This window comes from Ambystoma mexicanum, chromosome 14 (assembly GCF_040938575.1).
Source record: "Ambystoma mexicanum isolate Mex_15411 chromosome 14, UKY_AmexF1_1, whole genome shotgun sequence".
Lineage (NCBI taxonomy): Eukaryota > Metazoa > Chordata > Amphibia > Caudata > Ambystomatidae > Ambystoma > Ambystoma mexicanum.
In genome coordinates, this window is record NC_090940.1 from 67,159,091 (window position 1) to 67,303,269 (window position 144,179).

At 46.6% G+C, this 144,179-nt stretch overlaps 1 protein-coding gene across 1 annotated transcript; it reads right to left on the minus strand.

Annotated features, from left to right (window-relative positions):
- Positions 1-13,837: 13,837 nt before the first annotated feature.
- ZNF770 (zinc finger protein 770) lies at positions 13,838-100,048 on the minus strand. Its single transcript, XM_069638527.1, has 2 exons — positions 99,913-100,048; positions 13,838-17,544 (listed from the first exon to the last, which is right to left on the minus strand). The coding sequence occupies exon 2, from the start codon at positions 17,388-17,390 to the stop codon at positions 15,306-15,308; it is 2,085 nt and encodes a 694-aa protein (XP_069494628.1). The 5' UTR covers positions 17,391-17,544; positions 99,913-100,048; the 3' UTR covers positions 13,838-15,305.
- Between the last annotated feature and the right edge of the window lie 44,131 nt (positions 100,049-144,179).

Below are 144,179 nucleotides of genomic sequence, written 5' to 3' on the forward strand. Positions count from 1 at the left end.
CCACGTGATCCCCACGTGTAGTTGGACCGTTATATATACACACACACACATATACATATATATATATATATATATATATATATATATATATATATATATACACACATACACACACTAGTGTACAGGCCTGTTTACATGAGCCAAAGTGCAGGTTTTCGTTTACACAGTAGGACCACTATCCATCCTAACTCTACAACTCCCTCTAGCAGTGACAACAGGCGAAGCAATGCAAATTGGCATCGTCTTTGTGAATCCTACGGCAACAGCTCCCTCTAGCGATGACAACAGGTGAAGCTACGGCATTGGTCAAACATACAGGGACACACATACATCTGGGCTTTTATTATGTTAGATTGTTTTCTGTTTGTGTTGTTGTTTCCCTGGTAGGTGTCAGACATTTTTACACCCTCATATGCTGGCTCACCACTTGTCATCTTTGTGCTTTTGTACAGGCACCCTTCATGTGAATGCCTCCACATCTGTAAATGTGTGATTGTAAGTTATTTCTGATCAAGACGAACATCATTGTTCTTCAAATAAATACAAAAACGAGAGTGTATGAATTCTACCCAACCCAGAGTGGAATGGAAAACAGATTGACTATTGTACTGTGTAGTCAAATCCCTCATGTTTTTTGTATCTTGGCGCAAATATGATACCTTTAGAATAAAAGAAACATTTATTTTGACTGTTCATGTGAGATAATTGCAGTAGCAAAATATTCAGTAAAGGTTTTCTACTTTATAGCGAGAAAGCGTCTGGTGGCAGCTCATCGTAGTGCATTACCGAGGAGAGAGAAATATAATCACAGTTAGAGGACTCAATCACCGGGGCAATTTTTGAAGGGAGTTAATGTTGACAATTTAGCAAAGCAGCCGTCAAAGCAGCTTTTTTGTGGGCACACTTGACGGAAAAAGGATAGTCTAAAATTGACAAATGGAATCAGTGCTGTGGCTCAGACAATATTTCTAAATTGAAAAAAACAGGTGTCTGAGAAAACCATGAAGAAACTGTTGTTGAACGTGCATGAATAGTAGGGCCATTTGCCGTTAGAAAGGGAATATTGATGGAGCGGTGGTGAGGGCAGAATACTAACTTATTAACAACACGGGTGACAACACAGTAGGAGGTCATCCCACCGGGATATTCGGATGAGGTGGTAAGGGACCTTCATAAAATGACAAGGCTATAGTGGATTAGATTTATCAACCTACGTATTCCCTCCCTGTTCAGAATCAATTGGGGAGGTTTTTAAGTCCCGTTTATAAAGTATTATATATTTATTCAAGATATTTGAGAAACGACTTTGTGTCCCAAAAGTAAACATTATTTGCAGCCAGCAATGACAACAACCACACAATCTGATCTCAAAGTCTTTGTACACCTTGCTCCACAGAGTCAAAAGAACCAGGCAGCATGCTATGCTCTCCAAGGCTTGAACAGGCGCCAACAAGATGCAAGTAGGTTCTTTGTGCTTAAGGAAGACTTAATCAAATGGTCGAATGAATAGGGCTGCAATCAGACGCAACTCATAGTGACCCACAGTATTTGTAGCCACACCGTGAGCATGGATAACAATCCCTAACCAACAGCAGACAATAACACTAAGGTAAGTAAAAGAAACAGGAGACAAATTGTAGCAGCAGGAATAAAATAGCCCAAACAGCTCATACATAAAAACATGAGACAGAAAAAAACAGCAATGCCACTAAATTATTGACTGCACAACATCAAACCAACATTGCCTGTAGTGACAATGGCCCTTGATAAGTATAAGGTCTTAAACACTGTCGAGTACCATTTCATTTGTGATGCCCTGTAACGTATGCATTTCCTTGAAACAGTTCAACTTCAATACACACACTGCAAACCAGTATGTACAAAAACATAATTAGCACCCTGGAGGGGGTAGTCAGCCAAGCAGATGGCTAGGAATGCAGGCATGAACCTCCACTGCAAGCCCGCGTTCCATGCCACCCGAGGGGTCGGCTCCCCTCGCTGCCATCTTCCCCCCAACATCTGTCCCCTTATTTTATTTCTCACCCTCACACCCCTCCCCTTCTTACCTTATTTTGGCAGTGGTGGGTACCGCTGCATCCGCTCCTTCCCCTTGCCATCCGCAGGCTGCCATGGAAAGGGGCGAGGGGCTTTGTATGGGCTTCAATAGCACCCATCTTTGTAAAGAATGCTCCTTCATACAACAGGATGCTTTTTAGCACCCTGTATTACCACTTTGGTTGCCTGGGGTGCTAATAGCCTTAAGCCCTGTTCCAAGTGCTTGAACGGGGTAACGGCCCAGAGCCCTCGTTAATGGTCCTTGCTTCGCTCAGGCCGTTAACTTGGGCTGCAGGCCGTTTCCCCTGTTCCAGCCCTTGGAACGGGGGGGGGTTAACCTCCACAATCTCTCTGACTTGACACTTTTAGTTCTTCTAAAGATACTCAGCAAGGAAGCCATTGCTCCTAATTATTTGGGCTTGCTATTGAACTTGTGGCATGCATACACCATGAACGTCATCGGGAGAAAGGGTTTCAAATGTACTCCTACAAAATAAAGTATATGTGATGCTGCTATATGTCCGACACCTGCTGATGGATACAATTAGTAGGTTTGGGGAGTATGCTGGTCTCAGAGTCTCTACAACAAGTCTGAGCTGCTAACCTCCAACGTGGTTCCAGATATAGGCCCAGTCCTACACGGCTTCACAGAGTAAGAATACAAAATCGACCGGGTATGTTGGCATTGAAATTTTACTAAAGCATTTAGGGAGACAAATATGCCAGAACGCACTCTGGATAAGCTTAAATCAAAGGAAGTCGGATAGATTGCATTACCTCTGCCAAATTGCATGAGGTTTGCTCCTTTAAATAGTAGTCAACTCCCCGGGTTTTTATATAGATCTCAAATCTCCCCAGCAACTTTTACCCCAACCTACAGGCAAGTCTGGGCAGGAAAACAGCAATGGGTAGCGTTGTTCACTCTTACTGCTCCCTAAAGGAAAGGAGGTCTTGTGATCCTGGACCTAAAACTATTTTCTAGTATTGTTGTCCACTGGTGTTCAAAATCACAGGAATACCCCATGTTTTCACTAAGAGGGTTATGGATTATCCTGGTCTTTGCAGAACTCTAATTACAGGGTCACACTTGATGTGCAGAAATGGAGCACAACCCCTTCAAAACGCCTTTAAAGCTATCCATGAGCTAATAAATGTCACAACGAGGACTCTCCCATATTGTCCTCAGCTCCTGTTATAATCCACTGTTGGGAAGTGATGCTTGAAGATGACTTTCAGAGAGTATTCACTGCCTTTGGCTTCAACCATGTAGATGACACATTCTGAGGTTGGCAACTTCATAACAACTGAAAATCCTGGTAGCTAAGAGGAGGTAGAAGCTCTGACAATATTGATGTACTACCTATTTTTGGAACACACTTGCAACATGAATCCCTGGATTCACTCTGGAGCCCCAAATCTCTAATTTAGTACACCACCTGTGTACGCCTAGCAATAAGCCTCATCGCATGTCTACCCAATACAACCTTAAATAAGACAATGGTCCAGTCACCTACAACAATGGTTGTGCCAGATAGGAGACATGTGTGCATGAAGCATCTGATGAGTTGCAGCTACTGCCTGTAGGCAACAAAGGAACTTTCCATGAACTAAAAGCATAGCTTTTGAGATTTCAGAAAAGCGGATTAAATCAGATTCCTGCCCAGCAGAAAGAATGTTCCCTTTTAAGGGTTTATCTAAAGATGTCTGAAAATGTAAACTAGATGACAGCGCTGAACTTGCGATACATGGAATCCTGTACTGGACTGAAAATTAAAAGCAAGGTCAGCGCTGCCACCTACCAGACATTTTCAGACATGCTTGTAACTGAAGATGAAGCAAACTGAAATATATACAATGCCCCTCCCCCCTAATAACAACTGTATTCTATCGACCATGTATTTTTTTCAAAACTTGGATTTAATACTGGACTCCCAAATCTACAGGGGTGAAACACATCTGTTAAGTCTCCTGTCAGAGAAGATCCGAATGGACTACTTGGCCTAATGGAGCCTTGTATTCCAAAGATCCTTCATCAAACAGTACTCTGTTCAAGTTCTATTGGGGAAACTAACCAATGAAAGATCACTTCTAATCCCATAATGCAGAGATTTCCTCAAAATGTGATTGTACAGTTTGGTTTAAGATAGTAGAGTTGTGTCTATGATTAGGAAGCAATAATTCCCACTAAAATCCAGCTCTGTATATGGGTCCAGAATCTATTTAAACGTCCACTTAGTAAATATTGAAAAAGGTTGCTCAGTTCTTTCTCCTGCATGCAGCTTTGAAAATGAATATACAGATAAACCTGCCTCTGTCCCCGATGTGCCACCCCCTTTCCCTCCTGTACACCAGGATTTATTTTAACTTTGGGTATTGCATGTGTTAGCGTTCATTGTCAAATTGATTTGAGCTCCTATCTTGCCCTATGACAGGCAACTTGAGTGCATCAAGTCCATATTTTGATTCTTTGAACTTAAGTCTGTGTAGGGCTTCATTTGCATAATACATGTTTTAATTTGCTTCAAAAGAATTATGCATAATGTAAATGAAGCAATACAAAATACATTTTGGTCTGCACTGGAAAAACAAAGTTGTCTGGTTTTTTTGAGGGAAACAACGGGCAAACACAAACACAGATTTTTTAAACATTTTGAAAACCCTGGAAAATGCCAGAGAAATGGAAAAAGAAACACTGAAAACAATACAAATAAGATGCTACATTTCAGACATCTCCATCAAGTGTATTAGTCCCCATAAAGGTCATGTCATATCCCCAGTCGTCCCAGAATTAACAGTGATAGAGCACAATTTCTACATCTGGCCTGGCTCAGACCACCTGATGCATCCTTTTGAAAGCAGATAAAAGTCTCCAACAGAGACCATGGCCAGCAATATTCCCCAGTCTTTTATGGGAAGACTTCTGGGATTAAGGTGGTGCCTAAGAGTGTCAGCAAGTTTTATGTAGCAGCGATAGGATTGAAACACAGAATTACTGTCCTGACTTAAATGACCCCTCCAACACATGAAAAATGTGGTAAGTAACCTTTTTTAACAATGTTGAATATACTGTTGCGGGATACTCCATGTACACGGGCCTTAGGCTATTTGAAAAAGGCACTGCAAAATCTAATTCAACACCCCACACATTGAACGTTGAATACTCCAAATGATGTAATACTTGCCATTGTGCACTTGGAAAACATGGATGCACTTGCTTACTGAGCGCATTGGATGCTACATTAATTTAGCATGGCGGCTGTACTGTCTGGATGAATATCATGTTTTCTTTCTAATGTATAGTTATGGATGAACATTTTCTTAAGCTTGTAATAAAACTGTACTGGCCCACTACCCCCAATGAAGCTTAAATATTCCACTGTGCACTGTCGGCACAATCGCCAAATTGCAATGGCTCATAAGGCAATCCATGAAGCACGCCCTGGAACTTGTAAGAGTGCACGATTCATTATTGTAGGACCAGGAGAGGTCTGGCAAGTGCAGAGGAGGTGGGTTTCTTGGAAAGTACTTCTGGGGTAGAGTTTTGATCAGTTGGTGTGCCGTTTAGTGATTGAGGAAGGTATATAATTAAAGTAAACCTTTGAACAAGCCCGATGTCCTTGTATTTGCTTTTCCATGCTACCGTCCCAATCTGTATTATAACGCTCCTTTGTGGCACTTCTTTTTTTTTAGAAAAGCCTGCAGTACAGGATGCACCAAGGCATCTTCACGACACAACAGAGATGTAATTGACACTGCAGGAGAGCAAGTCAAATTCATGGGGAGACCATAGGCCTAATTGGATCGATGAAAAAAATAAAATCAGACCGATTGGTGTATATCCCTCTTAACTGGCAATTATATTTCAGGAAATAATCAAACAACACAACAGACTGCTGGAATTGTGGTTGCCACATACACAAAAATGGACAACTGCAAAAGAACCTTCAAATTTCTGGCCTCACTTGCTACACTGCCTCCCATTTAGCTAATCATAAACGCTATAAAGTGGAGCCGCCATCAATGTCAAGTAAGTAAGATGCATTATTGAACAGGTTCTATCCCCCACATCTCTCTACATCTGCTCCCCTTAGACCACACTCACCTCCTGCATCATGTTCAGTTGTTCTTAACCTTGGGCTGGGGAATGCCCAACCACTGCAACAAAGCCGGTTTCCTCACTGACTTCTATGAGACTCATACTAGCACCCCTCTCTGTCACAGGGATCACAGAGACCCTCACGACACCTGCTCATCTACTGATCATGGCAAAGACTTTGAAGCTTTTGTACAATCTCAATTGACAAAGGCTGAGGTGATCTGCTTCATTATCAAAAGGGCCTGCACATCTGCCCTCTCAGAGTTCCTCCCCTTATTGTTCAAGTGCTACCACCCTCACAACATCCATCGGCCCTGGGTCTGCGAAAATGTCTTTTCTTGACCTCATCCTCAACTCCCTCCCTAGAGAAACCCCCAGTGTCTTTATACTAGCTAACCTAGTTATCTATGCTCACAACCCCACCAACTCTTCTCCCGTGTGCAGGTCACGCTTGCCTCTTACCTTTTCTTAAAGACCTCTAAGACCAGAGACACTCAAATCACTCCCCATTCTTCCTTCTCCATTTTCTCACATCCTCCCCCTCACAAAGCCTGCACCAATCCTTAGAAAAGCCAGTTGTGATGAATCCAATGGTACTATCACTCCTTTCCCAGCGGTAACCTCCTCCCATGTGGCCAGGGGATGGTAGCCGCTATCTGATCCTGACCCTGGTGGCGGTTATATGAGGATCACATGGGGGAAGACAACCTCTGGGAGAGGATGGTGGTATCATTGTGTGAGACATGGTATCCCCCCTTTCCTTCCTGAAGATACATCACCCTCTCTCCATGACCTTATGGCCTATAGTAATACCTACCCTCTTCCATCCATGGAGATTAGAAAGAATCTGTTGTTACAGTCCAAAGGCCAACTCTCAGAATCTAACTGGCCTTGTAAAATGGTGAAAGGCAATTTCCTAATCCCACATACTCTTCTTCCAAACCTAGTTTGCCTTTAAAAACCCATTGCAAACATGCATACACTGTTTCCAGGAAGGGACTACTATTCCCACAATCCCCATAACAAAAGGACGCAGAAGAGGAGTGAAGTAATGCAGAGCATGGGAATCCACGAGCACATGCAGTGCTCTGGTGGCAGCGAGCGCACACCTGTGCCCGGGACCTTTAAATCAGTAAAGCAAGAAAAAAAAGAAAGGCTGCTGGCAGGAGCGGGTTACTCCTCTCAGTGCAAAAGGAAGTCTGTGGAGCCAACCGGCTGAGGATCCTGAAGTTTAAAGGCTGCTGAAAGCAGGTGACATGTGGCGAGAACGCCAGAAGCTTGTGGAGGGCTCCTGGGAATTATCCGACGTTGGAGAACAGCACTTTGCTCACTGGAATTCCAGGCAAAGCAGACAAGCACAGCGGAAGCCTCAGGAAGCAGGAAACCGGTGGAGAATCCATCACGAAGCAGAAAGCAGCAGGAAATCATCACCGGCAGACCACGGAAGAAGGAACCAACGCCATCAAGAATCAGTGAGTTCACAAAGGGACAGGGAGAACACCAGAGTATCAGAGACTAAGCCACACTGAAATAATTGCAAATAGTGAAACCAAGAGAGAAAAGTAACGGTTTATGAAACTGGAGAGAGACAGACTGAAAGAGAAGTTTTCTTAGGGGAGAGACTTTCAAGTGTGTCAATGTGTGTTGCAAGTATATGAAAGAGACACTAAAGAACCCCTATATAAGAAACCAAGTATGTTAGCCAAGAAGGTTAAGAGGCAGACCCATTAAATGTGGGAGAGTTAGCAGGAGCTCACACATGAAAATCCCTGACAGGAGAGTATACCAGGCAGTTCCAAGTACAAGATTACAGAAACCCCTGGCAGGAGAGTACACTAGGCAATTACAAGTGTGTGCTTTCAAAGAGCCCTGGCAAGAGAGTTTTACAGGCAATTGTAAAGGTGTGAATCCAGAAAGCCGGGAAGGAGAATACACCAGTCAATTACAAGTGTGTGTTTTCAAGAAGCTCTGGTAGAGAGTACACCAGGCAAATACAAGTGTCTTTTTTCAAGAAGCCCTAGCAGGAGAGTATACCAGGCAATTGTAAAGGTGTGAATATAGAAAGCCTGGCAGTAGAGTATACCTGACAGTTGCAAATGTGTAAAGGAAGTCCCGGTAGGGAAATACACTTGGCAAATTGAAAGTGAATGAGATACAAGAAATAGCCTGCAGGCTGTGTTGGTTGAGGAGATTTGGAAACCAAAAATCCTGGCAGGAGAGTACACCAGGTATTCCCACCACACATGAAAGAAAGGCAATCAGTTCAGAAGATACCTTTTGTTGTTGACCCAAGCGATGGTCAATAACTGTTATAACTGTCAATAACCAACCCACTAACAATGCCACTCCTCTGCATGCATCTCTCAAACTCTCAAAAAAAACACAACCACAAACCTATAGCAGAACCCTATAGCACAACAAACCACACAAACTTCACTACACCCCAACAACAAAACAAACCACACAGACTCGCACAACAGCACACAACGGATACCGAACGGAAAACACCCCAAGCCCAGCAAACATTGTTAACCCGGTTGAGGCTGCCAACAGCACATCACTGCTCTCTTGCACTTTTCCCGCTCGTTCCCACTAACTGACCTCCTGTTCCCTTTTCAGATCTGCCAGAGCGCCATGGGACCACTCCAGTGGTGATAGTGCGCGGTACAAATATCCTTTAACATTAACATTTACTTATTTATTTATCTTTTATTTCTTACAGTTATCTTATGTACTGCACTGTCCCCTCCCCTTTCCCCCCGCACTTCTCCCCTTCCCCTGCAATTGCACAATCTCAATGTCACTTGTCCTAGTAAGATCGCTGTCTCCGTCTTCCCTCTGTTCACCCTCACTTGCCTCATTGCGCCTTGAAACACTGTATAGGCATGTTCTAAATGCCATATCATATCATATACATTTCCTTTCTTTTCAACGTTTACAAAAAACTCACGGCCAAAGACATTATCCTTTGTTTAGAATGTGAGGGTCATAATAGTATTTTGGACACAGGAGAGATTCGTTTTGGACATTCGGACATCAACAGATCCTTAGTTTTGAGTTTAAGTAAGGAAGCTCTGCTAGTGCATCGATAGCGAGCCCTTTTCCCAACCCCTGTTAAGTTCTAATAAAAGTCTTAAGCCAGTTTGTGTCCAAGTATCATTCCTGACTCCTCACACCCTACACCATCAGATCTCAAGGACCCCTTTGCCACACAGACTATGAAGGAACTAGCAAACTAGACCTGCACCTACCTCTCCTCTCTGGCATCTGAATCTTCCCTGCCAGCATATGCATTTGTATTAATTGATAAAGCGCTCACGCCTAAGCGCTGAACAGAAAAGGCACAAAAACGGTACAATTTTAGCTGTAAATACGAAACTCCAATAATAAACAAATAGAATTAAGGAGAGGACAAAACAAAGGTTTCAAGTTGGTAGCGGAAGACAGGCAAAGTGGAAGAAGAGCAAATGAAAAGAGGAAGACCGACGAGAATAGCTAACTCCAACTGCCTTCAAGTTCCACGATTTAGACTATCCACTATTGGGGGACATAGCTTCCCAGTTAGCCGCGCAACTATGGAACTCCCTACCTCCAGGTATTAGAGCTTCCCAGCCTTATGCCAAATGCAGACAGATTTTGACCAACTGGCTAAAAGAAAATGACAAATAAACTCAGACTAACACCCTCTCGACGCTCTGCTTCCTATCCTCTGCCTATGGAGTCACCTACTTTGCACCAAGTCCACCTGGACAACTCTCCTAATGTACTGCGTCCACCTTACTCTACGCCACCTAACCATGCAACCTACATTGTATATATTGATATGCCACTGTCTATTTTGTCCTGTATTTCCTGTACCCATGTAATCTCAGTGCATTCTCTTGCGATTATGTAATTTACTATGTATATACTGATGTGTTATTATATATGTCGGCCTGTTGGCCATGTAACTAAGTTTAACATATCCTTACTGCTGCGCCCTGTTGCTCCTGGGTCTGGTGTGCATTATAAATAATAAACTAAACTACCTTGAGGCAAGAAGAACAAAGAAACAGACTCCAGAAGAGGCATTAGGAGGCTTGGCACAGCAAGAAGGAACAGACACTTAGAACTGAGAGCTGAGGAAAAGGAGGAGAAAATAAGAGGACAGATAAGGTGGAGCAAGTCCATGGAGAGATGTAAATAGATAAAATGTTAAAGAGAAGGTGAGATTCAAAAGACAGCTAAGACAGTGAAAGAAGGGCCCAGGAGATAGACTACGTGGAGGAAGAGAAAGCAGAGTACGAACTGAGAGATGGTAGACAGCACAGAGTGGGGCGAGCTAATAGGCAGGAAGACCAAACAGAATAGAAGAACAATAAAAAAGGAGAGAGAAAATGAAGGCAGAGAAGAGTTTTAGAAGCAAAGATAAAAGAGAGCGAATTGTAAGGATTAGAGAGGTGAAACCGACAGCTGCCCTCAGTAGAGTTAATGTGGTGGGAGAAGGAGAGAGAGGAATCAAAAATTACACCTAGATTGCGAGCGAGATTTAAAAAAGCAATAAAGCATGTGGGAATGAGAGAGCAGAGACAGGAGGAGAGAGAGAGAGAGCAGAGGAAAATGGAAAGAAAATAACCTCTGTCTTGGAGGGGTTCAGATGAAGAAGAGAGTTCAGATGAAGGAAGCAAGAGTTCAGATGAAGGAAGCAAGAGTTCATCCCAGCTGAAGACCATGCAGTAGTGGTGGGTGCCATGACTAGCCCCCACCTGGACTACTGCAATAGTCTGTTGGCAGGAGTTCCAGACAAGCAGCTAGCCAGACTACAGAGAGCCCAAAACGCAGCAGTTAGGTTAGTCGGACAGCTGAATAGAAGGGATCATGTATCTGCTTTCCGGAGATCCCTACACTGGCTTAAGGTAGAGGACAGAATCAAATTTAAAATGGCATTCCTTGTATATAAATGTTTGAATGGACTTGCCCCGGGATACCTTGCCGATAAGATCATTTGCTACTGTCCCATTAGAGATCTCCGGTCTAGAGATCAGCTCTTGATGTCGGTGCCAAACTCCAACCTGATCTCTGGGGGAGACAGAAGATTCAGTGTGTTTGGTCCGAAATTGTGGAACCAACTCCCATTAGAGATTAGATCCTCTGAATCTTTAATACGTTTTACGAAGAGCCTGAAAACCTTTCTTTTCAGATAGGCTGCTTTCATTATACAAAGTGCATATTGAACTGATACTCTGAAAGTCCACCCATTACTTTACATCAGCGCCCGTATATAGTTCATTCTGTTTGGTGCGCATTAGAAATTCTCAAATCAAATCAAAAAATCCATTGCTGCACAGTGATCAGACATGAGGAAAGTATGGGGTGTGTTCGAGAAAGAAAGGAAGGAAAAGCTGCATGTCGTCTGCATAGAAATTAAGAGAAGCCAAATTTAGAGATGTCAGACAGGGAGAATATACAGAGAAAAGGAGGGGGCCGGGAACCAGTAAGTTTGCTACCATACTACCCATCTCTAAAAGCCCTCTGCAGACCTAGACCCGTCTCGCTCTCATCTACAACTACTCCAAATTCCTCAGGTACATTCTGTTCAAAAGCATCACCTCCAATATGGAGAGCAACCACCCCCAAGTCCCATTTTAATCGTGTTTTCACAGCAAGCCCATGAAAATAGCATGTTTCATGCTTCCTTACCTATTCCCCACACTAAACTCCAGTTGTTCCTCATTCTCCTGGACCTCTCGGCTGCTTTATTCACCATCGACCAGCCCTCTTCCCTTTAACTTCTCAAGATAGAATGTGGACTGGGTGGTGTATCTATCGAAACAGTCTTTTTCCACCTCTTGCAATACTACCATCTACACTCCCGCTTCATTGCCTGTAGGTGTTCTTCAAGGTTCCGTTTCCGCTCAACTCTTCAAGCCTGAAGTCATTACGTTCCCACTTCCAACATTCCACAGTTCCTCCTTCCCACCTCATTTACTCAACCCTGTTCCAAAAGCTTGTAACCTTAGTGGCTTCTTTGATAGAAACCTAAAATAAAAGCAATTACTGACATTTCTGTGCTTATCATAATAATGTACAAAACTGTGCCCCTCAAATGTCTTTTGCCTACATTTTTTTATTGTTCAATCTATTGTCTTGTTGCCCTCTTTATCGCACTTACGACTTACCAGCCCTCAGCCCTAGGCAATTAACCGATCTGAATGTTCCTATTCTCACATTTTATGGCAAAGATTAATATAGAATATAATTTGCCTAACCCTTCAACCGGCAATTGTGGCCTCGGCCAGGTCCCCTGCTAATTTGCCCCAGAAATGTGTTCCATTGCTTTCAGAAGAGAGGATTCCCTTTAAGGAGGCTGTTAGATGGGTCTTGGAATTATACTTCAATGTGATATATTGCTCTAGACAATCCTGCCAAGCTAAACCGTTTACAATCGATATGCATCCTCACCTCACCCTCCATGGTGGTCATCAGCCCTGCAACTACTGTTCTAGCCTCCTCCTTTCTACTCCCCCCCCCCCTCAATACAAATCTAAATTTCTCGACTTGCACCGTCTACCGCCTCCCATGCTCCTCTGCGCTGTCCAGTCATTTGGTCGACAGACAATTGGTTGACAGACAAATGGTCGACGCAATTTGGTCGATTTTTTTTTTAATTTTTATATATATTTTTCAGGTTTTCGTTTAGGAAAAAAAATTTGCAAAAAAAGGGGGTTGGGGGGGACCCCCGTGAAAAGAATTAAAAAAAAAATTCGACCATTTGTCTTTCCACCAAATTGCGTCGACCATTTGTCCTGTCGACCTTTTTTTTGACCAAATGACCTGTAACCCTCCTCTGTTTCATCTGCCCACCAACTCCACTTAGGCTTTCTGTCCACTCAACACAGCTCACACTTCCAATAATTCCTTCTCCTGGTTTTCAAGCCCATCCAGAGACTGCATCCACATCCCTAACCTGGCACGCGCATCTCGCTCTACTTCTCTAATCCTGTGAACTCAAGCCCAACATAATCTAACTGTTCCTCACCCTCCATGCACTGCCACGCAATCCTTCGCCCTCCTTATGCCCCACTAGTGGAACTTCCTCCCGAAACAGACAAAAAAGCACAATTTATCTCCCTGTGTTCAAAACTGCCCTCAAAACACTGTCCTGCTTAACCACCCCTTCTGAAGTGTACGCATGTGCTAAATGCTAAGATACCCAACTGTAGCCTGTGCATATTATCTGTGCCTTTACTGAATGTACATAGTTGACGTTGCCTTGTGATGTCCCCTTTTAAGGTTTGCAAATGTGTCTCTCCTTCCATCTAAGGACATTCAACCCTTCCAGCTCCCACTTCACCCTTTGTAAAGCGCACAACACGGGATTGCTCTGATCAAAGGCCAGGGGAGAGCTCTGGTCTTTTTGTACAACGTTCCTGGTAAATCACCCTCTTGTTCAAATAAATACAAACCTGTAAGGGAGCAACTGCATCTGTCAAAACGTATAGGAAGACAACATTTGTTTTGGGTAACGTTATTGAGGTCTTTGCTTATTTCCCCATTAATTCAGCGTCCTCTGAACTGAATGGTCATTTTGTCATCATTTCAGTTAGACTGGATCTCAATTCATGAATTCTAGACCAAACCATACACATCTAAATGGTAAATAAACAGGTCTAGGCTTACAAAAGAAATAGTTTGGATTCTGATAGAAACGGACCAAATGAATATATATATTAATTAGGTTAGTTTGCAGATCAACAACCAACCCAGGTTCATTTGAAAGCAGCAAGCCTGGTTACAACACATTCTGGACAGTTTTTGCAGTCACAACCCCCACACATATGCAGGTTTCCTTTCCAACTAAAAGGGGGGGGAGGAGGTCAATTACGTCTTGCCCTTTTCTGTTGTACAATCGCCTCTGTTAAGGGGCACAATTGAGAAAAATGTATCAAAAAATATATATTCCAGAATTGCTCTTCCAAAGTTTGCTGACATTGGCAAGTGGGTGAAGAAGTGTGCCCTGCCAATTCCATACATCCATTATCGCTGGTTTGTGCAGCACGATCACTTTCCTATGTGTCCAGTAAGGTGTTCTTCACATGATGGAATGGAAAACCGTGACTTGCGGACTTAAGTGCAGATCAGCAAAATGAACACAACATGGTTTAGCTGTATTCCTTGTAGCAGACCCGGGCATTTAAAACATCTGCTATTGATAAGACCCATTTGCACATGCATACAGGTAGTCAGACATGGATTTACTGAATTTCCCTTTGGCAACCGCTGTATTCCATAACATGTTTGTCAGACATCTGTTAAAAGCAGATCCATCTCTCAGGTCCTTCAATCGTGAACATCAGCATGGATGAAGAGGGACTTAAACATGCATATGTAAATGTAAGCAGGATATTGTGTCTTTTGTTGGGTCTTCGAGTCATTCCATTTACCTTTGAGGCACCGTGTCACCAGGAGATTGCCATCGACACCTCGGTGCCAAATGAAACAGCTCGAGACACAACCATCAAGAGGCGGACAACGCAAGTCAAATCTAACCCTAATAATAGTGCTAAAAAGTTAAAACAGTGGCCTTCAAAAGAAATGGGCCAGTAGTTGCCGCAAGCATCCAATACATTAGAAAAATAAATCTGAGGGAAAGTCATACAACCCTTTTCATAATAAAACTGCATATTACACCACGACAGCTACAACAACCGCTAACACAAAAGGGTATCAACTGCTGGTGTCGCTTGAAGCTAAAGTGCTTGTTTATCGTACTCGGAGTTGCGCTACGAAAAATGACCGATTGAGTGCAGGAAAAAAAGTGCCGGTCCAAGACTTTGGGATCACATTGTAGTACAATGTGCGGAGGGGTATGATGGCAGTATTAACATTAGCCACTAGGACTGATACATGGCGCCACGGCAGTGGGAAAGCACTCAAACTACCTTGGCTCTTCAGAGAAGACGTTGATGGGCTAGTAGACGGGGTCAGGCTTTTATGGCACGAGCGATGCTTGCCTTTACACCAGTCATACAAATCAGATCCTCCTGCAGCTAGGCACACTAAAAAACCATCAGGAATAGAAACAAACCCCAATATGTATTGCATTCACTCTCATTTTGCTGCAATCCACTCAGTCTTGGCATTCCCAGATTTCATTAGTTGGCTATTCAAGAAATTAGAGTTGCACCTTTGAATGGGTGACTAGGTGTCTTTTAAGGTGAGGCAACTGGCTGAAAGTCTTGTCACATGTGGAACATTGAAAAGGCTTCTGGCCAGCATGCACCAGCTGGTGGCGCTGTAGTTTGGACGGAGTCTCAAACACCTTAAAGCAAACGCCGCACTGGTGGCTCCTCTTTGTTGCAGGCTTCCTCTCTGGGCTCTCAAGGGGGTCATACCAAGGGCTATCGGCTTGGCCCTCCACCTTTGCAAAGAAGCTGCCGTTCTGCTGAAAAGCCTGAACACCATTGGCATTTACGTCCAGAGTGGATTCTGGTTCTGCGTCCACCTTGATTTCGGCAATCTGTTCAGTGGTCAGGTCGTACTCATCAAAGTCTGGACAAGGCCTTGCAGAAGACACATCAACACAAGTAGATCTGACCTCTACTGGATCTGCCCGTTCTCTTTGAGCACGGGCTTTTCGACGAGGCCCTTTTCGCCTGTGAGTCACCTGATGCCTTTTGAGGTGAGCAGACTGGCGAAAGGTCTTCTCGCACATGGTACATTCAAAGGGCCTCTGCCCTGTGTGAGTAAGGTAATGTCTTCGAAGTTTGGATAAAGACGGGAAAATCTTTTCACACAGGTCACACTTACTCAGGACTTTTTGCAGACTCCGTCTATGCCGAAGAGGAACATGGACGCCCTTTTCCGGTATCTCAGACCCATCACATTCCTCACCTGAAGAGACATAAATGGCTTCACCTCCTGTGGCAGAAATGTGTTCGTCTGATAAGGTTGCAATGGGCAACCCACTGCTAATTTCAGGTGAAACTTTGTGGTTGTGCACCCGTTTCGACAGACCAAATGGCTTTGGCCACTGTCTTTGCCCCATCTCGCGCTTGAATATTTTCCTTTTCATGCCCATCACCTTGCGGGCTACCAGCTTGCTGGCACTAGTCGGCCTTCTGGTCACTGGGCCATGATCTATCCCACTTCGCTCATCCAGCTGCCCCAGAAAAGGAGAGTGTCGCTTTTTTCTGGTAATCAGCGGCCTGTCCCCAACTGGTCTAAGTTGCATGGACAGCATCCCCCTTGTGCTTCTCGACCTGCGGGTCAGCTTCATTTTACCAGGGTTTAGTACCTTCCCATCTTCTGCGATGAAGCAGGTGTGGCTCTTCAGGATATGCTCAGTTTCGAAGCTCTGCTCACACAGCGGACACTGAAACGGAATCACATAGACAGAGGAGACCTCTGCAACATCCTGGTTGCGAGGCTTCCAACTGTCCGTCTCCTTGAAGGCATCATCATCTTCATCATCAACAATAATGTGAACAGATGGTGCTGTAGCCCTGCCAACCCACCCTCTGCCAGCCAGCTTTGGTAACAGCGCCTTCCGCACATGGACCTGTCTATGTTTAAACAGTTTGCTCTGGACCTTGAACCTCTTGTGGCAGAATCCACACTCAAAAGGCTTGTCCTCCATGTGAGTGATCTGGTGAATCTTCAAGTGAGTTTTCTGACGGAAGGTCTTACCGCACAGATGGCAGGCAAAAGGTCTCTGACCCGTGTGAATGAGTATGTGACGCTCGAGCTTGGAGCGGGACGGGAACGGTTTGAGGCAAAAGTCGCATGTTAGAGACCGTGATGTCCTACCCTGGCTTGGAGGGGGACCCGAGGAAGGGGTGCAATGGTGCAGCACCCATCGTTCCTCTGTCGAGAAGGACTTTTCACAGACTGGGCAGTGAACTGGCCCATTGGCCGGTCTCACCGGATGGGATAACAAAGATGGATTTGTTGTGGTGGCCTGAAAGCCTTCACTGTGGAGTTGCTGGTGTTTCAGAAATGTCACAAAACTCTTGAAGCTTCGGTGACAAGTTCCACACTGAAATGGCATTGAGTGGGTCTGCTGGTGTCTCTCCAAGTGCACAAGCTGTCTAAATGTTTTGGGACATGTGTGGCACTGGTACGGCTTCTGGCCCGTGTGGATGAGATAATGTCTTGATAATTTTGAAGGGGTTTCAAACTGTTTGAAGCAAGCATTGCAGATGTAAGGTCTGTTCCTGGGAACCTTTTGAGCAGTGAGATATTGTTGACTTTTTAACATTTTTTAACCAAATGCCTGGTTCTGCCAGTAGCAACTAATGAATTCCTTTGTTTAGACTAGTTTCCCCACGAGTCGGAATCATCTTGTAGACACCCGATCTTCAACACAACATGGATTGTTCTTTACTGAGAACATTCTTCATGGGAACAAGGTCCTGCAAAGAAAGGAAAAGACGTTCAGATGTTGCAACATGGTAAAACAGCCTTGCCAACCTTAAACAGATGCACTTTGTGGTCTTGTAGAAACTGTGTTGGGAGAGACAACCACAGAAACGTCAATGATTGTACGAAATGTGTGGAGTAAGAGCATTTCTACAGGTTCTTCCAAAGAATTGGAACAATCTTCCCATGGAGGGAAATGTCTGACCACTGCATGTCTAAATCACGCAAGAGATATTCTGCATTGCTGAGTTGCAAACATGTAGAAAGCTTTCTATCTGGGAATGATATTTTACAGAACTACCAGAAAGGCTGTTACTGTTAGATAACCATTTTGAACATAACCCAATAACCAATGATATTCATTAGATCACATTGTACCAACTCACAAAACGGATACAAGACCTTGGCGTTGAATTGAGATCGCTCATATGGGCACCGGACAGTGACATTTCATTTCTCCAGTCCAACCATCTACACTGACTCATTCCAAAACCACACAATCCCCTCAGATTGTACAATTGAGAAGGACATTGTTTTTCTGGTACAATGTATTTTACATTCTAGAACAGGTGTTGTACCATTCATTACCTCTACCCACAAACAGAAGTACATGAACAAAATCAGTTTACAACAGGTATCTATATAGTAAAGTTCACATACACCTGGAACTTTTAAGCAGAGTGAAGCCTGCTTATGCAACCCTTTTCCCAACCATCTCTTACCTTCACTATATAAAATCATATACTATTGCTTTGAAAATTTCAGGCAGACACGCTTGAAAATGTTCACTGGAAGACAAAAGCAGGTACCTCACCAAACTGCAAGGCACCCACATGTCTGCAAGACATACTGGTACTGTACTGGCAAGAACAAAACTACCAAAAAAACTGAACCCACATAATCTCCTGCACGGTTAGACCGCGCAAGACCACTGCGGTGGTGATGGGCGCAGTGTAACTACGGAATAACGTCAACTAGTACAGGCACTAAACAAAGCAGCACGTTAATAGAACTCTGCAGGGACGCTACAGAACCCTGCTGCAATCGGTCATTTGTAACATGGCATCTCTCGTGTTTAACAGTGCAAACCTATAATGCAGCGCGAAGCCAGAGCCAGCTTCAGTGTCGCAGGCCGAGTGTCAAGACAGCGTCAGTCAAAAAAGCTTTCCAGACAACAAGCGAACCGCTTCCATTGGCACCTCGCGGTGAGCGATACTGTGTGTGCTTACTCGTTCTACGCCTACATAGAGCAGAGGTCAAAAGCTGCTTCTACAGAAAGGAACGGCTTTACGCTGCACAGGAATGAAAGTTATCTTTGTGTGCACGTCCTTTTCTTTTCTAAGTTTAACTGGCCCGATTTTTATATAGATAATGGAATATTGATCCAATGGGTACATTTTCAATTCAGGATACTTAAAATGTTTTCTTTGTTTCCAAGTATGGGAGTATTACATAAAAAGAAAAACTTTGACAAAAAACAAAGATAATTAAACTTTAGATATGCGAGGAAGGGGTGTAACATGGTGCTGACAAATGTTAATATAAACAGGGGTCATAGTCAGTGTTCTGGACAAATCAGGCGCAGTCCCGGACCTAACCCACTTTACTGCCATTATTTTAAATAGAAATGTATGTCTTGCTGCAAACGTCCACACGCTTTCGATGTACACAAGCTATTGCCCTATAAATGGGCACTCACACGTGGCACCACGTGCAGCACATCTTGCAGCAATCCCTGAACATTACACGAGTTAGGGGAGATGTACATGGTTCCAGGCAGCCTGCAACCTACCGCTGCCCAAAGACCTACAGCGGGAGCAGCTCAGTAGCAGGTACAGTCTTTGCTCGCCTCAAGGGTTCCCTGGTAGCACCCACAGTCCCGTCTCCCTCGTCTGTTGCTAAGCCTCCCCACACCGTTCCCTGCCAAAGTCCTCTGGTATGTTAAATTAATCTCCTTCTGCAACCCCACTTACAAGCAGAAATGGCCTGAAGAAGAGGGGAGCCGGGGAGGAGAGAGGTGCACTGCCAACTGAGACCCGAGTGCAAGTGAGGGTGCGCACAGAGCCCGGTAGATGGTGCCCAGTGCCTGGGCCAGGTAACCAGACGAGAAGAGAGCGGCCAAGGATGTTCAAAGCACGGCTGGAGGTATGTTAGAATACTTGGGAAGTAAGCACCAGCAGCCAGTAAATGAGGTTTCCTTTAAGGTGTGGCTATTGGAGAGGGCAAGTATTTTGAGATGGGATAGATTTGTGACTCATATAATGTGGGGATCTGAGTTTTGGTTATAGTGGAGTTTGTTTTGAGGTGAAAATCATGCAGCTAGTGAGAATTCTTGAGGGATATTGTTGTGACAAATGCAAATAAAGTGGTTTATTTTCCATGCAAATCGAGGTTGGATTTCTAGTCCCCTGCGGATGATCATACAGTGCGCATCAGTGAATTTGAGAACCCAGCTCATCTAAAGCGTGGTATTGATTGTTCTAGGCCTTTCCTGCCTCCTCTCCTCTGTGCATTAGGTCCTATCACATAGATTGAACATAGATGCATCCGTACGTACATTGCAGGGTTGGGTTGTTGGTAGTAAATGCTATATGCTATGCCAAAGAGAAAGACGCTGGTGCTCATTCATTTGAATATGTAGTGATCCTAGCCCCACGGGATAGCAGGTAATATCTATAGGTATCGGCTCCCTTGGACGGCAGGATGCTGCACCTGTTTTAGGAAGTTTTAGAGACGCAACACTCCACAAACTCTTGCATGGAGCATGTGGGTGGCTTTGTTAAATCAGAACCCTAGTGTCTTCCTGGCCTGTGGCAGAACTGGGGGTACTCCTCCGAGGATAACAATGTACATGTGTGCCACGGCAGGATGTAGATCTAGCCTCTTACCGGCCATCCCCTCTGTCCTTACTTGGGCATCTCTCAAGCCCTCCAGGACCTGCCTCCGCCGTCGCCTGCCCTAGTCTATACTGCCTCCCTGGCTGCATCTTTCCTCTCCTGCTGACTTTTCCCAGCAGGGAAAATACTTAGATGGCGTTGAATTAATGGCACCAAAGGAGCTAAAAGATTAGGGGGTTATACCCTTCCTGCGTGTTAGATCTTCCATTGGGGGAGTCATGATTGCCAAGGGTCGCCCTGTCCCTCTGCTCTCCCAGGGCCACCAACGCGTTCACTCTCGTTTGCAGCACCGAAACCCTGGCCCAAGCTGTATCCAGTGTCCTACTACAGGTTGATTACTGTTCTCATAAGAGGTAAATCAAGCGTTTCGAGCTAGAAAAGACCTCTTTTTTAGGGGGCTGTGTGGCTGAGGACAAAATGCAAACGTGTATAAACAGGAATGCCACTAAATACAGCTACCCGCCTACACACATGCTAGGTGTGACTAGTTGCACCAAGTGTTAACAAATCATGTTGGTCTATAGATCCAAACAGGAAAAAGGATAGAGATAAACATATTTTAATGAGTACATAAGAAAACTCGACATGTTAAAAAACAACAATGCATTTCGTTTACACAAAACATAGAAACATATTTTGAGAATCAGCGTTTTTCCTACCCGGGAAGACAACAACTGCAAACATCATTTTTAAACAGTGTTGTGGTGTTAGTACAAGTGTGATATTGACAATTCATATATCCTCAATTGTTGTTATTATTTGTCCTTGACTCTGTCGACACAGAGAAATGTGTTTCTGGGTACCAGCGGATGTTATTGGAAAGAAACACTCTAGCTGACGTTAGATTGTTATGAGACGTGTGCTGAACCCGTCTTCAGGACAATACAGTGTGAGGCCACAGGATAAGTCTCAGGGGCACAGTGATTATGCTAAAAACCAAAACACAAAAAAGCGTGTTAATGGCACCTTAAAAGCTGGGTGAAAATCTCTATAGGTGTGCATGTGCAACTATTAGCACTAACCTTGCAATTGCTTTGTAGCTGTGTGTGGCATCGGATTTGGTGACCATGTAGACCGAATTCGATAGTAGTAACTGAGAACTCACAGTTAGGATGACTAAAATGAAGAAATAGATTTTAGCTGTTACTTGAACATTTTATATATTTTATTTATTGAATTATGTGCGAAAAACTGCAAAATCCCTAAGTGAGCAGTTTAGGGCATTGAGTTTTGATTCTTCGAAGGCTATCCGTTTATTTTGGTGATAGTCCTACGGTTAGGGAATTAAAAGGGCCTACACATTGACGTGCAGAGTTTTACAAACGTGCTGGTAACGATTATTACCTTCATGCCCAGGCGGGAGTGTGCCTGATCGTTGGTGTCAATCGACACGATGTTAGCCGGAATGGTGCAGCTAATACGGAGTACGCCGTGTGGCTGTTTCTTTAAAGAGAAGTAGAAAAAGCCGGTAAATGACTTGAAGCGCTGTTTGAGGCCTGGTGAAAGCGCAAATATTCTGTCCTCTTACCTATTAGGAAACCGGAATTCAATGCCGGAGGATTGCAGACCGTCACAGTGCCGAGCGCTGAATGAAACACTGGGAGATGCGGGTCGGGTAAGGCCATGTTTGAATGCTTGAAACCTAGACCGTAAGTGTGCTACCAGAATGGATCGCGTTAGACGCCATCTTGGATGGAAAAATGGCCGTTAACAATACTACGAGGTGTAGTAGATTTCGGTGAAAGATACATTATATTGTTTATCACAATGTTGCTGACAACCACAGATGGATTTCTGTGGGTGAAGAGAAATCGTTGTGATTCTTGATAGTAGCCGCGGCGCAAGGAACTGAAGTAGTTCCAATACAATTGGAATTAATTGTCATGCACGTGAAACCCTCTGCGGGAGTGGACTGCATAATTTATTTTTAGCGAACTGGACAATGTAGTGAATGTTGAAATTGTCACGCTGCCACAAAATAATTGATCACATGTGTGGTTAAGGGCAACTAGTGTGGGTGGCACCTGTAACCAGACAAAAGAGATGGATCATTTGTGAAGAAACAGACTCCATTCTATCCCGATGTTTAAGCCAGCTTGGACTGTGTTCAATTTGTAAATCAATTTTTGCTCAAGCTGTCTCAATTTTTGGTCTCCATCTCCCCCGCGGGGGTGTGGTGGTACTGTTTGAAGTATGACCCACTGGATGTCTTTGACAGTATGTTTGGCTTTGACAAAATGAGCCACTAATGGTTTTTCAGGCACTGCGTTTTTTACACATGAACGATGTTCGCAGATCCTTTGTTTTATAGGTCTCTTTGTTTTACCAATGTATATAAGCCCACAGGGGCACGTGATGGCATAAATGGCCCACGGTGTGTTGCAATTCGTGAACTTCTTGAGATACCAGGTTAAATCATTTAGATTGACAGATTTTAGGTTGTCAGTTAATTCACATACCGAGCAGTTGCCACATTTAAAATGCCCAGTTACTGGTGGTAAATGCCATAATGTTGTTTGAGATGGAATCAGAGGTGTCTTTGGAACCTTGTATGTGTGTACTAGTTTGTCACGTAAATTGGGCATACGTTTGAAGGCAAAACGTGGTTTCTGTACAAAGAAATCCTCCGTTTGTATTAGAGACCAATTTTTCAGGATGCAACGGCGCAAATCGTTGCTAATTGGCGAAAAAGTGGACACGCAAGTGATCTTGTCCTCTTTTGCCCTATCTTGTTTTTCTAAACAACGAGATCTATCGGTGTTCCGTGCCCTTTTCATAGATTGTCTAATGATGTGTGGAGGGTATCCTCATTCTTTTAGTCTAAGAGACAGATTTTGACTGTGGCTGTCAAAGTCTTCTTTAGTCGAGCAGTTGCGCCTAATTCATAGGAATTGGCCAAAAGGGACATTTTCCCGCAATGATTGCGGGTGGAAACTACAGCAAAGTGTTTTTATCTGTAGGCTTCTTGTATAAAGTGGTGTTCAAGGTACCCAAGGTTGTTTTATAGATTTCTAGATCTAAGAACGCCATTTTCTGATGATTGTGATTCATGGTGAAATTTATACATGGATCTTGTTGGTTTAACCATTCTAGAAAGTTAGTCAGAGATGTTGCATCCCCGTGCCAAAGTAGAAACACATCTATATAGCGATGCCACGTGATTATTTCTGTTTTAAAGGGGTTGTTGGCATGATAGACTGATTTTTGTTCTAAATTATCCATGAATAGGTTGGCCAGATCGCGTGGCCCCCATACTTGTTCCATGTAGCTGTTGGAAAAATGTATTGTCTACCATGAAAAAGTTGTTAAACAAAGCTATCTTTATGCATTCACATATAAAGTCAGATGGAACTGACAAATCCGCTCTTTTTTCAAGATGTGTGTATGATCTTGATGCATTCTAACTGGGGGATGCTGGTATATAGCGATTCTACATCCAGGGTGACCAAGATGTCGTTGGGGGAGGTCACAAGGTTGTTGACAATTTTTATCGTATGATTGATGTCTTGAACATATGACTTCAAAATCCATAAAAACGCCCTTGATCCACCAAGTCGCCCCATCGTGGCTGCCATTGATTCCTTGTTAGAACCATTGTCCATTTACACAGATTCTTTCCTTAAACCCTTTGTGCTCAAAATGAAGTCATATGTTCAAGACACCAATCATATGATAAAAATTGTCAACAACCTTGTGACCTCCCCCAACAACATCTTGGTCACCCTGGATGTAGAATCGCTATATACCAGCATCCCCCAGTTAGAATGCATCAAGATCATACACACAAATCTTGAAAAGAGCGGATTTGTCAGTTTCGCACATAATTCAATAAATAAAATATAAAAAATGTTGTTCAACTAACAGCTAAAATCTATTTCTTCATTTTAGTCATCCTAACTGTGAGTTCTCAGTTACCACTATCGAATTCGGTCTACATGGTCACCAAATCCGATGCCACACACAGCTACAAAGCAATTGCAAGGTTAGTGCTAATAGTTGCACATGCACACCTATAGAGATTTTCACCCAGCTTTTAAGGTGCCATTAACACGCTTTTTTGTGTTTTGGTTTTTAGCATAATCACTGTGCCCCTGAGACTTATCCTGTGGCCTCACACTGTATTGTCCTGAAGACGGGTTCAGCACACGTCTCATAACAATCTAACGTCAGCTAGAGTGTTTCTTTCCAATAACATCCGCTGGTACCCAGAAACACATTTCTCTGTGTCGACAGAGTCAAGGACAAATAATAACAACAATTGAGGATATATTAATTGTCAATATCACACTTGTACTAACCCCACAACACTGTTTAAAAATGATGTTTGCAGTTGTTGTCTTCCCGGTTAAGAAAAACGCTGATTCTCAAAATATGTTTTTATGTTTTGTGTAAACGAAATGCATTGTTGTTTAACATGTCGAGTTTTCTTATGTACTAATTAAAATATGTTTATCTCTATCCTTTTTCCTGTTTGGATCTATAGACCAACATGATTTGTTAACACTTGGTGCAACTAGTCACAACTAGCATGTGTGTAGGCGGGTAGCTGTATTTAGTGGCATTCCTGTTTATACATGTTCTCATAAGAGTCAATTGTTACAGACACGATTCCCAGCTCTGTCTGCGTAGGGTGGATTCATATTCCTGGACTGTGATTACTGCAACCCCCGAAAATGCAGACTTTATTTTGATTTCGACCCCCATTTCACCCCATATATATGCGGGGTGAGACCCCCCCCACAACCCTTCCTTCATCCATTATATACTGCACCCATCTTCCCTAATTTTATATATATATATATATATAGTGAAAAGGGGGGTCGAAATAAAAAAGAAATTCAGCATTTTGGGGAATAGCAGTAAACAGGGTGCAGTAATTGTATAATCCCTTTTGCTCCACCTTATCTCATTTGGCAAACATGAACTCCCTTCCACTAACCCCTCCCCAACACAGCAGATGAGCACATACTGTAGTATGATGGCTACAGGTACCTCCATGCTTTTACATATTATACATAGCTGCAGGCACTGACATGCCCCCCCGCACTCCCACCGCCTCCATCCCCTGCTCTGCACAATTCCCTCTAGCCAGGGAGTTCTTCAGTAAGACCGGCCTCATAAGGATTGGGGGCACACATACCAAACCTAGTACTAAACCAGCTGGGGTACTAATACCTGAAGCACCTTTGAGCAAAATCTTGGTTTGGTCCTAGCTAATCCCAGGGTCCAGTCTGCTTCCTTCTGGGGTGGTGTCTTACTGTGTTTTCCTCGGAAATAACCCTTCACCCCATGTTGGTCTTCCTTTTGCCTAATATACTAAAGAATCCCACCCCTTTAATTAATAGCCCTCTCTTCCAGAGCCTGGGGAGGATAGGGAAGATTTAGGGGGGGTCAGGTGGGAGGGGTAGGTGGAAGATGAAGCAGGAGATTGAAATAGTAAATCAGAACGGAGATTTGCGCAGGACCGATCCAGCCCCACCAGAGCTGGGTGCACTTATGCACAAATACAAAGGCTGCAGGCAACCAGTTGGCCCGAGGACAAAACCGCAAGCAGGAGCCAGCCCCACGCGGGGCCGAGTGCAACCTAACACATCCTTGTGACCTATCACTGAGCAGGTAATACACAATGGCAACGATAGCAAGGGGAGAAATGGAGTCTCCAGCTCTGCCCACCACCCTGCAGGCCGAACCATCACTCATTGCCTTCCGCAAGGCTATGAAAATCACTGTTCGCTTGATCAACTCTATTAGCTGATGCAACTACTCCCTCCCCTCACCCCCCAGGGATACTGCGAATCCTCCACCACCGCAAATGGTCTACTGTACTTTGACTCTCAATGCATATTATGTATATCTATACTGTCAAATGCTGGAACTCTGACCCCACTGTAAAAAAGCTTCCTACAAGTAACGGCGCCACAATGCCCCCGGGCCGCATCTCAGACTGCAGTTGCAAAGGAGAATCAGGAAGCAGCTGAAAGTGAGCAGATTGAACAGAAAGGAGGGCATAGAGGCTTAGATGCAGAGTATGAAAACTTGATGGAGGGTGTGAGTGAATTGTGTGCAGAAACGGAGGCAGACCATTGGCTCACAATTCAGGACCATAATATTGAGGGATCACTGGGGGTGCAAGCCATAAAAATGCAATTGCAAAAAGCTCTCAACGAGCAATTCTGATACCTGTGTTGTGAAAGACGCATTGTAGCACTACGCAGAGTTTGTAGAACATGTTTTAAGAGTACAGCTCTAATTAACAATGATACATGGACATGTTACATTTATATAAGGGTTGCTAGAAAGTAAAAGCAGAGCTGAAAATTGTTACTGGTCACTAGCAATTGGCTCTTGGCAAGTAAGAAATGGTGTGGTTCGACAGGGCAAGTTTCCTGGCGAGTAGCTAATGTTCACCCTGGTAAAATGATACCTATATTAGTGTACTGCATTTAAAGTAGTAGCCCTCTGTCTTAACTAACGATCAAGGATGATTGCCAAAAGCATTCAGTCTAGCTCGCAATGCCTCAACTGGCTTACACATTTAGGAGACTGGCCATTTGAGGACCTGTGAGCAGGCCATTCCTACCCAACGTTCTTCCTATTCAGAGGGAATATGGGTTGGGCAGGGGAGTGAAACATGTGCCGGGAACCCCTTCAAGTTGCTCGAATGTCTTGGGAGTGTTCCATGTTTTTCAGCCAGTAAGATATCGGGTTGGTGGAACAGGAGAAGAGGATGCCCAAACAAAGGCCAGGAAAGCAGAGGTAGGGTTTATGCTCTGGACATATACTTTGCCAAACAGCTTCAAGGTCAGGCTACATTTGTGCTCATTAGGGAATATTCTTGAAATAATGTAAATGAGCTTTGCCCCTACACATTTACTGTAGGCTACAAAAGGGCAGGGATGAATGCAAGTGGGACTACATCAAAACTGTTGGGCGGTTGTGGTTGTATTTTGGCTGTCGTGATGTCATCGGTTTTATGCCACACTGTGCTGCATGGTCTCTTGGTGCTCTGTCAGATCTGAAAGAGAGGAAGAATGCATTTGGAAAGACGGAGAATGCACGTTAGCTTTACTGTTGTGTGGATGCGTGCATTTTGTAAGTGCCTGGATACTGTGTGTGGGTCTGTTTCTGGGAGGTTTCTGTCAAAAGAGTGTTCAGAAGGGAGCTTCCAGTGCCCATAGTGCAAGGAGGCATTAATCAAGATGGTGATATAAACGTAGGTTGAAGGGATATCCAATTGCAATGTCTGGGCGGGCTAATTTGCTATGCATAATGTGTATGGGGAGCATAGCATTTGAGCGGGTTAGTGCAGGGAGCAGTCAGTGGGGACTTCAAAGGGCACCTGGGGCATGCATACAGTGCAGCTGGGCCAATGTCCTGGTAGTGCTGCTCCTCCCCCTTCCTCCACTGCCTCTCCCTATTTCTCTCTCCTGTGTGTGTGTGTCTCTCTCTCGATCCCTCTCCTCCGTCCCTGTGTCTCCCTTTCTTTCTCACACTCATATGCCTTTTATTCCCCAGTCTCCCTCCCCCTTCGGTCGTGTCTTTCTCTCCCCCAGCACTTTGTGTATCTATACCTCTCCCGAGTCCTTTTCTTTCCCCCCTCTCAAACTCCCCCTTTCCGTCTCTTGCTCTCCCCTTCCAGTGCATCTCCATCTTGTTAAGGAGAATTCTCCAGAATCGCTAATTTCCCTTACCTACTGAGTCCCTCAGCAGCTTTGTTGGATTTCTAGGATTTATTTTTTTCACCTGGTAAGAGTGTGAACCTTTTTTCCCCACTCAGACTATTCATAGACTGTGGAGCTTCACCTACTCCATAAGCATTATCTTTTTACTGTGTGTTACACATACACAGCACGTTTAGTGCAGTGACACAGGGTTGTCATTTTCAGACTTCCCGCTTTAAACTCCATATTCTGGGACTGACTACTGTCTCTCAGAACATGTAAAGTTGCCATTGACTTTATTAATCTTTTTTAATTTACAGCCCCAGTACAACCTATCTTACAGAGTACTGGAAAGGGTTAATAGTTATCCCTTTTTGTCTGTCTCTCATGGAACATTATTTAATTCCCCTTTCTTTAAGATGTGGCTGGTGGCAGTGGTATCTACCACATTTTTCCTACTGCAGTCTATTTAAATAGCCTTGGTACTGTTTTAGGCTATCTTGGTAGCCTCGAACTTAAATCCGCTGGACCCCATTTACTTTTATTTGGTTCCGGCTGGGTTAATTCGCCATTTCTTTTAGTAAAGGTCTTTCTTGTGTTTTACTCTGCGCGCCAACCCAGGTTTGGTTCCTTTGTTCGCCGTCCTCAGGCGGGCTTCTGCACAGAAGCCTTCCTTAGGCGCCTGAGAGTCTGGGGGACAGGATGTGAGGGAGGGGTTTTAGGCCACCTGCACAGGGTTCCCTTGGAAACCCAAGTCACACTCTGGTTTGATTGGCTAGGTGGCTGTCCTGCCAGGACAGCCACCCTGCTGTGTGATTGACAGCCAGGCTGTGTGAATGGGGGGGGAAACTGCATAAAAAGCAGGTCTCAGGGAGTAGGAAGGGAGAGTTGCCACTGAATCGAGAGAACTGAAGAGAAGCTGAAAGAAGAGGACCACTACCATGACTGAACCTCCCGGTGAAGCCCTGCTGTGGGTCCGAATCTCCAAACTTCGACGACAGAGAAGATCTACAAGGAATCTTCTTCCCTTGAGCTGGTGGGACCAACCAGTTTTCCAAACACCAAGCAAGGCCTCCCTCCCCTGGTCGAATTTGCTGTGCACAGCTGCAGTGAACCGGATAGCCAGGAGGACCGGACCCTGTTTGGGTTTTAAGGAGCGCACCTTTTATTCGTTGCTTTGCTCTGCTGCTGGTTTCTTCCCTGGGCACTGCAGGACCCTCCAGTCTTCCTACTTCGTGTCAGTTCGACAATCACTTCAGGAACCGTGAGCCTGCCAGGAACCTCTGCCTCAGCTACAGCCTTCTTCTTCATTTAAGGTACTGTTCTAACCGGTTGTTTGTTCCGTCGACCGCGGTGAAAGTGTTTGAAATCTTTCACCAATTCGAGGGCTTGTCCTTCTCTACTCTTTTAAATAACTTTTCTTCTGAAGAACTTCGTTTCGAACTCTTGGCAAAGACTTAACCGCAACCTACTCTGAACTGTGTGATCCTCTGCAAAGACTCTGAACCACTAACATTGGCCTAGGCCTCTTGATTTGAATCCTCATTGTAGCAAGCCTTTTCTAGATTGCCCTGCCTACTTACTTGTTGGTGCTGCTTAATTTTGTATAACCTTGTCTTTCCTTCCCTTTTAAATTGCTGGAGTCCCATTTTGCGCTCACTTCATTTTGAGCCTAACTTGTCCAGAATTCATTGGGTGTTGTGTAGTATATTAAGAGTGTGATTTTTCTGCTGGTTTACTTAGTGAACTGTTTTAAAACTGATGTGTAAATAAATGTATATTCTTTTACTCAGAAACCTTGAGTCAGTGTTTGTTTAAACCATAGTGATTTGCTATCCTTTGTGTAACTGATGATACTGCTCACTTTACTCTTGAGATAGGTCTGGCTGCTCAGCCATCGCTACCACTTTACTGTGTAGTACAGGCTTGTACCAAAAGTGAATTGTACTTGTAGTCTTAATTGTGTGTGGTTTTCCCAAAGGGTACTGCATATGATTCTGCCTAACACTCGTGTACAGTGGTGAATAGAGTGCTGCTATTACCTTGGATCAACTAACCACAAGGCTAAACATCACTAAAAAGCTAATTTTAATCATGTCCGATATGGAAAGCTACAGTCAGGACACATCCTTAGTTACACTGTGGATTATCTGAAAAATCTGTGTAGAGAAAGGAATCTTAAAGGCAAAACGTCCGAATTAATTGAAAGGTTGTTAGAGAAACAAAGTCTGGGGAGTGGACCTGACATACCTGCCCCTTCAGCAAATGTGGAAAATGATGAGGTTGATAATGTGTCTGTTATTATGGATGAGTTAGATGAGGCAGATGTGTCCCACAATGTAGGCCTTACTGCTCCTCTACCTGCTCAGCAACCTCATCCATTGTCCACTGGGACCCCATCAGGTCCTACACTTAGTCCTGAATTCATTGCTCTAGAAAAAAGGAGGCTTGAATTGGAATTTAAACATATTAATGCTCAAACTGAACAAAAGCATCAAGAACTGAAACTCCGAGAAATGGAGATGAACCATGCCTTGAAAATGAAAAAGTTGTCTATTGAAAATGCTTCTCTCCCAGAGTCTTATAGGTCTTCCAGTCCTAAGAGAACCTGTATGCCTAAAGAAATTGTTAGTATGTATGAGGCCAAGCTTGATATTTTGGATTGTTGGCAATGTTTGAATATAACCATGGGATTCAAGACATTATAGGGAATCAGTTGCTTCCTTGGCTCTTCTCTAGGCTACCCACTGTTGCATCTGATGTTGTGTTGGAGTTGGGGGAGGTGGATAGGATGGATTATGAGTGTGTGAAGCTAGCTTTAATTGCTAGATTTGGGAAGACCTCTTCCCAGTACCTTAAGAGGTTTAGGACCCTCAAAAAGCATGATGGTACCCCTTGGGATACCTGGGTATGTGAATGTTTGAAAAACTTAGATGGTTGGGTTAAGGGTTACAGAGTAAACACTTATGAAGGTATGAAAAATCTTATGTTGGAGTCAATTTATGATGCCTGCTCTCCCGAGCCCAGACAGCACTTGGCTGATTCCAAGGAGATAGATCCAAAGAAATTAACTAAGGCTGCTGACTTGTGGGTTGCCAACAGGGCTACTCACAAGTATTCTGGGGCAACTCAGAAGAAGGATGAGGGAAAGCAGCCAAAGAAAGATAACAAGGAGAATTCTAATACCTCCAATCCAAAAGAGGGCCCCAAACAGAAACATAAGGGTAAACCACAAGGGAAACCAAATCAGGCTAGTGTACCATCTGGACCCAAACCAGCATCACAGGGTCCACACTGTCTCCTTAGCCTTCTCCCCAGAGGAAGAAGTACCTATGGCAAGGGGAAACTTTCACTTACTGGCTGATGAACCCATCAGAGTCTCAGCTAGTGTTTCTTTAGTGTCCCTGGGTTTGTGGGAACAACAGAATTTAGATGTCTATAATTCCATCCCAGATAATACTAAAGAGTATTATAAAGATAGTGTTCTTGTGGTTTATAGTGATTATTTAAAAAAAACGTTTTGAAAAATTTAGAAAAAGTTTCGGAAAAAAAAGCTGTGACAAGCTATATTTTATATGTAAAGTGCATTTCTTTCGAAACCAATCCGTGAACAATAGTCATGGACTGGTTTCAATTGAAATGCTCTTTCACATGTTAAAAGTAGCATTTCAATGCTTTTTTTTGTAACTTTGAAACGTTATATGGAGCTGTCCAGTGCTGTAATTTCAGCACTGGACAGCTTCATGTAACATTTCAAAGTTTTTGTGTACATTGGTGGGGGGTTCCCCCCCCAGATACCCAACCCCACGCCACCCTCCCACCCCAACCCTAACCCACGCCCTAACCCGAACGCTAATATAACCCTTAAACTAACCCTAACCCTAGCCCCAACCCTAATTTAACCCCTAAACTAACCCAAACCCCAACCAAAACCCTAACCCTGGTCCCAGCCCTGCACTAATACTTACTATCACATTTCGATGGCACCTTTCAATTTTTTTCGACGAAATTGTCATTCAAAGGAATGGCATTTCGACCAAAAAAAAAATGTAAAAAAAAAACAAAATCGAAAGTTTGCAATTCAAAACTTTTACATTTGTTAGAATGACCGGATACCGTTCTTGTGAATGGCCAGGAGACCCCTGCCATCAGAGACACTGGAGCAAGCATAACTGTGGTTGATGAATCATTTTTCCAGGTAGAGGATGCTGCTGAGGCACCCAAATGCCTAACCAAGTTGTCTGGAGGCCCCGTGCAAATGCTTCCCCAGTTACCAGCTCTCATCCAGTGTAACGATAGGACTGTCAAAATACCTGTTAGTGTGCAGAGTGAAGTGCCTGGGAGAGTCCTGTTGGGCAATGACCTGAAAACACTTGGAGTTGTGTCTAGTACAGCGAGGCCTCCCAGTAAAAGGAAACAGGAGCTCACTAGGCCTGCAAGGGAGAGGACCTTGAGAGGCTCTCCAGAGGATTTGATAGAGGAAACTATTACTCCCACTCCACAGGAGTTGCTCACTGCTATTTCAGGAAAGAAAGAGGCAAAGGGGAATCTCAAGACCTCCAAGAAGAAAGTAGATTGCACCCCTGTGCTACCAACAAGGACATCCCAAGATTGTCCAAAGTCACACCAGTGGCCCCTCCACCTGCTGAGGCCGAGTGTGTGGTACAACCCTGTGTGGTTGAGCCAGCTTCTGAAGAGTCAGATCTGGAAGAAGACATAACTTTAGTTGGAGATCTGGACCCCGTTGACCATCCTGAGCTGCAGTCTTTACTGGCAGAAGGTGGAACAGGGTAGGCTTCAGCAGAGGACAAAGAGAGTGTCCTACTCTTGAAGGTCTTCACCTACAGGCAGCTTCTCAGCTAGGTGGGCAAGAGCCTGGGAAGCATAGGTTGCACTGGGAAGATGGCCTCCTCTACAGTGAACCGACTGAGTCTATCCCTGGGGAATGCAAAAGAATTGTAGTGCCCCAAGAAAACAGACTCCAGTTCCTACAGTTGGCCCATGAGATACCTTTGGCTGGCCATTTGAGTTTCAAAAAGACCAAGGAAAGGCTCTCCTTATACTTCTACTGGCCTAACATGGGTTCAGAAGTTGACAAATTCTGTAGGAGCTGTCACACTTGCCAAACCTCTGGCAAGAGTGGAGCCAAGAATGTGGCACCCTTGGCGCCTCTCCCAGTGGTGGGAGTTCATTTTGAGAGGGTAGGCATCGACATTGTCGGTCACCTTGAACCTCAGACATCTTCAGGAAACAGGGTTATCCTGGTTGTAGTAGACCATGCTACTAGGTATCCTGAAGCAATACCTAGGAGGAATGTTACGGCTCAGGCTGTGGCTAAGGCTCTACTTGGTATTTTTACCATGGTAGGGTTTCCTAAGGAAGTGATATCCGACAGGGGATCCAATTTTATGTCTCACTACATGCAAGCCGTGTGGAAAAACTGTGGTGTCACTTACACATTTTCTACAGCCCACCATCCACAGACAAATGGACTGGTAGAGAGGTTTAAACGTACTATGAAGAACATGATAGGTGTTTAGGGGTGCAGAGGGCCTTGCAGGACAAATGGATAAGACCCTTCAAGGTTGCGGGCAAACTTGGAGAGGTGAACTATCTGGTGGATTTAGGCAGACCTAAGGAGGCTCCAAGAGTCTTTCACACCAACCGTTTGAAGGCCTATGTCTTGAGACCAGAAGTGGGAGCTTTGCTTCTAGCTTCAGCTCAAGAGGAGGAGAGTGAACCTCTACCTGACCTACTCAGAGGCCAACCTTTAGATGAAAAGATAGGAGTTGATCTCTCTTCTAATCTGACACCTGAACAGCAGGATGAGTGCAAGTTTCTGTTGAATCAGTTTGCCTCCCTGTTTTCACTTTCACCAGGCTTGACCCCTTGGGACCAGCATGATATTCTCACTGATGACTGTCTACCTGTGAAAAGCAGAGGTTACAGAATGTCAGAAAATGTGAGATCCCACATCAAAGGAGAGGTCAACAAGATGCTTGATCCCGGGGTTATAGAGCCCTCTACAAGTCCATGGTCTAGTCCAGTTCTAGTACCAAAGGCAGGATCCAAGGAGTTGATATTCTGTGAGGACTATAGAACTCTAAATGCAGTCACTAAGACTGATGCCCATCCTTTACCAAGGACAGATGAACTGGTGGATAAACTTGGTGCAGCCAAGTACCTCAGTACATTTGATCTGATGTGAGGCTATTGGAAAATAGCCCTGACAGACCATGCCAAGGAGAAAACGGCATTTTCAACCCCAGCAGGCCTCTACCAGTTTAAGGTTATGCCTTTTGGATTAAAGAATGCACCTGCTACATTCCAAAGCATGGTCTAGCAAGTTCTGAATGGGATGGTGGACTTCTGAATGGCATACTTGGATGACATTGTAGTGTTCAGCCCTACTTGGAAAGAACATGTTGATCACTTAGGATATGTTTTGCAGGCTCTTGAGCAGGCCCATCTGACCATAAAGGCAAGCAAATGTCATATTGGTCAGAGCAAAGTGGTCTGTCTACCTTGGTCATGAGGTAGGAGAAGGTGAAATAAGGCCATTGCCTAGCAAAGTACAAGCTGTGCAAAACTGGGCCACCCCTACTACTCAAACTCAAGTGAGAGACTTCCTAGGTCTCACTGGGTACTACAGGAATTTCATTGAGGACTATGGGTCCATAGCTTCTCCTTTGAATGTAGTCTCCTCTCCAAAATTCCCTAAAAAGTTTAGATGGAATGAGGAGCGCACTCAAGCCTTTGAAAACCTGAAGAAAGCCCTTTGTCAAGCTCCAGTCCTAAGAGCTCCTGATTATCAGCAACCCTTCACTGTGCAGACAGATGCATCCAATATAGGTATAGGTGCAGTCCTTAGTCAACTGGATGAGAAAGGTAGGGAACACCCCATTTGCTTCATCAGCAGGAAACTGAAAGAACCTGAAACAAGATAGGCAACCATAGAGTGTGAGTGTTTTGCCATTGTGTGGTCTCTGAAGATGTTTAGACCATACTTGTATGGATCTACTTTTGTTATTCTGACAGACCACCAACCCTTGAGATAGTCAATGCAAATGAAAGGGGAGAACCCAAAACTACAAAGATGGTCAATCTGCCTGCAAGGGTTTGATTTCACCATTGAGCATAGGTCAGGATGTCACCACCAAAATGCTGATGTCTCTCTAGGATGTTTATAACCGACTAGAGTGAAGAGATTCATCCAGGAGTGGACTCCATAGGCATCATCCTTTTACTGTGTGCAACACAGCACCTTTAGTGCAGTGACACAGGTTTGCCTTTTTCTGACTTCCCACTTTAAACTCCATATTCTGGGACTGACTACTGTCTCTCAGAACATGTAAAGTTGCCATTGACTTTATTAATCTTTTTAAATTTACAGCCCCAGTACAACCTATCTTACATAGAGTAATATAAAGGGTTAATAGTTATCCCTTTTGTCTGTCTCTCATGGAACATTATTTTGTTCCCCTTTCTTTAAGATTTGGCTGGTGGCAGTGGTATCTACCATATTTTTCCTACTGTAGTCTATTTAAATAGCCTTGGTACTGTTTTAGGCTATCTTGGTAGCCGCAAACTTAAATCCGCTGGACCCCATTTACTTTTATTTGGATCTGGCTGGGTTTATTCGCCATTTCTTTTTGTAAAGGTCTTTCTCGCTTTTTACTCTGCGCGCCAAACCAGGTTTGGTTCCTTTTTCGCCGTCCTTTGGCAGGCTTCTGCACAGAAGCCCTCCTTAGGCGCCTGAGAGTCTGGGGGACAGGATGTGAGGGAGGGGTTTTAGGCCACCTGCACAGGGTTCCCTTGGAAACCCAAGTCACACTCTGGTTTGATTGGCTAGGTGGCTGTCCTGCCAGGACAGCCACCCTGCTGTGTGATTGACAGCCAGGCTGTGTGAATTGGGGGAAAACTGCATAAAAAGCAGGTCTCTGTGTATCTATACCTCTCCCAGAGTCCTTTTCTCTCCCCCCTCCAATTGCCTTTCCCTCTCAGACTCTTCCCTTTCTGTCTCTTGCTCTCCCCTTCCACTGTGTCTCCCTCTCTATCCTCTCTGAGCGTCTCCGTCACACACCTCTCTGCGCGTCTCCATCTCAGACTCTGTGTGTGTCTTCTTCCCTCTGGGTGTCCCCATGTTTCCCCCTCTCCCTGTGTCTCCACGTGTAGGATTCTACCCCCTCTTTCTATCCCTCCCACGTTTATCCCTCCCCTCCCTCTGTGTGTCACACCCCTATATACACCCATGTTTACTGCCCCCCCATCTGTCTAGCACTCCACCTGGGTCTCCCTCTCTCCACTTGAGTCTCCCACTGCCCCCCTGTGTGTCTCCCACTGCCCCCCTGTGTGTCTCCCACTGCCCCCCTGTGTGTCTCCCACTGCCCCCCTGTGTGTCTCCCACTGCCCCCCCTGCGTGTGTCCCTCTGCCCCCCTGTGCGTCTCCCTCTGCCCCCCTGCGTGTGTCCCTCTGCCCCCCTGCGTCTCCCTCTGCCCCCCTGCGTCTCCCTCTGCGTCTCCCTCTGCCCCCCTGCGTCTCCCTCTGCCCCCCTGCGTCTCCCTCTGCCCCCCTGTGTCTCCCTCTGCCCCCCTGTGTCTCCCTCTGCCCCCCTGTGTCTCTCTTTGCTGGCTCTCTCCTCTCCGTCTCACTTCCCCCTCACACACTCTTCCCTCATACCCTTCCCTCTCGCACCCTCCCACTCACTCTGCCCCCACACAATGTATATTGTGTGAAACAAGGATCAGGGCATTGGCAAATAAGTGGGTGGGGGGAAACTCGGGATTTCACTAACTGCCCTGAAAGTGTTGAGAAACATTATGCTGGAAACGCTATTATCAAGGGCACAAAGTGAAATAGAAAACCGGACAATCCAGCCCCACCCTGCACTCCAGGGGCGAAACATTTCATGGATTCTGAAACCTGCACAAGGATGTGTCTGAAGAGCATTAAAACCACACAAAAAATCCTTGGAGGAGATCAATGATTTAGTCATTTTAGGGGAATCATAGGGTGAAAGGCAGGTTCACAATGGGGAAAAGATAAGTGCGCCCATGCAGGTTATCTGGACAAGGTTTCCCTAAGCACAGCGGTCCCAAAGACATGTCACCTAAGGAACGATTGTCTACTGCAGGAGACCAACACAACATGTGACACAGAAGTACAAACTTTTAACAACCTTTTTGTCAGGATGACTAAAGGGATCAAAACCGGTTTAGCTCTACACTGAAATTGATGTTTCTTTCTCAGAACTAGCTAAGCAAAAAGTTGTAGGGATGGGCTAAACTAAAGTACAATATGGATCTCCTATCTAACAGGGATACTGGTCTCCCTACTTTAATGCCGCATTGTGGAAATAGCACCAAGCACACCCTGTGGCAAAATCTGAGGGATATACTGCCCAACACCCTTCTCCACACCATAAGTCTCAGGGATCTGGCACCCAACACGCTTCTCCACACCACAAGTCTCAGGGATCTAGCACCCAACACGCTTCTCCACACCACAACAGTCTCAGGGATCTAGCACCCAACACACTTGTCCACACCACAACAGTTTCAGGGATCTGGCGCTCAATTGATTTCTTTACATCAAACAGTCTCGGAGATGTAGTGCCCAGCTCGCTATTTGTAATCCAAGAATCTCAGGGACATTGTGTCCAGCTCAGATCAATACATTGACTAGCTCCCTTTTCTCCTCTCCCAGGTATATAGTGTCAAGTGCACTTAAAAGGATATAGCACCCAGCATGCCCCAACACCGTTCCCAGAGAATTTCAGCCTCTGGTTGGATTGCCTCTTGGTCAGGGCTCAGGTTTACAGGTTGGAGTGCTCGCAATGCTCTTAGCACTCTTGAGGTTTCTTCGATTTCTCAAGCCTCTGAGGTTTCCTTAGCTCGTTCAGGCTTCCTAACCCAGTTAGGTCTCTCAACTCCTGCAGGCATGCCAGACAACATAGCCTGCTGGATGCGGTGGTCTGTGCCTTGTTCTCTCTATCCCCAACTCTTGATACACTTCAGATAACTGGTTGAGTCTTGTCTATGGTTACCACACATTGGAGTTTTCTCTTCTTGCCTAGTTTAAGAATTCATGGCATCAACAGTAAGACCGACACAAGTGACCTCTGTTCAAGGATTTTTATTGAACTTCAAAAAAGGTCTGATAAACGCCTATGTAAACCTAAATCTACAGACGGGAGAAAGCTACGACCATCAAATAATAATAATGCAATCCTAGTGGTGTTGTGTCAAAATAAAAGGGTTGATACTAAAAAACCTATTGCAAATCCTTACCTCTAAATACTAACATTGTGGGAAATAATGTTATGAAAAAGAAAGTAGTGTTTAAAATGATATGCCAGGTTTTCAGGCCGTTGGCCTCCCTTCCCAACATTTTTAGCACAGGATAAGGTGGTTCACTCAAGCATAGCAGTTTCTGGCTCCTTTAGCACAAGGTTACAGTTCACTCATCAGCATCAGGGCCTCCGGAGCGTACGTCTCCTTACTTCTCAAAAGTCTCTTCTCTCAAAAGGGCCTGATGCAACCAAATAGACAGGTTATTTTTCCTTCTGGTTTTTCACAAGTATTCACATTGGGTGATACACTATCCACCCCGGATTGCCCTCAACCGGGCTCAGATCCTTTCAGCATAAAGTTGTGCACAGGCATCCCTCTGCCGGGCTCGAGCATATTTTTCACCTTTCACTTTATCGCACAATGTTTGTAGGTTCTTCCTTTTCGGGTGACTCGCAGTTCCCCCCGCATCTCCCTCTGCCGGGCTCAGATCCTTTTTACACAATTAGACTCCCTCAGCCGGGCTAGGACCAATGTCAATTTTACATCAAGTATCGAATACTTTCGAATGTGCACAGGGTTTGGGTTGACCCGTTGCAGGACCAATTCGATTTCACAATTTCTCTTTCTTTTGACGTTCGCACCCTTTCAGTTGGACACCTAACAAAGACTTTCGAATGAGCACCCACGTGATGCAGGACCACACTCTGTGTACGGTATCATATTTTATCTTCAAAGTTCATTCACTCATCTGCTGTCTTAATAATCTTCTTCATACAATGTTGCCGCTTGCAACCTTGGTTTCCACACAGACCGGTCTTATATGACTCTCCCAAACGCACCGGCTGTGCTGACTTTGCTGGTGCTGCTTTGTTTCAAAAAAGGTAGCAGGCGCTCCTCCCCAGAAAGAACATGGCATGATAACCTGTTCTGAACATGGCATGATAACCTGTCCTGAGATGAGAGTTTGCAGCACAAGCTTTTTGCTCACTCACTGGGGGGCGTGGCCAACTGCCATGTGAGTAAGCCGCACTTCGTTGCAGCTCCGCCGATGCGCCCATCATATTGCCTACAATCTGCATCCTAACTGAAGCTAACCATAACTGCAACCCAGGGATCGCCTCAGTATCGTCTGCTGACCCTCCGACGGTAGTCTGAGACCTGTGCGTGCCCCCAACGAGGAGAAACGCCATGGAGAAGGTGGAAAGTGCGCGCCCAAAAATGGTGGCTGCCTGTGACGGCAAGGGAGACGAGCGCCGCGGTGCAGAGCGCGAGAGGAGGCTAGCCCCCAGCTGCGGCTGACTGAGGAAAGGAAAGCGGACAGCTGCCCCTGCCGTCTGGCGGGCACGCAGCGCTGCGACCGGCGGCTGAATACCGTGTCCGCCTCAGAGTGCCTCCCCGGCGCGGGTTCCGCAGCACTGACGGCGGAGGCACACATCTAAAGGCCTGGACCCAAAGATCGAGTGCGCCTGAGAGCGGCACCACACAGAGGTACGGAGTGGAAGAGGGGCAGGGGGGACATAATCAACTCGCTTGGCCCCGCAATCAGCCCAACTGAGGGAGCCCACAACCCCCCCGCTAAGCGGACCGGAATAGGCCCACAACATTACCCCGGGGAGGGACCGTACCCCGCCGCCGGCTGAGCTTGAGGCCGCGGTGCTGGCCGAGAGGGCATGATTTGAGCTCCGGACATCAGAGGCCCGCCTAGACCGCAACCCCCCCCCCCCCCCGGCACTCCAGGATTACCACTCACGGGTGCCCTCACAAAGACCACTGCAATATGCCTGTTGTGCACAACGCGCCACGTCGCACACACAAGTACTGAACTGCATGGCCACGTGCAACGGGGCAACGTGAAGGGCTGTGACCCATATATTGCTCTCCACCACACAACATAACAAAACAGCCACGCGAGCCACGCCTCGGCGCACACTCCCGACCCAAACTCCAGAACCACTGGCAACCATCGCAAGCTCGCCAGCACATAGAGATGTCCATAAAAGGCGCCAGAAACGAGCATAGGCAGACAACAATGGAGGCCTTTGCAGCCACAGGTGTCACCAAGCCAGACACTGCAACCACAACCTCGGCTGCTGCAGAAGAGGGGCCCCCTGAACCCGCAAACTAGCAACTACTGGAAGCCATCTTGGCGCTCCAAAAAACCATGGAGGGCAAAATAGATGCCGTGGCTATTGACTTGAATCTGCTAAAACAAGACGTGCGCTCCATCGCAGGCAGAACAGAAGCATTAGAGTCTCAAGTAAAGGAAAACACTGAAGCCAAAACCCACCTCTTGAGAGAGGTAGACGCCCTAGCCCAAAAAGTAAAGAACCTCGAAGACAGGGCGGACGAGGCGGAAGGGCGGGCGCGCCGCAACAACAACAGGATCATTGGACTGCCGGAGGGAACAGAAGGAAATGACCCCACGAACTTCGTTGAGAACCTGCTGCTGCAGGGGGTCGGAGCCGGGAAATTATCACAGGGGTTCACCATCGAAAGGGCGCATCGATCTCTCACTAAACGCCCACCACCTGGGAATCCGCCAAGGCCGATAATTGCCAAAGTCCTCAATTATAAAGATAGAGAGACGATCCTAGCCCACTCACGGACCGGTGGCCGCATAGAATTCGACTCCGCCAAAATTGCAATCTACCCAGACTATACTCTCCAGGTTCAGAGGAGTAGAGCTCAATACGCCCACATAAAGGCTAGATTGAAAGATGCGGGCTTGCGATACATGCTATTGTACCCGGCCAGACTAAAAGTCATCCGAAACAAAAGAACGCACCTCTTTGAATCACCGGCAGAAATAAACGAATGGATGGATAGGTAGCAGATTCCTGACATAGATGGAAGGCAACGCAAAACACGAGAAAATGACACCCCCAGGGAAGCCAACTGAAACCACCTTCTTAGAAAGCACATGAAGTAATATCAGTTCGCAGATTGTGGCACCATTGAGTGTCTTGGAGCTGGCCGAATGGCACCGCTTGGTATCAGACACTACCAAGGGGATTGTCCCGCACCCTCGAATCTCTTTGGGTGATTAACCCGCCCGTAGGGCACCAAGAGACCGTAGGTCTAATGGAGCGGAAATGGGGATGTCCAAACGGTGGGAACCCCGCTAGACTAGTTTTGTTAGCGGTTAACGCCAAGTTTATAGTTCAAAGGGATGGGAACCCGTTTGTTGAAATCCCGATTCAGTTAGTTAAAGGGGAAGTCCAGGACCAGCTTGATCACCACACACCACCAATCCGATCTAGAGTCATTAAGGGCTCCTGCCAGAACAGGCCACCGAACCGCATATGGATAGGCCAGAGGGCGACGCTACTACACAGCCCACCCATATACCCACACACACGCCACATTCATGAATAACGTAGTCAAAGTCATGTCCTGGAACGTCAGGGGCCTGAACAGCTACATTAAACAGCACAGAGTTCACACCTTCCTTAAGCGCCACAAGATAGGAATTGCCTTATTACAGGAGACTCACCTGAATGCACAAAAGCTAGCAGCATTAGCTAAGAGTTGGAGAGGAACCCTGATAGGCACCACGTATTCCAACTACGCATGTGGAGTACTGATATGGATCGCCCCCTCCATTCCCATCAACCTAACATACACTAACATCGATAACGAAGGTAGAATGGCCTTGTTAAAAGGCACCATTGAAGGCAGAGAACTCTGCCTGGTGAACACATATGCCCCCAATCACGATGCGACGGTCTTCTTCCGTTCGTTAGATACCCGGCTCAGTCCAAACAGAGAGGGCATGCTAATATGGGGTGGGGACCACAACTGCACCCTAGATCCACGCATGGACAGATCGGATAGTAAACACACCCCTCCCGCTAAAATATTAAAAGCCCTCTTACAACAATACACCCTACAAGACCTTTGGAGGGCACAGCACCCAGAGGGCAGAGTCTACTCCTTTTACTCACATCCACAAGCAGTACACACTAGAATCGACAGCTTATTGGTGAGCGAGGAACACTTAGACATTTTCGAGGACACACAATATCTGGCCAGAGTGCTATCGGATCATTCCCCCATCGTCACCTCTTGGACAATAATGGCACCCCGACCCCCCCCATACCCACATGGAGACTCAGAAGCGAAGCACTGTTAGATAAGGCATTCCAAGAACAGATTAGACAATGCACGGCGAACTACTGGCAGACAAACATGAATAGTGTTCCGCACATCAGCACGGCATGGGAAGCATACAAAGTAGTGATCAGAGGGGAAATGATAGCCACCACAGGGGGAGCTCAAAAATCCATCACAGCGAAATTAGCAAGCGCCGAAGAAGAGCTGAAGCAATTAGAATCCATAGCCTCCTCAGACGCAGCCCACGTATGCAAAATAATCAAATTAAAGAAGGCCTGCCTACAACACTGGGAGGCACTCGGAAAACTCAGCTACGCCAAATACACCGAGAGAAACCACGCCCTCGGTAATAAAACGGGTAAGCTACTAGCGTGGATTTACAAGCGACAAGCCCACAGAACACCCATCTGCCGTATACGTGATGCCAACGGCATAGACACGCACTCACAAGCTGCCATAAACCACGCATTCGCTGGGTATTACCAGGCCCTCCACACTGACACCCCGCCGCCTACAGACACAGAAATAGAGGACGTACTGGACATCATTAGACTACCACACCTTGAGGAACACGTTGCGGAATCCCTGGAAGGGCCAGTAATCCCCGAGGAGGTTGCAGTTGTTATTAGAACACTTCCCTCTGGGAAGGCGCCGGGACCGGATGGACTCCCAGGCGAGTTCTACAAGGCCTACGAGGACGAACTAGCCCCATTACTCTCTCAAGTGTTCAACGAGGCATACGAAACAGGCCAACTACCTGGTACCATGAGGGAGCCGGTCATCATACCACTCTTAAAACCTGACAAAGACAGCGCCGAGTGCGGCTCATATAGACCCTTGTCCCTACTAAACACAGACAGTAAGGTACTAACGGCAATACTGGCTATGAGGTTGCGTAAAGTCATCCCGACCCTGATCCATCATGACCAAACGGCATATGTGCCCGGCAGAACCATCCCCGAAAACCTACGTAGACTGCACCATGTCATTTACAGTACCGAAGGTAGACAAACGCAATGCGCAGTGGCGTCCTTGGACGCCTCCAAAGCGTTCGACTCGGTACGCTGGAAATGGCTCCTGGCTACCATGTCCAAGATGGGTATAGGGCCTAGCTACATTAAGTGGGTCACACTCATCTACACCAACCCCGAGGCCAGAGTACGCACCAACAACACTTTCTCAGACAAACGGAGGCTATCCCGGGGAACTAGGCAAGGATGCCCCCCATCACCCATGCTGTACATTATGGCTATAGAGCCGGTGGCAGCATACCTTAGACAAGAATATGGAGATGGGGGCATAGTGGTAGACGGGGAGAACCACAGGATTTCTATGTACGCTGATGACATGCTCCTCTATCTACCAAACCCTGCACACATATTGCCCTACATACTAGAAACTTTAGACAGATTCCACAGATATACGGGGATCCAGATTAACCAGAACAAATCCTGTCTGTTCCCCCTAGCCGCCCTGAGCGGAGAAGAGGCCGGAGCGCTCCCCAAGCTAGCCCTGAAATGGGAACCCTCCTCCTTTAAGTACCTGGGCATTAGGGTACACAGAGACCCCAAGACAGAGCACGCTCTGAACACAGTTAGGGCAAAGGAAGGACTGGCAAAATCAATGGAGTTCTGGAGCAGGCTGCCGCTATCGGTGGCGGGCAGAGTGGGATTACTGAAAATGGTGGCGTTACCCAGACTTCTTTACTTCTTCACTAACGTACCATATAACGTACCACAACGATTCTTCAATGAATTACACAAACTGTGCAGGACATTTCTGTGGCAAGATGGAAGGCGCAGAGTCGCCCTGGAAACAATGCAGAGACCATATGACAAAGGGGGCCTCAAGGTTCCTAATTTCGAACTGTATTACCTAGCTGGACAGTTGAAGCACGTGATACAATGGATGGTCGATGAGGCCTCAACAGACACTCGCCTGCTGCAGCCAGGAGTCACCCAATTGCTACTCGGGGACCTGCTATGGATTGAACCTGGAACTAAACACCCACACTCGTACTTGATCCTCTTAGGTATCCAGATATGGAAAAGAGCCTGCAAGGCCGCAAAGCTGCCGGACCCCTACTCCCCACAGATCCCGATAGCTGCCATTATGAATAACAGGCCGGGAAGTCAAAGGATAATAAGAGACACTTGGGAACGTAGCGGCATCGCCACCCTGGGCGACCTGGTGGACGACCAGGGAATCTTAAATTTTACTGAGCTACATGAAGCCTCTGGGATCCACACGGGACAGTTCTTACTGCACAACGCAGTGGTGAAGAGACTAGCAGCCCGCTGGCCCACAATGGAGAACTTGGTTACCGGACACAAAAGCATTGAGGGCCTGCTTGGGGCAGCAGAGGGTGGCCACGAGGCCTCCAGAATATATGAAACACTGCTTGACAGCACCACCCAACAAAGCCTTAAGTGTAAGGAAAAAAGTGGGAACAGGAATTTGGCTCGCAGTTCGAAGACAAAGAGTAGGAGGTCATAATGGTATACCACAAGAAGGTATCCAGGAACTCCAGGTTCCAACTTATTCAATTCTACATCATGAACAGGGCGTACCTCACACCAGACATAATTTCCAGATTTAGCGGAGCTGAGAATACGGGATGCCCCAAATGCAACAAACCCCTAGCAGGGATGACACATGTTTTGGGGATACCCCACCATACAGTCCTTCTGGGCACAGGTCAAAGACAAGGCGGCCGAGGCGAACGTCACCCTGGAGGTACATACGCCAAAAGCATGTATCCTCGGCAGATATCCCAGAAGCAAGAAGAACAGACCACTTAATAGACTAAAAGACCTAATGTATATACTCGCAAAGAGGCATATTGCCATGAACTGGAAGCGCCCTCAGGCCCCGTGCTTGTCAACTTGGTGGGAAGACCTCCGCAAATGGACGAATGCCGAAACAGCTGCTTGGGAGATGGCCCAGAGCCAACAAAGACAGGACACCTCTGACGACCTACTACAATGGGTGGCACTAATTGTTACATTGTTCAACCCCAATGCAGAAGGCTCCTCTGGTGACGACAAAAATGACTCACATTAATCACAGAAATGTAACGTGTGGTGTATAACGTTATGGTCCGGACAGCTGGGAAAGGGGGTGGGCGGAGAGGGAGTTATTGCACTATTGTTTTGTTGAATAACCACGTTACTGGAACACTGTAAACAATAAAAACAGATTTAAAAAAAAGCTTTTTGCTCACTGTACCCTTCACAGATGGGAAATATCCATTTGCATATCAGTCTTTGTCCTGCCCACATGGGCAGTCCAGCACCGAAATGCTATGGCAATTCCTCTCTGAACAAGAGTACCAACAGCAACCCCATACACGTGTTTCATCCTTGTTGGGCCTCATCAGTGAGCTGAAGCTGTGCCTCTCTGAGCACAGTGAGCAGGGAGTCCACGTCTGGTTGCCCCCAGGTAACTCAGGGTGACCAACCCCAAGTTCCTTGCGAATATTTCAAAAAAGGTAGCAGGCGCTCCTCTCCAGACAAAGACTGATATGCAAATGGATATTTCCCATCTGTGAAAGGTACAGTGAGCAAAAAAAGCATGTGCTGCAAACTTTCATATCAGAACTAGTTATCATGCCATGTTCTTTCTGGAGAGGAGCGCCTGCTACCTTTTTTGAAATAGGTGCTGCTTTGTTGGAGGAGCCAAAGACAGTACCACAGCGGCAAAAGCTTCTCCCCACGTTGACTATCGACGTGGCAGGTTCCGGGTACCTACCACACAGAATGCAGGATTATTTAGCTTTTATTCCAGGTGTTACGTTTACTACTTTTGAAGGCTCTTGAAAGATGCGGTGTGTCGGTGAAAAGGTCAAAGTTATTTCTCTCCTTGCAATCCTCTTCGGTCTTGCCGTCTTCCGCCTTATATTAAACTGCCATCTTGGAACTGCTACTTCCTTGTATGCTTTGCCTTGCTCAGAGTGTACTTTCGGGCTCCGCCTTTTACCCGTGTGGGGAAGTGTGATCGAAGTCAGGTGTGTGTAATGATCAGTAATTGCCTGACCCTGCCAGACCACTGTAGTTATATGGTTCGGGTGTTAGTCTGTTTTCTTTCAGACCGAGTCGTCCGCGAGAAAGTATTTGTGTCGAAGAAGGGGCACGGGGTGGGGGGGGGGTTTGAGACCTTACGTATCCTACAGGGTAGGATGGGTTAAAAGTGTTACAGGGAAGGGGATACTGCATCTCGCCGTCCAGTGTCCCACTTCCACTCCCTGAAGACCCCCCATCCAGGTGATCCTCCCGCAATGGTCCACCCCAGGAACTGGATCTAAAAGCGATGTGTGGGTCCTGGCCACCTGGACGGTAACTAGTGGGTGAGAAACCCTCAGGTTTCCCACACTAGAACCAGCAAACTTTTCTTGTTTCTATTTCTGTCAGCCACTTCCAGGTAGTATGCAAGCTTCACGAGGCGATAGGAGTCACCTGTGGGCTTTGTGTTTTCCTCCGAGGCTTTGAAAAGCTTGGTGGCCATCTTTGAATGAAGCTGCAGTCCTCTCTGCTTGCCACGTCAGCTCCTCAAGAATTCTCTACATCTCCAGCAGTCCCACAGGCACCAGCACCTCAGACTCCTTCTCAGCATGGTATTCCTCTTCGTGGACCTAAGCAAGTAAGCGGAATCCGTCTGACAGCTTTGTTCTCCTCTTCCAGAGCAATGTAGCCCCAGCATGTCGATATTGGGCCGAGTGGACGCATGGCAATGTCTCTGCATATTGAGAATCTGACAAAAGTGGTCTGCATTGGTCTGACTTTATCTTGTGTTTGCTATTTGCACTTGGAAGGCTTACTTGCCCGTTTGGAGTCATTTTCAAAAACGGAGCGAAAATGTAGCTGCATATTTAATTTCTGGGCTAGCAGCATGACAATACAGGAAGAGGGCTAACCTTGAAATACACAGTCCGGAGCACGCACGCAAGTGGGCGAGAAAGTGGTCTGTGGGTGAGTCCGTGAGGAAGCCAAAGGAAGCATCCACTGCTCAGCTGTCTTCACTGTTGGCAAAAAGTAAGCGTGTGCACATTTATCCGAATTATCGCCCTTGTTACTTCCACACATACATATTCAATCGTTTACCACTTAAGGGAAAGACTTTATTTACAATAGCAACTTTAACATTTACATATAATTTGCAGATTGGAATTACTCTACACCAGACCACTGTTCAGCCATTTGATAACGTACCACACATTTTATGCTCCCCTCTCAACCACTCTCACTGTGCACGAGACACGGCAGGGTCTTCTTTTCGTTTCGACTCCCATGTCTTGCAAGACCAAGGCCAAATGCAACCTTCTTCGCTTCACCAAACAACTCCTGAGTGCCCTGAGGTACTGTCAGTTAGGCTGCTTTCAATTCTAATTATGAGTAATTCTGCCCCGACACAGGAGGAGGGCCAACTGGCCTTGAGGCTACTCCTTTGTTGCCAGTTAGAGAGTTGATGCAAGAGGATCCTGAACACTTATCGTGAACGCTACTTTTCTACAACTTTACAGTGATTTGGTGGAAGCCCCCAAGACTGTAGATGCTCCAATTTCCACATTGCGGGTTTGTGAGCAATCAACCAATTTGAGTCACTCTCCTGATCTCTTTGACCCAACTATTTCTCTACTCTCACCAATTAACTCCAAAACACTATCTCCTTCAAATCACAACAATCAATCCATGGCTATATTGGATACAGACCCCATCAATGTGGATTTGTCAATTACTAATGCGCAACCAGTGTGAGAACTAGAAGGAGGTTTCCCTACAAGTCAGGCTAGAAGGAAGACGACACAAAATGCACAAGCAATGAAAACAGTAGAAGAATCAGCAATGCACTCGTTCCAACAAGAACAAGTCTTCTAGAAGTTCCCAAGGTCCCTTACGCAAGCAAGTAGACAAAATTGTTGATTTAAATGAGGCTGTGGATGCACGGGGTCCGAAAGTGTTCGATCACTAGCAGGAGAGAAAACAAACTACTGCTAAAAGAGGGCTCGAAGTAAAACAAAAGAAAATTACCCAATTTCTTATTCCACAAGAACCTGCTAACGTTGAAAATGATCTTCCTGTCAAGGATGAAGAGGTGGAAGAGGCTAGCTTACACTCTTCATTAGCGATGTCTCATAATTCTTCCCCTGCAAACCAGTGTATTACTGAGGGAAGTTTTTTGTCCCTGGAACTAAACAACAAATCCCTGCCTCAGAGTTCATCTGAATTAAAGGGACAGGGGAGAAAAATCTTGCCCAGAACGGCACTGCCTTATCTAGTGCTCACAGAAACTTTGATCATTCTCTTTTAACTAATAGCGGGTTGCATGAAGACTTATTAGTTACCCTCAATGTTTTAGTCTTGGCTAGTAGCACATTTAAATGCTATCGCTATGCCGATAGGTTCATCCTCTAATCTTTGATGTAGATGAGCTCAACTTTTTGTCCTGGAATTCTTGTGGTCTAATGAATATCCTAAAAATCACTGCATTACAAACTGTTTCTCCAAGGATTAATGTCCTTAACCCCTCTCTATTTAGAAGGCTTTGTAACTTATTCTAAAGCCGCTCTGCGTGGCGCAGTGGGTCGGCCCAGAGGGGGTCTAGCTGTGGCCAAAGACTTATCTCTAAAAGTGAAGCATTGTGATGTTACTACAAATAATGAAGGGTTACAGGCGGTAGGTATTGATCTGGGAGGGTCTAGCTTCCAGTTATTACTTATTAATTTGTATTGGAATCCAGGTGCCCAGTCTAGTGCCATTATTCAATTGCCATTGGATATTTTAATTAGCAATTGACTGGGGAAGGGTTATTCCAATAATAATGATATTGGTGGAGACTTTTGTAGAGGAGGTCCCAAATATAGCCTGCACGCCAGTCGCCCATTTTAAAGTACCAGGAACATTCACACCGAAATATGTGACGTATGATAAGCAAATAAACCAGCAGAGAGCCGCAGTAGGGCTCTGCCCAGTATCTATAAGAAGAACAATACCTATTGAAGTGCCAATAACCAGACAACCATGGGCATTAAGGTACCCATTAAGAACACCTTACATGCCAATAAAACGAAATGAAGATTGCTTAAGCACTGTACAGGAAGAAACCAGAAAATCCTTAATGGAGGGCGAATGGTGACGTCACAAGGGCCCGGACTAACATACAGATAGAAGATATGATGACCCAAGGATGACACAAAGAGACGAAACGCCAGGAATAAAGATATCGTGAAACTAAAAGAAGAGAACATTGTTAAAATACAAGAGAGCTTAAGCTGAAAGCATGATGAAGATATTCAACCAGCTAACGCCTGTACATATGCTTGGAACCACAAGAAGCTAAAGAAAACAGTGCGGCTTGCTACGCTAAGTAGAATAATAGAGCGGCAAGCGCCATTGTACATAATCTACCTCAAAACAAAGCACAATATTGTAAGTGCGGGTCCACTTTGTACAAACAGCAGAACCAACCAGGTTATTCCAGGCCAAACGCAAGATGTTTCATATTGAAGCATCAAGAGGAAAAGGGCTGAATCGAAACTCGGCAGAGGCAGCTCGTGCCAGGGAAGCCGAGTTCACATAGATAGAAGCTGCTGTAGACAGTAGCTACATTTAATTAAAGCGAAGAACAGAATATCCTGCCTCTGAAGAATCGAGATACGAAAGCGAATGCAGGTGGCATTGTGAAACGAAAATCAAATGCATAAATGGAGAGAAACGAGGCAAATTCATGGTGTACTAGCACGTGACCAGCTGAGCGAAAGGAGGCACGGTTTCACACCTACGATAGATGCCCACCTGACGGCATTTACCCAATCCCCTCACTCCGTTACCATATACAGATATAGCACCTATATTAAAGTTACCTTTTCCCAACCAATAGAATTGCATGTTAACTTTGAGTGTTACACGTCAGATTATGACGCATTCTGAGTATAAAAGTTATGTTTTGTATGAAGTTTGACGGAGTTGAAGCGAGACGGGCTGTCACACTGCTGTCGATTTCCATGTTTCCCCATTTTTTGTACTCGTCATTAAACGGACTCCCCTTTGCCAAACCATTGAGTTGTCCTTATTGAATGGTGTTGGAGTAAGAGACCCTGCACCCCCATCCATCTCGATGTGCAGCTATCTCGTCTTAAAGTACGGCAGAGCAAACCCTGACTCTATGGGCCAGCCGGGGGTCTCTTGGTACACTTGGTAGCAGAGGATAGTTTATCGACTATCGATTATTGATTGAAGTAAGACACCTATTAACCGTTGACATAAAGTAACTCTAGGTCTTCAGCAATATCACGAGTCCTTTGCCATTCGGCTGAGTAGACCGTAAAGCTCCCCCTAGACAATGGTAGTGTAAGCAAGAAAACTGCAGTAAGGGCATGAAGGGACCCGTTTTCCCACATATCCCTTCCCATTCCTATGAGCAGCTGATTGGGCGTAGAGCTGAAGAAGGCGGTGATCCCAAGGGTCCAGAGACGAACAACGCGAACGGTGAGTGAAACAAAAATGTAGTGCTTTGGCAAACACTGCATGACTTAGAACAAGTAAAGGGAAAAGGTAACGGAGGGAGGAGGGAAAAACAAAATATAGTTAGAAGTAGAGAAGATATATATATATATATATATATATAAGGTTACTGGGGTGGACACCTGAGAAGAGAGAGGATTTGCCTTATTCCTGCACTTTAAATATAGCAGCCAGAAGAAATGTGTACCCAGAGTCCCACATAATGGGGAACAAATAGACTACCACAACGTTTAAAGACGTCGTGAAAGGGGTTTGTTTACACTCCATGAAGGGGTAATGATTAGAGGCAGAGATATTTGTGTCTAGCTGGTGTCTGTCTAGTCTGTTAAACATCTGTCGTACATGTTTTCTGCTGTGACGTCATAAGTGAAATTTTTTAAGAGAACGGATTCAAAAATGTTTACGCAATCCAATAGCTGAGATGGAATCGCACACGACTTGATGTTTTAGAATAAATTGGAATATGTTACATTTTTGTTTAAAATTTGGATTGGAGCTTGCAGTGTTTGGTGCTCGCTCATAATGTCACAAGTTGTTTAAGCCACACGAAAGCATTGGCAATTGGTATATAAGAGGAAAGGGAACAGATTTAAACATGGAAGACATAACTCCATTAGCACACTTATGCAAGCAATTGCCAAAACACGCAACCAAGCTAAAGAAGTATAGCACAGAGTTAGTTAAAGGTACTGCCCACAAGATGTTTATGCTGTGGCCACAAAATGGGTCTTTATCTAAAACTGTCTTACAACATATGACTACATACTTGCATGACACTTATGCAGGCAAGAAGTTAGAAAAACGCCTTGCTATTCTTCAATTGTGGAAAAAGTACGAACAGACAAAAGAGGAAGAGCCGCCAACAGATTGAACACTCAATGTATGCACTGAGGGGGGTGAGACGCCTACCACGCCACCTGCCCCACCTGAAACGAAAGATGAAGGAAGTAAGGTCGAGGGATTATACCCGTTGAGGGAACTGGTTCGCCCAAAAAATGTTATTGCAAAAATAGATGGGCAATAATAAAAAAAAAAAGTGCCAATCGATTTTTTTTAAGTCCCTACGTAAAATTTTAAGAAAATGAAGCTCAAAAGGGAAGCACATGGGGGCATCCATTTTGTGAAATGGGTGCCCGCCGCTGTGCTTGCTTTGGCTTTTGCGGCACTAATGAAGGAAAAGCCAGCCAGCTGTAGTAAACAAAAGCTACCACTGGGTGGCTTTTCTTTCATTGGTGCCGGGACGCAGACCGGAGACTACAGGCAGAAAAGCTGCAGCTGCATCTCGGTAAGTGCTATTTTTTAAAATAAAAATAAACACTAGTTGCGTTTTTTTTTTTTCTAAGTTTTCCGGGCTGGAGGAGCCTGGAAAACTTAGAAATAAAACCGCAGCTTTAAAAATGTATTTATGTTTGCGGTAGCTTTTGAAGCTACCGCAAACATAAATACAAAGTTATTGTGTTTGAAAACGCTGCGGTTTTTCTTTCCAAGTTTCTCAGGCTACTCCGGATGGAGGAGCCTGAGAAACTTGGAAAGAAAAACTGCAGCGTTTTTGAAACACAACCGCGTTGTGTTTCTACTGCCGTGGCTATCACTTTGGGTCTCCGGTGCTCCCCCCCAGGGGAGCACCGGAGACCCAAAGTGAAAGCCAAGGCAGCAGAAACACAACGCGGTTGTGTTTCAATGCCGCAGTGTTTCTGCCTAAAGCTGCTTTCCAATTTGGGGCTTTCGGGCTCCACGGGAGCCCGAAAGCCCAAAGCAGCTTTAGGCCGTGGAGCCCAAAAGCCCCAAATTGGAAAGCAGCTTTAGGCAGAAACACTGCGGCATGGAAACACAACCGCGTTGTGTTTCTGCTGCCTTGGCTTTCACTTTGGGTCTCCGGTGCTCCCCTGGGGGAGCACCGGAGACCCAAAGTGATAGCCACGGCAGCAGGAACACAACGCAGTTGTGTTTCAAAAACGCTGCAGTTTTTCTTTCCAAGTTTCTCAGGCTCCTCCGAGCCGGAGGAGCCTGAGAAACTTGGAAAGAAAAACCGCAGCGGTTTCAAACACAATAACGTTGTATTTATGTTTGCGGTAGCTTCAAAAGATTTTTTTTATTATTGCCCATTTTTTTTTTGCAATAAACATTTTTGGGAGAACCTTTCCTTTAAAGCAGCCAAGTGGTACAGCAACCCCGGATATGAGTCACTTACACATAGTAGTGATGAAAATCAAGGGACAGATAAGGACAAGAATATTACCTCCACAGTCCCAAGGGACAAGGGGAGGCGCGATGATGAAAGAAAGGATCAGGCACAGCCAAGTGCATCTCTCGTCAAAGAGAGAGAAGGGAAGAGATGGAAAGGGAGCGGAGACAGAACTGATGAGATAGCATTTGCAGAAGATGAATGGATGGGAGGACAAATTTATTGAAATTCTATGATAAAAGGCATTGATGACGCAAGGCAAAAAGAGAGGTTAGATAAGACACAGAGAAATGGGAAAGAAAAGGAATTAAGAGACGAAAGAATAAGGAGGAAAGACAGACAAAGGCGAGAACAGCTATATCGCGAGGAGCAAGAAAAACAGCTCGATCGCAACCCAAGAGCAGCCGATGACCAAGACAGACAGAAACAGTAAAGGTTAGAAGAAGAGCAAAGGATACGTGAGAAAAGAATAAGGAGACGAAGAGATGAGCAAATACGAAGGGCAGATGAACGTAGAAATGAAAAGAGAAAGGAAGAAGACAGGGTCAGAGAAGAGGCGAGAAAGCGCAAAGAATTTGATGATGATATAGAACGTAAGTGAAGACAGAGCACGCGATCTTGAATATCTGGAGAGAGAGGTTAAAAAACCCGATCCAGTTGTATACTAGGAAGACATTGAAGAATTCTTTCCTGCGTACGATTCAGTACCAGGTACATGTAGGGCGAATATTGATGATGACTTCGACACCAGAAGCATCAGAGAAACGATCGATAAATATATGATGAAATGGGGCTAGAACAAATACCCCAAGAAGAAAAGTAAAACGAGTGCTTGGAAAGCACTCAACTGTATGACACTCAGGATATCACCCGAAGTAGTGGGAATCAGACCTTTCCCTGGATAGACTAGAAATAGGTAGGAATAAAGGGGATACAAGAAGTTGCATAAATTGGGAACACACAATGCCCGACTCCGAAGGAGAGGAGCGCAAGGAAAGAGGAGGAGGGAGGCAGAGTGAAGGACGACTCCCAAAAGAAAAAGGGACACGATGGTCAGATGCTAGCAAGTCTGCTCTGAGAGCATCAGTCAGCCACGCAGTCTGGCCGACATGAAGAAGTGTCTCACGGTCAGAGGGGGGTGTCTTCACTGCCCTATGTGGACAGGCTGAGGACATTGCCAGGTAGATGGCGATGCGGGAATGTTACCCCTGCTATAGACCGGAAAACAATGAGAGAAGAAAAGGAGGGCTACACATTCCAATTTCCGCTACTAGAGAAGGGGGGAGTCAGGCCACAATATATTCCATGGCCACACATGGATCAGGAAAACTTGAAAAACAAGCTTCCAATGCTGACATCGGGACACGTAAAATGGATACATGAGTTAGAAAAAATGACGGGGAAACACGTTAGCCATTAAGGGTCTCCTAATCGCCATACTTGGTGAGAGAGCAGACGATGTGTGGGCATGAGCACGGGTTCCCTGGTGTAACCACGAGCAATACCGCACATGATAGAACGCCATTTAACAATTGCAGAGCAGCAGTATGGAAAGTGCTACGAGTGCTTTACCCAGATACTTCCGATATGGAAGCCATAATGACTCGAAATATGAAGGATTCTGAAGATCCGTTAATTTATATACAGAATTTCCAAGACGCATGGGTGCTCGAAACAAATGAATCTTGGACAAAATCCATACCTGTGTTTTACCATATATTGTGCTAAGGTTTGCCAGAACTAGTGCAGAAACAACTCAAGAAATTGTTAGGAGTTGAGGCTATACCTTGGGCTGAAATACAGTTCACTATCGCACATTATTGTAGACTATTACAAGGAAAGAATCAAAAGAAGGAAGCAACTCGAAAGGGTGAGGAAGCGAGACTCATGCAGAAGAAACTAGCTAAGTTTGCTCTTGAAGGAGCCACGCTAACTAATGCAGCTGAACAAAGCATGCAGCAGGTGGCCAGTCCACAACAGATTAATCAGGTTAACATAGGATTTTACCCACGGGGGAGAGGATTTAGGGGAAGAGGATGGCAGAGCAGCCAGGGAGGCTTTCAAAACGTGCAAAATGGAAACCCGGATATGTCAAATGGGTAAATAATCCGACCACCGCCAGTATGTTGGCTGTGTGGAATGACAGGTCATTTGGTGCGCACATGCAGAAATCAAGGCATGGTGCAGAACGGCCAAGGGATGGGAGCAGGCATGGCGAATCCACCTGCAGTTGTACAACAGGGCGTTGCACAGAATCACAAGGTGCAACAACAAGTGCCAGGAGCGCAACAAGGAATACAACCCCAGAGCATGGTCAATTTTCCACAGGGAAAAGTCCAACAGGCACCATTGCAAGTGTCACAAACGACGAGCACAGGGCAGACCCAAAACACAGGAAGGGGAAGCAACAATGGGGATGGGGAAAATCCACAAGTGCGCAGTGGACCAAATTTGTATATGAACTAGGACAGATCACCGAGAACCCTGATGTGCTCTATCCTATCAGTGACACCAGACCCTCACAGGGAACCTAGGGTGGATGTTGTTATAGGGGGCAGAGATTATTCTTTCCTAGTAGACACAGGTGCAACACGCTCGTGCATACGTGAAGGCAACTTTTCCTTGTCCGGCGAGGCCATAGATACAGTTTCACAGGAGCTCAAAGTCGAGTTCCCTTTACAAACGCACTCGCAGTCTCGATAGGAGAGTGCAAAATGAATGTACCCTTATTATACTCACGCCAGACCCCAGTAAAGATTTTGGGTCGAGACCTAATGACAAAGTTGAACATGACAATTTCGTTCACAGAGGAGGGCATAACATGCTCTAGGAATGCACTACTCTAATGTATGTGAAATGATTAAAGCATGCTCAGTGTAACGCTCATCTGACTCCCACAGAGGCGCTGGCCTGGTTCGCGCTGCTGTGACCTCTTCTAAGGTGATGCGCAGGGTTCGGAAGACGGACTGGACCGGGCCCCCAAATGTGGCTTGTCTGGTTTGCAGAAGTATCCTTCTGTAGGCGAAAATAGGGGATTATCTGTCTGCAGGGTAATGCAATCAGCCTCCCACTTTCCCCTCTCACCCTCCTCGAAACCCTTCTGCGATTCCTCGTAGCGTCTCACCTTAGGGTCTGGAAGGACGAGCTCTCCATCCTGCTTCTGATGCAGGGGCGCGTTGGTATCCAGTTACTTCACTGGATTTTCAGATTGGTGAGAAGCAAACTTGCTTGGCTTCCAGGTAAGTTTTTTTGATAAGAGGTTCCCCTTGTGTCCATGCATTAATGTACTAATGCTAGTGTCTTTTTCCCCATAGGGGCCGGGGTACGGAATGCCGGGGAACAGGCACCGATCCGAGCCGAGAGGTGAAATCCTTGTAGAAATCAGGTAAGTCTTTAATGAGCGTTTTTTGGTAATGTCTTTTCATTCGCTCATTAACGCTGATGTCTTTTTTTCCCCTTAGGGACCGGGGTCCGGAAATGCCAAGGTGCGGCGCGGACCCGAAATGAAGAGGGAATGAATCAACAGGTAAGTCTTAACATGGAGATTTAGCTTTCCTTGTTCCCTTCTCTCTCTCACCTTTTGTTCTGGTCTTTTTCTCCCTAGGCGCTGGGGCGTGACTGCGAATCCGGATGATCGCTGCTGAACATGGAGGTGCCCTGTAAAGGTGAGTGGAATGCGGCGCTGCAGCGATCGACGCGATGAGCTTTTAAATAAAAGTCTTCCTTTTCAGGATTGTCGGCGAGATGTCTCCGGGATGCGGATTTAGCAGGTAAGGACTTTTCCTGCTTCTGTTCTCTTCCTTTGCAGGTGATCCAGGATGCTGGCAGGCGTGGCAGAAGTCAGGATGCAGGAGCAGACACGGTGAGCGTCCAGCTGCTACATGCAGAACAACGCGAAGCACGTGTGGCTGTTCGGGTGAGGTTTAAATAGCCTTGGAAGAAGTTCCAGGTATGTATCCTTCCTCCAATCAGGTATGTATCCTTCCCCGACCACACCCGGATGGTAAATTAGTCCCACACGTAAAGTAGTTCCTTTCAGGCCTCAAGGAGGACGGGATCCTGCAGCATGGTCTGCATCAGGTAAGTGCACCCAAGCACTTCCATAATGAGCCTGGCGCCTATGCCGCCAGGACTGATGTCTTATGAGCCTGGTGCCATAGGCGCCAGGACACTGTCCAAAGGGCCACTATATGGGGTTGCTGGGTCCTTGCTTGGGGACTGGATGTCGGCTTACGGGGACACAGGGCTTGACCCGGCTCCCCGAGAGCGGGCATCATGACAGCACCCCCCCCCCCCAAGGTTGTTCCCTCCGGGGGTTTTGGTTTGTCTGAGAAGTGTCGGTGGAATTTCCTGACTAATCGAGGTGCATGCACATGGTCGCTGGGTTCCCACGACCTCTCCTGAGGTCCGTACCCCTTCCAATCAATTAGGTAGAACAGTTTTGACCTAAACATTTTTGAGTCTAAAATGTTCTTCACTTCGAATTCGGGCTCCCCATCTATTAGAATAGGTTCTGGAGGTTTGAGTAGTCGGGTTCCGGGTACCACTGGTTTCAGAAGTGACACATGAAAAACAGGGTGAATTCGCATACTAGCTGGTAAATCAAGTTTAACAGCCACTGGGTTAATTAATGCCGTAATAGAATAAGGTCCCAGATATTTTGGGTTAAAAGTTCGAGGCCCTTTGAGTGGTAAATGTCTGGTAGCTAACCACACTTGATCCCCAATCTGATACGGAGGTGCTTCACTCCGATGTAGATCAGCATTCTCCTTGTATTTTCTCTTGGCTTGTTGTAAATGCGTAGTTGCCTCTTTGAAGGCTTGGGTAATTGTAGAATGCAGATGTTCTACTGCAGGCATTCCGAGGTGAGTCAAGGTTTGAGGTTCGAGGGTGATGCCCAAACAAAGTATAAAAAAGACTGTGGCCAGTTCCAGAGTGTACCGAATTATTATATGCGTATTCGGCTATCCAAAGAATGTCTTTCCAGTTGCTTTCAGATTGCTGTAACATACACCGTAAGTATTGCTCAAGGGTCTGATTTGTCCTCTCGGTCTGACCATCGGTCTGAGGGTGGTGACTGGTCGATAATCTTACGTCGATCTGCGCCATTTGACAACATTTGTGCCAGAAGTGGGAAATGAATTGGCTTCCCCGGTCAGAGATTAGTATAGATGGGAATCCCTGTAGCCAAACAATATTTTCGAGGAATTCTTTGGCTAGGACAGAAGCTGAAGGTAAACCTTTCAAAGGAATAAAGTGGGCCATTTTGGAAAACAAATCCACAATTACCAGAATAGTATTGTACCCCGAACAAGGAGGCAGGTCCGTAATAAAATCCATTGATAGGGTGTGCCAGGGTGCTGGCGGTATGTCTAGAGGTTGAAGGAGACCGGCTGGTCTTTTCTTTTGACTTTTAGTTTGGGCGCAAACACCACAGGACATCACAAAAGATTTAACATCTTTTCGCCAAGAGGGCCACCAAAATTGTCGTTTCACCTTTTCCTCTGTCTTGGCAATACCGGGGTGTCCCTCTATTAATGCATCATGATAACCGGAAATACCTAGTTCGTGTAATTCCTTATGTGGCAGGAATAAGCGTCCTTGGAAATAAGGTAAACCATTATCTATGGTAAAGTCTGATCCCTTTTGTATCCAATCCTGTAAGGTTGTAGGGTCCAGGAGTTGTTTCACTCTGGCTTGAATGTCTTCAAGCGTCTGTAACAAAGTCATGCCTAGAATCCTCTGTTCGGGAATTATTGGTACTGGTTCTGAGTTTGTATCAGATTCTCCCATTCCAATTCGGGATAAGGCGTCTGCTTTGCCATTCTTGCAGCCAGGTCGATAGGTAATCACAAAATCAAATTCAGTGAAAAACAAAGCCCATCAGAGCTGCCGTGATGACTGAGCCTTGGCGGTTTTCAAATACTGTAAATTCCGGTGATCAGTGATCACTGTGATGGTATGTCGAGCGCCAAGCAGATAATGCCACCAGGCTTTAAAAGCGTACTTAATGGCTAACAGTTCTTTGTCCGTGATTGCATAATTAACCTCGGGTGGCGAGAATTTTCTGGACCAAAATGCTACGGGATGCAGTTGGTTGGTTTCGGGATCTCTTTGGGACAGGACAGCTCCCATGGCTAGGCTGGATGCGTCAGTCTCGACGACATAAGGGAGATCTGGACGCGGGTGTTTCAATATAGGTGCAGAGGTAAACTTAGCTTTTAACTCCTGAAAGGCCTGCTCGGCTTCTTCAGACCATTCAAAATGTTTATTTTTCCTCAAGAGTGCAGTAATGGGTTGTACCACGCGTGAAGATTCCGGGATAAACCTGCGATAGAAATTGGCAAAGCCGAGCATGCTTTGAACCCCTTTTACAGAGCTAGGTGATGGCCATTTGAGGATGGCATCCACCTTTCTTGAGTCCATTCGGACTCCTTTGGGTGTCAGGATGAAACCTAGAAACTCGACTTCTGTGGTATGGAAAACACATTTCTCCAATTTAGCAAATAGTTTGTGTTGGTGCAGTTTTTCAAGTACTGCCCTGACGTGTTTTCTGTGATCAGATTCCGAAGAGGAGTACACCAGAATGTCGTCGATATATACGACAACACAAACATCGATGAGTTCCCGAAGGACATCATTCATGAAGTATTGGAAGGCAGCCGGCGCGTTACACAATCCGAAAGGCATCACCTGGTACTCGAATAATCCGTATTTAGTACGGAAGGCAGTTTTCCATTCGTCGCCTTCTTTAACTCGTACCAGATGATAAGCCCCCCGGAGATCTAACTTGGTGTATATGCAAGCATCCTTCACCTGGTCAAGGAGTTCAGGGATCAGAGGCAGAGGATAACGGTTTTTAACCGTTATCTGGTTCAATGCGCGATAATCGATACAAGGTCTAAGGTCGCCTTCTTTTTTGGGCACGAAGAACAAAGCCGAGGATGCCGGGGACTTTGACGGACGAGTAAAACCATTAGCTAGGTATTGAGCCAAATATTGTCTCAAATGCAGATTCTCAGGTTCGGTAAGGGCATAAATCCTGCTACAAGGGGGTTGTGCACCGGGCACCAGATCGATTTGGCAATCGTACGATCTGTGAGGAGGTAACGTGTTGGCCTGTTCCTTTTGGAAGACGTCCTGAAAGTCTTGGTATTCCGGAGGTAGTTGCATGGAGGCAGAGGTTACAGATGCTAGATTAATCTTCAGGTTTTCTGGGTAGCAGGTTTGTGTACAATCCGGGAAGGTTATTCTCTTAGCTCGCCAATCACATCGAGGATTATGTGTCTCTAACCAAGGGATTCCAAGAATAACCTGAAACTGTGGAGCCTTGATTACATCAAACACAACACCCTCCCAATGGCCGTCGGGACCAATAAGAGTCACCTCAGTAGTGGAATGTGTTACCGGCCCCAAGGCAATTTCAGTTCCATCGACTGTGGTGATGACATCTTTGCTGGTTTTAGGACGGAGAGGGAGGTTAATCCTAGAGACCAATTCACGATCCACATAGTTTCCAATAGCCCCACTATCGATGTATGCCTTTATTGCATGCAACCGCTTAGGCTGTTCTGGATCTACGAGAACCATTGGCACAATGAAATGCAAGGTCTGAGAGTTAGTTTTCAAGCTCGGCAAGCGGACCCCTACACTTGTCGGGCGTAGTCGTTTCCCGAAACAGAGTCTTCATGGTTTTTATCAGCGGCTCCTACCGCCTTTCGGGGCGGTTTTGCCAGGCAATCTCGTAGAAAGTGTCCAGAATTCCCACAATAAAGACATAATTTTAACTGCCGCCTCCTTTCACGTTCCTTTTGAGTTAAGGATCCTTTAACCCCTCCAATTTGCATAGGCTCAGAGACATCAACTCCCTTGGGATTAGCATGGGTCTTGACCAACACCCGGGTCTCAAACCTGGACCGATCTGCTTTTCTGTTTTGAAGCCTGTGATCCAATTGGACCACTAAGTCTATATACTCTTTGCATTCTTGGGGCGGATTTACAACTTGGGCCAAGACATCTTTAAGTTCTCCGCATAGGCCTCGATAAAACAACGTGACTCTTATCCTCTGGCCATCCCGTTTCCACAATTAGTCTATTAAAGGTTGCAATATAGTATAGGAGGTCCTGATTGCCCTGTCGCAGGGATAGAAGTTTGTCATCCAGAGCCTGCCCCTGAGAGTGTCGAGCAAATAACCTTTCCATGCTTGCTTGAAACCTTTGAAAATCACGGAGAATCGGGTTATCTTGAGTAACCAGTGGAACTGACCAATCGGCAGCGCAGCCGCTGAGATATGACAATACAAAGGCTACCTTGGTCTGATCATTATGGAAGGCCCCAGGTTTGCATAGGAAGTGCAAATGACACTGATTCATGAATTCGGCGAATCGTTTGGGGTCCCCAGCAAAGCGTTCGGGTGGGGCCAGCGGCATGTTTCCAGGTAGATTAATCTGCACAGGGTTACTGGAAACCACAGGAGCGGGGTTCCCTTTGGAACCGGGTAGAGGAGTTTGCCCAGCTTGACCTTGCAAAAGCTGTCTGGCCAGGTCATCAGTTCTTTCCTTTGATATTATTAATTCCCTCCTGAGGGCATTAGTCTCTTGACGAGCGGCATGTACTTCGGCCCGTAATTCCCCCAGTAATTGGGCCAACTGATCAGTCTCAGAACTTTCCATAGCGCCTGGGTGGGAATTTGTAGGAAGGCTTTGTGTTCTGTAACGCTCACCTGACTCCCACGGAGGCGCTGGCCTGGTTCGCGCTGCTGTGACCTCTTCTAAGGTGATGTGCAGGGTTCGGAAGACGGACTGGACCGGGCCCCCAAATCTGGCTTGTCTGGCTCGCAGAAGTATCCTTCTGTATGAGAAAATAGGGGATTAACTGTCTGCGGGGTAATGCAATCAGCCTCCCACTTTCCCCTCTCACCCTCCTCGAAACCCTTCTGTGATTCCTCATAGCGTCTCACCTTAGGGTCTGGAAGGACGAGCTCTCCATCCTGCTTCTGATGCAGGGGCGCGTTGGTATCCAGTTACTTCACTGGATTTTCGGATTGGCGAGAACCAAACTTGCTTGGCTTCCAGGTACGTTTTTTTGATAAGAGGTACCCCTTGTGTCCATGCATTAATGTACTAATGCTAGAGTCTTTTTCCCCATAGGGGCCGGGGTACGGAATGCCGGGGAACAGGCACCGACCCGAGATGAGAGGTGAAATCCTTGTAGAAATCAGGTAAGTCTTTAATGAGCGTTTTTTGGTAATGTCTTTTCATTCGCTCATTAACGCTGATGTCTTTTTTTCCCCTTAGGGACCTGGGTCCGGAAATGCCAGGATGCGGCGCGGACCCGAAATGAAGAGGGAATGAATCAACAGGTAAGTCTTAACATGGAGATTTAGCTTTCCTTGTTCCCTTCTCTCTCTCTCACCTTTTGTTCTGGTCTTTTTCTCCCTAGGCGCTGGGGCGTGACTGCGAATCCGGATGATCGCTGCTGAACATGGAGGTGCCCTGTAAAGGTGAGTGGAATGCGGCGCTGCAGCGATCGACGCAATGAGCTTTTAAATAAAAGTCTTCCTTTTCAGGATTGTCGGCGAGATGTCTCCGGGATGCGGATTTAGCAGGTAAGGACTTTTCCTTCTTCTGTTCTCTTCTTCTCTTCCTTTGCAGGTGATCCAGGATGCTGGCAGGCGTGGCAGAAGTCAGGATGCAGGAGCAGACACGGTGAGCGTCCAGCTGCTAGATGCAGAACAACGCAAAGCACGTGTGGCTGTTCGGGTGGAGTTTAAATAGCCTTGGAAGAAGTTCCAGGTATGTATCCCTCCGCCAATCAGGTATGTATCCTTCCCCGACCACACCCGGATGGTAAATTAGTCCCACAGGTAAAGTAGTTCCTTTCAGGCCTCAAGGAGGCCGGGATCCTGCAGCATGGTCTGCATCAGGTAAGTGCACCCAAGCACTTCCATAATGAGCCTGGCGCCTATGGTGCCAGGACACTGTCCAAAGGGCCCCTATATGGGGTTGCTGGGTCCTTCCTTGGGGACTGGATGTTCGCTTTCGGGGACGCAGGGCTTGAACCGGCTCCCCGGGAGCGGGCATCATGACACTCAGGACACAGCCATGAGGGCCATACCATTAAAGCCAGACATTTTCGCATATGGCATGCGTGTGCTTATGGCGGGATTGCCAGGCCTTGCAGATAAAGTAATGAGAGCCCCTGATGAGTTCTTATTCAGACCTAGAATACCAATGCGCGAGGAGGAGGGCCAAGTATTTCCCTTGATAATACACGCAGCTGCAGTGCGAGGGAAAGTGGTGCTAGTTGACGGTTACGATGATCAGGGCAGACAATGGTGCGCGATTATCGCCATCGAAGAAGGATATCGAGTGACTGACGTCACCAATGACGATCTACTCGAAGAACAGACAATGGTAGAAGTGTCACCTTTCTGGTAAAAATGATCAAAAGAGAGGTACCTCAGAGAATGACGTTAGCACTGAAACGTCCCGAATATTTTGATGGCGACATAGCTAAAGTGCCTGTTTCAGTGTGGACTACTGGACCCTATGACGTAGGCCTCTTGAAGGGGGTGGGAGAAGTGAAAATTAAACTAAAACCAGGAGCATTTCACACAAAAATAGCAGCGTCATGACGGCAGTACTCACTCAAAAAACCTCCTTGGGGTACAAACCCCTAGCATACTATAGTGGGAATCTGGACCCAGTAATGAGAGGCCACTTCCCATGCAAACAAAAGTTTCGCTGCCGCAGCGTTCGCCATAGAGGAGGCTACAGCCAATGTAATGGGATGCTACATGGCGTTGTACGTCGAGCACTCACTATTTGCCATTCTAGAGAAACCATAGGGAACATTGACATCTCAGAGAGCTTCGGTTTATGAAGTGATCATATCAAACACATTGATTAAAATAATCTGATGTAAGATAGTAAACCCAGCCATTTTCATTGCAGATCCAATCACTGAGGGAGAGCCGATACATGACTGCGCAAACTATGAAGAATTCTATGATGAAATTCCCAGGGTGAAAGAAAATGCCTTGGCAGGAGGAGAGATCGTCTTTATTGACGGTCATCGAGAATCGAACAAAATGATGGGCAAAGATACACAAACGTTGCTGTGATGAAGCACACAGCAAATGGAGTTTCAAGTACTTCCTAGTGCACAAATACCATCTCATTATTCAGCACAGGATGCAGAACTATTGGCGTTGATACTCGCCATTGAGAATCATGCAGACCAGGAAGTAACGGTGTACAGTAACTCTGCCTCTGTGACGTCAACAGTGCACGCAGACTTAGCACGCTGGAAAAGGAGGGGCTACCTCCGACCGCGCGGCACGCCAGTGCAGCACGCCGCCTTATTGGACATGCTGATTAAGGCACTACAGCTCCCAGTGGGCATAGCAGTCGTGAAATGCGCCGCCCACACAAGGAGACAGATTTTCTCTCACGCGGGAACCAAGCTGCAGACATAGAAGCCAAGTGTACGGCATCCAAAAGTGAGATGATTATGGAAGTGGATGTGGCGTGCACCAATGAAAGGATGATGGTTGCTCGAGCAACTTCTGAAGCCTATAACGATCTAGGGCAAACCCAATTAATGGAGCTCCATGGGGAGGCACCGCAGGAAGAGAAAAACCTGTGGAAACGTCGAGGGTGTTCTTTAAATCCCTCTGACAGCTTGTGACGACAAGACAGCACTGGTAAACCGGTGATGCCTGTAGCCCTATTAAAAATAGTGCTGGAGCAGTAACATTACCCAGCGCATATGTCAAAAGAGAATCTAGCAGCAATGCTTGCGGAAGACTGGTTCATACCGAATTTAGCGGAGCATGTTGCATTTTTTATGGTGAACTGCATAATCTGCCAGCAATTCACTGCTGGGCACACATTAAAAGTAATGAGAGGAGTCATTCCCAGGCCAAATGGGCCATTTCAACACTTGCATGTCGATGTTACGCTCACCCGGTATCCACAGGGACGCCACCCAGCTGTGTTACTCACTGGTATGCTTCTCAGTTTTGCCCAGATGTGGTCTGCGGGGAAGGTTCTGCCTTGTGGTAGAGTTAGGTGTGCTCTCCGTCCTGCCTTCTTTGCAGGGGCGCGTTGTCTTTCATGGGCGTGTGCGGTCCAGTTAATTCACTGACGCCGGCCCGTTTGATATCGTTCAGGTAGGTCTTATTGCTGTTCTTTAGTATTGTTGCTATCATGCATGCCTCTCTTTGTTTAATAATGTCTCTTTTTCTCCCTTAGGTATGCAGAGCTTCAGCGTGGCGAACTGGCTTGGTTGAGCCCCACTGGTAAATGATGGCGCTTTAAGAGCGCTATGGTGCGGTAAGTAAGCGCTATGCGCAGCGCTGCAATGGCTTGCCTTTGCTAACCTGTTTTGTCTTCTTTCCTTGCAGGTCGGTGTTCTTCAGCGCTATGGAATTTCCGAAATGGTGCCAGCCGAGAGGCGACCAGCCAGGTAAGCCTTTTGAGCAGTTCATAATTTGCAATTTCACTTCTGCTTTCTTAATGTTGCCTCCATCTTCCTCTATCAGGTCGTGCAGTCCGGGAGGCGTGCTGATCCAAGGAAGGCTGTTCTCAGGAGCTGCGAGTAACTAAAGATGAAGACTGCAGGTAAGATGCTGCTGCTAATGATGTTCCTTTTGTCTCCATGCAGGTTCTGCTTCTCCAAGGTTCGGGGGTATAGCTGGACACGGTGAGCGTCACGTTGCAAGCTGCAAAGTAACGCGAAGCGTGTTGTCTTGCTCGGGTGTGATTTAAATTGCCCCAACAAAATATTCCAGGTAAAGTAGTACCTAGGCTACCACACCCAAAACACTAGACAGCATAGCTTGGATACAAGAAACCAAGCTATGTGGATGCCTCCATGTTAGCTGACAACACAATAAAGTAGTTCCCCAGCACATTGTTTTCATGGTGTATGAGCCTGGCGCCATAGGCACCAGGACTGGCCCCAAGAGGTTTTGGAAGAGGATGCCAGGCTCTAGAGGCCCGAGTCCTGACTCCACCTGGCCAATGGGTTTGGGCAAGGGTCGTGACACCACTACCCCCTAAGGCCCCTCCCATGGTGTTCCTTCTGTCTGGCCCTGGTTTGGAAGTTCCGATGGAATTTCCTGATTAGACGTGGTGCATGGATGTTCTCACTGGGCTCCCAGGATCTATCTTGTGATCCAAATCCTTTCCAATCAATGAGATGATATAGCTTGGTCCTAGAGTATTTAGAGTCCAAGAGATCGTTGACTTCGAATTCTGGTTCTCCGTCAACAAGTATGGGCTTAGGTGGTGGTGTCCCAATCCGTGTGCCGGGTTGCATTGGTTTCAGGGACAACACATGAAATACCGGGTGGATTTGCAGATTAGGTGGTAAATCCAGTTTCACGGCTACTGGGTTGAGAATTGCCTTAATGGTATAGGCTCCTAAGAATCTGGGATGAAAGGTCCGGGTTCCCTTGATTGGTACGAATTTAGCGGCTAACCAAACTGTCTCCTACTTGATAATCAGGGGCCTTTTTCCGGTGTTGGTCGGCGAATCTCTTCTTTGGCATGAATAAGATGTTCCTTTGCCCTTTTGAAAGCCTGAGTAATGGTTGTGTGTAGAGTCTTTACCGCTGCCATTTCCAAGCTAGCTGGAAGGTCTAGTTCAGAGGTACGTGGATGTCTGCCATAAAGGGTATAGAAGGGTGTTTGTCCCGTGCTTGAATGCAAAGAATTGTTATATGCATATTCAGCTATCCATAGTAGGTCTTTCCAATTCCTTTGTTCGTGGTGCAGCATGCACCATAAATATTGCTCGAGTGTCCGATTGGTTCTCTCGGTTTGGCCGTCCGTTTGGGGATGGTGACTGGTAGATAGCCGAACGTCGATCTGCGCCATTGCACAACATTTTTTCCAGAAGTTTGAAAGAAACTGGCTGCCTCGATCAGAGACCAGAACCGAAGGGAAGCCATGTAGCTTAACCACGCCCTCCAGGAACACTTTTGCTAAAGTGGCTGCGTCTGGGAGACCTTTGAGAGGAATAAAATGGGCCATCTTCGAGAATAAGTCCACAACTACAAGAATGGTGTTGAACCCTTGGCTTGGAGGTAGATCAGTGATGAAGTCAAGGGAAAGAGTGTGCCATGGAACTGGAGGAATGTCCAATGGTTGTAGGAGACCAGATGGTTTTTGTTTCTGTGATTTATTTTGTGCGCATACAACGCAGGACTGAATGATGTCCTTACGCCAGGTAGGCCACCAAAAGTTCTTTCACCTTAGCTAGGGTTTTGGCGATCCCAGGATGCCCTTCGATCAATGAATCATGATAGTTTGAAATAATATGCTGTTGTAATTCCTTCTTGGGTACATATAGGCGATCCCTAAAAAAGGGTAGATGGTCCTTGATGATATATTGTTCTCCTTGAGTTTGGCATGCGAGGTAGGCATCAGGATTAATTGTCCGTTGGATTTCTTTTCGTAGTTCTGCTTGTGTTAAGTTGTGATACCCAAGAGTTTGTCTTCAGGTATAATAGGTGCTGGGTCTGGAGTTGTATATACTATTTCATCTATGCCCATGTGAGATAAGGCATCCGCCTTTCCGTTTCTGACTCCTGGTCGAAATGTGATTACATAATCATATTCGGCGAAGAAAAGGGCCCACCATAATTGGCGCGAGGACTGGGTCTTGGCTGTTGAGATATTGCAGGTTTCGGTGGTCTGTGATGACTGTAATGGTGCGTCTGGCCCCCAGGAGGAAGTGCCTCCTAAAAGCGGATTTGGTAGCCAGGAGTTCCTTGTCCGTGACGGCATAAGTAATCTCTGGAGGTGAGAACTTTTTTGACCAGAAGGCCACAGGATGTAGCTGGCCGGTTTCCGTGTCTCTCTGTGAAAAGGACAGCCCCCATTGCGAGACTGGACGCATCAGTTTCAATGACATAAGGAAGGTCAGGACGAGGATGTCGCAGGATTGGAGCGGAGGTAAACCTTTGTTTAAGTTCCTGATAGGCTTCTTCTGCTTCTTCGGTCCAAGCAAACTTTTTATAGTTTTTTCGTGATAATACTGTGATTGGGTGCACAACCTGAGAGAAGACTGGGATGAACCGGCGGTAGAAGTTTGCAAAGCCCAGCATGCTTTGTACCCCTTCCAGAGACGTCGGTGAAGGCCATTTCAGAATGGCATCTACCTTGTGCATGTCCATTCCGATGCCTCCTGGAGTAAGGATAAAACCAAGAAACTCTACTTCGGTGATGTGAAAAAATAATTTTTCAAGCTTTGCAAACAAGCGTTGTTGACAGAGCTTGGTGAGGACTGAACGAATGTGCCTGATGTGATCTTGTTTCGAAGCCGAGTATACTAAGATGTCATCTATGTACACTAAGGCACACACATCAATTAACTCCCTTAAGACGTCATTCATGAAATATTGGAATGCCGCAGGAGCGTTGCATAACCCGAAGGGCATGACTTGATATTCAAACAAGCCGTACTTAGTACGGAAGGCGGTTTTCCATTCATCTCCTTTTCTGACTCGGACCAGGTGGTACGCTCCTCGAAAGTCCAATTTGGTACAAATCTGGGCATCTTTAACTTGGTCTAGCATCTCAGGGATAAGTGGCAAGGGGTAGCGGTTCTTCACGGTGATCTGGTTCAATGCGCGGTAGTCAATACAGGTTCTCAAGTCTCCTTCCTTTTTCGGTACGAAGAACAAAGGACTGGCTGTAGATACATCCGTTTGCAAGGTACTGGTCTAAATAGGATTTCAAATGAAGGTTTTCCGGTTCTGTGAGAGCGTAGATCCTGCCGCAAGGGATTTGTGCACCAGGAACAAGGTCGATCTGATAGTCATAGGGCCTGTGTGGCGACAATGTATTGGCTTGGTCCTTTCGGAATACATCCTGGAAATCACGGTATTCACTTGCCAAGGTATTAGTTGCTCCCAGGGTTGATACTGTCACTCCGGGAGTCATGGGGATACAGATGTCGGGTTTCTCCTCTTGGTAATAGCAGGTTGGGGAGCAGTCACCAGGGAAGGTTAATTTTCGTGCCTACCAGTCTATGAAAGGGTTGTGAGCAACCAACTATGGCATCCCTAGTATTAGCCTGAACTGAGGTGCCCTGAGGAGATCAAATGAAATAGACTCCCGATGTCCGTCCTGGCACAGCAAGGTTACCCTGGCTGTGCACTGGGTTTCTGGTCCGGAAGCGATTTCTGTCCCATCCACGGTGGTTACCTTGTCCATAGTTGGCTTAGAACACAAAGGAAGCACCATCTCTGCTGCCAGTTCTTGATCAATATAATTTCCAACTGCTCCGCTATCGATGTATGCTTCAACGGCATGCATTCTTGACGACTGTTGGTCGTTAATTAAGATCACTGGTATTGCAAAGTGCAAGGTCAGCAACTCTTTCTTTTCACTCGACAAACTGACCTCTATGTTTGTCGAGCTTGGTAGTTTTCCGATTCCTTAGCTTCATCATTCTCTGTGGCCCGACTGTTCTTTTTACTGGACAGTCCTTCAGGAAATGTCCTGGTTTCCCACAATACAAACAAAGTTGTTGTGGTCTTCTTTTGTCCCGCTCTTGTTTTGTTAATGGAGGCCGTATCCCTCAAATCTGCATGGGTTCTACAGCATTTTCAGGTACAGGGGGTGTGTTTTCCCTTGGTCGAACATACACGGTCCGAGGGTCCGTCTTAGACCGGTCTGCTGTTCGGTCCTGCAACCGGTGGTCAAGCTGCACGACCAGATTTATGAATTCGGCACAGTCTCTGGGTGGATCAACCACCTGAGCTAAGACGTCCTTTAACTCGCCTCGTAAGCCTTGATGGAATAACGTGGTTCTTTTGTTTTCTGGCCACCTAGCTTCGGCAACCAGTCTGTTGAAGGTAGCAATATATGTCAACAAGTCCTGGTTCTCCTGTCGGAGGGACAAGAGTTCATTGTCTACTGCTTGTTCCTGGATATGGCGAGCAAAATGTTTTTCCATTTCTCTCTGGAACCCCCCCAAAGTCATGTAATAGAGGATCGTCATGGGTCACCAACGGCACCGACCAATCTGCTGCACTACCACTCAGGTATGATAAGACAAAAGCTACCCGAGCTTGGTCGTTTGGAAATGCTCCAGGCCTACAAACAAAATGAAGGCGACACTGATTGATGAATGCCGCATACTTCCGTGGGTCGCCTGAAAACCTTTCTGGTGGTGCCAGGGGAACTGTTCCAGGTAACGTGATCTGTACTGGAGTGGGGGTAGTAGATGGTAAGGTGGGGTTTTGCATCAGTGGGTTGCTCCCAGGCAGAGGAGTCTGCCCTGCCTGTGATTGCAGGATCTGCCTACTGATCTCCTCCGTACGATCTTTGGTCACTAATAAGTCCCTCCGGAGAGCATTAGTCTCTTGTCGGGCAGAATGAACCTCAGCACGAAGCTCTCCTAGTAATTGGGCCAATTGGTCCATTTCTGATGTCTCCATGGCGCCCAGGTGGATTTGGTACGGTAGGCTTCACGTTCTGTTACGCTCACCTGGTATCCACAGGGACGCCACCCAGCCGGGTTACTCGCTGGTATGCTTCTCAGTTTTGCCCAGATGTGGTCTGCGGGGAAGGTTCTGCCTTGTGGTAGAGTTAGGCGTGCTCTCCGTCCTGCCTTCTTTGCAGGGGCGCGTTGTCTTTCGTGGGCGTGTGCAGTCCAGTTACTTCACTGACGCCGGCCCGTTTGATATCGTTCAGGTAGGTCTTATTGCTGTTCTTTAGTATTGTTGCTATCCTTCATGCCTCTCTTTGTTTAATAATGTCTCTTTTTCTCCCTTAGGTATGCGGAGCTTCAGCGCGGCAAACTGGCTTGGTTGAGGCCCACTGGTAAATGATGGCGCTTTAAGAGCGCTATGATGCGGTAAGTAAGCGCTATGCACAGCGCTGTGATGGCTTGCCTTTGTTAACGTGTTTTGTCTTCTTTCCTTGCAGGTTGCAGCGCGTATGGAATTTCCGGAGTGGTGCCAGCCGAGAGGTGACCAGCCAGATAAGCCTTTTGAGCAGTTCGTAATTTGCAATGTCTCTTCTGCTTTCTTAATGTTGCCTCCATCTTCCTCTTTCAGGTCGTGCAGTCCGGGAGGCGTGCAGATCCAAGGAAGGCTGTTCTCAGGAGCTGCGAGTAACTAAAGATGAAGACTGCAGGTAAGATGCTGCTGCCAATGATGTCCCTTTTGTCTCCATGCAGGTTCTGCTTCTCCAAGGTGCAGGGGTATAGCTGGACACGGTGAGCGTCACGTTACAAGCTGCAAAGTAACGCGAAGCATGTTGTCTTGCTTGGATGTGGTTTAAATAGCCCCAACAAAATAGTCCAGGTAAAGTAGTCCCTAGGCTACCACACCCAAAACACTAGACCGCATAGCTTGGTTCCGTGGAACCCAGCTATGTGGATGCCTCCATGTTGGCTGACAACACAATAAAGTAGTTCCCAAGCAAATTGTTTTCATGGTGTATGAGCCTGGCGCCATAGGCGCCAGGACTGGCCCCAAGAGGGTTTTGGAAGAGCATGCCAGGCTCTAGAGGCCCGAGTCCTGACTCCAAATGGCCAATGGGTTTGCCAGAGGGGGTTTTGGGCGAGGGTCGTAACAGTCGATTACGTCGACATGATTCAAGTATGCAACGGGTACAGATACTTAATTGTTGTGGTGTGTCCATTCTCTAGATGGATAGAAGCAGGTCCATGTACACACCCACATTCAACCTGTGCGGCCAAATTTTTAGTGAGGGAAGTGTTTCCCAGGTGGGGGGTGTGTGAAGTGATGAGATCAGATAATGGGGCCCACTTTGTTAATGCAGTGTTCAAACAGATTAGCTTGCTGCTTGGTATAAAGCACAAGTTCTCGTCAGAGTATCATCCGGAAGGAAATGGTATCTATGAGAGGCTTAACGGCTTGTTAAAGGAAAGGATAGCCAAGTTGAAGGTTACTCTATAGAGGGGATAGTTGCACTGCCTTCCATTGGCACGGTATGCTCTTCGGAACCAACCGGGCTCTGACCATCATCTTACACCACACGAGATAGCCACAGGAAGAAGAATGAGAACTCCCCTCACACCCCGAGATAGAGTTAGATGTTGATGCCCAGTCAACAGGAGAGGTTTTAGGGTCTGAAATGCAAATCTATCTGAACTGTATGATATCTTGCCTCACTGTAATTTCAAACCAGCTGAAGCAACGACAAAAAGGGAGCAGCGCAGCACAGAACACAGAAGGAGACACCGCATCAGACTCAGTTCAAGGTCTACGTGTTCCACTCGTCTTCCCTGGTGACGCCGTCTTGGTGAAAACTCATACAAGGAAAAAGTGGGACGAACCATGATTCAACAGTCCTTTCATTATAGAGGACTGCACTCCGTCCACTGTAAAGCTACAGGGCAGGAGAGCATGGATTTTTCTCAGTGACAATAAACCTTACATCGGAGAAAGCCCCCTGCCTGCACCCCAACGAGAGGAATCGACGAACAACGGGGAAGAACCACAGCACGTGCAGACGAGATCCATGACTAGGAAAAAGGATGCATAACCAGCAAAGTAAAGACAAAGAACAGTTTGCAAAGGTTGTGGCTTCAGTTTGGACATTCCTCTAAGCAAAAAAGGGGATACGGACATAAAAATGGACACTGTGCATCTTAGTTGCAGGGTGAAGAAGAAGATTTAGCTTAGAAGCCACAACATAGTCTGTTGATTTTGAACTTTGGACTGAGGCACGCTAAAAGTCTTGATAGAAAAGTATGCCAAATGTTGACTAAGGACACATAAATTGAAATAAGATACAGTATCCTAGTTCCTTCCACACCGAGACCCTATTTGGAAATCACTTATGGTGTCCCATGGCAGAGACATCACAAAGGACATAGTTACCTACTTCAACCCAGTGCTAAAATCATACCCGTCATTGGTAGGGAGGATCACAAGTGTCGCTGACTTTCTCCAAGATCCTGAAAACTAAAAAATAATAAGACAACTGCTTACTGTCATTGCAGAACAATTCATCATACTCCCAAAGTACAGTGAGAAAGAAGCAAATGTTCCCAACACAGGCGGAAATAGATGAGCTCATCAACACAATGTTCTTTCGCATAATTGAAGTCCATCTATTGTCGGGAGAACAACGGATACGCTAACATTCTTTCAAGATCCAACGAATACAAAAAACATAAGTCGTCTCCTAATTAACAATCTTCTTGGTCGCACTCCACGCAAATGGTCAGTGCAGACATTGTCTACATCAAGGAAAAAACATATAATCCCGAAACCAGCAAGACAGGACAAATGTCCCGGTCACCAGAAGACAGTAGATTTGCATACAACGTCTTCTTTCACCTTATTGAGAACTTTGCAGAGCTAGTGGGAAGACCAGTCAATGATGACATACTTACATTTCTCGGAGATCCATTGAAGAGTACTCAGCTAAACGTGCTCTTGCATGGTATTATAGCTCAAATCAAAATTTCCAATGTCCATCGAATCCTTAGGAGGAGATTGTGAAACTTTCCGCAGAGAGACAGATCGAGGAAAAAGAGTGGAGGACTTCGCTTGTCGTACCTGTTGTTTTTTCATTTCCTATTCCCCTCATACTGATCAGTGTCCAGCATGTCCTCAGGACTGAAAAAGATTTGGGGTGGATTGGGAGCTCACCTACTTTGAACATGCACAGTAAAAGGACACATTGAAGTATTACTTAATTTGATTTATTTTCCGCAGTTTAACAAAGGAACTGTCTCCAAAATTAAAAGACAATTGCCATTTGCAAGAAGGGGAAGGTGAACACCTTTTGAACACCAGACACTCAGACTCAGAACTTGAAAGACGATATTAGATAAGGAAACACTAACATCGACATTCGACTAATGATCGAGATGGGGGCCCAAAGCAGCAACCTGGTCCTCCCACAAGAAGAGGCACCCTGGCTTCTCTGGAAGGAAATGCTGTCGCCTAACTTATCGAACTATAATGTACTTATGCATTGTATTTATCATTATTTTACTGTCATTAACAATTAGAACTGCATTCTATATTGGTGTACAAAGCGTTCCAATTTCAGTGCACCCACCTAATGATATATGCATAAAACCCACAAAAGCACCCAGACCTTATATAGTCATTCCAGTCCCTAGAAGATCTGATGGCGGAGTGAATGAGCTTGAAATGGATGTGACTAGCAATGATACACACACTCTTGTGGTAACGAATGAGCAGGAAAGCCGGAGACAGGGTCGGCACAAACTGAATGAAGAAAAATTACTGACAACTACATGCACACAAACACTGAATGTACACGAAACAGGCCTAGCATCAATGACTGCAGAACCACAAACCAAAGCAGCAGGAGGGAAGAGACTACCTGCCATGAGAAATGTCACAGAAGCCGTCATGAGAAAACAAGAAGAGTTCAAATAAAAGCCAATAGAAGCAGTCATATCAGAAACCCTTAAGAAAACAGAAGCGGCCTCAGAAAAGCTTTCCGCAAGGACGCAAATGTTTGTAGACTTACTATTACCATACATAGCCTGAGCAAAGAAACTACAAGAGGAAATGAAGAACAAAACCGCTGAGGCTGCAGTATCCAACATACACGTTCCAACACAAGGGACAAGTACCAGTTCCACAGTACAACCATATACTGGACCAGAACCAGGCTGGTGGGTATGGGGACTTGCATCCAGCAGGAAAAAGATGTATGAAGAAAAAAGGAAGAGATCCAAAACTTCTGTCCACTCAAATGGCGCAGGTGAGAAGGCCAGCACCTTGGACCAGGATACCCGAGAACCCTCCAGTAAGAAAAAGCTACACAAATGCATTCAGAGACGTAATAGCAAACTACATGAAAATCTTAAGAATCAATAGAAGCATGCATGAAGACGACAATGAAATGAACGATTACCTGGATAGTACAGCACACCTAGGTAACAACATTTGGTACCAGCACATGAAGGAAGTTGGAAGAACAAAGTCTGATGGAGAATGCTATGTTTGTGCTCTCCTGCCGTATAGCTTGGGAAAGTCCAAGATCTTCGTGGCTGTAGAAATTGACGTCCAGACAGCGCACTGTCTTTCACACGTAGCAATGTGCAAAACTAGAGGCCAGTTTATGGGAAGTGATGCTTAACTAATATGGGCAACTGAAACAGCCTATCCTGATGAAGAGGATTATGTTCAAGACATTAAAACGAGAAACAGAGCTCATACGAGGAATCAAGTGATCAGATACGAGAAGCCTGGAGTTAAAGGAGCAGGAATAAGATGGTAAGTAAACCAGAGACTAAAATGTCCAAGGAAAAACTCCAGAGGAAGCTCGAAAGTGGAAGAACAGAGCCCAAATGCAGATTTGGGGAACAGTGCTTTCACCAGACGGATGGGAGAAAGGAGCGGTAATTAGCAGAGCATGGATGATCACTGGACTCTACAAGGAAACAGTTGACATTGTGCAAAATGACTGCAAGCCATTGTGGCCAAAGTTTGCAAAACTGCCGACATGGGTCGAAGACAGAGGAGGACCCTTGCAGATAGTGTCACTGGAAAGCCCAAAATTCTGCTTCAGAAACAATGGCACGAGAAGGATGCAAGAGAATCAGAACTGTGGATGAGTTTTTGATGCTCCAGGAATGGTTCACAGAACTGCAGTAATTATGGATCACTATTGGGCATACGGATCGAAAGCATACATCAGACTGCCAAGAGACTGGAGAGGCATATGCACGATAGTGAACGTCCACGTTCCAGCATTAGTAATCCCGAAAAGCGTCTTGAACATTGACCGTTTCCCAAAAGCAGATGCTCATCTGAGAAAGAAGAGATCTGTGGAACTGATAACTCGAAGAGAGAGAATTACTTTTCTGCCAAATCAGAAGAAGCTTTTCATGCAATCCCATATGAACACAGACTATTCAGCCTCACCTCATCAGTGTTTGCGACAATCCTCATGCCAAGATTCCAAGTTGGAGCCAATACTAAATGGTTGCAGATAACCAGATGGGAGTTACTGCAGACGATCAACACGACCATAAAAAGGATTCAATGCAATCAAGGAAGACATAAGAGCCATCCGACTGATGACTCTCCAGAACAGATATGTACTTGACATGATCACAGCTATGGATGGAGGAGTTTGTGCAAAAATTGGAGAACCTTCTCACGACGAGGAAAATGAAAACTTAACAGAGGCTATAGGAATGCTGACAAACCTGCAGAACCAGATGATCAATGAAACCAATGAAGTTGATGATGACAGCTGGTTTGGATCACTGTTTTCATGGGTTCCACAGTGGATGGCGGATGCATTCAAGTTCCTAGGAGCCTTACTAGTGAGGATATTGCGTTATCAAGATAATAATCTCACAGTGCCAGAACACAGGATGGAAGCCCAGAGATCTGACTGATGAAGAAATAAGAGACTTCGTGAAAGCCAGTGTTCATGCACCAGAAGGAACAAAGTTTCTCTATCCCAGGAAACGAAGAAATTATGTGGGAAAATTGATTTACTGCAACCCAAATGGGCAAGGTCAGCTGATGACATGGAACAAAGACGAACATGTGAGGGACTGCAGGAAGCCTGAGAGGAGTGATAAAGATATGGACGGCAAAAAGACACTTCAAGCCATCATGTACAGAACCAGAAGATGAAGAAGGAATGAGCCCAGAAAAGGATATGAAGATGAATACAGAAAAACCAAGCAAGATGAATCCAAAGGAGAAAATGGATGTCGTCGATGAATCGACCAGAGGGGGGAGTGTAGAGTAGGTCCCAAATATAGCCTGCACTCCAGTCGCCCATTTTAAAGTACCAGGAACAATCACACCAAAATGTGTGATGTATGATGGGAATATAACCCAGCAGAGAGCTGCAGTAGGGGTCTGCCCAGTATCTATCAGAAGAATAATACCTATTGAAGTGCCAATAACCAGACAACCATGGGCAGTAAGGTTCCCATTAAGAACACCCTACCAGCCAATAAAACAAAATGAAGATTGCTTAAGCACTGTACAGGAAGAAACCAGAAAATCCTTAATGGAGGGCGAATGGTGACGTCACGAGGGCCAGGACTAACGTACAGATAGAAGATATGACGACCCAAGGATGACACAAAGAGACGAAACACCAGGAATAAAGATATTGTGAAACTAAAAGAAGAGAACATTGTTAAAATACAAGAGCGCTTAAGCTGAAAGCATGATGAAGATATTCAACCAGCTAATGCCTGTACATATGCTTGGAACCGCAAGAAGCTAAAGAAAACCGTGCGGCTTGCTACGCTAAGTAGAAGAATTGAGCGGCAAGCGCCATTGTACATAATCTACCTCAAAACAAAGGACAATTTTATAAATGCGGGTCCACTTTATATAAAAAGCAGAACCAACCCAGGTTATTCCAGGCCAAACGCAATAAGTTTCATATTCAAGCATCAAGAGGAAAAAGGCTGAATCGAAACTCGGCAGAGGCAGCTCATGCCAGGGAAGCCGAGTTCACATAGATAGAAGTTGTAGACAGTAGCTACTTTTAATTAAAGCGAAGAACGGAATATCCTGCCTCTGAAGAATCGAGATAAAAAAAGCGAATGCAGGTGGCAGTGTGAAACGAAAATCAAATGCAGAAATGGAGAGAAACGAGGCAAATCCTTGGTGTACTAGTGATCAGCCGAGCGAAAGGAGGCACGGTTTCACACCTATGGTTGGCACCTGCCCAGACAGAGATATCAAAACACAGTTTCGGGGCCAACCACAGTGAACTAATTGACACATAGACCATAAAGTGATGATTGATTGAAGGAAGGCAGGGTGAGCTAAGGGACGTCCTGCACCTGGTTGACCATTCTGCGTGCTGCTAGGCAAAGTGGAGAGTTATGCATGGGGTTGATGCCAACCCAATCACATTGGACCAAATAATCTAGGGTCCTATAGTTAGTAGAGCCAATGAGAAGTTGTGCTTTTACAGTAGTCATTTACGAAGGAAGGGCTTGGATGCCCACCTGACAGCATTTACCCAATCCCCTCACTCCGTTGCCATATACAGATATAGCACCTATATTAAAGTTAACTTTTCCCAACGAATAGAATTGCATGTTAACTTTGAGTGTTACACAGATTATGACGTGTTCTGTTTTGTATGAAGTTCGAGGGAGTTGAAGCGAGACGGGCTGTTGCACTGCGGTCGATTTCCATGTTTCCCCATTTTTTGTACTCGTCATTAAACGGACTCCCCTTTGCCAAACCATTGAGTTGTCCTTATTGATTGGTGTTGGAGTAATAGACCCTGCACCCCCATCCATCTCGAGGTGCAGCTATCTAGTCTAGTACTGCAGAGCAAACCCTGACTCTATGGGCCGGCCGGGGGTCTCTCGGTACACTGACGCTGCTTGTGCCGTGGCTAGTGTGCTAATCTCAAGTGCAACTCTGTGACATTTTGAGTCACACAATAACTCAAAGGTTAGAGGGGAGCAATGGGATCACTTTGAGTTTATGGAATTTTACCCTGTTGCCCCCTTCTATCGCTCAGGCACAGGGCACAATCTCATTGTGGAACGGGGGTTCTCAGATTTCCTGGATTGATCATGTGTGTGTGTTTAGTTCTTTGATTCCACTATGTTCCACCTGGTGTATTACCAATTAGCTATTTAGTGATTACTCAACTACTAACTTTTCGACACAAATTTGGATCTAGAATCAGGACATGGAGCCCTTCTTAGCAATGGTATCAGCAGACAAAAACAGCCTGACAATGAAGTTGAACCGCAAATTCTGTCATAAATAACGATTATGTGTTTGCTTGCCACTACTAAAAACGTGGAAGCCTTCTTTTCTATATGGAATTATAATAAATGATAAAAATATGCTTGGATAAAGGGCCTGTTGATTGCCCCAAAGAGACATCTGCACTCACTAATGCGAGGGTTACGGTGGCTAAAAAGAGACAAGAGAAGGTAGCTCAGAGCTTTGAGGTCTAGGCAAGACTTGGATAAAGTAATTTACTAACACCAAAAACAAATTATTGCTCAAAGACATAGAAACTACATTAAACGTCTCGCATATACGGTGAATATACCTGAAAGACAAGCCATTTTATGGCTACCAAACGATGCAAACAGTACTAAATTTGAGGAAATTACTGACAATGCTGTGTCCAAACTTTTGAATCAGGAATCACGTCTTATCGCCAAGGATTCGTGGGTAGCTTTTTATGAAAAACTCTATACCAAAAAGGTCAACGTGCGAGCTATTAATTTCCCAAATTAAGACTATACGGCTATCCTGTTTTTTTAATTGGTCCTTGGGGGATGTTTGTAAAGCCATCCAGAAGTCCAAAACATCTAGGACCGCAGGCCCTGATGGGCTTGCCCCAATCTCTATAAAGTGTAACCCAGAGTTGTGGGCTGGTATTCTACTTCCACTGTTTCTAGATATATTGTCCACCTTTACATTCCCTGTTTCTTGGAAGACATAATTTATCAACCCGATCTTTAGGACAGGGGATCAGGCTGTGCCTTCTAACTATAGACCAGTGGCAATTTTGAATGCCACTAGTAAATTGTTTGCATCCCTCATTCTCCAAGATCTAAACAGGGGGACGGAAAAGCTTGATCGCTTATCACGCTTCCAGGTGTGTTTTATGAAAGCCCTTGGGACCACACTGAATGGGTTCATAATTACCAATCTGTTAGCTGAAGTGAAGAAAGAGAAGACAGGTACTGTCTATATCGCTTCAATGAATATGAGAAATCCTTTCGATAGGGTGAAGTGGAAAATACCAGCACCAATAATAAGAATTTTGACAGGCCTCCACTCTGATAGTGCAGTACATGTTTGTCTTACATGACAGGATGCCCTATCCAAACCTATCAAAACATCTATTGTGTTGAGACAAGTGTGCGTGTTGACCCCGCTACTGTTCAACATTTATTTAGCTGATTTGGATGAAATCGGGGCCACCAACACCTTTTCCAGCTAAGTTGGGTGACACCAGAATAAATTGTTTGGCTTTCGCCGATGATCTATTATTTTTTGATCTAACACCGATTGGTTTAGAGAAAACTCAATTTATTCTCTGAATATGAGTTGGCAAATAACTTAGTTATCAATGGGTCCAAATCTAAGGTAGTCCTTTACCCCACAAAACGTAAGCCCAAGATAATGTACTGGGCTTGGGGGCAGAGGGGGAGGGTGCTAGGTTGAACCAGGTTCCATTGTTGTGTTATCTGGGCTTTACACTATCTAATATTTCTGCATTAGCCGAGTATAGGGAAAGACTTAGAGCTAAGTCGCAACCTTTTGTGGCGCAGATGAAAATAATGTTTTCCAAACTTTGCACATTTTCTTGTCAGTTTCTTATTCGTTTTTATATAGCAAAGGTTGAACCCAGTTTAAGCTTAAACTGGGTTGGAGCTTTTACCATTGGACTTGGGTGTTTTCTAGAACTCTCTCCAGGGCACAATGTGGAAACACATTCTGGGTCTTTCTATAGCCATTCCTAATGCAGTGATTAGGCATGAATTCGGATTGATTTAATTGGAAGCAAAAGTCATCTGTAATCTAATTTGTATATTACGATATTGCATCCCCCACATAAATCCATATTTGTTGACTTGGCAGACATGTAAAAATCTCTCTCTGTGTGTTCTACGAATACATTTACTGACAAGATGATCGATATTCTTCATCGAATTGAGTCGTCTCAAGATGAACTCGTAAAAAATCCTCTGTCAGTTCAAAAGAAACTTTACAAGACGGATTGGCAGTTTATTATTGAGTGCCTTGTGTCTTATAACTTGTATAGAGACTATGCTGCCCTTTTAAGGAGTAGACATTGCTGCTCTCTCTATTTGAGCCCGTTTCCTGATTTTAAAGCTCAAGCGCTTTATGTACATTTAACTTAATGAAGTGACAGGCCCGCGTCTGGGTTTAGCACCTGTAGGGGAGGCATGGTATCACAAGTATGACACTAACACAAAAGATACTGTTTGTAAAACCTTTATTAAAGTTTCTGGGTTTGGAAAAACTCCTACTTTGCCCTATAACTAGGATAGGAGTAGTCTCGCAAAGAATAAATGTGGCTGAATCAGCTCTACTCCCCACGTCAGACAGCACGGAGTAAGGCAGTCCCCATAGGCAGGATGACATACTTGGGCTCAGGTTTTCAACACAAAACAGTTCAAGGCGTGGATCGAGGCTCGCTTGGCCTTCCGCATTAAAGTTCTCTCTTTTCAGTCTTCCAAATAACGTTTCAACAAAGTTTCATGTTGGTCCCGCTCTGTCTGGCTCAGACCTCTCAAAACAAAAGTTCACGTTGGTCCCCCTGTCGGGCTCAGAACTTTCACAACAAAAAGTTCAACAATAATTGCAAGGGGCTCCCTTCCCCAAACTTTTTACACTTCGGGTCACCCTCAGACCTCCGCAGGACCACTTCGACTCAAAGTTCAATTTTCTGCTTTTTACTCTCCCCTTCTCTCTTGGTTAATTTTGATCACTTCATTCACTTTATCTCTACAAACAATGCACCTGTCACAGAGACGTTCGAGTGGGCTACTTCCTTTCGTCGAACCTCTCCATTACTCAGTATCGCTGATTTCACAGCTGTCCTTACTTCAAAGTTCATTCACAGGACTGTCTCATACACATGCGTGCGGCCGTGCACACTTCACTTGCAACTTAAATCGTTCCCTAACACACACCGGTCTCTTAGGTTGCTTGCCAACTCACTGGCGGTGTGCATTTCTTCCTTGTCTTTACAGTTTCCAATTCACAAGTCAAAGTTAGTACCACAGGCTTGACCTCGCCACACCAACTCTGCCGTTCCCCCTGGAGGGTCTCTTGCGTCCTTGAAACACAATGCAGCCTTCTTCTTTGGTATTTGGTCACCTCCGCGTGTCTTTTGTGGCCTTTTGGAGGCAACAACCTCCTGTAGCGAACTCCTTGGGCTCTTGACCCGCTGCTCTCGTCCCTTGCTCTGCTCCAGTAGGTTTGCCTTCGCCCCGGAAGTTCTGCTCTTACTTGTGTTCCACCTTGCTCACAGTGTCTCTCTAGGTTCTGCCTTTTATCTGTGTGGGGAGAGCTAATTGCTATCAGGTGTATGCACTTAAAGTCAAGTGCCTGACTTTGCCTGTCCGAATTAGTCAGACATGTCCAGTATGATAAGAGTTAGTCTTGTTACTCTCAGTCGCCCTCATCCTCGGCCCAGTGTTTGTGTAGAAAGGGGTGGGGGCGAGTTGGGACATCAGATAATCCTAAAAAATAGGATGGGTTAGATGTACAAAAAAGGGAGGAGGGAATACTGCGTCTCACCATTGGCTGCCTCTCGCGAAGACCCCTCACCCAGGTGATCCTTCCGCACTGGTCCACCCCCAGGAACTGGATCCAAAAGCGATGTCTGTGTCCTGGCCACCTGGATGACAAGTCCACGAGGACCAGCGGGTGAGACACCCCTTGGTTTCTCACACACCTCAAGATCGAGTCTTTTGACTATGTGGAAGGGCGGGTGTATTAGAAACTTTAAAGCACTTGACACTTTATTGTACTAAAACATCTAACCTGTGTTCTTTGAAATTTAAATCTTTTAAATGTTTTATTTATTCCAATTCTGTCGATGTTGACTGTTCCTTGTGGTCTAGATTAATGGAGGGGAACAGTATTCCTTTGCTACTGATTTTTTGCAGATTTTTATAGAGGTTATTTAATCTTTTTAAGCAATATGTTATTTTTGTGTAATTAATATGTTTTTGTCTGTGTGTAATGTAATTAGTGTTCTAATGTAATTTTGTGAACATTTGTATTTAATAAACCATACCACAAATACAATATTTTTAAGAAAAGAATCTGCATGTAGAGTATGCTAGCCTTTACCAGCCAAACAACGGAAGAAAAGAAGGCTTTTTGCTTTAAAACGTAGGTTTCATTCATGGATCGCGTGTGAGGGTGGGGGACAGATGAGGACATAAACTCAGAAAGAGGAGTGAAAGTATCCAATAAAAAGCTTTAGGAAATGTGTGAACCATAGGCATCCCCAAGAAGCAATTTAGAAATGTGGCGTTTTTTGGTCCCATCTGAAGGCTATCAAAGTTTGGAGATTCTGCTTAAGGGAAGTAGTGGGTTAGGAAGGGAAACAAGATGGAAGAAGATTCGATTAACGTTTCCCTCTTAGTCTGAAATATGTTTACATATTTTACACCCGAAAGAGTACTGTAAATGAGAGTAGCTACTGACAGATATGTGTCAGCGACAGTAATAGGACTGTAGATTATCATTGATGGTTGGTGAAAGATAGCCTAGGGATATATATATATATATATATATATACACACACACACACCTACATTCCCCTAGAAATCAAAAGCTATGCTTATGAGGCACTGCATTGTTTGCATTTATTAAATCGTGTCTCAATTTGAATGTGCTATATTTAATTTTGTTTAAATTACTGTGGTTGAAAGAAAACGGAATAAAATCTAAATGAAACGCTTATGTTTCGGCCCATTTACTCCTTTCTAGGCTTATTCTGAAATTCATAGAAAAGGAAATGGATTGCTAAATATAATAAAAATATGTTTGAATTTACTGAGATTATTTATCGAGTCCTCTCAACCTTTTGTACATACTATGTTCCTGCATATGTCATAAGCATTCTGATTTCCTCAAGTGTTGTTAAGAGTCCCTGTCACTGGCTTTGAATATAATACAGCAGCAGGACTCAAGGGGTGGTGGGTGAATGGCATGGCTAACTTGCTATGGGCAGCCTAATGCACTACTACGTTTTCTTGTACTTGGGAGGGGGGTGTATTTGGAGTGGAGTGCTGCAGATCCCATCCTTTTCGGCCCCCAGTCAGCTCACTGATCTGGCCCACATGCCCCGGTACACCAGCCTTCCTGGTCTGCAGAGTTCTCCCCAGTCCTTGGGCAGGTCAGGACTGCGAGTTCATCACACTACTAAACGTTCCACTCCTACTGTCGAGGACACCACTCCCTACACTCACAGCATTTATGTTGTTGGCGCCCTGCAGACTTCCCATTACACATATGAGCGAGAGAGAGAGACTGAGCGAGAGCGTCAAGCATGCTTAATGAAGGTTCTGACTTGGCAAAATATTAATTGGAACAGTCAAAAAAGGAAGTAACAAATAGCACAGTAAAACAATGTTCAGTTTTCTGGCGGAACTATGTGAAGCAGGAGTTTGGGTGGCATTTTCAAGAACATAGGCATTTTGAGTACCACATGTTTGTCTCTCTGAGAGCATGAAGTAATGCACAGGATTCGTTTGAAGGGGGCGGGAATCATGTGAGCCAAGAGCCTGGTTAAAATCTCCCATGAGGACGGAGTGCTGCACATCAAAGGGCCAGTTACATCTCAGAGAGCAGCATTGTTTGGGGGAAAATGTGTCCCTATTAAGCTCTCATCCGGCAGTCTATGTTGTCATTTATTTATATGGTTTGAGTGTGATCAAGAGCCTAGTAGGGCACGAAATGCGTCGCTGGCTGCCTACTAGCCTGATTTTTAACGGATGCATTAATAAAGAGGTTTATTTGATGGACTCCGTGTCCATTTTGTCTGCATCCTGCTGCCTATCATGTGCGACCCTGACGCCGCTGGTGTCTTTTGTTCTTTTCTCCCTCTCTCTACACTCTCTCTCTCTCTCTATATGATTGATATATTTTTTTTTAAAGGAAAAAACTTGAGTTGAAGTGCAGTTAAGGTGAGTAAACTAACGCAACAAAACCCTTGAAATTCAGTGCATTGCGAAACTCAGGACCGGCTTAACTTGGCACGTTCCCGTCGATCTCCCCAAAATGCCACTTTGTATGGCATTGTAAATATATGTGCTCTTGGACTTTGCAACAGGAATGGGCAGAGTTAAGACGGTCCCGAGTTTCCAGATGCACTGAATCTCACAGGTTTTGTTGCGTTAAGTTTACTCATCTTAGCTACACTTCAGCTAATGTTTTGTCCTTGAATTTCAAGGGTTGAGTTATACCACAGTTTTCTTTCATGCTAACTGTATATTTCTCAGCACCACTGGCCATGGCCATCGGCCGTGAACAATGCATATTTTTTACCACCACTGTCCATGGACTTCGGCCGTGCCCACTGTATATTTTTCTGTGCCACGGTCCATGGCTTCAGATGCCACTCTCTTTATATTTTACAACACTACCAGGCCTTCAGCCATTTAAAATGCTAACAAGCGACTGGCCATGGCCAGTGATTTTTCAGCTGTGACGTCACTGTAGCTGTAAAAATATATACTTTTTTCTATCTAACTTTTTTTTTTTATATGTAATGAACTACAGATGCCCTTGTTTATTTGTAGTTCTTATACCTGTGGTTATCGTAAAAAAATGGTGGAAACAAATTTCTTTTGCCCTCCCAGGCACTCACCAAGTGCCCCGCTCATCTGTGCCTGCTCCCCCCCCAGGCCCCTCATGGCCTTCTCACCTCCCCTCTCCCATTCCCCCACTCCCCCCAACACTCGGTGACAAAGTTTCATCTGTGAAGTCGGGTAGCCGCGGTTATTCCTTCAATACCTAAGGGTATGCGAAAGCTTTGTGTTGCAAACTCTGTCCCTAGCCCACCTCCAACTGCCAAATGACAGTGTCCTCTTGCCTCCCCTACACCTGCAAATGGTATTTTTCTGCCTTTTCTTTTGCCGATCCCCTCGGTTATCTCTTGCATCGAGAAAAAAAGATGGCAGCTTTTCCATTTCTGAAAACCCTCAGGCCCGAATGCATGATGGGGATACAGCTATACGTTTGGCACCCCGTTCTCCATCAAATAGTAAACAAACTCGACAGAATAACTCTAAAACACAAAAGGATCGTGAGTCAACGTTTCGTGCCCAAGTTGTTGTAGACCTGTTCCAAATCCAACAAGCAATTTGGCCTGAGTGGTGGAGCAAACTTTGACCTTTTTATCTATGGAAAATGAATTGGGAGTAAGTCGAAAGTGCTCTTTTTTGTTTTCTTAAGAATTTATTTTTTAACTTACCTTTCCCAAACTTTACAGTCTGTGGGGGGCACAGGTGTACACAATTGTCTACACAAATATGTTGCACGAGTCAAAAGTTATTAGCAATTCATTTTTTCTATTTCCTATGGAACTCACTACTCACCTTAAATAGGGTGGCACCCGCTGCCCTATAATATATACATACACACACACACACCACCAAGAAAGTTATGGTGGGTTTAAAAAGGTTTGAGAAAAACCTCTCACCTGAAATGTGAAAGTATTAAAGTCCATTTGAGCCAAGACACACATTCATAGCAACGTCACTTAGTAGCCATCGCTGGAAGTTCACCACAGGTTCTGATGCAAACCTTTTTCTCCAGGAAATTGTCTTTGTCTAAGAGGGAAGTGCTACAGGTTAATCAACCCAAGACAGACATTTGAAAGGCTGCCAGGACAACTACATAGCAGGTTTCACCCTTATTAGGAAGCATCAGTGCAGTATAGTCCCGACAGCCTTGTGGTTGGAGCATTTGGCCATGTTTTCACAACACCCAAAAAGTTATGGTAGGTTTAAAAAAAATAAACTTTCATGTGAAAGTAGGAAAGTCCATTTGAGCCGAGTCACACACTCCACAACGCCACCTAGTAGCCATCGCTGGAAGTTCACCTCCAGTATATATATTATATTAATTCACTGAAAAAACTTTGTTTAAGTTGCACTAATGAAAACCTATGAAATTCAATGACATTTTTTTGTTAAAGTGTTAAAGGGACGATATGGTCACAAGTAAAACCGAAAAACCTCAGAAATTCACCAGGTATGGTAAGCTAAGCAACCATAAATCGTGCCACCACCGTGCACTGCTAAGACTAACACCCAGGACATCAAAGATTTCATAGATTTTTATAAGTGCAAATTAACCTTAACATTTCTTTAACAAACATTTTCAGTGAATTTCATGGGTTTTTACCAGTGCATGCTATTTTCCTACAACTTACTAATATCATACTTACCCCCAATATAGCAGCATTTGTGTCTAATTTACCAAGTTTCACCTTGAAACTCTGCCATTTCCCACCTTCTAGCATAATTTTTAACACTTCGGTACACTTCTAGCAACTTTGTCCACTGTTTTTGCGTCCACTGATGTCTGCGAACATCCGACGTCAACGTCGACCTTCCGGACATGCCACGTGACCATGGGCATGGCATGATCCGCAAACGCGTCCGCACTTTGCGATCTGGTCTGTGCTTTGAGGACAGTTCAGAACTGCATTTTCTACAGATCTAGGAACTTTCAAGCTCAAAATGTACCCTTGCACAGCTCCTACACCAATTCTTACTCATTATCTATTACCAATCTAGTACAAAGCACATACTTGGAAGAATATTAGCAAAACTGCTATTTATCTTTAAAATGTCATCAGCTATTGCCATCCCTCCTCCCCAAGAGCCACCACCACCACCAGCTGGAGGACCTACACAACATAAAAAAGCATAGTACTTCTAAAGATAATTAACAGGACCAAGAAGATGAGGTAGAGGAAGTGCCTACCTCTAGCACCCAGAGAGAATCATGGGTGGGGCAGTTCTTTACCACTGTTGGGAATGTACCAAAGGCTAAAGCTACCAAAGTGAAATGCACGGAGTGCAACTTTGTAATCAGTCACGGACTACCTGGACAGTACTCCTACGGGACCACCTCCATGCGCCGCCACACCAAATCCAACCACCGCAATGCTCTCAGAAAGGTTGTTCCTTTCAGCAAGTAGTAGGCTGTCTTCGTCCACCTCAACTTCCTCAGCCAATACTGTAACCACACATCCTACTTCTGTGGGACACAAAATCCCACCAGCTACCTTGCAAGCAATAAAAGAGGCTGTTGATCCATATCTTTCGAAGACAACAGTACTCTGCATATACTGCAACACACCACTCTGCAGGGGCAAGCAATTTTGAAGTGCTTTTGGAGCTGTAATCAAGGAGCTTATGTTCTAACCTCTCCTGCAAAAAAGAATACATCAAAAATCAACAAAAGAAAGGTTCCATTAGGAACCACATTTCACAGTTAAAAAAGAGAATAAAAGAATAAAATCTTATAGACTCCATCTACTTTGCATTTCTCAGTAAAGTCATACTCAGTAAGATTTTCCAACATTTCCATTAGCATTTTATGTTATGCTAATAGGAATAATATGGCGTTCATCCCCAGTTGCATGGACCGGAACTGGGGATAACTGCCCAGCAGCCCAAGTTATCGGCCCAAGCGAAGCAAGGGCGGAAAACGAGGGCTCCCGACCGTTATCCCCCATTCCAGCCCCTGCAATGGGGGGATGAAAGCCATTAGCACCCTGGGTACCCAAGGCGGGAACGCAGGGTGCTAAAAAAGAAAGAAAATAAGGATTTATCTTCCTACAGCGGGACGCCACAGGAAGGAAAATCCTTTTCCAAGATGCCCACCATAGAAGGGAAGGCAGGGATCCATACACAGACCCTCTTCTGTTTCCATGGCAGCCTGCAGAAGACGAGGAGAGAACCATATGACCATATTACCACAAGCACATTTGTTTTCCCTTTCAAACATATCCCACTTTCGAATAACTTTATCACTTAGCCGGTTGCAGGTGGACATGGCGACTTTAACCCCATTTGTCGTCCCTCGTGGTCATGGCCAGTAGCCAGATTGTCCGGATCATGACCGTATGCCATGACCCAGACAAACTGGCCACTGCTTATGGCCACAGGCTTTATAGCTCAGTCACCAAAGGTATATCACTATTTCTTGTACCTACATTAAGTACTTGTCAGAAAATAAAACACAGGGGGGCGCTGTTGTGCGCCGAGCAAGATGGCCGCTTGATGCGTGAGCTCCGTGGCGAGCGGACCTCATAATCCTGTTCCTTGGCGCCTTTCCTATCTGCTGCCGTGTACGGGGTACACGATTCTGCTGCCACGGCTTCGGGGATCCAGCGGACCCAATCCTGCTGTGAATCGGAGCCGGGAAGGGCTTTCCCCGACTCCGTAGCACCCATCCCCCCGCCTGCGGCGCTCCTGCGCGCCGAAGACTCGGCCCCGGCGGAGAGTGGTCGTACCCGCCGGGGTCCTGCTGCGCTGCCTCCCACATCTGCCGGGCATCGGTGGGGGCCGGCGTGCCTCATCCCTTCCGGCGGCGGGGCCGACGGGGGCCCGGGATCGTGGCCCGCCGGCGGGGCTGCGGCTTCTGCTGGGACGGTGCGGCCTGGGGCGGCTGCCCCCGTGTCCCTGGAGGGACGTTGGACCTGTGACGCGGCCGTCCCGCTCTCCCCCCCCTGCTGCACACTCCATCTTGGGCCCTCCTTGCCCTCTTCGGAGGATCTCCGCGACCTGTGGGGGTGTCGCCGGAGCCTCTCCCTCCCGACGGCACGCGCCCGGGTACGTGCTGCGGGGGTCTCGCTGCCTCCGGGGGCGATCCTGCGGCCGCCGCCTCGGTGCTCCTGCAGCCCTCGGGCCCCGCTGGGCCGACCCCCCCTCCTGGGGTGATCCTGTGAGCCGCGGCCGGCCCCGGCTGGGGGTGGACGGATCCGCCTTGCTGAATTCCTTCCAGCACCTGCGATCTGCTGGGGGGGGCCGAGCTTCGTTCCCCCTGGTGCCGGGTGGCCTGGAGCGCGCCGCCCCCATCATTCTTGGAGAGGCGCCTGGACTGATCCCCTGTCCCAGCTTGGGAGTCGCCGTGTGGTCTTCTCTCCTCCTTCCTTGGGACCCAGCGGGGGGGACGGGGGGACCTTCCCCCCCCCCGCTTGCACACCCTGTGCCGGTGGGGCGACGCGGCCTTTGGGTGCGTGCTGGGGAGGCTCCATTGACTTTTCACGCCGGAGCTGCCGCCACCCTGCCTCGGGACTCTGGGGTCACCCCTCCTTGGCGGGCCGCCCTCTCTGCGGTGTGGGGTATCTGAGGCCCACAAACAACGACGACCGGCTCCGCCTGGTGAGCCCTGACCTTCCTGGCTCTCCTGCTCTGGGGCCCAGCTCTAGCTCCCCCCCCCCTTGGGGGGCTACTCGGCCTTCACCAACCTCATATTGCGTTTACCTTGGCTGGAATCCCTCGTTCTATGTGGCCCTATCGTTCACTGGGGGCTGGCCTCTCCCCGCCTCAGTACCCTGGAGGCTCCTGCCACTCCACCCGGAGTGATACTCTGCAGAAGGGCTCCGTCAATACCGCTGGTCCCTACTCTTCCATCTCTGGCTGTCTTCCACACCTTCCTGATCGGGCGGGAGCCCTGCAGCCTACACTTCTACGGCATAGTCTCGTGGCCACGATATTTCCTGCCTCCCTCTCTTGTCACGCACCCCACCTGGATTATTGACTTACACGGCCTGGGATCCCCCCCCGTCTCCCTCTTGGGGCTGCTGGTGACTCCCCTTTACCCCACTCAACCATCACCATTGTCAAAATGACCAAGGGGGGCGCGAGGAAACAGAGCTCCATCAACATGTTTGCGAAGGCGGCTGTTAGATCCCCGGAGGACCCCTTTGAACGGGCCCCTGTGGCGTCGTCGTCCGCAGTGGCACCTGAGCCCCAGGGCATGATGGACTTTATCAGGGAGGGTTTCACTGCCCTACACTCGAAACTGGACGATATGAACGGCACAATTTCCTCAATCAAGGCCCACATCGAGAGGACCGATAGCCGCGTGTCTGAGGTCGAGACACGGGTCGGCTCCGCCGAGGATGCACTGGGTGCACTGCGCTCCGAGGTTGTCGCTCTCTCGAGCCGAGTCCTCGAGGTGGAGAAGAAGAACGAGGACTTGGAATCCCGCTCAAGGCGCAATAACCTTCGCATCATCGGGGTCCCTGAGAACGAGGTGCACGAGCCAATGGAGGACTTCGTTGAGCACACATTAATGTCACTCCTGGATTCGCCCAAGCTCTCCCCCCACTTCGCTATTGAGCGGGCGCACCGTGCTCTCACCGCTAAACCCAAACCCGGGGCTCCGCCTCGTCCCATCATCGCCCGGGTCCTGAACTACCGGGATCGTGATACTCTACTCAGAGCTGCAAGGGTCAAGGGCGAGCTCTTATTGGGAGGTGCGAGGATTCATCTTTACCCCGACTTCTCGACCGCCGTCCAACGAGAACGCAAGACTTTCCAGGCTGTGAAGCGGAGACTGCGAGATCACTCCATTAAATATGCCATGCTCTACCCCGCCAAACTGCGCATAGAACACGCTAATCAGGTGTTCTTCACGATCCCGGAAGAGGCCTCCAAGTTTATGGACGAACACTTCCCAGGCTGACTTCCTTCTCTTGTCCACAACTCTGCAGCTTCCCCCTTGGGCCCTGCAGGGGGGGGGCCGGGTCCGGCCCTTCCCCGTCGCTGGTGCCGCATTGATCCTCTCTCCCGGATTCGGCTTGTTCAAGTTTCTCCTTTCATTTCAATGATGTGCCATACTGCTAAGTGCAAGACACCCTGCTTAAGTTACATTCAATGTTTGAAGTTGCACCTTGAGCTCTACTGGTCCTGCTGCGGCCCGGAGCGCTGCGGTCAGCCCGGCCTACAGGCCCCCAGGCGCTGATGCCTCTAGTTTGGTTTTGGTTTAGGGGGTTTGGGATTGTCATTCCTCTGTTTGGGAGGGGGATGTGGGTGGGGGTGGGACATGTTTGGGGTTTTATTATCAGAAAATTGGCACTGGCAGCGAGGGCGGACTGGGGTGCAGCACTCACCCATTGGTCTTGGACACCTTTTTTGACTATACCACTACCACATCCATGGCAGAGGGGGACTTAACCTTTATGAGTTGGAATGTGCGGGGGTTGGGGAACTATAGAAAGATGAGGCAGCTCCAGCTGCAGGCTGAGCGCCATGGGTCCAAGATCCTCTTTTTGCAGGAGACACATGCTCGCATGGAACAATGCGTGCGTTTCGCCAAAACCTGGGGCCCCCATAGGTTTTTTACCGACTTCTCTACTCAAAGTCGTGGGGTCATGACCCTTATTCACAAGAGTCTCCGGTTCACCCTCATCTCTTCACATATTGACCCCCTGGGCAGGTATGTACTATTACACGCCACGCTTCAAGGGAAAGAAGTGGTTTTGCTGAACATTTATGGCCCCAACCTCGATGACCCTGAGTTCTACAGACAGGTCACGTCCCTTCTAGATGGCTTCCCCCTTGTTCCAATTCTCTGGGGGGGGGGACTTTAATACTATCTTTGATGTGGCCCTTGATAGATCTGGGACCAAGCCCCGTCATCTTTCCAGGGCAGCCTATGCTGCATTATCATCTCTGCCCCGGTTGGCCATGGTGGATGCATGGAGGTTCTTTTACCCTGACTCTCGCGTTTATTCATTTTATTCTTCAGTCCATGACTCGTACTCCCGAATTGACCGCTGGGTGATCGCCAATGTCCTGGTTAAAGACGTGAAACAGTTAATGATTTTACCCAGAACCTTGTCTGACCACTCTCCAGTGACCATCACCGTGAATTGGGCCCCTGATCCTGGCCGGTCCCGCTGCTGGAAACTGAAACCCCTTGCCCTTCTTGATCCAGAGTTTCATTCCGAGCTCGAGGACTCTATTGAAGAATTCTTCGAGTTAAACACAGGCTCGGTACCATCAATAGCCACACTGTGGGAGTCTTTCAAGGCCTATATTAGAGGGATTGCAATTTCCAAGGAAAACGGAGTCCTCAAATCAATTAGGAGAGCCCTAGCCGAGAGTGAATCCAAGCTGTCGACCCTGGAGGCTGCATGTTCACTTCACTCTTCTCCGGGTAACCTAGCGGCCATTGGGACGGAACTGGATACATTTCGCTCCCTGGCTGATCGTGAACAGAGGTTTCTGGACAACCCAGGTATCGCGCGGAGATACGGGGAGGGTGAGCGCCCTGGCCGATTCCTCGCGAGGTTGATCCGTCATGAGACGGGTTCCCCACACATTCTCGGGATTGAGAGACCGGACGGCTCCTTGGCTGTCTCCTCCCGGGACGTCAACACGGAATTCTTTAATTTTTACGAGTCCCTATACTCCAATGCGGACGAAGTATCAGTGGAAGAAATCGACTCCTTTCTCAAATCCCTTCCCTTGTCAACTTTATCCCCTGAGGCCGCGGGCTCTCTCGATTCCCCACTCACACTGGAAGAGCTCTCCGACGCTATCGATTCCCTATCCTCTGGGAAAGCCCCCGGCTCCGATGGTATCCCAGTCGAATTTTACAAGTCCTATAAATCACTTCTCCTTCCTCACCTGTTGGCTGTGTGGGAGGAGGCGGTCGAGACAGGTGTGTTCCCCCCTTCACTACGTGAGGCCACGATTACAGTATTGCTAAAGGCTGGCAAACCCCCCTCGCATTGTGGATCGTATCGTCCGCTTTCCCTTATAAACTGCGACGCCAAAATATACGCAAAGGCCCTGGCTCTCAGGTTGGCCCCCATCCTTCCGTCCATCATTCATTCCGATCAAGCGGGCTTTGTCCCGGGGCGGTCCACCTCCCTGAACTTACGGCGTATATTTAATATAATTGACAGGATTAGCCCAGAGACTCAGGCTGTAGCGGCTACGCTGGACATGCAAAAGGCCTTTGATTCGGTTTCATGGCGATTCCTTTGGCGGGTTCTCGAGAGCTGTAAATTTGGTCCCTCCTTTCTCTCTTGGGTCAAGCTACTCTATTCATCCCCCGTGGCTAGGGTCCATACAGGTGACCACTGCTCTCCTTCCTTTGGGATCGCCAGGGGGACGAGGCAGGGGTGCCCATTCTCTCCTTTGGTTTTTGCAATAGCCATAGAGCCCTTCGCGGACATGCTTCGTCATCGCCACGCCCACAGAGGCCTCCGTACTGCCGGGAGGTCGGACATAGTTTCCCTATATGCGGATGACGCGTTGCTGTTCATTCGCTCTCCATCCCTCAACTTGCCTCCAGTGCTGGAAGATATCATTTATTTTGGCCGGGTCTCGGGCCTTAGGGTGAACTGCTCGAAATCCATCCTCTTCCCACTCACGGAATGCACTCTTCCCCCCCCCCTGACACTCTGGGATTCACATGGGCTCAATCCACATTCACTTACCTGGGGATAGCAGTAACGCGCCAGCAGGCACTAACCCTCGAAGAGAACTTCCGGAAATACCTTACACTCCTGTCTGTTAAGGTTTTAGCATGGGACAAGCTCCCGATTTCTCTCGCGGGCAGAATGGGTCTATTGAAAATGGTGGTGTTACCTCAGCTGCTTTACAAGTTTGCCAACGTACCCTTGTGGCCGGGCGCGGACTTTTTTCGCGACCTGACTCGTACGATTAACTCCTTCCTTTGGCACTCGGGAGCGGTCCGGCTTAAGTATGAGACCTTGTCCACCCCCATGGCCAGGGGGGGCTTTGGTGCCCCTGATTTTCTCAAATATTGGCTAGTATCCCAGATCCAATATATCTCCCATTGGTTTAATACAACTGACCCCCCCCCCCACGTCCGGCTCGAGAAACTTGCGGTCTGTGACCGCGAAATCCGCTCTTTGGTTATACAACCCGCTCCTCAGGTGCTGGACTCACAGAGCCCGTTAGCCTGCACATCCCTTGCATTAGCCAAAACATGGAAGCTGCTTGGAATAGCCCGCGCCTTCCACGGCAACCTTCCCCTCTGGAACTTCCTCCCGGGGGTTCCCCAGGTCACACAACTTATTGTTCGTCGCTGGGCCGAGGCAGGCTATGAGCTGCTGCGGGACGTGTTTGACCAGGGCATATTCATCGAGTGGACTGATCTTCCCCTACCCTTGAGGAGTGACCGGAGTGTCTGGCTTCAATACGCGGCTCTCCGTAAGACCCTTAAGCGTAATTATCCAACATTCCCTGCGTTACCACCAGACGACCCGGCCATTGAGGAACTCACTTCCCCCTCACCCATGAAAGGTAAAATCTCTAGGTTATACTCCATGCTGCAGTCCAGATCCTCTCCAGAATTTTCTAAACTCAGGGGGTCTTGGGAGAGGGACCTGGGGGAGGAAATATCGGACGACCGCTGGGCACATATATGCGATCGCACTCACCGGGTGTCCTTTAATTCCCGATTCAAACTCATTCAGTTAAAAGTGCTGCATAGGTTCCACTATACTCCGGCTAGATTGCATCGCATGTCCAGTGAGCATCCTTCTAGTTGCCCTCGATGCGGGCATGATGACGCGGACTACATCCACATGATCTGGTCCTGCCCCCGCCTCTCACAGTTCTGGGGAGCGGTTTGCGCGACGGTATCTGCTATGCTCGATCACCCCATCGATCCTTCTCCAGCATTGTGTCTCTTCCATGATCTCCCTGGCCTCCCTCGTAACTCTAAAAAACTGACTGGCCTCTGCATGCTCTTAGCGGTTCGGTCCATCCTGCTCTGCTGGCTTCGCCCCTTTCCCCCCACACATGCCCAATGGTTAAGGGCGGTTACTTGGGCCTCTGACTCTGAGGAAACTTGGTCTCACATGCAACCTACTCACTCCAGGCCTAGGGACATCTGGCTTAGATTCCGCTCCTACTTGTCCGACCTTGACATGACTCCGGCTGCTTCCCCTCCACCTGCTCTTTCTCACTAGTCTGAGAGTTCCCCCCCATTTTATTTTGATCAGCCTCCCCTCCCCGTATGTCGTTTGTAATTCTGTTTTCTTTTCTTTGAGTCATCTAATGTGCAATCTCCGTATGACTGTTCCATGATCTGTATTGTCAGTCTGTACCTGCTGGGCGCTGTTCGCCTGTTGTTTTGCTGCCATGCTGCCTAATAAAAAAAGAATTTAAAATAAAATAAAGAAAATAAAACACAGGCACATTTGCAAAACCATGCTTTAAGGTCCTTGCCAATGCTCCTTACACGAGTTTGCTGGAAATCCGCCCATGTTTTTTTTTCAACTGTCAAAATGCATGTACATACAAGTCATATAACTTAGCCCCCACTTGACAAAGTCCATTCAGACTTTACACAAACATTCAAGATTGGGTCTATAATCTTTCTGAAAACTTTTGTCCACATTAGTCAAAAGGGAACAAAGTTATAAGCCACCTAAACATGTTGAGACACCCCTCTAATGTAGCCCTCTCTTGTCAAAATCACACCAAACTTTGCAAAAACATGTATATCTAGATTTAAAATTGTTTTTCAAACTTTTGTGCAGATTCCTCAAATGGCACCACATGTGTAAGCCTTTACAATATTTTGTTCACTCTCGACAAAACAGCCCCACACTTTCCAAAACCAATCAGAATCAGGTCTAGAATACAATTCCAGAATTTAATGCAGTTTCATTGAGTGGCGCCAAAGTTATAAGCCATCCATGAACTGCTTTCACCAACCCTGTAATGAAGAAATAGGCATAGAAGTCCCCGAACATCTGAAGGATTTGCGAGCATCACAGGACTGTACCTGAACATCCGGACTGTTTGCGAACTTCGGGGGATGAAAACACATGTTTTTTTGCTTCTTACGGCCATATCCCATCCCATCCTCATCACCCCCACTTCCTCAGAGATTAATGAATTTGACAAGTGCAATGTTGTGTTTTTTACTGTGATGTCCTCGGACACCGGCGGATGTCAGCAAATCCAACATGGGGAGCGCTTCCAAAAATCTGACGCACTTAACGCTTTTCACCATGGGCACGTCCGATGTCCGCGGACATCACGTCGGCCTCATCCAATCAGAGACCGAACACATTTCTCAAATTTTTTTAACCTACTTCTGGCCCGTTTAAAAAAGAAACTACTGTATGGATTTACACCAAATTTACAAAAGTACACTTTCGGGACCATGTCGCCATTCCTGAGACAAATTTGGTGAAATCCGTCCAGCAGTTAGGGCTGTAGATGTGAGCAAACATTTTTGTCCAATGCGTTTATGGAAAAAATAGAAATGTTGGGACCCCCCTACAACTTTGCCCCCCCTTGACGAAGCCTCACCAAACTTCCCAGAAAAATTCTGACGGGACCATATACTTATTTTTGCAGTGTGGTAAGGATTCGTCCGGCGGGGGCAAAGTTATAAGCCGCCCAAAAAGTGCTCTTCCCGTGGGTTGAGCAACTTAACCATAACTACAGGGCCGCTACCGCCAGCCCTGTAATATTAAAAGGTAATTAATAAATAAAGCAAAAATACGCTGTTTTCCACATATTCCTATAGAGAAAAAGTCCAAACGCGCTAAAGTCAAAGCGCAAAAAACTGCTGGGCGGATTTGTACCAAATAAGAAACTTGGGCATGAAGCGTTGACTCAATTTCTGGGACAGGATGTGGACCCCTTGGCTCACTGTGCTCAGAGAGGCATAGCTCCACCTCACTGATGAGGCTCAAAAAAGCTGAAACACCTGTATGGGGTTGCTATTGGTACTCTTGTTCAAAAGGGAATTGCCGTAGCATTTTGGTGCTGGACTGCCTATGTGGGTGGGACAAAGACTGATATGCAAATGGATATTTCCCATCTGTGAAAATTACAGTGAGCTAAAGTGTGGTTACGGACTCTCAAGTGGGTACCTTCACAAAGAACAGGTCAATGGGCCATGTTCGTTCTCGCAGAGGGGCGCCTATGGACAATTTTTTGATTTTTTACTAACCAAAGTTTACAAGGCCTGTTGCCTCATTATAAAAAGACCCTCTATTAGTACCCTATTACCAGGGTGACATTGAGATGAATGACTACGACACCTAGCAGAGCTCTCGAGTTTCCCCATGCCATGCATGAGAAGGTCATTGGGCCCTGTTCTTTTTACACCTTTGAATTCTGGGATATGCCGCATTACAAGACACAGACTTCCAAGAAAAACGGACTATGCAGCCTTCTTCCACATGGAAATGGAAAACCTGAGAGCTCTTGACAGCCTGCAGGGGGTTCAACATACGGAATAATGTTTTCCTACCTCTGGAAAAAGGTCTTCTCCCTAAAAAAAGAAATCGTACATATACCGTTTTGGGTGTGGCTTGGCAAAACACCCCTCACCCAGGAAAATGTATGTACCCCAAAATATATGATCTATTGTATTGTGTTAATAATATTAACAAAAATATACAAATAGTGGGTGCCCACAAATACAAAACTTAAAAATGATGTTAATAAACCTAGAATTCAAATATGTAATTTTGTCAACAATACAACATGGTCGTCCAGGTGCTTTCATCACAAAGTATAAAAACATATAAATCAACCTAAGCTCCATGATCACATCCAAAACAGTGCACAGTAAACCGCTGCAGGCCATCAATAACAACTACAATTAGAGTTCTCTAGTCACAGGCACACATGGCCTTATTTTGTAATTGTATTCCGAACCCAGTGCTTTAAGTAACCTGGGGCCATGCCCCGGCAGTCTCCAAGAAGTGGGACTGAGGCCGGGCCCTGCCAGGGCCCCTGGTCCCACCACCCCGGTACACATTATCCCGGCATGGATGCAGCCGCGACGGTAGATGCGTCCACCATTAAATCAGGCAAGCTGACAGAAGTGCCAGCCAGCTACAACGTTACTTAAACACTGAGCTATGCTGTGGCTGGCTGGCACTTCTTGTTAGTCACTGTAACTTTTTCTGTGACCCATTGAGCGGGTCACCAGAGGAAGTTACTGTCCTTTTGTTTCCTCCCCAGGTCACTAAGGCGCCTTTAACCCTCTGTGGCATATTTCTAGATTTATAAATGATGGTTTGAAAAGTACACAATTCAAGACATCTTTTATAAAGCTTTGCCGGCGGACAAAGACACCTCAGGTTTTGTCCTTTGTCAAAGCTTAATAAAAGATGGATTGAATTGTGTACTTTTCAAGCCATCTTTTTTAAACCTAGAAATAACATTTCTAGGTTTAAAAAAGAAGGCTTGAAAAGCACACAAACCATAGTAAGGTGCGCACACAAATATATAAATGCCATATATGTGTGTGCCTACCTTACTATGGTTTGTGTACTTTTCACGCCATCTTCAAGTACACAAACCATGGTAAGGCACGCACACAAATATATAAATGCTATATATTTGTGTGCCTACCTTACTACGGTTTGTGTAATTTTCACGCCATCTTCAAGTACACAAACTATAGTAAGGCACGAAAACAAATCTATAAGTGTAAGCAATGCTTACATACATTTATATGTTTGTTTGCGTACCTTTAGGGCCCCCCTCAATTTCTTATCCCAATTAAAGCCATGTCCAAACCCCTTTATCATTTGAGATACGAAAAAAAATAGCCTGCACTAACACACTTCCCTAGCCATTTTACTCGTGCGCACGGTCGCACAAGAACCACTTCAAACCCTTCGGAAATTATAAAATGCAAGGACGTGAATCCTTTAACATGGCAAGATCGTCTTTCCAGCCGAGTTGGGAAGCGAGTGCCATCAACGCACACTTTCTGCCAAGACTACATTGCTCAAGGATGGTAAAAATCAAATTAAATGTCGCGATACCATCGGACTAACTGAACATAGTATTCGGGAAAGGTGCCATGTCCTTTGAAGTCACATGGACTTCATCTGTTGAAAACAGCAGAGGTTAGAAGGCACGGGATTAAAGATCCCAGGGGCTGTGCCACCAGAAATAAACAGTTTACAGACACCGTGCAAGGTAGGCGTCAGCAGCAATAATTGCAACACGGTTCCCCAAAAGGTACACTTTGCAGCTGAAGCGAAGCACATGGGCGCAATAAAGACCACTCAGTGCTCCGGTGTGCAATGTGTGGGATGGCATTAGATACGGTGCCCGTTCTTTATCTAGCGTTGAATAAGGGGTGAAAGATAACCCCTTCCTGTGCCACTCAGCCGCCACAAACATTGCACTCACCATGCCCGCTGCCCGCCTCACATTTCCGCCGGGTGCACCAGGGAATCCCGCCCCGCATCATCGGGCGGTACGGCTCCACCAAAGCTGCGGCTAGAAACTAGGGCCAGCTCGAAGGTTCCCAAGGCCGGTGTTGTATGGTATTCCTGCATCCCCACGGTAGCTTGAGGAAGCAGTGTTCGGCAATCTCCGGAGCCCCGCCCACCCACAGATGGCTACAGCCATACAAACAGCGTAAAAGTGAAAAATAAGAAAATACAGCGGCATAGCCCGCCCTCCAACAGCTCTGTTCCTGGGATTGGCCAGTGATGTCTTTGTAGCCCCGCCCCTGCCTATTCCTGTCATCTGTGGGGATGCAGAATATCATAAAAAGTTCAGGCAAGAAATGTTAGCTGCTAACGAAAGGCTCAGAAACTTGGGAGGCATTTTGTTTCTTCACAGTGTCACAGCCCCTCCGAGACACACAGTCTGCATAATAAACCCAATAACACGTTTATTTTTCTTTTGTCATCTGCAGGGCTTTAAGTGGGCTGGGGCCTGCCGGGGCTCGGCTGGCTTCGAAATCTCGTTTTGAGGCGGGGCCCTGCCAGGGCCCACTAATCTCCCCCGGCCACTACACGAAAAGGCATTTTTTTCTATAGCCTGAAGCTCTCGCTCGTGTGCAAGAGCTTCAGGCTTCAGAAAAAAATGACTTTCACCATAGCTCTCAACCATTTGTGTCACAAAGGCGGGTGAAAACACCCGATTTTATTTTTGGCGGGTGAGAGGCCCATTGAAATGAATGGGCGTGCAGGAGGCTTGGCGGGTGAGTTAGCTGTTTAGAAGGCGGGTGACACCCGCCAAAAGCGTGTGAGTTGAGAGCTATGCTTTTACCCATAATGGTGGCGCCGCACCTGCGAGGCATCCCTTTAAGCAAGAGATGCCTGTGTGCCGGAGCCACCATTATGGAGAAAACATGAGGCCGCTGGAAGCAGAGTCCTTGATTTCTAAATACTGAAGCTCCCGCTGATTTGCGGGAGTTTCAGTCTTAAGGAAAAGGGCCTCTGCTTCCAGGGCCTCACCTTTTCAGCCTTAATGGTGACGCTGCCCCTCCCAAGCTGGCGAGGGCCAGCGCCACCATTAAGGCTGAATAGGCGAGGCGCTGTCCCCTGCCAGGCAAGCCTTTAGAAAATAAAGGCAGAGATCAGCACCCTTTCCCCCACGGGGAGAGGGTGCGGATCTCTGCAAAAGGTTGCCTGGTAGGGGTGCCAGTAGCCCATTGAGCCGGGGCTCTTCGGTGGGTGTGGCCTAATGGGCCAGTAGGACCCCCACCGTTAGGCCATGCCCCCTCAATGAGCCCCGGCTCATTTTGTACTGCTATTTAAGGCACTGGTCATCTGCATCCGAGGCTTGCTTATTCATAATGGTGAATTTCCAACTGAAAGACCACCAGTCACCTTGTAAATCTGTTACAGTTAAAGTGAGCAACACAAAAAAGCACCCTTTTAAAATGTGTTCACACCCATAACGTCTAATAGCTTGATATCCTAAAACGTAAAGTGTGCTTTTATGTCCTCAGTTGAATGTTCTTAAAACCATGCATAGCACCACACCAGAGGTTTGTGACAAATCTCCAAACCAAAGTGAGTTTTTTAGCCTCTTGTGTGTGTTCTAAAGTGCTGAAAATAAGTAAGTGAGTACATAGATATTTTGCCTTTTGCATCTTATAGTTTTCCATTCAGGATGTGGAAAATAAAGGTACACCGACATTATTTTGGCTCAACATGCTGCTGCTATAAGTATTTAGATGTTGTCATGATGCTTTACTATGCAATTTGTGGATTTTGCAAGTAAACTCTATAGGACAGTATTATTGTAGGTCTTGACACCCAAAACTTAAATATTTGTTCCAAGTAAAGCATGGAAGAAGATGGCCATGCCCAAATTGCAGAGTGGGTTAAAATCCCTGCTTCGCTTTTTAGCATAAGTGTGTGATCCTGGGCAAATAATGTAATCTCACAATGGGCCTCATTACAAGTCCCGCAGTAACCCTGCCGGTGCTACCGGTGGGTTGCTGCCGGACTTGCAATATTTAGTGGCACCTGGCTTGCCGGAAACACCAGGGGATTAAAACCCCAGTGTTCCGGGAAGTCGGGCACCGGTAGATGGTAAATCCCCAATCCCATTTGAGTCCCATAGGACTCAATGGGAATAGGGATGACGGCAGCACCGGCACCGTTAATAACAGTGCCGGTGCTTCCGTGAAAGTCTGTGGGCGGGTGCCGTTCCCTCCGCCAGGTCTGACCCTAGCTGGCGGGACGGCACCAGCCCTCAGACTCGTAGTGTGCCGGTCCGTTGTCACTGGACTGGCACACTCGTAATGAGGTTCACTGACTTCAACTGCAAAAATTGGAGTGCTCATAAGTGATTATGTTTACACCCTTACAATAGGACAGTTTTAATAAGTTTAGGGAAAAATTATTGTACCCTGGTGCTCCTCTGCTAGTGGCTCCAATATGCTCACATAGAATTGCATTATTGCTACACTGGCCCTCCGCCAGTCATGTATAACTTGATTTGACAGGCAGACAGTCTCACCATCCAGTCAGTGACCAGAGATTCTAGTATAGGGAACTAACTGTGGTAGAACCAACATTACATTTTCTCCCCTTTTGCTCCCAGCCACTGAAGTTGTTTGGGCCGTCCAGAGTACTGCCCCGCACTCTGTCTTGTTATGCTATGATATTGAGCCTCTAAGAGTTGGACGAGACATTGGGAGCAAAGGTGCCAGGAATAGCCCTTCAAAAAGACCAGTGCGCAAGAACTAGACATTACGTCCGCACGTAATACCTTTTACTTAAACTCTGCAAGCTACTCTTAGAGGAAAGATGGGGGCACCAAGCAAGCTCTGCAAAAACACAATCTCCTGCCAAACATTCACATCCAGGTCAATGGAAGAGTTATATTTAGCTCAGTTTGTACATGTGTATTTATAAACCAGTTATAAACTTACCGTTTTATGTTAAAAGGACTGTACGTCTGTATAGCCCTGGTGTGTAGCTGCTAGGTTCTTCCCAGCCATGTTTGCTGTATACTTTGCTAGTAAGCAACAAAGACAGCACATTAGCCAAGAATCAGGGACGGTGGCAGGGCCTTTCAACCCTTTCAAATGAAAGGGGCCTCGAGCCTCAGGGGATCCCCAGCAACAGCCCCCATATTGCCACTCAGCAGTGTAATAACACAGCAATATATTCCTTTATATATTGCTCACTTTCTGGGTCTTACAGTATGTGCTTTGCAGTGCTCACCTTACAAGCTGCTGCTGGAGCCCCTTTGAGGAAAACAGAAATATTATCACCTACTTTCAACACTGTTTCCTCCACGTCACCTACTTTCTTATGAAGAAGGTTCATTCACAACTATTCAGCGGCCATTCAGTGTTTCAGGTCCCCGCTGGCTCGTGATAATTGGCAGCTATTAACCTTATCTTTATCTCCATTATAATGTATGCCCTCCACCCCCACAGGAGCCTCAGACTCCCTTGTGCTCTAAGCAAGGGGAGCCCCCAACCATCATGTTGAAATAGTCCCCCCCACATCTTCACCCGAGCCTGCAGAGAATATTCCATTATGTTTCGAGAGGACATTTTATCAGACCTATGTGCCCCACTACATCGAAACAATTTTGCCCTTGTAAATCATGGCCCATACCGCTCGTCACAGCGTTGAATACTATGCACATGTACCAGAGGTACAGCATTCATACACTTACAAGAACAGTAAAAACAATTTTGATAGTGGGGGTGCAAGATATCATGGCCTGAACGCACCTATGATAATTTGCATCCCGTGTCTCCAGGGGGTTAACTCACAATGACACAAGTGGTCATCCTGTTTCATGCTTAATCTGGTCCCAACCAATGTAGAGGCACTATCTAACCCCTCGCTGGACACCCCCTTACATTTTGATTGTGGGGGTACAAGATAGCATGGCCTGATCGCACCTATGGTAATTTGCAAACCCTATTTCTTTTGGGGTAATTCACACTAAAACAAGTGGTCATCCTGTTTTATATTTACTCAGGTCCCAACCGGTGTAGAGTCACCATCTAACCCCTCCCTGGACACCCCATACCTTTTGATTGTGGGGGCTGCAATATATCATGGCCTGAACACACCTATGGTAATTCGCATTCCCTGCCTCCCTGGGGTTAACTCACACTAACACAAGTGGTCATCCTGGTTTATGTTGACTCTGGTCCCAACCGATCTAAGGGCACCATCTAGCCCCTCCCTGGACATCTCCATGCCTTTTGATTGTGGGGGTGCAAGATATCATGGTTTAAACATACCTATGGTAATTGGCATCCCCTGCCTTCCTGTTGCTAATTTACAGTGACACAAGTGGTTATGCTGTTTTGTGTTTACTCTGGTCCTATGCAATGTAAGGGCACCATGTAGCCCCTCCCAGAATACCCCAATACCTTTTGATTGTGGGGGTGCATGATATCATGGCTTGATTGCACCTATGGCAATTCGCTTCCCCACCTCCCTGGGGTTAACTCACACTAACACAAGTGGTCATGCTGTTTTATGTTTAATCTGGTCCCAGCAAATGTAGAAGCACCATGTAGCCCCTCCCGGGAACACCCCCATAACTTTTGATTATGGGGGTGCAATATATCATGGCTGAACACCATTATGGTAATTCACATCCCCTGTCTCCCTGGAGTTAACTCACACTAACACAAGTGGTCATCCTGTTTTATGTTTAATCTGCTCCCAACCAATGTAGAGTCACCAACTAACCCCTCCCTGGACACCCCATACCTTTTGATTGTGGGGGTGCATGATTTCATGGCCTGAGCACACCTATGGTAATTCACATACCCTGTTTTTCATGGCCTAATTCATAGTAACAAGTGGTTATCCTATTTTAGATTTACTCTGGTTCCCATTAAGAGATGTATATGCATCCTCTAACCCCTTTCTAGATGCCCCAAAACCTTTTGATCAGTGAGGTGCACAGAAGGTTGAACCAAGTGCTGAATAATCTGTGGATGACTTGCGTACACTCTGTGTGGGAGTGGTAACCAGTGACTCCAGAGGGAGCTGTGATTGTGAGTGTATGTGAGATGAGCAGTAGTGTTGTAGTGTGCAGTATGTATAAGAGGGGTAGGTGAAGAGTGTAGATGTCGAAGGAGTAGAGGGTGTTGACGTGGAAATGAGAGGTGAGTGGTAGAGTGAAGGAGTAGTGAGTGGTAGAGAGGGCAAATGATATGCAGGAGTTTTAGAGGGGCATATGAAGTGGTGGAGACTGTCGTAGGTGAAGAAGGGGAGTATGAGAGATAAAAGACCGAGGAATGTGAGAACATTGAATGGACAGAGGAGGAAAGAGGTGGAAGGAGATAGGGAAAAGGGAGAGAGTCGGAGGAGAGAATGGAAAGTGTGGGTAGTAAGAGAAGGTGGGAGAGTAGGGGGTAAGAACTGAGAGAAGTCGAAGACAAAAGTAGAGAGTAAGATCATGGAACGGAATGAAAGAGTGAGAGGGAGCGATTATGGCTACCCAATTCTATTTTTATGCAAAACACATTTCAATGGATTGCTTTTCTCCCGCAGATTCCTCATCAGATAGATATCCATTCCAGTGTCAGCTGCTCGCAATTTTTCTTCGACATGGGGCGTTACTGCACCTCGACTCGCCCGTCGATCCCTCTTGACTCCAGATGTAATGTTAGTTGCCCTACGTATACCGCGTCACTATGCCCCTGTCCCTCAGTTCCTCAGTTTCTTTTTTCCACACGCTCAGCATGCTGCTCATCGGTACAACTCACTTTCTCTCAGAGAAATATTATTTTCAACCTACGAATTTTCATCTTATTCAATGCGGTTTCAACATTATGTCGCTCCCAAGGTGTCAGGCTTCAAGAGGTGCAAGTACTGTCGTTCCAAGATGTCCATTACAGACCCACACAGTGTCTACGTGTGGTGCCTCGGCATCGGTCACATCAATGAGGGCTGCTGTTCTTGCATGAAGTTGAACCCGAAATCACTGCGAAGAGGGCTATGAAACTCGCATTAGGTTCACCCCCGTCAAAGTCTCTGGCTTGCTTGACCGCCGGGTCGTCGAAGCTCATTACGGAGGGGCCCATTCTGGCAAAGGATATTAGGCACCATAAAGAGACTAAAAAGTGATCACATTTGCGCAGTCATTCCTTGTTCTCCTCTTCCTATAAAAAGAAATGGCGTCATCGACAAATGTACGATTCTGGTTCCTATGACGTACGCGTTAAGTCGGCTTCTGGGCCTACATCTAGGACCGAGTGGGAGGTTTTTAAAGAGCAAATGCTCATCATGTTTAAGAAAGAAGCTGCAGGTACGGGTGACTCCTCGAAGCAGCACACTCCATATGGTGCATCTGGTGTGGATCAGTCAACGTCAATGTCCGACTGATCGTACATTCCTCAGTGGCAATCTGATTTTTTTCGGCACTATGGCTTTGATTTTCGGTGACAATTATGTCCACGAGCCGTTTGACATTGATCTCGCAAATTCAGGCAATGGAGGCACATATCTTTCTCAGATGTGGCTGATTTGATAGAGGTGGCAGAGGGGCTTTGAGGTGCAAGTGGCTTGGACACTTCCTCTGATGTGGAGACTCAGCAAGCCCACCATTATGCTCAAGCAAGTGCAAAGTATCATTCCACAGTGGACAGGGGAGTGGATGCACTAGGTATCAGTGCCCCAGCCAGAACTCGGTCAGGATATGATCTGACTGACATTTTGGATGAGGGAGCCCCTACAGAAAAAGCCATGCCTTTCAATATGGCCATTGCTGACCCCATCACCACCTTGTGGCAGAAGTCTTGTACCACAGCACCTATGAATTCTTTCTTCATGACGAAGCCCCATACACAACCATGATAATCCGCATTTCCTGCCTTTTAGGGGTTCACCCACAGACAGACAACAGGGTAGCCTGTTTTATATTGATTGGAATCTCAAGATATGTTTCCGAATCATGTAGCACTTCCATGAATTACCCCCACCCATTCGTATTGTTGTGGTTCAAGACATTAAAGGTTCCTAGCAAAGCCTTACTCTCATTACAGTGATTGGATCATGTCATGCAAAGCAAAAGAAAGCAATGTAATAATGTATGCAGGCCTCACCCCCTTACACATACAACATCTTTGATACCTCAGTCATACTCTGTCCATGGGTGCCACGATAAGAGTTAATAGTAGATAATGGGGCAATCGGTTAGTCATCTGTAGTAAGTCGGATACACACATGGTGGTGGACCAACAGAACACCTGCCAAATAAGTCAGGTGTAAAGGGTATTTATTGTAGACGTCAGGCTGGATATGGGGTAAATGAGCATGGGTACTGAGATTGTTCTCATTTGATCAGATTTTGTCTTACAGCCTGGTATTGGAGGTAGAGCATGAGCTCTATGTGATTGGGCACAGAAGCACCCACCTCAGAAGAATATTCCCATATCGTGGTACCATTATTAGAGGTGTTGATCAACATGGGTACCCAATACCTGCCCCCACAGGAATAGGTGTCGAGGGGAAATGAGATAGGGTCTCGGGGACCCTCAAGGCCCCACATGTCAACTCACAAGGGGATCGTTAAGTCTGTGCAAACTTTCCAAGGTCTCCAGATTGTGGAGCTTCAGACGATGTTTGAATGAAGCCACGTGTACCTTGGGCCCTTGCATGACATAAACTTCCAAAAGGGGATCTGAGAATGTAGAGCCACTAAAAGAGTCTTGGATAACAAGCTGCCTGTGTAGATGAAAGAGATGGTGCAGCCAGGGCAATAATGCAGTGGAAAACGAGGGAAAATAAATGGCCTAAGAACACCCCAAAATAAATGTGATCACATCCCTTAGGGTTGAATTGCAATTTAGCAAGAAATGTCTGGTCTGTTCCAGCAGAGAGAAGTGACTGATTTTAAGGGCATCATGTATGACCTGAATGATGGCAGTTTCAGTGCCGAAACTAGATTGTTAATCACAAGAGGCTGTGTTAGTTAATCAAATCATGGAGTTGGTTGGCAACTGGCTACTGAAGGATTTCTCCAATTAATAGGAGGCTAAAAATCGGACAGTAGCTTACAAGATTGTCAGGGTTCAAGGTACTTTTTTGTAGGAGGGAGGATGAGTCCTGATTTAGGGTCCTTTGAAAGATGCCTTGTGTGAGTGAGGTATTTACTGTTTTAAGGAAGGAGGATAAGGGCATTCCCCTTGATCTTTTAGGATGTGTGACGATCCTTCAGATGGCGTCACTTCTCCCCAGAGGGGAGCCCCTTTCCATGAGGCCAGGGAGGTGTGACCTCTAACCAGTTGTCACCCTGGGTGTGGTAACATGCGGGAGGATCTCATGGGGAGGGACTCCCTTCTTGGGGATCAGGATGCGAGTCTGAGATACACCCCCTTTATCTCCCAACCCCCTGGGTTGATACCAATACCCCAGTTCACTGGATGTATGGTGAAGTCTGAAACAATATGTTATTGTAACATTCCTGACATATCTATTAAGATAAATACTGTTATGCTCACCTGGTTCCCACGGGGGCATCGACCGTAACTGGGCCGCTGTTATTTCCACCAGCGTGACGTGTAGCGCCGAGATGACTGACTGGACTGGCCCGCTCAGCCTAGTTTGTCTGGCTCGCAAGAATATTCTTCTGCAAAGGAGAAGAGGAATTAACCACCCGTGGAATTGAGTGTCAACCCACCTTCCCCTCTCCCGTTGTCTTCCCACTGATCACTCTTGATGTCCCCTCCTTAGTCTCACCTGATGGTTTGGAAGGATGAGCTCTCCATCCTGCGTCGACCGCAGGGGCACGTTGATAACCAGTTACTTCACTGGCGTAGAGGAATTGGTGAGTTCCAGTATTGACTCTAAAGTCCAATTGTTCATAAGAGTTCAAATGTCTGCTCTTCACTCTGTCCGATTCCTTGCAGGTTGCCGATTAATCCACTCGAAGATTTCCAAATGGCACTCGGTAAGATTCAGGTAAGTCTATTGTGATTTTCCCCTTAGGGGCCGGGGTACGGCGATGAAGCAGAGTTGACTACGCCGACCCGAAATGAGGTGAGTACCTCCCGTGGTAAATCAGGTAAGTCCTTGGGGGTAGCTTGTATGGCCTTAGAGAGTCTCCTTGCTCACCTTGCTGTCTTTGTCTCCTTAGGTGTCGGAGGGCGGCCGTGAGATGGAGAAAGCGTGATGGAATGCTGAAGTACCGCCAAGCAGGTGAGTTCAGCGCGGCGCCGTAGGAATGCGAAGCGATGCTTCAAAGACTTCTGTCTTTCAGTTCCGTGGCGAAATGGATCAGGATTCAGGTAAGGATTAAAGTTAAAACTCCTGTTCTAACCTTTATCCTTTTTGTCTTCTTGTTTCAGGAGTCCCAGGACTGAAGCGGGCGTGGCTGAAGACTGGAGCTGCTGAAAACATGGTGAGCGTTACGCTGCAGCAAGCAGAATAACGCGAAGCACGTGTGGCTGTCCGGGCGTGGTTTAAATAGCCTTGGAAGAAGATCCAGGTAAGTATGCTTCCACAGCCCCACCCAAGTAACAAAATAGTCCCTTCAGTAAAATAGTCCCTCCTAAGCCTCATTTGGCTTGAGTCTTCATGCAGCATGGTCTGCCTCAGGTGAGTATGCAGCATGGTCTGCTTCAGGTAAGTTATCAATAATGAGCCTGGCGCCCATGCCGCCAGGACTGACTTTATCTTTATGAGCCTGGCGCCATAGGCGCCAGGACCGTACCCAAACAGCCCCTAACTGGGGTTTTTGGGCATGCTCCAAGTGGCATGATGCCTGCTTCCGGGGCTGCTGGGCCTGGTCTGGTCTTCCGGGGGCAGGCATCATGACAGCACTCCCCCTCAAGGCCCCTCCTAAAGTCGTTCTCCCCCTTGGCCGTGGTTTGTCTGGAAATTCCCGATGGAACCTCTTCACTAAACGAGGTGCATGCACGTGGTCACTAGGTTCCCAAGACCTTTCCTGTGGACCATAACCTTTCCAGTCAATTAGGTAAAAGAGTTTTGATCTCACTCTTTTTGAGTCCAAAATATTCTTGACTTCGAACTCGGGCTCCCCGTCTATGAGGATAGGTTCAGGTGGAGTGGTTAGCCTTGTTCCTGGTTGCACTGGCTTCAAAAGAAATACGTGGAAAACGGGATGGAATTGCATATGAGCAGGTACGTCCAACTTGACGGCCACTGGGTTAATAATTGCCTTGACAGAAAAAGGTCCCAAATACCTGGGGTTAAAGGTCCGAGTCCCCTTGAGTGGTAAGTGCTTAGTGGCTAACCATACTTGGTCCCCTATTTGGTATTGAGGAGCTTCACTTCTGTGCTGATCCGCATCCTTTTTGTATTTTTCCTTAGCCTTTTGCAGATGGATGGTTGCTTCTTTAAAGGCTTGTGTAATAACAGCGTGGAGATGGTCCACTGCGGGCATCTCTAAATGCTGGGGTGAGTCCAAATCCGAGGTTCGAGGATGGTGCCCATAATTGGTAAAAAAAGGACTATGTCCAGTTCCTGAGTGTACGGAATTATTGTACGCATACTCTGCGATCCACAGAATGTCTTTCCAATTTCCCTCAGACTGATGTAGCATACAACAGAGGTACTGTTCAAGAGTCTGGTTGGTCCTCTCCGTTTGACCGTCGGTCTGAGGGTGGTGACTGGTCGAAAGCCTAACATCAATTTGTGCTAGTTGGCAGCATTTCCTCCAAAAATGTGAAATGAATTGACTGCCCCGATCTGAAATTAACACTGAAGGAAAGCCATGCAGGCGGACAACATTTTCAAGGAATTCCTTGGCCAGGATTGAAGCTGAAGGTATCCCTTTTAAAGGAATGAAGTGGGCCATTTTAGAAAAAAGATCTACAATAACTAGAATGGTATTGTAACCTTGGTACGGGGGTAAATCCGTGATGAAGTCTAATGACAAGGTATGCCAAGGGGTAGGTGGTATGTCTAATGGTTGCAATAATCCAGCAGGTTTTTTCTTTTGCCCTTTATTTTGTGCGCAAATGCCACAAGACATGACAAATGACTTGACATCCTTTCGCCAGGTGGGCCACCAAAATTGCTTCCTAATTTTAGCTTCGGTTTTTGCAATACCCGGATGCCCTTCTATTAAGGTGTCATGGTAATGGGAAATGACAAGTTCCTGTAGTTCCTTTTGCGGTAAAAATAGAATCATCGATGACAGAGTACTCTGGACCTTTCTTTGCCCAGTCCTGTAGGGCAACTGAATCAAAGAGTTGGTGGATCTTGTTTTGAATGTTCTCCAGTGTCTGTATGGATGTCAGGCCAAGGATTCTCTGTTCCGGAATTATGGGTACGGGTTCTAAAGTTATTTCTGCTTCTCCCATTCCAATCCGGGACAAGGCGTCTGCTTTACCATTCTTACAACCTGGTCGATAGGTTATTACAAAATCAAACTCGGCGAAGAACAATGCCCAACGGAGTTGGCGCGAAGATTGGGCTTTGGCTGTCTTTAGGTATTGTACGTTGCGGTGATCGGTGATGACCGTGATGGTATGTCTGGCACCCAGTAGATAGTGCCGCCAAGCCTTGAAGGCGGACTTGATGGCCAGCAGCTCCTTGTCGGTTATGGCATAGTTTAATTCTGGGGCTGAAAATTTTCTTGACCAAAACGCCACTGGGTGAAGCTGGTTAGTTTCGGGATCCTTTTGGGAAAGGACTGCTCCCATGGCTGAACTGGATGCATCTGTTTCCACTATGTAGGGAAGCTCGGGCGCGGGTGTGTTAATATGGGAGCAGATGTATATTTAGCTTTTAACACTTGGAAGGCGTTCTCGGCTTCCTCTGTCCACACAAAGCGTTTGTTTTTTCGCAATAGCGTTGTGATGGGATGTACAATGTGCGAGAAGTCCGGGATAAACCTGCGGTAGAAATTGGCAAAGCCAAGCAAGCTTTGAACTCCTTTGATTGAACTTGGCGAAGGCCAATTAAGAATGGCATCCACTTTTCGTGTATCCATCCGGATTCCTCTCGGGGTCAGAATAAATCCAAGGAATTCCACTTCCGTAGTGTGGAAGATGCATTTTTCCAGTTTAGCATATAATTTATGCTGGCGTAACTTCTCTAAGACTGCTCGGACGTGTTTCACATGCTCAGATTCTGATAAAGAGTATACTAAGATGTCGTCGATGTAAACGACCACACAAACGTCGATAAGCTCTCAGAGGACATCGTTCATGAAGAACTGGAAGGCTGCTGGTGCATTGCATAGTCCGAAGGGCATCACCTGGTACTCAAATAGTCTTTACTTGGTGCGAAAAGCAGTCTTCCATTCGTCACCCTCTTTGACACGTACCAGATGATATGCCCCCCGAAGGTCTAGTTTCGTGTATATACAAGTGTCCTTCACCTGGTCTAGTAGTTCTGGGATCAAAGGCAGTGGGTATCGATTCTTGATGGTTATCTGATTCAGTGCGCGGTAGTCTATACATGTTCTAAGGTCGCCTTCCTTTTTCGGTATGAAGAACAAAGCTGAAGATGCAGGGGATTTGGACGGGCGAATGAAGCCATTAGCAAGGTACTGGTCTAGGTACTGGCGCAAATGAAGATTTTCGGGTTCCGTAAGGGCATAGATTCCTCTGCAAGGTGGTTGTGCTCCAGGTACAAGATCTATTTGACAATCATACGATCTGTGAGGTGGTAAGGTGTTTGCCTGTTCCTTTTGGAAGACATCCTGAAAGTCTTGGTATTCAACAGGTAATTGCATGGCTACTGGAATTACTGGGGCCAGGACTGAGTTTTGAGTTTTCCTTGGGTAGCAGGTGTGAGCACATTCTGGGAAGGTTAGTCTCTTCTCTCGCCAATCTATACAAGGATTATGTTTTTCCAACCAAGGTATCCCCAGTATCAGCTGAAACTGTGGGGCCTTGATTAAGTCAAACATCATAGCCTCCCGATGCCCATCTTGACTCAGCAATGTCATCTCTGCAGTGGAATGAGTTACGGGTCCAGAGGCAATTTCCGTTCCATCTACAGTGGTGACAACATCGGCCGTGGTCTTGCGGGTGAGAGATAGATTCATCCTGGTAGCCAATTCCCAGTCCAAGTAATTTCCTATGGTTCCACTGTCTACGTACGCCTTTACCGCGTGCATGCGTGATGGCTGCTCTGGATCTACAAGGACCATGGGTATGGTGAAATGCGAGGTCAGAGTGTCCTTCTTTAAACTCGGCAAGCGGACCTCTACGCTTGCCGGGCGTGGTAGTTTCCCGAGTCAGATTTCACATGGTTTTCGTCTGCTGCTCCTATAACTTTCTTGGGTGGTTTTACAGGGCAGTTCCGAAGAAAATGACCAGTAGTTCCGCAATATAAACATAATTGCAGTTGCCGTCTTCTATCTCTCTCCTTTTGGGTTAAGGGTCCTTTAACCCCCCCGATTTGCATTGGTTCTGAGACATCTACTCCCTTGGAACTTACGTGGGTTTTAACCAACACCCTGTTGTCAAACTTGGTTCGGTCAGCCTTCCTGGTTTGAAGTCTGTGATAGAGCTGGACCACTAGATCTATATATTCAGCACAGTCTTGAGGCGGGTTCACGATTTGGGCCAAAACATCTTTGAGTTCTCTTCGAAGTCCTCGATGGAATAATGTGATTCGCTTGGCTTCAGGCCATTCGGTTTCCACTACTAACCTATTGAAAGTTGCAATGTAAGATAAAAGATCCTGGTTACCTTGACGTGGGGATAAAAGTTTGTTGTCCAAAGCTTGTCCTCAGGAGTGTCGGGCGAATAGTCTTTCCATGCTTGTTCGAAAACCCTGGAAATCTCGAAGAATCGGGTCATCCTGGTTAACTAGTGGAATGGACCAATCCGCCGCACTGCTGCTGAGATATGACAGTACAAAGGCTACCTTGGCCTGATCGTTTGGGAAAGCTCCAGGTCTACATAAAAAGTGCAAGCGGCATTGATTCATGAATGTTGCAAACCCTTTTGGGTCTCCGGCAAAGCGTTCAGGCGGAGCCAAAGGAACGGCTCCTGGTAAATTTATCTGCACCGGGTTACTCGATGGTAAAGGACTTTGCCCCAAGTCCTGGTAGAGGTGTTTGTCCAGCCTGGCTCTGTAATAGTTGTCTGGCCAACTCATCAGTTCGTTCTTTTGACACTATCAGTTCCCTCCTGAGGGCATTGGTTTCTTGGCGGGCGGAATGCACTTTGGCCCTTAATTCCCCTAATAATTGGGCCAACTGATCAGTTTCCGAGGTCTCCATGACGCCCAGGTGGGTATTTGTGGGTGGGCTTCGCATTCTGTTACGCTCGACCGGAACTGGGCCGCTGTTATTTCCACCAGCGTGACGTGTAGCGCCGAGATGACTGACTGGACTGGCCCGCTCAGCCTAGTTTGTCTGGCTCGCAAGAATATTCTTCTGCAAAGGAGAAGAGGAATTAACCACTCGTGGAATTGAGTGTCAACCCACCTTCCCCTCTCCCGTTGTCTTCCCACTGATCACTCTTGATGTCCCCTCCTTAGTCTCCCCTGATGGTTTGGAAGGATGAGCTCTCCATCCTGCGTCGACCGCAGGGGCGCGTTGATGACCAGTTACTTCACTGGCATAGAGGAATTGGTGAGTTCCAGTATTGACTCTAAAGTCCAATTGTTCATAAGAGTTCAAATGTCTGCTCTTCACTCTGTCCGATTCCTTGCAGGTTGCCGATTAATCCACTCGAAGATTTCCAAATGGCACTCGGTAAGATTCAGGTAAGTCTATTGTGGTTTTCTCCTTAGGGGCCGGGGTACGGCGATGAAGCAGAGTTGACTGTGCCGACCCGAGATGAGGTGAGACCCCCGTGGTAAATAAGGTAAGTTTTGTGGGGGGGTAACTGGTATTGTCTTTGCTTTCTCCCCTTGCTCACCTTGCTGTCTTTGTCTCCTTAGGTGTCGGAGGGCGGCCGTGAGATGGAGAGAGCGTGATGAAATGCTGAAGTACCGCCAAGCAGGTGAGTTCAGTGCGGCGCCGTAGGAATGCGAAGCGATGCTTCAAAGACTTCTGTCTTTCAGTTCCGTGGCGAAATGGATCAGGATTCAGGTAAGGATTAAAGTTAAAACTCCTGTTCTAACCTTTATCTTTTTTGTCTTCTTGTTTCAGGAGTCCCAGGACTGAAGCGGGCGTGGCTGAAGACTGGAGCTGCTGAAAACACGGTGAGCGTTACGCTGCAGCAAGCAGAATAACGCGAAGCACGTGTGGCTGTCCGGGCGTGGTTTAAATAGCCTTGGAAGAAGATCCAGGTAAGTATTCTTCCACAGCCCCACCCAAGTAACAAAATAGTCCCTTCAGTAAAATATGCCCTCCTAAGCCTCATTTGGCTTGAGTCTTCATGCAGCATGGTCTGCCTCAGGTGAGTATGCAGCATGGTCTGCTTCAGGTAAGTTATGAATAATGAGCCTGGCGCCGATGGCGCCAGGACTGACTTTATCTTTATGAGCCTGGCGCCATAGGCGCCAGGACTGTACCCAAACAGCCCCTAACTGGGGTTTTTGGGCATGCTCCAAGTGGCATGATGCCTGCTTCCGGGGCTGCTGGGCCTGGTCTTATCTTCCAGGGGCAGGCATCATGACAAATACATAGATGAATAAAAGTCGGAAAATGCAACAGTCAAGCGGGAAGAACACTCCACCAGTTGTAAGTAATTGGACCAATGTTACGCTGGGGCTGTCCCCACTCCTTAAGCTAAACAGCAAAGAAGAACATTATTCACGCCACCCAATGATGAGAGTGGAAGCAAGTGATCTTTGTTGCAGTGTGGCCCATCAGGCTGGACCCGAGCGACCACGGTTTGCAAAGAGGAGGAGAACCTGGTGAGCAAGGGGGCCTCCGGCGAGCCTGTGAAACTGAATGTGGGCTCTGGGGGACTATAAAGAGGCAGCAGAGGTGAGCAGGGGGATGCCTGAAATGTTTGTTGCAGGTCGGTGTGAGGCCAGCATGCTGAAAGTGGGGAGAAGCAACAGTGGTGGCATGACCTGTAATGGGTGGATCATTAGGTCCAACAATTGCGCTGAAACCACAAGTCTAATGTGAAGCCGCGTAGGTGACAGAAGTGAGAAGGAGAAAGACTAAGATGGTGGCGTACCCTGTCGTGGGTGGACCAAGCGGCCCAACAACTATGCAGAGACCTTCAAGCATAAGAGATGGCTGCAGAGAGGAGTAAATCGTGGAAGTAAAGTGATAGAAGAAGTGAACCAGCGCCCCCTGGCAAAACCAGTGAAGAGGTTCCCCGGGGAAAGGTAACTGGAACCAAGATAAGTTTTGAAAAACTGTGGCTTTGAAAAACCTTGCTCCACCAGGGCGACTCCTTACAATCCCGATAGTTATACGTGCAAGATTAAAAGTTTCAAAATCCGGTCAATGAAGTCGCAGGTCAACTGTATAAGGACGGTAAAAAGCCTAACCGTCCCATACGTTGAAGAAATTAATTAATGAAAATACAGGACTCTGCGCCAACAACTCAAGTTGAGTTAAATCTTAGATTATGCTTTATTGATCATCCATGACCATTGAGCCCATAATTGATAACATGTTTCGGCTCCACTGAGCCTTTTTCAAATCCGGGCTACCCATAATTGTAATATAGGACATACAATATATCATAGTCAAAAAACAATTTGTATGAACGACATCATAAAGTATAACATAATACCAGTTTTCAAATATCGTGACCACAAAATATGCATAATAACATGAAAGAAATTAGACAGAAAAACAAGGATGGGCAAAAGGGAAGGGTTCATGGGTGTAGAAAAATAGGCAAACATATCATAATACATTGTTATGTTTGAGTAAACAGAAAAAGAGCACAAAAAACAGAAACAAAAACACAAACAAAAAGAAAAAAGAACCCATTAGTAATCATTATTCTTCAATTCATTGAATAATATAACCAAATTCTGCAATGGTCCCTTGAGACAAACTGACAACTTGGTGGATGTCCTTACCCGAAATTTGATGTAACCAGTTCTTATGACTATTTGTCCATGTAGTAGTAACGGGGTACAATCCCCAATATCAATCTAAACAAAATGCCTAGTTGCCACAGGCAACCTTGATATACACAATTAATGTATATTCTAAATTGGACAATCAGTTTTATTTACCTTCGCTACTTACATTTTTTGTTTAGATTGATATTGGGGATTGTACCCCGTTACTACTACATGGACAAATAGTCATAAGAACTGGTTACATCAAATTTCGGGTAAGGACATCCACCAAGTTGTCAGTTTGTCTCAAGGGACCATTGCAGAATTTGGTTATATTATTCAATGAATTGAAGAATAATGATTACTAATGGGTTCTTTTTTCTTTTTGTTTGTGTTTTTGTTTCTGTTTTTTGTGCTCTTTTTCTGTTTACTCAAACATAACAATGTATTATGATATGTTTGCCTATTTTTCTACACCCATGAACCCTTCCCTTTTGCCCATCCTTGTTTTTCTGTCTAATTTCTTTCATGTTATTATGCATATTTTGTGGTCACGATATTTGAAAACTGGTATTATGTTATACTTTATGATGTCGTTCATACAAATTGTTTTTTGACTATGATATATTGTATGTCCTATATTACAATTATGGGTAGCCCGGATTTGAAAAAGGCTCAGTGGAGCCGAAACATGTTATCAATTATGGGCTCAATGGTCATGGATGATCAATAAAGCATAATCTAAGATTTAACTCAACTTGAGTTGTTGGCGCAGAGTCCTGTATTTTCATTAATTAATTTCTGGAACCAAGATAAGTCCGGGAGGAGGCCGGGAAGAGTTGAGACTGTGAAGTATCTTGAGAAAGTAGTTGATTTTTGTCCGCAAATCCCTGGCCAGTTCCACAAACGTGTGGTCCTGGAAAGTCAAGAATACCTAAGGGGTCATTTTACTCATCCCAGTGGGGTCCAATTTAAAGTATCAAAGAACATAGAAGATATTGACATTTCCAAAAGCGAATTACAAGAGTTGATTAAAAAAAGCAGAACATTGAGGAACTAGCTAGCAGAAGGGAGTCCTTGTCGTAGCCCTTCTGAGAACTTTTCGTGGAGCTCGTTTGGTTGCTGGAACTCTTTTTGCTGAACTTTCAAGAACTTTTGTTTGGAAAGACTTTCACATCCAGGAGAAGGGTACCATTCTTCTGGGCTCAGAAATTGCTTGAACTTTAGTTATTATTTGGTGTAGAGACAGGGAAAGATAGAGGATTTGACCAAGACAGAACTTTACCATTTGGACACTACGGACACCCTGACAGACCTCAGTTTAGTTTCTTTAAGTAGGGAAACTGCCTATAGAATAGGAATAGATAGGCTTTGTCTTTGGTTAATAAAAGTCGATAGCAATCACTATGGCGCCACTTGGTCTGTCTCGTCATTCCTTGCCACCACAAATGACGGGGGGGATCATCTTTGTATGCTATGTGGTTGGTTTAAGTGGCATGAGGGCAACGGGAGTAAAGGTGGTCCTGCATTGTGTTATAAGCAGTGGGGTTGAGAGCCGTGGGGAACTACGAATCTGGGGTATGGATCAATTGCCATATGTTATCTTGATGAAAAGGTTGTTCATGGCGTTACACTTTTCTTTAGAGTCAGGGATTAAAGGGTCGGGAAGTGGGTTGAGTTTTTGACTGCTTTGAAGAGAGCTTTACTCTTGGTGGTGGTGGACAAAATAGTTGATGAGTAGTAAGCAGTTTGGGATTTGACGAGAGACAGGCAAGTACTGCATAAAGCCTTGAAGTTGAGGAGGGCTTTATTCCTCTATGCTTTACAGCAGTTTTTTTGAGTGACTGGATAGTATGGTTATTGTTGGTTATTTCTTCAGTGTACCAGGGCATGGTGAGTTTATCCCTGATGTGAAGCAGTTTAAAGGGCTCATGGGCAACAACCAATTCCATTATAGTTGTTTGAGAGTTAAGGGGAAGTCCTCAATGGAGACTCAAGGACATGGTCGTTTGACAACGACCCTTGTTGGACGGGACATTAGAAGTAAGGCGGATGAGGGTGGCAGCGTGGTCTGTCCAGTCATGTGGGATAGGGTTAAGACAGTGTATAGGAAGGTTGCTGAGATGACAAGGTGGAGTATATACCCTATGATGTCTGTGGGGTTTAGCATTCATTGTTTTATATCCAGGGGATCCATGAGGTGGAGCCTAGAGTCCCTAGTGATGTTAGTGAAGTCACCAAGGAAGATGTTTGCGATTGATGCTGAGGTGATGGCGTCAGAAATGTTTTAGAGGAGGTGTGTGACAAATCAGATAAAATATAATTATATCTATATGCGGTGCTAGAAGGTGGCAAGAGAGAAGCAATGGGGATTTCATGGCCGTTTAACTGAGCATGGTTTAGGTTGAGTCTGATTTGTGGATTACTGGCACACCTCTCCTTACCTTCTCTGTGCGGCTAACATTTTGAATGCTGTACCCAGGTGAGAGGAGAACATCAAAGACATTGGTAGAGGGAGTGCCAAGTTTCAGAGATAAATATTGCATTGACTTTGTTTGCGGTGATGAGGTTGGTGATGTCAACAGCATGGTGGATGGACTGGTTTGAATTAATAAGCATTATGTGGTGAGAGAGCCAGGATAGTGCAGATGATATCCGAACGAGGGAAAGAGAACGTGGCTGAGATTGAGATGATTTGCGGCTCAATGACGCTGCAAGAGTTTGTGTCCTCATGAGCTTGGGAATGGACTGTGGCTGTTGAAGACACATTGTCATGTCTGCCTGTTGGAATAGCAGGGGTTTCTCCTGTCCATTCCATAGCCATTACAAACAGGTAATGTTCTTGTCTTTGTCGTTAGCGAAGGATGCCAGCGATGAGGACACCCAGGCAAGGCTGGACGTATGGAAGGGCATGTGGCTTCTGATTGGCTGGTGGGCTGGAGGCGACTGGGCTGGCAATCTGACACTGAGCCCGGGGGAAGAGCATGGCAAGGGAGAAGAAGGCCCTTAAGTAGTATCTAACATGTTATGCACAAGGATATCATGTGTTAGCCGAGTCTGTGTGCCCTGTGCCTATCACAGGTACAAATCCTTCCCACATTAGTGGATCTGTCTGAACCTTATCACAGGTTGACCATGGAGCCATCGCAAGTCAGTGAGGCTCTCTTTTTTTACAACTATTACATGTTATGCACAGAGGTTTCTCATGTCAGCGACTCTGTCTGCTATGTGGCTGTCAAAGGGAACGCAAAGAGTTGTCTTGTCAGCAAGCCTGCCTACTCTCTACTCTCTACCAATTATAGATGATACACTCCCACATTAGTGAATCCATCTGCACTTTATCTATCACTGATTAAACACGGGGGCCCTGACAGGTCAGCAAGTCTGTGTCTTTTCTATCGCAGTATATGCACACAAATATCACAAGTTAGCAAGTCTCTCTGCTATGTACCTATCCCAAGTGATGCATAGAGTCACCACACATCAGCGAGTGTGTCTGCAATGTGTTTATCAAAGGCGGTTCACAAAGCCATTATGTCGGCTATGTGTCTATCACAGTTAATACAAAGAACAATCATATGTCAGTGAGTCTGCTACGTGCCTTTCACAGGTGGTGCACAGAGCCATCACACACTAGCAAACCTTTCTTCTATGTATTGTGACAAATCTCAGAGTGTCGTCACTGCTTCCACAGGGGGAGCACCTTCTCATGAGCCCACTACCCGATAGTCCCGAGGGGTTGGTACTGAGCGGGAGTATTGCATGGGGAGGGAGACCAACTATGAGATCAGTGATGACCCTGGGAGAATGTAGTATCCCCGCCAATCTCCTGACCCTAGAACTCTTGCCTACTCTGACCCCACCTCTTCTTTAACTTCTATCTCTACACCTTTATCTTCTTACACTATGTGTTTTGGTAGACCAACCAAAGTAGAGAGTACTGAGGTGAGGGAGATCCCTAGTGAGTCACAACATCATGGCCCACTCAGTACTGGGACGACGACGAGGCGCGGAGCAATATAGAGGGCCTATCGATACCAGAACATGCACTCTAGAGGTTCTTGAAAACCGGTCAAGTCAAGACAAGTTAAACAGGAAGAGGGACTTGACAAAGTGTGAAGCCCGCCCTGGAGGAAGCACAAGTCGGAGAACACTCAGGGGAGAAGGAAGGCAGACCAGGGAGCTGTAGAACCTGCTGTGTGCAGAGACCGCGTGGTGCGCAGCATGGGAAGCGCTCGTGGCAACCCTGAAGGTCAGCAACTGGGAACGGACAGTCCCGCGCCGACGAGAGCAAACATGGTGCGACGGAGCCAACAAATGCCAGAGTGGAGAAAGGAAGCTGGGGAAGCCCCACCACTGATGGCAGGCATGCAGGAAGCATCAAGAGCATCACACACCAGCAACCAAGGTACGTGGAAGAGCGGGAGGTGCTGGGAGCTCTGTGAACATAACAAAGGCCAATTACACACAGAACAGTGTCTGGGAACCCTACAGTTCAGAGGTTGATCAAGAAGGAAGAGTTTCTGTGCAGAGGGGACCTGGCCTTGCAGTTGTGGCTGGGGTGCTACCATTGGTGGCAGTACCTGACTGATTTGCATATGGCTGGACCCGTTTTGCAATGGTGCAGACGGGCTATTAAACGGTGGAGAGGAAGGTTGCGCAGAACAATGCCAGTGTTACAGATTCATTCAAAACCTTCTACCCATCACTTTTGTGGTTATAGTTTGTCTCACTATGTGAGAGATGGTATGGCCAGATGTGGGTCCCTTACTCGCTGCGCCATAGGGAACCAGTCTGCACCTCACTGAGGAAGCCCAACAAGGCCGAAACATGTCTGGCATTGCTTGTGTTTCTGTGCAGAGGGGATACGGCCTAGGAGTACGGGCTGAGCTGCTACCATTGGTGGCAGTACCTGAATAATTTGCATATGGCTGGACCTCTTTTGCAATTGCGCTACGGGCAAAAAAACAATGGTGTGGAAGGTTGTCCAGAGCAATGCCAGTGGTACAGATTCATTCAAAACCTTCCGCCCATCACTTTTGTGGTTACAAGAAGGAAGAGTACCTGATCTTACTTGTGCAAGTACTTGGTCAGAAAACAAACTAAGTCAGCCCCTCAAAGAATGAGACTATAAAGAGAACTGGGAGAGCAAAATCTATAAGCATAGTACTTGGCATGCGAGTGAACAAAGTCTTTGTTTGTGTGGCGGCATATGGTAATGGAGGAAACCAGATCTGCCAGTCAGGGTTGGGGACCCACCACAGCCTGGTAGTGCATCCAGGCTGTTCCTCTTTGTCGCAGTACCTGGTGGGATGATACTAGGGCTGCCAACCAGGGTTAGGGGCCCACCACAGCTTGGGAGTGTATCCAAGCTCCTCTTCTTCGTCACAGTACCCGATGGAGGGAAACCAGGCCTGCCAGTCAGGGTCGGGGACCCACAACCGCCTGGGAGTGCATCCAGGCTGTTCTTCTTTGTCACAGTACCTGGTGGGATGATACTAGGGCTTGCACCCAGGGTTAGGGACCCACTGCAGCTTGGGAGTGCATCCAAGCTCCTCTTCCTCGTCACAGTACCTGATGGAGGGAAACCAGGCCTGCCAGCCAGGGTCAGGGACCCACCGCAGCTTGGGAGTGCATCCAAGCTCCTCTTCTACGTCACAGTACCTGATGGAGGGAAACGAGGCCTGCCAGCCAGGGTCAGGGACCCACCACAGTTGGGCAAGTGCATGTAGGCTGTTCTTCTTCATTGCAGACCCTGGTGAGAGGATACCAGGCCTGCCCATCAGGGCCGGGGGCCCAGAGGCAGAAAGGAAACCTGAGTATGGCCAACCAGGGAAGAGAGTTTCCCCAACCATTGTTTGAACTTTGTAAGAGACTTGAACTAAGCCGGGCAAGGGAGGCATTCCACAATAGTTCATGATTGGACTATTGCAGAACTGTCTTTTGCCCTGGGGAAGGGAGTCATTCTCCTTGGGCAAGAAAATACCCACTTTCATTTAGTTTAAACTTAGAATGTGAGGTACAGAGTAGGATTTTGACATTAGGACGTTTACTTTGAACATTGTGACATTAGTATTTCAGCTGAGACAGGAAAACCCCTCTTAGAGTTAGGGCAAAATAGGGTTTTCTTTTCCTTTTTGCACTTCAATAAAAGTCTATAACCACCACAATGACCCCTCTGTGTTAGAGTCTTGCTTCTGTGCCCTTACAGTATGCACACATTATACACGGATCCATCACATGTTAATGAGCCTGTCACCAATGTGCCTATCACAGGTGACACACAGGGTCATCACATAGAATAGTGTCTGTCTGCTATGTGCCCATCACAGGTGATACACCATGCTATCAGGTCACTGAGTCTGTCTGCTGTGTGTCTATTATGGGAGATACACAGAGACATCACATGTCAGCAAGTATGGCTGCTCTGCACCTGTGACATGTTATACACAGAACCATCACGTCAATGAGTCTGTCGGCTATGTGCCAATCACACATTATTACAATAACATACCACATCAGCAAGTCTGTCTGTTATGTGCCTAAAACAGGTGATACACAGAACCAGTGCATCATGTATTAGAGAGTCGGTCTGCTATGTCTCTATCGCATGTTATACACTGAGCCATCACATTGTTAGTGATTCTGTCTGCTTTGTGCCTATCACATGGGCTACACAGAGCCAGGTCAGTGGGTCTGTCTGATATATACTTTGAGGGCATCATGAAGCAAGACACAGACAACAGACTTAAAGTTAATACAAAAGATATTTATTAACTTAAATATCAGGATGGTTGAAACCCTAACTTGTCCTATAGTCCTATACTAATCTGGGATTTCCCTACCTGAACAAAACAAAGGAAAGTCTCAGTCAAAGAGTTTAACTTAAAAGTCAGTCTGTGTCCAAAACCTATTCTTGCCCTCACAACTAAAACAAAACAATGTGTAGGGATGTTACTAACAGAATAAACAGTGCTTCACTCAAAGTCTGAGCTTTTTCCAGTTCTCAGCCTTCTTTCAGTTTCCCTTTTCCAAGTGCAAGAAAGTTACACAAAAAGTCTCAAGCAACACAGTTCCAAATATCCTTGGAGTTCCCTTCCCCAAGTTCCAAGCAACACAGTTCACAATCTCCTCATGTGGAGTGAGTTCTTCATCCTCTGATGGTGTCCCACTGTCAGTCACCAGAGTAGAGGCAAACTTTGCAGCCAGCTTGTCTTTTGCTCAGCGTCGGAGGTCATTCCAACGCTTCATCACATCATCTTCTGTGCGCCTCTCATATCCCAAGGCACTAATATCTTCCGCAATGCACTGCCAGTGGGCCCTACGCTGAGCAGGCGTATGTTTGCTCCCTTCGGTCACCAGCATGTCGCGGCCATGTTCAAACACGTAGTCCACAAGCGTGTCCAGTTCCGCATTACAGAAACTTTGCTTTCTTGACGTGTTTGAGGGCTGAGCCATGTCTGGGGTCCCAGCCTGTTCTGCTTGAGCACGCTTCTTCCTCTTGGGAGCTGGTGCGGACCCTGAGTGGCTTGTGCTGCTCTGGCCAGTAGGGGCTGAAGCACAGGTGGACTGGCCAATGGAAGCAGGCAATGACATGAGGATCGAAGGTCTGACTGCGGGTATTGGAAGCTGGGTGCTGTTGCCAGGACCCTGCTCCGCACCTACCTCAGTGCCAAGGGCCAGGACCAACACAGTCCTGGCTGGGTGACTCAGAGCCGGGGTGGTGTCAGCTGCAGCTGCCCCTGCAGCTTCCACACCCTGGCTACTCGGGGCAGCAGATGACACTGCTGCCCCAGATCCACGTGACCTGGTGACAGCAACCTTCACCACACGTGCCTTGGCCTTCCCGACACGGAAATCGGCAAGTGAGTCCTCCTGTGCCTGTTCCTGGACCAATCCAGTCCAGGCTGGCTGACCCTGAGCCGGGGTGGTGTCAGCTGCAGCTTCCCCTGCAGCTTCCACACCCTGCCTGCTCGTGACAGCAGATGACACTGCTTGTCGGGTCTGACGGGTGCTGTGGATGGCACCAGCAGCTGCATCTCCCTGACCCGCTTGTGGGGGGCATAGCTGTCCCTGCATGTGCCTGGACACCCTGCCCTCGTGGACTACCCTGGCCACATTGCCCACCGCGGCCACCGTGGCCACCCTGGCCACCCCTGACACGTCCCCCATCATGGCCACCTCTGGGAGGTCGCCCAGCTTTGCCTCCTTTACCACTTGTTGCCCTCCCAGTCATGGCACTGATGTACTAGCGCAATAGGAGGTGCAGACAACAATTGTCCTAGGCAATTGGGGTGAAGGGGGCAGGGTATGTGATGTAAAACGTACCCCTGTGCTCCTGCAAGGCTGTGTGTGACCCCTGGGGAAAAAATAACGGGTCGCGCAACGCTAAGGCACCCTAAACACAAAAATGTGCACGCGACCCCTCAGTAGCCCACGTGCGATGAAAAAACATCCCACAGTACGCTGTGGCACCCAAGAACACAAAAAATGCATAAGCGGGGAACACGTAGGCTACTGTGAGCTCAGAAATGGGGCACGCAACACACAGGGGCAACCACAGTGGGAGAAATGCATGTACGACTCACCGTCTGCATGGAAAAATGAAGAAAAACACACGCGCATGTGCGCATAAGCAACTCCCCCGCCAAAACAAGAAGTACGTACTGCCACAGTAGTGATCAATTTGCGTGTGAACCCACGAAAAGAAGAATCTCATGTGTCGGTCTCCACGAAAAGCACGTACATTGCACTGTTGTCCTAGGTGGACCTTTAACACGTACTGAACGGCAAAGCCCAACGTCCTGCACGCATCACATAACTTACGTGCTTAGGGCCTTTCCTCAGATTACATGCTAACACGCTGTTTCCACACGTGCAGAGTCACTCTGCATCCAGCTGGCCACGCAAAAGCACACTGAAGACCCACGCACCTGCCCACAGGCCATTTACCTGCCTCCAACTGCCCGGAGCTGCCTCCTAGAGCCACCTGCTGCTGCCAGCCCACTCTGTGTGCCTGCTACTCACGTGCCCTGCATTTTGGTGCCTGCTCTGAAGCCACTGCCAGTGATCCGGTTGCTGTGACCACCTCTGCTGACCCTGAAGACTCCCGACTGCCATTCCATCGCTCCACAGCCCAGCCCCAGGACCACCTGCCCCCCCACTCCTGCCTAGGGGTTTGCCATGTCTTGTCAGTCTAGAAATACGGATACCTCTACTTTGAAACCGCAAACCGTCTCATGCACGATATGACAAAATATAGATTTTTCGAGTTTGCCAATGAATGGCCATTTTAATGTAACAAGAATCACCATTTTGTTTTCTAACCATTGCTCATTGCTTTCTGTTCCTATTGCTTCGCAGTATATTTTCCGCTTACACTGCTCGACTGTGAAACATTGTTGTCTGTATGTGAAAAGGACAAGGCCGCAGGGCCGTGAGGATAACAAGAGTTTGCTGAAACACAAACGTAGGCAGCGCCAGGACGAATGCCCGCCTCCCTCCCGAATGTAGCCTTGAAGCAGAGCTGCAGGGCATTTAATCATTACACAGCTGCCAGCCAGTCTCGTTATATGGTAGAATATGTTAGAATAATACCGCAAAAGGCTTGAATTATGCTTTTCTTACGGCCCCCCTTTGCTGAGCCCGCTAGAGCATGTCGGCTCCTGTCAGGCTCCTGTTGTCTGGCGCAGAGGCAGCACAAACACCTGCCTCCCCGTTGGGTCTTAGCACCTGGGATGCCAAAACCACAGGCCACCTTGACCCGCCGTGGAAAGAGGGTTAGGGTCCGTCGGTTTGGATGGGTAGAGGGAGTTCAGGATAACCGGAAAGAGGGTTAGGAGGCTGTTATGGATAGGTGGGGGTTTTTAGGGAAACATGCTCCTCGGCTCCTGTGCGCTGCTCCGATGGACGTACTCCGCCCATGCACTCATGCACCTCACCCACACTGTGTGCCCTTCAGAGGGGAGCCTTTGTACTGGAGCTCCTGAACCAGGACACTATGACATAAAAGTGCTGACTATTGTAGCTGCTCCGCTACTAGCTATAGTGTCGCCACAGAAATCACACCGGCATTTACTCATGCAGCACGTATTCCCAAATCATGTGCGTGATCACCAACCCCCTCGCATTATACTCATACAGGGTACAAACATATAACAGCACTTAGCTCTGATTGCTGGCTGGTGCCTCCGATCCTTCTGACTTGTTCGTGTTGCTCAGCCAAAGGACACTCAGCTTTCACTGCAAAATACCAAAACACATTGTCAGTGCGGGCGAAAACAACTCGTAGTTGACTTCACTCCAAGTTGCCTCAGTAATGTTTTCCACGCATTACGTGCGTGAGCAGTTAGTCACAGTATTGCCCAAATCATGCGGGGTCTATGTACTGATTCCCAGTTTACAGGGGACTCGTGTGCGATGCTTCTCGTGCCTCTGCCCCAGTTTGCAGTACGGTGTCTAAACCGTAATCCCAGCCGAAAGTACAGCCGAAATCGTTGTGGCCTCCTAACAGCGTTTGGGTTCCCAACAAGTAATTCTAAAAGAGGAACTTATCTTTTAGTTGTGCGCGGGGCCTGGGGTGTTCAGGCGGGAGCTTGTGCCCCGCGTAGGCGTGCCTGCCGGAGCTCGGGTGAAACACGTCTTCTCTCCTCTGCATCCGGAATTGCGAGCGTTGTTCCGATGGCGCGGCTCGCGCATGCGCATTAGCGCGGGCGTGGCATTTCCTGACAGCAGGCTCGTGCAAGGCACAGCCTGCTGGGAGATGTAGTTCCAAGGCGGTTCTCCATCCCAGGGACTTCTTTCTGCAAAAGGGATGGAGAACCCACCTTGAATACTGGGTAGGGCTTTTCGGGGGGCTCTCACCCCTTCTGCAGCCCCCACAGTGGCTGCAACCTGCCTTTTGGCCCCAACACGTGGCCCAGCCCTGACAGTAGGCGAAGGAGTCGAGGAGCATGAATGTTTTGTGCTGGTTCCCAGGATTGATCCTCAGGGCCGTACCCCTCCCAGTCTATGAGGTACCAAAGCTTTCCCAATCTAAAACGTGAATCCAAGATAGCCCTTACTTCGTATTCTGGATAACCATCCACCAACATGGGTGGAGGCCTTTTTGTTTTTACAGAAGCCGGGGCTGGTTTTAATAAGGCCACATGGAATACCAGATGTACCTTCATATGTTGTGGTAACGATAGTCGGACCGCCACTGGATTGATGATTGATGTGATCGGGAACGGGCCAATGAAACGAGGTTGGAATTTGCGAGGCCCTTGTAGGTGGAGGTTTCGAGTTGAAAGCCACACCCGATCCCCTGTCTTGTAGGGTGGGCTCACTCTCCTTTTCTTGTATGCATAGTGCTTATATGATGATTTTGCTAAGTTCAAGGTATGTTGTATGGACTGCCAAAGGGTTTCAAGCTGTCTTTTTCGTTTCTGCGCAGCTGGCACTTCTGGTACATCAACCTGTGGTAATGGCTGGAAACGTGGATGGTATCCATATGAACCATAAAATGGTGTTACCTTGGTTGACGAGTGGACAGCGTTATTAAACGCTAGCTCCGCCAGCCAGATGACCTCCGCCCAGGTGTTATCTTTGCCTTGAATGAGACAACGCAGGTATTGCTCCAATGTCTGGTTTAAGCGTTCCGTTTGTCCATCCGTCTCAGGATGGTAGGCAGAGGACAAACGTATACTCATTCCTACAGTACTACAAAATGCTTGCCAAAAACGCGAAGTGAATTGTGGCCCTCTGTCCGAGACTACATTATATGGGATTCCATGCAGTCGGACTATGTTCTGCAGGAACAGATCGGCCAGTTCACTAGCTGTTGGCGTGCCCTTACAGGGTATGAAGTGAGCCATCTTGGTGAGGTAATCTACGACTACAAGAATGGATGTGAATCCGTGGCTAAGGGGCAACTCCACTATTAGGTCTAAAGAAATGGTATGCCAAGGAGTTGGTGGTGTTGGCAGTGGTTGCAAATGTCCCGCTGGTTTCTTATGTTCGGATTTGTTTCTCATACAAGTATCACAGTTGGAAATGTAATGTTGCACATCCTTCTTCATACCCGGCCACCAAAAATGCCTCTTTAGTAGTTCTATGGTTTTCGCCGAGCCAGGATGACCTACAAATGGCGAGTCATGACACCACTGAATTGCTTGTTGTTGAAGTGGGGTAGTGGGTATGTATAGGGCCGTTTTGAAAAAGGGCAATCCATCCTTGATTGTCCGATCTGAATTCTGCGCCGTCCATTGCGCTAAATCTTGTACGGACATAGCTTTCTGGATATTTTCAAACATGTTGTCTACTACAATGCTTCCTACAATGCAACCTGGTTTTATTATTGGTTTGACTTCTTCCTTTGGTTCTGAGTGTTCAGTGTTGGGCTCGGGATATCGTGACAAAATGTCCGCTTTCCTATTGTCTATCCCCGGACGATATGTTACAACAAAGTCAAACTCCAAAAAGTACATGGCCCATCGTAGCTGTCTGGGGCTAAGGGCCTTGGCCGACTTTAAGAATTGTAAGTTACGATGGTCAGTAAATATAGTGATGGTGTGCCGGGCCCCCATTAAGTAATGGCGCCATTCCCCAAAGGCTGCCTTGATGGCTAACAGCTCCTTGTCAGCTATTACATAGTTCCGCTCTGCGGGTAGCAATGTCCTGGAGTAATAGGCAACGGGGTGCAACTGTCCGTTGTCATCACGCTGTGACAGGATGGCGCCGATGGCATAACTTGATGCATCAGTCTCTACCACATAGGGTTTGGTTGGGTCTGGATGCATGAGAACCGGAGCTGTGATGAATGTGTCCTTCAGGGCTTGGAACCCTGCTTCTGCCTCTGCATCCCACTGGAATGGTATTCCCTTTCGTAAGAGACGGGTAATAGGCTGAACCTTTTTAGCAAATCCCTCTATGAAGCGGCGGTAGAAGTTCGCGAAGCCTAGCACCGTCTGAACGTCCTTTACTGAGGTCGCGGATGGCCAGTCGATGATAGCTTGTACCTTCTTCTGGTCCTTATTCACTCCTTGGGGTGACAAAACGAATCCCAGAAACTCTACCGTGGATTGATGAAACTCACATTTTTCTAATTTAGCGTAGAGCTGGTGTTCCCTCAATCTCTGCAACACTGCCCTCACATGGCCCCGGTGTTCTTCCATACTTTGTGAATAGATTAGTATATCGTCGATGTACACCACCGCGAATACATCCAGATATCTTCGTAGAACCTCGTCCAAGAAGTGTTGAAATGCGGCAGGGGCGTTGCAAAGTCCAAAGGGCATAACCTGGTACTCGTATAGGCCGAATCTTGTGCGGAAAGCTGTCTTCCACTCATCCCCTTGTCTTACTCTCACAAGGTGATATGCCCCTCGCAAATCAAGTTTCGTATACACCGTCGAACCACGCACCTGGTCCAATAACACTGGAATCAAAGGAAGAGGGTAGCGGTTTTTGATGGTAATGCGGTTGACCGCTCTGTAGTCAATGCATGTCCTGAGTTCTCCGGATTTTTTGGGCACGAAAAACAAGGGTGATGAGACTGGGGATGTTGAATGCCTAATAAATCCATTTGCCAAGTTGGTGTCAATGTATTCTTTTAGATGTTCATTTTCTGACTCCGTAAGGGCGTAAATTCTACTGCAGGGGAGGACCGCACCATCCTCGAGATCAATCCTGCAGTCAAACGATCGGTGTGGGGGCAGAGTCTCAGCCGCCACTTTACTAAAAACATCCCGGTAATCTTCATATACTTCCGGCAACACTGTCTCCACGCCTCCTATGAAGTGAGACGAATCCCCCGGTGTTCCGCAGATCCTACGGCAATGTCTTGACTGGAACAGCAACGTTCCCGCACTCCAGTTGACGGTAGGGTTATTGAGCCTTAACCATGGTAAACCCAAAATGAAGCCGAACTGTGGAGCGGCGATAACATCGAATTGTATTGTCTCTTGATGAAACTTTCCGCAATCCAGGCGTAAGAGTTGGGTTTGCTGTGTAATGGGTCCTGAGATTAGGGCTGAACCGTCCACCGATTTAACTTCTTCTTTCAGTGCCTTGTTGCTTAATGTTGCTTACCTGCTCATCTACAAAATTGCCCGTAGCTCCAGAATCTACCATTAATGACACAGGAATGCGTTTACCTTGCCAACTTAAATTGCCTGCAAGCATGACATGTGCTGCCTGGTTGTGATGAGTGTTGGCCAGTAGTCTCGGGGTGTCTTTAGTTTCGCTCGCCCTTGCCACCCTCATGGGCGAGCTGCGGCGTTTCCCGAACCCCCTTCTTTAGATGGTTTGGCAGAATATTCACGCACGAAGTGGTCGGCCTTACCGCAGTACAAGCATAATTTTTCTCGTCTTCTTTTATCCGTGAACCGTCCCGATCTGCATGGGTTCGTCAGTAGCCCTTTCCACCGCTCTGTAAGTTTTCTGCTGATCCAGTCGGGCCAAGGGTTTAGTATCCCACTTACGTTTATCCTGCCGGCGTTCGTTCTGCCGTTGATCCAGGCGGAGTGCTAAATCTATCATTGTAGAACATGTTTCAGGCTGCGGGTCCACCTGAGCAATGAGGTCTTTTAGATCTTCCCTGAGGCCTTGATAAAACAGAGCCATTCTTTTGTCCTGTGGCCAATCAGTCTCCATAGCCAATCGGTTGAAGGCTGTCACGTAAGACACTAGGTCTCTGCTTCTTTGCTTTAGAGTGAGTAATTCCCTGTCCTTAATCAAGGACGCTGAGCGTCGATTAAATATTTTGCCGAACTCCTCCAGGAACATGACCCAACTGTATAGCAGGGCGTCATCTTTACGAACCAAGGGTGTGGCCCAAGAAGCAGCATCTCCAGTGAGGTAGGAGATTACAAATGCCGTGCACGCTTGGGCTGTCCTGAACACAGCTGGTTTAGTCAAAAAGTGCAATTGGCACTGCATGATGAATTGGTTGAATTGTTGGGGGTCTCCATGGTACCTCTCTGGGGCAGCTAAGGGTAAGGGTGGCTCCGTGGACACCTGCACCTGCACTGGGGTTGGTGGGGGTGCTCTGGGTAAGGGGGTTGCTTTGGCCTGAGTTTGAATCGTCAAGTTGTGTACTTGCCCCGCCAGGTCTTGATAATCCTGTCTAGTTGCGGCCAATTCCGCCTTTAGTTCCTGAAGTAGGGTCACTACGTCAGCCATGGTTGCACTGCCCGGGCGCCTAGTATACGTGGGCTCGCAATTCTGTCAGGCTCCTGTTGTCTGGCGCAGAGGCAGCACAAACACCTGCCTCCCCGTTGGGTCTTAGCACCTCGGATGCCAAAACCACAGGCCACCTTGACCCGCCAGGGAAAGAGGGTTAGGGTCCGTCGGTTTGGATGGGTAGAGGGAGTTCAGGATAACCGGAAAGAGGGTTAGGAGGCTGTTATGGATAGGTGGGGTTTTTTAGGGAAACATGCTCCTCGGCTCCTGTGCGCTGCTCCGATGGACGTACTCCGCCCATGCACCTCACCCACACTGTGTGCCCTTCAGAGGGGAGCCTTTGTACTGGAGCTCCTGAACCAGGACATTATGACATAAAAGTGCTGACTATTGTAGCTGCTCCGCTACTAACTATAGTGTCGCCACAGAAATCACACCGGCATTTACTCATGCAGCACGTATTCCCAAATCATGTGCGTGATCACCAACCCCCTCGCATTATACTCATACAGGGTACAAACATATAACAGCACTTAGCTCTGATTGCTGGCTGGTGCCTCCGATCCTTCTGACTTGTTCGTGTTGCTCAGCCAAAGGACACTCAGCTTTCACTGCAAAATACCAAAACACATTGTCAGTGCGGGCGAAAACAACTCGTAGTTGACTTCACTCCAAGTTGCCTCAGTAATGTTTTCCACGCATTACGTGCGTGGGCAGTTAGTCACAGTATTGCCCAAATCATGCGGGGTCTATGTACTGATTGCCAGTTTACAGGGGACTTGTGCGCGATGCTTCTCGTGCCTCTGCCCCAGTTTGCAGTACGGTGTCTAAACCGTAATCCCAGCCGAAAGTACAGCCGAAATCGTCGTGGCCTCCTAACAGCGTTTGGGTTCCCAACAAGTAATTCTAAAAGAGGAACTTATCTTTTAGTTGTGCGCGGGGCCTGGGGTGTTCAGGCGGGAGCTTGTGCCCCGCGTAGGCGTGCCTACCGAAGCTCGAGTGAAACACGTCTTCTCTCCTCTGCATCTGGAATTGCGAGCGTCGTTCCGATGGTGCGGCTCACGCATGCGCATTAGCGCGGGTGTGGCATTTCCTGACAGCAGGCTTGTGCAAGGCACGGCCTGCTGGGAGATGTAGTTCCAAGGCGGTCCTCCATCCCAGGGACTTCTTTCTGCAAAAGGGATGGAGAACCCGCCTTGAATACTGGGTAGGGCTTTTCGGGGGGGCTCTCAGCCCCACAGTGGCTGCAACCTGCCTTTTGGCCCCAACACGTGGCCCAGCCCTGACAGCTCCCAGGACGCGAATAGCACCTGATAGATAGCAAGGTCCGGAATGCAACTCCCCCCGTATGTAGTTCGCTTCCAAGAACAGAAGCGCTGTGTTCTATTCAACAATTGAAAGATGCCTTCACACTCACAAATTGCAAATTGTTACTAGAATAGATGTTTGAAGGTGTCATAGTGATCGGAGATGTCCATCATCACAAGTTCAAAGAAACCCAATATAGGGGGGTATTAAACATGTCATAGCTGATTGTTTGATATGCATTTTGTATATATGTAACTGATGTACGTAATTCACTCTCTTGCGTCCCTCGAGGTCTAGAGAGAGGGGCGTGAGACCGAGTTGGCCAACTGAGACTTTTGTTTTGCAATAAAACCCTAGCTTTGGGAATACAACCTCGTGTCTGGCGTCTCTATCGTGTGTGGTGACTCGCCTTGTTTCCATAGACGTCAGGGTCCCCTAGGGGCCCCTTTCAAGATGGCGCCCGAATAGGGACCCTCCCCCACTTGTTCCATCGCATAACGTTGTAATTGAGTAAGGCAGAGAATGGCGAGGACGGGACGATCGAGCCGGGATCAAGAGGTGTTCGGGGCACCCTGTAAAAGTGATGAGAGACTCCTTTGAAGATCTGCACACATCTGATCCCTGATCGACGTGCCTGGCTAGAGAATAAGGAGGCGAGGGTCCCGAAACGAGGCTGAAGCCAAGAAACGCAGACACGACGTCCTTTGGTGTGTCAGTATACAGACGACTTGATTTATCAGGTGAGTCATTCCCCGATTCAAAGTATCCTGATATTGGTTGAGAGTTGACTTTGCAAAATCAAACGCCCAAGGTAAGGTTGATTAACCAGGGGGAAGGTTGAAACATGCCTGGGGTTTTGTCCACCTTAGCGGGGTTTTTCCGCTGTGATAGACAATCTTTGGAAGATGGCCAAATTGTACCACCTGGGGGAACGCCGGCGTATGAGATGTATGTGAAGTATGGAGTGGGTGCGATAATGTTCTGTGAGACTTGGCATAGGTAAACCAGAAAGCAACAAGACCATCAGTGGCCGATTAATGGTAGTTTTGAGATAGCGAGGGTAGATAACCTGGAAAGGGTGTTGATAAGAAAGAAAGTGCGTCCTGCAGCATTTGAGACTATTAAAGACTGGAGAAAGGAAGCAATGCTCCGATTTAAAAGCAGAGCAAAGCATGCGCGCAGGCATAAATCGAAAGGTGAAGTAGCGGAAGAAAAAGAAGAGGAGGAGTGGACTGAGAGTCTAAGAAGGGCAGGTAGGCATGACCAGTTGAATATAGAAAAGATATACCCACAACGAGAATTACACATAGCAGATGAATTGATAGAAAATATATTGACCCATACAGAACAAGGCCCAAGATCAGAAGTAAGACCAGACACGTCAGTAGCTATTGCCCAGACCCCACCTGTAGCTCAAGCTCCCCCTCCGGTAGCTCAAGCCCTCCCACAGCCACAGACCGTGCGCGTAACACTTCATATTAGCCAACCAGGCCTACAACAGACACTCCCTGTTCCCATTGTCCCATCCGCACCTCCCGCCTCAGACACAGACTCAGTACTGTCCGTTCCTCCCGGGGTTGAAGTTGAAACCGCGGGGGCAAGAGGCGGGACTGACCAACGGGGATGCACGAGGGTAACCCGCAGCGCAATCAGCAAAGAAAGGAAGGTGGAATTGCAGCAACAGGCAGAGATGTATATAGACGGGAATGATGGGACGACAACATTGGCTTCGATATATGACTTCCGTAGAAGCAATGAAAGACAGGTAGTGTTGGAATGCATGGGTGAATATTTGGTGGAGAAATGGAAACAGCTAATTGGGAAATTACCACTGCAGCGATTGTTAGATTTGAATACATTAGCACGCTGTAGGGAGAGGGATGAAGAAGTGAGAGAACATGTATGTAGACTTTTTGAGCTTAAAGATGAATTAGATAATGATTATGCTGAAATGTTTGCTACACCTGGGTACAGGAGTAGGGATATCGGGAGAAATAGGAAGGAAACTGTGGAGCCATATATACAACGACGACATTCAATGTCGTCAGTACAAAGGGGCGGTAAGTTAAAAGTATGTATACGAGAAGCCTTTAGATGGATGTCGGATCCTAGTATCCCCACAATGGAGATACACGAGATATTTGATGAATATTCCATGCCCATGAAAAGAAAAGCACTACAGTCGATGGCTGAACATTTATTAAACAAAGATATAAAAAACGATAAGGCCAGCCCACCCGAAATAATGGCAGTATATAGAAGAACTCTAGAGCGAGGGACAGGAGAAACAGCCCTATCGTTGGATCTGGGAATATTGTTACATCTAAGAGGGGGGGGCGGTAAGTGGGGCATTTCCTATGAGAGAGGTCCCACCTACCTTTGTGCCCAAAGTGGAGGTTCCCGCAGTGGGTGGTGCAGCGGCGCTGGTGACACCAGCCCATTACACCGCCCAATATGTGCATGTCCCCTTTTCCAGACAGGAGGTGAACAACATAAAGCAGACGATTCCTGATATAAGAAAGAATCCTGCAGGGTTTAAAAGGAAGTAGAGTCCTGCCTACAATCATCCGTGCTTACCATGGGTGATATAGACCTAAAATTCCCGGTGATCCTGCCAGCAGACATATGGAAACAAATAAGGAAGGTAGATGACCCAACAGCCTTTGGCGCTACATGGGCGGACTTGATAATAGAAGATAGGAATAAAGTGGTTGGAGGGACACCAGGAGCGAACCTGGCGGCGTTACCAGCACGTATAGTACAGAAGTTAAAAACAATTGTCCCAGAGAAAAGAATTCAATGGGACAGATTGACTGCATGTGTACAAGGCAAGGATGAGTTGGCTACAGATTATTTTAATAGATTTGAAGAAGTATTCACAGACTTCAGTGGGCAGGATGTGGGTTCGGAAGCAGGAAAGAGGTTATTTGTTGACAAATATGTGAGGGGGTTAAAACTTCCAATTCAGGATCTAATAATGACATCAGAGAGTGCATGGCAAGCAAAAACGTTGGGTGAAGTACTGCATATGGCGCAATATTATGAGCGCATAGTGACTGCGGGAAAATAAAAAGAAGAGAGGGATAGGGTAAGTCTAAAGACACAAGTATTAATGCAGCAAGTAGTGGGACATAATAGAGGGCGAGGGAACGCACAAGAAAGGAGTAATTTGAATATACATGGGGGAACAGTGGGACCGAATCAGTGTGCATATTGTAAAGAGGAAGGACATTGGCGAGTGCAATGACCGCATCTACAGGATAGAAATGGGTCTGGTCAAAGGAGACAGCATAGAGGATACCCAGGAGCAAATGGACCAAATAGGAATAGTATGCAGCAGCATCATAATAACGGAGGTAATCAAAACCAAGGCCAAAACCAAAATGCCCCAAACCAGAGTCAGGGACAGCAAAATCAACAATATGGAAATCAGAGTGGGGGAAATAGAGGGAAGAGTGGAAATGTTTTCGATACACAGCCAAACACGTATTACAGTAATAGTAATGATTACACATCGGACGATGTGTTATTTCCCCAATAGGACAGCCCAGGACAGGGGTCGGAACCAGTGTCTATTCCCGTGAATCAGAGAGGACCCTACTTAGAAATGAGAGTCGGGAATGAGGAGCACCGCTTTCTTGTAGATAAAGGAGCATAGAAGTGTTCAATAGACCATCGCTTTGTTCCGGATATACCACTGTCAGGGCAAAAGAATATTTCCGTAGGGTTTGCAGGTACACCAGTCATAAACCCAGTGTCCAAACCAGTCCCAGTTACCATAGGACCATTTACTGAACATTGTCCTTTCCTTTTAACAGAAAATGAAGGAGAAAATTTGTTGGGATTAAACTTGTTGAAAAAACTAGGTTCTGTTATACATTGCACGGCAGACGGAGTGTTTCTAACGATATGGCCACACGATGCCCCTGTGTCAGAATTCATGTCTGAAGCGTTACCAGGGGAACTAAGTAAAGTACCAACCTGTATATGGGCAATGCATGACAACGATGTGGGATGTTTAAAGATAGAGCCAGTAAAGATTATTTTGAAAGAAGGTGTTACCCTACCACGAATACCCCAATACAAAATTTCGGTTGAAGGTGAGAAAGGATTGAAAAGTATTGTTACAGATTTGGTGAAATTAGGGGTAATCGAGGAAATCGCAGGCAGTACATGCAACAGCCCGATTCTTCCGGTTTATAAAAAAGGAGGTAATGAGGTACCATACCGTTTCATAATTGATCTACGCGCATTGAATAAGGTAGTAGATCCGCAATTTCCTCTAGTGCCAGACGTCACTACAATATTGACAATGATACCTGTTTCAGCCGAATATTTTAGTGTAGTAGATTTGAAAAACGCATTCTTCAGTATTCCAGTGGACAAGGACAGCAGATATTTGTTCGCGTTCACATTAGGATCATTTACATTTACGTGGATTCCGCAAGGTTCCACGGAAATTCCAAGTATTTACAGTAGAGCATTAAAAGAGCAGTTAGACATGTTGGAATTACCCGTGGGTTTTGCACTTTTGCAATACATAGATGATCTATTACTAGCTGCAGACACAGAGGAGATTTGTAAAGAAAGCACTGTATTACTACTGTCACACCTAGCGGCACATGGCCATAAAGCTAGTTTGAAGACATTTCAGTATAATCGAAAGGAGGTGGCTTATTTGGGCTACCTACTTTTGAAAGGAGGGAGAAGACTAACTCCAGAACGCATAGAAAGTATTTCTTGTATGCCTATTCCAAAGACACGAAAAAGGAGTCAGAGCCATAATAGGCATGGCTTCATATTGCTGACAATGGATTGGTAATTGTGCGTTAATTGTGAAACCATTAATGAATTTAACTAGAAAGGATGCGGTTATGCCTTTGCAGTGGGATGAGGAATGTCAGAAAGCATTTGATGGATTGAAAACTGCATTATGCTCGGCTCCAGTTTTGGGTACGCTGAACTATGAGAACATTTTTAGACTATTTGTGTGTGAAAGTGAAGGATGTGCATTGGTGGTTTTGACACAGGAACAAGGTGGAAGAAATAGGCCGTGCAGCTATTTTTCATCTGCGCTGGACCCTGTAGCGCGTGCACTACCACGATGTTTGCGATCTGTCGCGGCGGCTGCTGCGTCAGTGAAACAAACGGAAGGGATGGTATTGGGGCACACTTTAATTCTGATGGTGCCACATGCCATAGACGTTCTATTAAATAGGACACAGACGCAACACCTCACCTCTGCTAGATTGACAAGATATGAGATTATCTTGTTCGCGCACCATATCCAAATTATGAGGTGTAGCACTTTGAATCCTACAGAATTAATGCCATTAGCCATAAAAGAAATTGGGAAGAATGAACCACCCCCCCACGATTGCTTAATGGTCACTGAGGAAGAAACCAAGGGAAGAGTTGATTTAGGTGATATTCCAAAGAAAGAGCCGGATGGAGAGTTATTTTGTGACGGCTCATGTTTTAAATTACCAGATGGCACGACAACTGTCGCATACGCTATCACTACTCTAGAGAGTGTTGTAGAAAGTAAAAGAATTCCCTATAATTCAGCAGAAGCCGCGGAAATAATAGCATTGACCAGAGCCTGCGAGATTTCTGAAAATTTGAATGTGAATATATATACTGATAGTCAGCATGCTTTTGGAGTAGTTCATAATTTTGGTCGACTCTGGGCTTAGAGAGGGTTTCTGACATCACATGGCGCCAGAATTCAACATGGCCCTTTGATTGTACGATTGCTGTCTGCACTCACGTTTCCAAAGCACCTAGCAATAGTGAAATGCGAGGCACATAAAAAAGTAACATGCAAAGTAGGAGTGGGACACGCATTTGCAGACAGAATTGCGAAACAAACTGCCACTGATTTGAATACCAAAATGATGACGGTTCAGACAGAGGAAGTACCCTGTATGATAGAAAATGGAGTTGCCACTGTCAAAGAAATGCAGGCCGAGGCTACGGCCGATGAAATACAGGGATGGGCAGAGGGATCTGCTGAGCTGGATCTGGAGGGTTGTTGGGTGGACAAGGGAACTAGAAACTGGATGTTGCCAAATTCGTATGTGACTGCAATGGTCACAATGGCCCACAGCCCTACGCACATCTGTGCGAAGAAAATAATACAGCACCTTTATACAGTTTGGCAGAAAGTAAACATAAAAAAGAATGCAGAGAGGTTGGTGCAGAACTGTATCACGTGTTTGCAACACAATGTAGGGAAGGGAACGGTGACTCCAACAGGCAGTTTTTGCCCACCCTCCATGCCATTCGAGGTAATTCATTTTGATTTCATAGAGATGGAGAGGTGCCAAAACTTGAAATACGTCCTGGTGGTGATCTGTGCATTCAGTAAGTGGGTGGAGGCATATCCTTTGAAAGACTGCACAGCAATGAGTACGGCAAAAGTAATGTTGAAGGAGTACTTTTCCAGATTTGGCTTGCCCCGAGTCCTATGGTGTGATAATGGACTGCATTTTGTGGGTGCTGTGGTATTACAGATATGTGCTGGTCTCCAGATTGATAAGAGATTCCATAGTTCAAGGCATCCGAGTTCTGCCAGTATTGTGGAGAGGCACAACGGGATTCTTAAATCAAAGATTAGCAGAATTTGTGCGGGAAGCAAGTTGAGTTGGGTAGATGCATTACCAATAGCACTATTATGCATGCGTACGTCTGTACAGGCTAAAACTGGGCTCTCCCTGTACGAAATCGTAATAGGGAGGCAGGCAAATGTTTGGTGCGCACCTCAGCCAAAACGACTAAGTGAGATAGAACATCCTGTGCTTAGTACTTATTGTGGCCTTTTAATGCAGAAATTGCGTTTGATTCATCAGCAGGTGCAGGAGGCATTACCAGTGAGATACACCGGTCCGGGGCACACGCTGGAGCCAGGAGACTGGGTGCTGCTAAAGAACTTTGAAAGGAAGTCATCATTAGCATCCAGGTGGCGCGGGCCCCATCAAGTACTTTTGGCAACGCAGACGGCAATACGGGTGGATGGAAGGAAGTCGTGGATCCATGCCACCCATGCCAAGAAGATTCCAACTGCACTGAAAGACTTGCCTGACACTGATGACACTGATGACTGGAAAGAGACAGCGGTCCCAGAAACGAAAAAAACTGTTGCCAGAAAGTCAGAAAGCCAGAAATCAGCCACCTAATCTGCCAAAACGAGAAGTGAAACTCGAAACAAAGCCTGAGACGATTGCCAAAGAGGGGGAAGGGCAAAGAGTGCCCCAACGTTGCCCAGCAGAATCGACATCACTGTTGACCGACGCAAAATCTGCCTTGCAAATACCAGCAAAACCAAATCGTCTACCCCTTTGGCGCCCACCAGCACTTGCCAGCACGCCAAAGAACGGATCTGCATCATTGGCGCAGCGCACACTAGCACCTGCAATAGCGCCACAGGCTGACTTCGAGCCTGAATCTGGAAGTGCACCGGCACTGTTCACCGATCATACGATACCAGGAGCAAGGCGATACAACCTGCGGCCTCGGAAGACAAAGTGATCCGCAGTTCTTTTTGGTGTTTATGTCAACCTCTGGTTCAGCTCATGGACGTAAAAGGAACCAGAGGTGTAGAGGAGAGAAGCGTGAGAATTGTGCAAGTCGGACAATTCAAGACTCGCGGCTCCTCGGTGCGATCATAAAAAGTACATGTGTCCTGAACCAGAACGGACAAACTGGGCGCACATGGTACTATGGCAAGTGAGATAACTGATTAACAGTACATGTGTCCGGAACCAGAACGGACAAGCTGGGCGCACATGATACTGAGGCGATAAGATAACTGATGAAAGGTCCTCTGAGCAGTATAAGAAAGGACAAGTGATCTCGCCTAAAAATGAATAATCAAATCCAGGCTAAAAAGGACAGGCAGAACTGAACTGTGACAATTCCATTGAACTTATTAACATCAGAGCAAGCGCGACGAAGAGAGATATCCACAACGAACTGTGATAAGAAAGAAGAAGGAAGACGAGAAACATGCCAGGACCGGTTCCAGCCTCCTCCTGCACCACCACCGCTGAGAATGAGTCAATTATAAAGACTATAAGCTTAAGAAAAACGCATGGTAAAACAAATTGTATGCTGGTACTAACGATAATAATGTGGTTTATGAGCGTGGTAGCACCAATATCGACAGCCCTAATATTATGGTGGGTAGAAACAATACACCCATTAGAAACGTTTTTACCAATAATTAATATATCCACCAGGTGATCACTTATACCCTACCCCCAATGGAAGAAAAACACAGGGAAGGTATTGGAAATAACACCTTATTGCTGATAATGAACATGACACATGCAATCCTGAAGAAAACAAATTGCTGGGTATGTGCCCATTTACCACAGCATGCAGGGTAAGGAATAGGGTGGTATGTGCAGCCATTACCATTAAGTTCTGCATATAGTGCATCTTTAGGTGCGATGTTCTATGGGAAATGGAATGAGAGTAATACGGGTCAATTAGAAAGAACCAATATGAATGAGTTTGAGGAGATAATAATGAAGCCTGTGGGTTGTTCCATTTTTCAGAAAGCACAAGTAATAGCCCCAGAGCCCACGAGGAAAAGTACAGAACAGAAGGGGACAAAGATGCAATTCCCCATCTTACACGGTGAATTATAGCCCAAGAACTGTCCCTTTTTGTCTAAAAAAGAAAGGCTCTTTTTCAGTCAGAACATATACTGGTTGTATGAATACAGTGGTACTAAAATGGGAAATAGAACCAGAATACGTAGGTGATCCAGTTTATTTTATATGTGGAGAGATAGCATACCCTTGGTTGCCCAGAAACTGGGGAGGTACATGTTACCTAGGGCTACTGTTCCCAGGAGTATTCCTCTTAGAAACAGCAGCCATGGCCAGATTATCCAGAACTAGAGTCAAAAGGACAGACGGAGGTGTTTTAATAGCAACTGATGTAGCAAAATCATTCATTCCATTCTTAGGGCAGATAGTGAAGTCCTATAATATAAGGCAACTGTCCAGAATCCTAAAGAATACAATAAACACAACAACAGATATATTGACATTGGAAGAAAGAGGAATCAGGTTAATGACGCTGCAAAATAGAATGGCTCTCGATGTGATCCTGGATGATCGTGGGGGAATTTGCAAATTAGTGGGATCAGCATGTTGCGTTTATGTCGATGACTATTCCCCCACGATCTTTGAAGCAATAAAGAAAATGCACGTCCTAAACTCTGAACTCCCTACTGGAGAAGGGAGCTGGGGTATAGGATCTTGGTTTTGGGGAATACTACGATCTTGGGGATGGAAGTTGATCTCAATATTAGTAGTGGTGTTCGGAATATTCCTAACGTGCTGTTGTTGTATACATTGTTTACCCGTAGTTTGCGCTGAGGTAACTGAGGGGTGTACGGTAGGATGCATGCATATGATAACAAAGAAAAAACAACCTCATGATCGAACTAGCCCAGACCCAAATGAGATGAGAGCAGTAAAAGAGTTGATGGCAATAGATATTGATGAAGACAATGATGTCCACGATAGCATGCAAGACTCAGACATAAGTACTTCAGATTCATCATCACTAGAGGAAGTTTCAATAAATAGATGAGACGTTTGGCATACAGCCAAAGGAGGGTTTGTCAGTCTAGAAATACGGATACCTCTACTTTGAAACCGCAAACGCATTTTGGTGGCCGTGGGCCAACTGTCTCATGCACAATATGACAAAATATAGGTTTTTCGAGTTTGTCAATGAATGGCCATTTTAATGTAACAAGAATCACCATTTTGTTTGCTAACCATTGCTCATTGCTTTCTGTTCCTGTTGCTTCACAGTATATTTTCCGCTTACACTGCTCGACTGTGAAACATTGTTGTCTGTATGGGAAAAGGACAAGGCCGCAGGGCCGTGAGGATAACAAGAGTTCGCTGAAACACAAGCGTAGGCAGCGCCAGGACGAATGCCCGGCTCCCTCCCGAATGTAGCCTTGAAGCAGAGCTGCAGGGCATTTAATCATTTCACAGCTGCCAGCCAGTCTCGTTATATGGTAGAATATGTTAGAATAATACTGCTAAAGGCTTGACTTATGCTTTTCTTACGGCCCCCCCCTTTGCTGAGCCCACTAGAGCATGTCGGCTCCCAGGACACGAATAGCACCTGATAGATAGCAAGGTCCGGAATGCAACTCCCCCCGTATGTAGTTCGCTTCCAAGAACAGAAGCGCTGTGTTCTATTCAACAATTGAAAGATGCCTTCACACTCACAAATTGCAAATTGTTACTAGAATAGATGTTTGAAGGTGTCATAGTGATCGGAAATGTCCATCATCACACCAAATTCAAAGAAACCCAATAAAGGGGGGGTGTTAAACATGTCATAGCTGATTGTTTGATATGCATTTTGTATATATGTAACTGATGTACGTAATTCACTCTCTTGCGTCCCTCGAGGTCTAGAGATACTCGATGCGGGGCGTGAGACCGAGTTGGCCAACTGAGCCTTTTGTTTTGCAATAAAACCCTAGCTTTGGGAATACAACCTTGTGTCTGGCGTCTCTATCGTGTGTGGTGACTCGTCTTGTTTCCATAGACGTCAGGGTCCCCTAGGGGGCCCTTTCAGTCTGACCCATCTCCATCTGAGGCAAGTGGCAACCCCCCAGCAGAGAGGCAGAGGGCTGTCAGCTTCTCTTCCAGAAAAGTTGGCATCCTGGTGGAGCAAGTTCTGGGGCATTATGATGCCCTCTTCATTGGACCATCCTGCGTCGACAAGGAAGGACGGACTTAGATCTGGGCGGACATCGTGGATGCCATCTACGCGGAGGGGTTGGCACCCCGGAACTAC

Coding starts and splice junctions, on each gene's coding strand:
- ZNF770 (XM_069638527.1), bottom strand. CDS start 17,390: ATGTTAAAAAGTCAACAATATCTCACTGCTCAAAAGGTTCCCAGGAAC.